Source organism: Amphiprion ocellaris, chromosome 4 (genome assembly GCF_022539595.1).
Source record: "Amphiprion ocellaris isolate individual 3 ecotype Okinawa chromosome 4, ASM2253959v1, whole genome shotgun sequence".
Classification (NCBI taxonomy): domain Eukaryota; kingdom Metazoa; phylum Chordata; class Actinopteri; family Pomacentridae; genus Amphiprion; species Amphiprion ocellaris.
The window spans coordinates 7,346,026-7,471,867 of NC_072769.1; the positions used below are offsets into that span (position 1 = coordinate 7,346,026).

At 39.6% G+C, this 125,842-nt stretch overlaps 4 protein-coding genes and 1 long non-coding RNA gene across 7 annotated transcripts; 4 read left to right on the forward strand and 1 right to left on the reverse strand.

Moving 5' to 3' along the window:
• The first annotated feature begins 1,845 nt into the window (after positions 1-1,845).
• On the forward strand, positions 1,846-5,758 carry LOC111584068 (tubulin beta-4B chain-like). The gene is made up of 5 exons (XM_023293321.3): positions 1,846-1,987; positions 3,396-3,504; positions 3,616-3,726; positions 4,192-4,436; positions 4,523-5,758. The coding sequence occupies exons 1-5, from the start codon at positions 1,931-1,933 to the stop codon at positions 5,333-5,335; spliced, it is 1,335 nt and encodes a 444-aa protein (XP_023149089.1). The 5' UTR covers positions 1,846-1,930; the 3' UTR covers positions 5,336-5,758.
• A 149-nt stretch (positions 5,759-5,907) lies between these two features.
• dennd1c (DENN domain containing 1C) lies at positions 5,908-18,596 on the forward strand. 3 transcript variants are annotated; one of them, XM_023293318.3, is made up of 23 exons: positions 5,908-7,018; positions 7,460-7,524; positions 8,151-8,194; positions 9,374-9,423; positions 9,508-9,627; positions 9,725-9,794; positions 9,871-9,951; positions 10,047-10,112; positions 10,986-11,039; positions 11,168-11,278; positions 11,571-11,671; positions 11,882-11,927; positions 12,033-12,134; positions 12,822-12,947; positions 13,233-13,334; positions 13,561-13,651; positions 13,729-13,769; positions 13,860-13,910; positions 13,999-14,046; positions 14,132-14,239; positions 14,497-14,576; positions 16,541-16,754; positions 16,832-18,596. In XM_023293318.3, exons 1-23 carry the CDS (start codon positions 7,002-7,004, stop codon positions 17,795-17,797), a joined length of 2,754 nt encoding a protein of 917 aa, XP_023149086.2. In that variant the 5' UTR covers positions 5,908-7,001; the 3' UTR covers positions 17,798-18,596. The 3 variants fall into 3 exon arrangements, with proteins under 3 accessions (XP_023149086.2, XP_035814535.2, XP_023149087.2); XM_035958642.2 differs by having other exon boundaries at positions 14,527-14,576; XM_023293319.3 differs by lacking the exon at positions 10,047-10,112.
• Positions 18,597-19,961: 1,365 nt separating this feature from the next.
• LOC111584071 (uncharacterized) lies at positions 19,962-22,589 on the reverse strand. Its single transcript, XR_004849196.2, has 2 exons — positions 22,248-22,589; positions 19,962-20,061 (listed from the first exon to the last, which is right to left on the reverse strand). It is a non-coding gene; the product is annotated as an uncharacterized LOC111584071 (long non-coding RNA).
• A 2,880-nt stretch (positions 22,590-25,469) lies between these two features.
• Positions 25,470-49,726, forward strand: LOC111584065 (complement C3). Its single transcript, XM_023293317.3, has 43 exons — positions 25,470-25,628; positions 26,850-27,045; positions 27,156-27,318; positions 28,309-28,403; positions 28,712-28,800; positions 30,055-30,137; positions 30,238-30,325; positions 30,471-30,573; positions 30,705-30,825; positions 30,961-31,076; positions 31,235-31,381; positions 31,762-31,861; positions 31,960-32,054; positions 32,167-32,358; positions 32,472-32,627; positions 33,578-33,707; positions 34,730-34,798; positions 35,000-35,197; positions 35,273-35,387; positions 35,488-35,576; positions 35,687-35,826; positions 36,336-36,548; positions 37,512-37,575; positions 37,667-37,756; positions 37,892-38,098; positions 38,830-38,905; positions 39,033-39,192; positions 39,708-39,803; positions 42,145-42,295; positions 43,822-43,907; positions 44,353-44,430; positions 44,559-44,714; positions 44,799-44,861; positions 44,982-45,063; positions 46,102-46,150; positions 46,236-46,326; positions 46,408-46,497; positions 46,587-46,689; positions 46,874-46,963; positions 48,067-48,159; positions 48,262-48,345; positions 49,180-49,324; positions 49,437-49,726. The coding sequence occupies exons 1-43, from the start codon at positions 25,552-25,554 to the stop codon at positions 49,576-49,578; spliced, it is 4,971 nt and encodes a 1,656-aa protein (XP_023149085.2). The 5' UTR covers positions 25,470-25,551; the 3' UTR covers positions 49,579-49,726.
• Positions 49,727-53,551: 3,825 nt separating this feature from the next.
• Positions 53,552-118,525, forward strand: LOC111584070 (complement C3-like). The gene is made up of 43 exons (XM_023293322.3): positions 53,552-53,658; positions 59,781-59,979; positions 63,344-63,506; positions 64,351-64,439; positions 64,797-64,885; positions 65,002-65,084; positions 65,169-65,256; positions 65,349-65,451; positions 65,717-65,837; positions 70,918-71,033; positions 71,301-71,447; positions 73,773-73,872; positions 91,179-91,273; positions 91,416-91,607; positions 91,744-91,899; positions 92,862-92,991; positions 94,949-95,032; positions 96,098-96,295; positions 96,391-96,508; positions 96,606-96,694; positions 97,008-97,147; positions 104,378-104,590; positions 104,926-104,989; positions 105,088-105,177; positions 105,512-105,718; positions 105,800-105,875; positions 105,996-106,155; positions 106,241-106,336; positions 107,169-107,319; positions 107,496-107,581; positions 109,913-109,990; positions 110,525-110,680; positions 112,236-112,298; positions 114,342-114,423; positions 114,566-114,614; positions 114,874-114,964; positions 115,068-115,157; positions 115,731-115,833; positions 116,318-116,407; positions 117,032-117,124; positions 117,201-117,284; positions 117,711-117,873; positions 118,349-118,525. Exons 1-43 carry the CDS (start codon positions 53,564-53,566, stop codon positions 118,491-118,493), a joined length of 5,025 nt encoding a protein of 1,674 aa, XP_023149090.2. The 5' UTR covers positions 53,552-53,563; the 3' UTR covers positions 118,494-118,525.
• Positions 118,526-125,842: the final 7,317 nt, after the last annotated feature.

A 125,842-nucleotide genomic window follows, 5' to 3' on the forward strand; every position in this document is an offset into this window, starting at 1 on the left:
GGAGTCATCACATGATCAAATCCAGTCATTTTTGTACATACATATGTCCTGCTGGTGAATGCTGCAGTGGTAATGTAGGGATGTTGGGAAGTCTGGATCACCTCTGCATAGTACAATGAAGCCTGCATGCCGACCCGTCATGGAGGAGCCCCGTCTGTCGTCAGTAAAACAAGCCTTTCTGATGGTACATTTTTCTCCACGAAGAAACTTTTCGCCGCGTAGTAGATGTCAAAGCTGCCTTTAAGTAACGGGATTTTCCTGTCCATAGTGCGCAAACAGTCTATGTGCGCTACCAGGTGGCTAGTTAGCATGGCTAGTTAGCATGGAAGCTTTGTGGTGGCTAAAGTAGCGTCTCTCCACATTGTGCCGCTTGGCGGACGCAATAGTCGCCCCGCAAATAGGACACATACATTTGTCTTTCACTGTCGTGAAAAATAACTCTTCCTCCCAGTCATCGTGAAAATAGTGTTTTCTCTTTCACTTCTCTGTCATGTTTTGGGGGTAAAAACCACATCTAGCTTCCCAAAGTGGCTGCGTCCGGAAGCTTCAGCAGAGTGACGTGGTGGTTTGACATGCGCAGTGAACTCTGACTCGGACAAGGTGAAAGTTCATTTACACCAAAGACATTTTTGTTTTTAAAAAAATATATAATAAATATTGTAATTTAAAATCTGCATTAATATAAGTATTTTCGATTCAAAAAGAACAGCAACTATATTTTTTTATAAAGAATTTCATGGTGACTAGTGTTATTTTTAGAACATGTGTCACTCACGTGGTCTCTGCAGGCAACCAGGCGCCTGCGGGCACCGTGTTGGCTACCCCTGCTCTAGTTTGTCTGAGGCATAAATAGAAAAGTACTGCTAACGTGCTAATTTGCTGTTCAGGTTTTGAAAGAAGAGGAACACCGACCGACGGGTAAATGGAGAGCTGTGCCTCCCGGTTCAGCTCCATCTTCACCACAGCCTGGCACAACGGCTGCATCACTGCTGATGCTTCACCAATCTGTCTGTCTATTTCACGCTCCATTTTCTTGAACAACATCCCCAAATCCTAGGAGCTTCAGTAGGTTTTAGGTTCTTTCAAGAACCTAAGAGAGAAGTCCATAGTAATGAATTTTCTGGGCAATTTTCTCAAAGCCTGCCTGGTTGTGGAACTTGAAGATCCTGGAAGGATGCTCTTTTAGGTTCTTTGAAGAAACTGAAGAGGAGTCCAGTTGCTTTCTACGAAAGCTCCTGGGATTACCATGGCCTGGATTACTGAGAATCTACACAGGCAAGATCCTAAAATACTCATCCCACACAGAGGCACCTCAGACTTGGAGGTGCTGACTCTCATGCTGGTTTCATGTGATTCGTGCAAATTCCACAGCTGTAATTTCTCCATGTCTCTGCACTTGATTTCTTATTATCCAGGAAATGACTAACGAAAGCTCCCACCCAAACACTAACACAAGACCCATCCCTCCCATATTCCCCTAGAAAGTTTAACCGACGCACTGATTCCATCTCATTTTAAGCATTTGAATTAAATGATGTCAGACAGCGAACCCAGACTTCACACAGGGACTTTGTCTTTGCAGAAGTAGAGCATAAACTTTATCTCGGCCTTGTTCTCAGTTATAACCAGTCCAACAACAAAAATCGGTGTCTCTTCCAACAGGCGCCGGCAGGCCGACTGTTCCGGCCGTGCCCGGTTCCCCGTTGCCATGGAGATGACGTCATGCTGCAGCACCGAGAGGAACGGCGCAGCCGTGGACGGAGGGGAAGGGCGAGACAGCAGAGAGCTTCACAGCCACAGCTTTCCATCCGCCATTCAGACAGACTGTCGACTGAGCCGGGAGGGCCCAGGACCGAACAGCACAGACACCGGAGCCCCGTCGTCCAGCTTCAGCGTCAGCAAATCTCCGTGACAAAACCGCAGCGACAACATGCGTGAGATCGTGCACCTGCAGGCCGGGCAGTGCGGGAACCAGATTGGAGCGAAGGTATGGAGAGAGACAGACAGACAGGCAGCCCTCCCGGCGTTTTCTGTACCTGTTAGCAGCAGAGGGTTTATGTAACTTATGCAAATTCGTCCTTGCTGCCGGTGAGAGATCATGCTGTCGTTCAGGAAAATAGGTCAACGTGGTGCGTGTGTGTGTGTGTGTGTGTGTGTGTGCAGTGTGTTGTGTAAGAGAGTCGTGGAAAGCAGCCGTACAAAAGCATCCTTCAGGATGGGCGGTGGCAACAGGAGACATCCCCGCTGCTGTCACAGCATGACGCCCTTTAAATGAACGACTGATCCGACACTGTCACTGCAACGCGGTGTGGATGAGATGGTGCCGGTGTGTGTGGGATCAGAACGACGAGTGTCAAATTCAAGATATTTTACTAAGAAATGAAGGAATGAACTGACGACACTTGTGTGTGCGTGTGTGTGTGAGGGGTGTGGCTCAGACACTGAATGCACTGGAACGCAGTCAACACACTCACGATCATACTTATAATAACAATATAATCCATCTAGTTGGTCGTAATACTTATGATCCTTTTGCCTTTTTGAAACCCTTTTAAATACTGATATCTGTATTTTCTACTCATGGAAGAATCCAATGTTTTTTCTACCTGTAGAATAACCCTGTGCAAGATCATTATTCTCTATATTCAAAGGAATCTGTGCAAAATCTGAATCTCTGCATATCGACAAATCTGTGCAATATCAACAGTACTTCTGCGTATTCATATATGTATGTTTATTTTTTTATTTTTCCAGTATATGCCTACATTTTTGCACCACCACTATGGGACTGATAAGGTTTTATCTTATTTTTTTATTTTATCTTACTATCCCTACATTAGACAGTGGACATGGCATTAGCCTCATTCATTCATCCTTTTAGGGTCCTGGTGAACCAGAGGTGATTTGAGGTGGTGAGCTCAAAAAATGTTGCACATAATATGCTGAGGATGCAGCTGACAAGCACTTTTATTAAAAGTAATTAGTCTGTTGTTTCTTTTAATTTTCCTGATATTGTGAAAAAGTGTCCTTTGCTTGTTTTGTTATGCAATAGTTTAAAACCTAAAATGTGAACAGAGAAAAGCAGCGAATCTCACATAACTTGCCAATACTTAGCATATTTGCTTTAAAAATGACTGACATTGTTATTATGTCATTAAATTTAATGCCCGGTAGTGTTTTGTCAGTCATCTCATTGATTGTTTCAGCCTTATGGTGCAAGCAGAGCAGAATGTAAAAGGCTTTCAATAAAGATGTAATATAATATTGATTCAGGCTCTTTCCATTAAGCACGAGCTGAGACATTAAAATGCCAGTAGTTAAACTGACACTATCTTATGCATGTTTTTATTAACTGATCTCACTGTCTCTAATGTCACCCTCTAACCTGTCTGTAGTTCTGGGAGGTGATCAGTGATGAGCACGGCATCGACCCAACAGGAACCTACCATGGAGACAGCGACTTGCAGCTGGACAGAATCAATGTCTACTACAATGAGGCTTCAGGTCAGGACTTTTAAAACTCAACCAGATATCACATCCATGTACGCTTGGAGTGCTAATGATCTATATTATCCTCTCTCATCAGAAATTTTGACACATGCATTTGTGTTCCAGGTGGAAAGTACGTACCAAGGGCCATCTTAGTAGATCTGGAGCCAGGCACCATGGACTCTGTCCGCTCCGGTCCCTTCGGACAGATCTTCAGACCAGACAACTTTGTCTTTGGTATGTCAGCAACACACACGCACGCACTAAAAACTTGCTAAAAACTAACAATATACATCAAGAACAATATAACTTTATGCAGGTTTTGAGACTTTTTTAAAGACTGAGACATTTTCATTCTGTTGAAGAATAAGGAAGCAAACATTTAAATTGGCTTATGAACCTTCTGCTAATTTTGTTGTTTTTCACTTCCTTCAACTCAAGGCAATGTTTGAAGACAACAGATGAATGTTTGGTGTACTCTGTTGTCATAGCAGCATCATGTACCCTACTGTTAATGAGGTGGACCGTGACATGGATCATGTTAATTTATGTAGCTCATATAGAGATGTAAACTGTTATTTTGGTTTCAGTGACAAACTAAGACTTGTTGACAGGATGCATATGGCTAAATATACAAACAGCCTTCATCTTTCGCCTAAGAATCCGTAGCACAGCTAACTGTAAATAACTCTTTCCTTCCAGGTCAGAGTGGAGCAGGTAACAACTGGGCAAAGGGCCACTACACAGAAGGAGCCGAGCTGGTGGACTCAGTCCTGGATGTGGTGAGGAAGGAGGCTGAGAGCTGCGACTGTCTTCAGGGTTTCCAGCTAACGCACTCCCTGGGAGGAGGCACCGGCTCCGGTATGGGAACTCTGCTCATCAGCAAGATCCGTGAGGAGTACCCTGACCGTATCATGAACACCTTCAGTGTGGTGCCCTCTCCTAAGGTACATTAGTCACATCGCTCTGCTTTTTGGTGTTTTTTTTAAAAAATATTCTGGGTTCTTATTTCACTCGATTTTTCCTCTTCCAGGTGTCAGACACGGTGGTGGAGCCCTACAACGCCACTCTGTCCGTCCACCAGCTGGTGGAGAACACAGACGAGACTTACTGCATCGACAACGAGGCCCTGTATGACATCTGCTTCCGCACTCTTAAACTGACCACACCCACTTACGGCGATCTCAACCACCTGGTTTCCGCCACCATGAGCGGTGTGACAACGTGCCTGCGCTTCCCAGGCCAGCTCAACGCCGACCTCCGCAAACTGGCCGTCAACATGGTCCCCTTCCCCCGTCTGCACTTCTTCATGCCCGGCTTCGCTCCGCTCACCAGCCGGGGCAGCCAGCAATACAGAGCGCTCTCTGTGCCCGAACTCACTCAGCAGATGTTCGACGCCAAGAACATGATGGCCGCCTGTGACCCTCGCCACGGACGCTACCTGACCGTGGCCGCCGTGTTCCGCGGCCGCATGTCCATGAAGGAGGTGGACGAGCAGATGCTGAACGTGCAGAACAAGAACAGCAGCTACTTCGTGGAGTGGATCCCCAACAACGTCAAGACGGCCGTGTGTGACATCCCGCCTCGTGGGCTCAAGATGGCCGCCACGTTCATCGGCAACAGCACGGCCATCCAGGAGCTGTTCAAGCGCATCTCCGAGCAGTTCACCGCCATGTTCCGCCGCAAGGCCTTCCTCCACTGGTACACCGGAGAGGGCATGGATGAGATGGAGTTCACCGAGGCGGAGAGCAACATGAACGACTTGGTGTCCGAGTACCAGCAGTACCAGGACGCCACGGCCGAGGAGGGAGAGTTCGAAGAGGAGGGCGAGGAAGAGGTGGCCTGAGGCTAAAATCACTCATCATTTCTCATCGTCACATCTCCATCCATCCACTTATTTCACCCCTACTCTGCTCTCTGTCTCTGATTTTTTTAACACCACTATCCCTTCCCTCTTCTCTTATATTTCTTTCCTCTTCATTTGCCCCTTTTTTCTCTTTTCTCTCTCTTCTTTTTTTCTCTTGACAGTCCCCTTTCCGGCCAGAGTAGGATTCACACTCCAAGCACTAAACCGACCCTCCCATGTCAGTGCTCTTAGAGGTAGCTAACACAGCTGTGCTCGTGGTCTTTTGTCAGTAGCTTTTTGTTAATGTTCATTAATCGCCATCGGATAAGCAGTTCCATACCTGGGCCAAGTATTCAATTCATGCAGATTTTATCACTTGTCTAATTTGGCACTGATTGAAATAAATTTGTTGGAAAAAATGTCCTCTTGGGTGTTTGATTATTGTTTTGTATAATCTGTTGAATTTGGATTTAAATACATTTTAAACTGATGGAAAAACAAAATAATAAGATAAAAGACTGTTTCTAAGTTTTGCTGATGCACATTAACAAAAATACAGTACTTTTCTGTGATATAAACAACACTTAAAGGATGCTCAATTCGACTTTAAGGTTTACTGTGGATGTCACAATATGAAGCAAACCAAAATGGAGATCTGCAGTCTGCAGATTTAGCAGTTTGGCTTCAACACCACAAGGAGGCAGTATGGGATCTGTGAGATGGTGCCTCTGAGCAAGGTGTTTTTGCCCTTTTTTCTGCTGTGAGACTCATAGCAGCAAATGCTCTGTTATGGCATGAATCCTGAAGCCAGTTCAGTTTAAATCAGTTCAGTTCAAATGACTTTATTAATTCCATTTAAGGCAATTCATTTGAAGCAACTTGTTGCAGGTTACAGAACACACAACAAAGAATACATACCCACAGACATGCACACACATGCATACAATTACGTGTACAGGGTTTTATTTGTAGTAGTTTATTTGTGCTATAACCAGTCAGCTTTACATGTAGGAAACATGTATGTTCAAATGAAAGCATTCCTCGATATAAACCAGGCGATAAACAGATCCTCAGTAGCCGCTCCACTCTGCTGAAGGATAAATACCGTGTGAACTGCATTTGTCTTATGGATGTGCTTATTAATAGCAGTTCCTCTGTATTTAATAGGTTATTACGCAGCTCTTCTAACTGTTTATATAGAAAAAACTAATATGAAAACAGAAAATGATGATGGAGGAAAAAGGGGATTTTTTTAGGTGAAATCTCTGAGGTCACTAAGCAGAAGTGCAAGTTCTATAACTAGATGATTCTTTAGCTTCTCACACAGATAGATAGGATGTGTGACTTCAAATTAAAAGCTATCTTCTGCTGCATGTGTTTAAATGAGGTGAAACAGAGAAACAGGAAGACAAGCACTTGAAAGTTAAAAGAAGTGAACGTGAATGCTGACAGTTCTGAGAGGTGGTCTTATAACAGACGTCATCCACACGTTGACTCAACACTCATAATGACATAGATCAGGAAGTGTTCTGTCACTCCAGCGCTGATTGTTCAGACTGCGTTCAGTTAAAGCTCCGCTACATCAGAGGTATGACCATCATCTAACACCTGCTGAAGATCTCTCTCCTCCCAGACAAACACATGGACACAGTCACATTCAGACACCATGGGCTCCAGACTGAAGTAAGTTTTTCATGTCATTTTGTGTTCGTCGAGTTCCATCATCATCACTTTGCCTGTCAGTCTGTTCTTGTGGTTTTTATTACTTCCTCTTGCAACTGCACAGGAAGTTCCTTGCAGCAACCGTGTTGCCCTGTATTAGTTTCTATACAGTTATCAGTAAGCCTGTTTTTGTTCAAAGCAAAGTGTTCCTTTATCCTACATGCAAATGACCAGCTTCTGAATTTTTTTTTGATGCAATCACACCTAACTCTTTTTTTATAGAATCAACTACCTGTCTTTGGTAGATAATTTTTTTTGTTTTCGGTTTTATTTTTATCCATATATAATTATAATTCGAGTATCACATCTTGGCAGCTTTACTGTATCAATGTTTCCATGTTTGGTAGGTAACACATTCTACGTATAATCTCATATCAATGACGTGAATCTCTTTCCTGTCAGACAAAACCCTGAGCAAACCTTCTACTGGTTCTTTGAAGCAACTTGTCCTGTAGCCAGAGACAAAGGTGAGGCTGCAGCACACCTAGTCCACACAGTGTATGCAAATGCTGCATTCCAATAAGTTTGTCATCTGTTGCAGAGCAACTCAGATGTGCAGAGTCATTTGCGAACAACAGAAAAACTGATTTAAATAGTTTCTCCACTATTTTCTTGTGATTCCATCCATTTTCTCGTCATTTTCCTACACGACACACTCCACTGATGTGACTAGCGTTTGAAATAGGCTCCAAACATGATCAGCAGAAGTCAGTTCACGGTCACAAAATGACAAGATGTCAGACTTGGTGTATATTAAGGTGTTTCTGCTGTGCTGAGAGTTGCTCATACTTCCTGTCACGTGATCAGAAAAACCACACAGCCAGTCTACTAACACATAAACCAGACGGGAACATACTGTGGTAATAATCTCTTTGACTGAGCAGCCGATGGACTCAAACACTAAAAGTTGTTGGTGACATAAAATCATGCATCTAATTTAAACCTTTTTAGCAGTCTGCTGTTATTATATTCTTTTTATGCGTTGCAGTACACTTTAAACACTCTGCCACAATGTAGGCTTAGTGCTTCCAAGTAGACATTGTTTGGAGTAATTGCACTGATGTTGGTTCATTCATTCTTTTTAATGTCACAGATCCTGGACTGCTGTTTCAGTTTCCAGAGGACTTCAGTGATGAGGTAGTCAACCATGTCTCCTTCTGCTGGAAACATGAACTAAGATGTTTGTGGATATGCTGTCATGTAAAAATGATCATAACAACTTGTTTTTAGCCACAGTTATTACCTCACTCTTGATGTAGTTCAGTACTTTGTATAAAGTGCAATAGGCAATTATCAATTGACTTAACAAGTCAGATGACCATGATTTGTGTAGCATGGTTAAAACAACAGACATAAATAAGAGTCTTCAAATAGAAAAATAAGATTTAAAGTTACAAACATGTTCAAATATTAAGCTCCTGACCTTCCAATATTATATATGATATAGATTTACCTGACTAATTTATATATTAAGATTAAAGCCTCACATTATTATATACACTTCAAATTTACCTGCCATATTTAAGCATTAGGGTTTAGGCACTACAGTATTATATTTGATACAGATTTACCAGATTAATTTCAACAATAAGGCTAACACCCTAAAATATGATATATTATTACAGTTATTGTTACAGTTTTAGCTGTCTACAAAAAAGATTTGTCTGAAACCATACAATATTACACATATTATACACATTCACTTGTTTTATTTCAATATTAATGTAAATGCCCTACAATATAATATACCATACAAATGTGCCTGACTAATTTTAACATCGAAGTTAAGATCCTACAATAATATATGTAAGACATATTTACCTTGCTCAATTAAATATTAAATTTAATGCCTTCCAGTATAATATACAAATTTACCCAACTAATTTAAATTTTAAAGTTAACACTCTACAATGCAATATGTTACCTGGATGCATTAACCATTAAGGTTAAGACCCTACAATATAGAAAATTTCCTGTCTAATTTAAAAAAATAAATAAATAAAAATAAAATTCAGGCCTTACAATATTATATATTATACAGCTTTATCAGACTAATTTTGAGGTTAAGGCCCAGCAATATTATATATTACACAATTTACCCAACAAACTTCAAAATGAAAATGAAAATCCTACAAAATTATACATAAAAACCAAACAAATCTAAGCATTTTTGAGCATCTTCAAAACTTTATACATGTTAAACATCAGTATGTATCCCTGTCTGTGGGAGCTAATTAAAGCCTCACAGAGCCAGTATCAGGCTTTAGACTCCTGTTATTTGGGAATTTTTCAGTTTTCATTCTGCACATTTTCTAGGAGTCCTGTCAAACATTACCCAGATTCTGCTTCCCATATGACATTCAAAGGTGAGTATCAACTGCTTGGTCTACTCCAGGGTACATTTGGAACGTGTTTGTTTCTCGTTCATTTCTTACTTATCTGCTACTCAGGGTGAGGGATGGAGTGGCCGTGCAGCACTTTACTTTTGTTCTGACTGACCTGGAGGGATGCCAGCGCTTTGGCTTCTGTCGTCTCACCAACAGCACACATACCTGCCTCTGCATCCTCAGGTACAACTGTGCATGTGAGAAACAAAGGTGAATTCTGACACCATGGCTCTACTTTGTTAACCTTACTTTCGTGCATCTCCAATTAATTTGACCACAGTTATCTTCCATGGTTCGAAGTGTTCTACAAACTCCTCAACAGCTTGGCTGATTACCTCTCAAAGGGGCAGGTGAGGTGCTTGTGCACAATCCTTATCCTCCTCCACTCATCCTCGTCTGAATATTAACGCTTCATCTCTTCAACAGACCAATGAGATGAAAGCGCTCCTGGCTGCTCTCTACAAACAGCCCCTTCCGCTGGCAGCTGGATCGGTCACTCTGCAGATGGTAAATCTCGAATTAGACAAAGAGAACCAGGAGTAACGCCTGACTTTGCGGCTGTTCTCTGTCAGTGGTTAGAGTTGTTGTGTGTTTTTTCTGAGGGAGAGCAGCTGTTGGTCAGCACAGAGGTGTCCCATCCCGTTGGACACCCAGAGGGAAAAGAGGGGGTGAGTCCCACAGGGATTCATGTGGTCTGGATCCACGGTCGAGCAGATACAGACTAACTCCTGCTGGAAAACCTCAGCTGTATGTGCTTGGTGGCTAAAGCTGATGTGTGTGGACTAAACTCTTGTCGCTCACCCTTCTAATCAATCAAACCAAAGTGGCACTAACATTTGACACTTGTTTTGGCATTTGGTGCAGTTGAATTTAGGTATCTGCAGCTCATGAATAAACCAGATTTTGCTGACCCCATAACAAATGTTTTGTCTTTAAAGAAACGCCGCCATGTGACACAAAGCTACAGCTGGTTGTGGATTTTTGTATTTGAAAGAGAGTTTCATTCCAAAATAAGTAATCAATGACCTAAAAGAGACAGTTGTTCATCCAACACAGTTCTGTAGTGTGAAAATCTAAGTTCAGTCCATAACATTTAAGTCCTGTCTTACGTGGTAACACCTGGGGTTATCATAGTAACAGCAGGAATTGTATTAGCAGGGACTTTTATTCAGTTTTGATGCAGCATAAATAGTGAAAAGGACATTTCAGTGCGGTGAGGAATAGCGGATTCTGCCCCCTGAGGTAATTACAGAGCATAAATGCATTAAATTGCTACTGAAGCATATCAAGACTGAGGTTAGAATTCATAAAAGATTGCAATTTTTAAGGCTGTGTTATGCAAAGAGTTTAGCTTACAAAACAAATTTGCGTGTAATGGCACAAAATTTTGGAATGAAATCCATAATTAAAACCCTGCAACCTTCAATGCATACATTTATGGTTGAAGATACTAATCTGTCCATGTTGCTGAAGGCAAAAACACTTAAAATGAACTTCCTGCCACATTCTCAATAATATTCCATCACATTTGTTTTGACCAGGTTCCATATTTCATTGCTCCAGACCCCCGAAGTCTCCCTTCCATCCCTGAAAATGTGAGTAAGTTAGATTAATCTAAATACAGGATTTGTATCTTATACCTTCTACAAAACAGGTGGATTATTTGAACACAAACCCTTTTCCCATTCAAACGGATGTTTGCGTATCTCTGTGGGTTTACCAGAGGAACCTGACTGAGCTGATTGTGGCAGTAGATGTGGGGAACCTGCTTCAGCTCTATGCCAGCTTGCTCTTTGAGAGACGCATCCTCATCTTTGCCAGCAAGCTCAGCACCGTAAGACGTACACTTTAGTGTTTCTATTTTTACTGTCTGACATTTACAGCATGTCCATTCTCTGTAAACCTACTTTAAGAAACTGTCACATACCTAACAGCTCCTCCTACTCATTAACATTCACCTCACCACAGTAATGACAAAAAACGTCGACTGCAACTACTTGGAAACACACTGCAGCCAAAATAGCCTCCATTGTGCTATTTTGAAGTCATATGTGGCCTATGTCAAACCACGCAGACAGCCTTTTGTGTATTGTGTGTTGAAGCTCTTCTTCATTTTCTATGTGTAGCTGACATCCTGCGTGCATGCACTCAGTGCTGTGTTATATCCCATGTACTGGCAACACATCTTCATTCCTGTCCTACCACCCCACCTACTGGACTACTGCTGGTGAGCTTATCTATCTATCTATCTATCTATCTATCTATCTATCTATCTATCTATCTATCTATCTATCTATCTATCTATCTATCTATCTATCTATCTATCTATCTATCTATCTATCTATCTATCTATCTATCTATCTATCTATCTATCTATCTATCTATCTGTCTGTCTGTCTATCTACTAACATATTTTCATTTATTTATATGGTTACAGTGCACCTATGCCTTACCTAATAGGGGTTCACACCAGTTTGTCTGAGGTAAACTGCTCATTAATACTATGAACCCACTCAAAAACTATAAATGCTATGTATCTACCAGCTTCTGACTTCTCATTAAACTGCATCTCTGTGTCTGTCTGCCAGAGGGTGAGGAGTCGTGGGTTGGAGGAAGTTGTAATTCTGAATGTGGATACAAACACGCTTGAAACCCCATTTGATGACCTTAAGAAGATACCTTCAGATGTGGTAATAAACACTCCTTGTGTGGGTTTGTGTGATTATACATTAACTTCTTTGTTGTTCCCCACTTAGCACTTTGTTACTTTGTTTTCATAGCTAGAAAAATTTGTTATTTCACTACAGAAATGCATAGCAGAATTGGATGATGCTTGTTCGTTACAGGGTTCTCTGTGTTATGATGACTGGTGGAGCCACATAAACTAATCTAATTAGCTGAAATGGGGGGTGGGGGGGTGTCCCTTTAGATTGCAAAAAGTAATATGAGACAAATTCTACTCAATGGTGTATTGTTTGAATAATTTCTGTACACCGTAGCTTGAAATCTGTAACCAATCCATCATGATACGCTCTGCCTTATAGTTCCTGGGAATCACAAAGTATTACACCTAAGCTGGGACATTTTGAGGGCAATATCTGCCGCAGAGGAACCAAATTTAGATTCTGCTACATTCTTGAGTTTCTGTAATAATTTTTGCACCCCTGTAGTGTCACTGATACGAACACAGTAATTTTTGCTAACTTCCTCTTCCCACATTTTCATATGCAGTACTCACCAAAAAAAGCGACAAAATGTTTCCCTGAATCACCTTATGCACTTATCTTGTCTTGATTGCATGGTGTTGTTTAACCCATTATTACTGAGCAGCAGGAGCAGTAGCAGTGTCACAGATATGAATGTAAATTTGTGTCCAGATGTCCGAGCTGAAGGTGTGTTTGAAACGCCAAGCGGTGTCACCCGGCTGTGGTGTCTCTCTGGCCTTCCTCAAAGCTCAGGCTCTGCTGTTTGGAGGCTACAGGGATGCACTGCAAGGTCAAAAGGTCCGTCACTCATAGAAAGACTTGTTGCAGACTCTGCCATACTTTTAAAAATAGCAAATGACAACAGTGGACTAGATAACTAAAAGCGAAAATGTTATTATTTGCTCTTTTGCATGCATTAAAAAGCTGAAAGAATTCTTGTTATAAATCCTCATTATTTCAGTAATTTAAGGTGCTGTTTGCATTTTTAAGCTGCAGCTTGTTTGATCAAAACCTGTTTCTGCTTTCGGTACTCGTTGTTCTTTTGCTGACCCTGTTGTGTTCTCTATCTATTTCTCATTGCAGGAGGGTGAAATATGTTTCTGCGAAACACTGTTTTTAGATCACAAGTCTCCCAGCATGAAGCAGTTCCTACAGAGTGCCATTCATTTACAGTTCTTCAAACAGGTAAGCAGTGCCCTCTGCTGGACTATGCAGACTCATAATTTAAAAGAGTAGGAATGCTGCTGATCTGGTTGTTATTTCAGACCTGGTATTTAGATCATTTACTTAATAAAAGCCACAAAATTGTATATTGCTTGAGGTAAAACTCAGTGAGTCTGTGAGTGGTTGAGATTTTTTGATGAAGTGACTCAAAACGTAAATAATATTTGTTGTTGTTTGGTTTTGACAGTTTATTGATAGTCGTCTGGATATTTTGAACAAAGGGAAGGAACCAGATGATCTCTTTGAGGAGGAGATAATAAAGTGTGAAACAACAGCAGGTGTGTACCTGTATTCCTGGGCATACAGTTGTTTGTACCACATGACTTCTTTCATTTGTATTTCTGTGTTTTTGTAGGAAGAGGCAAATCATATCAACAATTAGTTGGTAATTTAAAGGTAGGTCTTTTAAATCTTCTATGAAACACTTTTTGATTTTTTCCCATCTTGGTAAAAAGTGCAACACGGATGCGTTTGTTCTTATAACAGAAAGGGGGAGGAGCTCTCATCCTCAACATGAAGTCTAAAGCAAACATAAGGGTGAGTTCAGGCTTTTTGCTCTAAGAAGGAGAAGGTTATGTTGCACAGGTGAAATCTAATTACTGATCTGTTTTTCATTCTCTACTAGGCCAAAGGTCTCGCCAAGTCTGGTTTGAAAAACCTGCTGATGCATAAGGTGGGTTTGTGTTTATGTGGGTACATGCTTTGATTAAAACAAGCTCTGCTGTGGTTTTTATACCTCCTCCTTGTGTGTACTACAGATCCACAATGAAGAACACAAGCTTCAGAGAGGTGGATCAATAACACACCGCCGTGTCCAATCTGACTGCTTGCAGAGCCGGCTGCCAATCACACAGCACTTTGGAAAGGTAAGATCCAACATTTCATTTTCATGCAAATCTCATTCATTTAAATCTTGTTTAACTGAACAATCAATCAGCATATATACTCATCACAGCCTATCTGCCTGCTCTACTGTCTAATGCTGCTTCTTTGTGCCCTCACGCACCTTTTATCGCTTCATTTCAATTGCTTGATTGTGCATCTCTAAAAACATTTGTCACATTTTTTGTTGGAATATTGTGTTGCTGCACCTTTGCTTTGTTACTGTGCTGCCTAATGTCAGTCGCGTCCACGTCGGCCTGTTCACAAACAGACTCCCAGAGACAAGGACAACATGAGGGACACTGGAGATACATGGGATGGGTGAGCAGTGATGGAAAGTTACTAAGTACATTCACTCAAGTACTTTACTTTGGTGCACTTTTAGGTACTTGTACTTGAGTATCTTATTTTCTGCTACTCAATACTTTAACACAATTTTTCTGATGGGCATCAATTTCTTTTTTACTTTTTTTTTTTTTTTTACCCTACAGTCACCTGTTACTTATTCAGAGTGATTTGATTTTGAAACAAATAGAAACTGTAGATTCAGATACTGTACAGACCTCTTCGCTTTTTGCACACTTTTTTGTGTAGTAGATTTAATTTCAAATAGATAAAATTGACAGTTCTACCTCTCAGTCTATAAAAATTTAACAATCTAAATCTCACGTTTCCAAAAGTATTTAGACCCTCCAAAAATTTTTTCAGGTGCGTTCTATGCAGTTTATCAGTGAGAACCTATCTAGAACCTGATTAGAGTCCACCAGTGGCTAACGGAATTGCTTGTGCAGAGTTTAGAAAAGCATTAAATAGAAGTTCCTACAGTTCAAAGTGTCAGGACAAAAACCAAAGCATGAAGTCCATGGAACTCTGTGCAGACATTGGGACAAGAGCATAAAACCATAGCTTTGAAGAGCACCAAGATCTCAACAATTGTAAAAAATTAAGTACGGGCTCCTCCCAGAGTTGGTTGTCCAGCCTAAATGGGTAAACAAGCAAGTGACTAAGAGTTTAACAGTAATGCTAACAGAGCTTCAGAAGTCCTCTGCAGAGTTGGTAGAACTTACGGCAAGGAATACCATCTCAACAGCACTTATCAATCAAGCTGTTATGGCGTATATATATAGTTAGATGGAAACCTCTCTAAGTTAAAGAATCATGACAGCCCATTTGGAGATGGTCACTTCATGGACTTATGGGGGAAGCATGGGGGGAAAAGACTCTTGGATCTGATGACTGCTCATTACTTCACATCAACTAATAGCGTCCTACTGTGAGGCATGGTGGTGGAAGCATCATGCTATGGAGGTGTTCTTAAGTGATCAGTGACTTGGTTGGGGCTTCACCTTAATTCTACATATAAGTATATTAATGACCTGGGGGCAGTGGTGGCACAACGGTTAAGTCTCTGGACTACTAATCTGAAGGTCAGTGGTTCAAACCCCGATGCGGCCATTGTTGGGCCCTTGAGCAAGGCCCTTAACCCTTCCTGCTCCAGGGGGCGCTGTACTGCAGCTGACCCTGCGCTCTGACCTCCCCAGTTGGGGGGATATGTGAAAATCTGAACTTCTCTCCGTGGGATTAATAAGAGATAATAAAATAAAAATTAAAATTAAAAAAATACAGCCAAGGCAACACTGGGGTGACTTCTGCAAAGTACTGAATTAAGGGTCTGAATATTTTTGTTTTTGATTTTCAACAAATTCTTCATGGTCAAAATGGCAATTTACAGCTCATAGGGAGTATTCTCATAAGTAAATTATGTGTTGTAGTTATTTGTCCAAAATAAGTCATCATCAAACTTAAAATTAACCAGCCACTGAGGCACCATAAGGGAATTATAGGTTCAGTGCACATTAAGATTTTCTCCCTTACATTTGCATCCTAGTGCTAAATATGACCTATAGCCCAAAATACACAGAAGAAGCTCCTAGCAAATGAAACCTTAATCAAATAGCCAGACATTCTAAATTGTTCCCATACTATCCTATTTATTCAGCTTCTTTATACTTTGGAATTTAAAGTAGTTTAAATGTACTGACGGAGTTATGCTGCATAATTAGTGCTTTTACCTTTTGTATTTGGTAATACAACTAAAATACTCCTCAAGAATGCAGAACTTGTACTTGCCGAAGAGTATATTTAAACTGCAACTTTCACTTACTGAAAGAATCTGCGTACTTGTTCCATTTGCGTTTGTAAGACATAAAGAAAATGATAAGAATTTTCAAAGTGTTTTTTATTTCTTGTTTGTGCTATTTTGGTTGTCATTTGTTTGGCGTCAGAGCTGTGTCTGGACCTGTGGCCGAGGACGACTCTGAGCTCCTGAAGGATGAGGAAGAAGGGGAAGATTCACTGCTGTGTGACCCAGAGGAGATGGATCTTCTCGGGGAGATCTTTGACACACTCAGCTCCAGGAGTTCACATGAGCGCGGCCTGCTGTACGGCACTCGTAGCCTGGATCTGTTTGGACCGGACAGCCATGACTTTATCATGAAGGTAAGAAAATGAGGAATTAACACACACATACACTTGTACATATAAATGCAATTTCTAATCTGTGTCTGTTTTTCCAGTATGGTCCTGTCAACCCCAGCCAGGAAAGCCTGTCTCTGTCTATGAGCGGCAGTGAAAGCCTGCACAGCTGGAATCTGGAAACAACGGAGGAATTGTCAGACCTGACAGAGGACTCTGACTGGCTGTGCCTGGACACCAGCGTACCAGAGGAAGAAGGGACAAAGAGTCTGCTGACAGCATGTGAAAAGGAAGATCAAGAAAAGGGGCAGAGGCAGGACGGAGAGGAACGGGAAGAAGTGAAGGTAGCAATAAATGGGAACCAAGAAGAAATAGACGACAAAAATAACTTCAAGGAAATAAAGTTAGAAGAAGAGAGAGAAAAAGATCAAGAAAAGAAAGTGAGTTTCGGGGATTACCCTGTAAGTGAAATGGCTGAGAAACAAGAGAATGAAGGGTTGGAGGAAGCTGTGGGACTCCAGACAGAAAGAGGAACAAATGAAATGCAAAAAACTGTGACAAGAGAAGAAGAGACCCAAGAGGAGGAAAGTAAAGAAGTGGGAGACTCTTTAAACAAACTTATGAAACTGAATCCTCATCATCCCGGCTCTGTAGAGGAGCAGCAAGGACATGAGGAAACAGCCAATCCAGAAACTACAGTCCCTCCTGGACCTCAGAGTCTAGCTGCTGACCTCAAACCTTCTGCCTGTCAGGATAAAAAGAGCGAAGAAGCAGCAAGAAAAGAGGAGCAGGAGGTTAGACAGAGCCGCTCTCCTCCTAAAGTGCAATCTGCTGTGGAGCGCTTTCAGTCTCAAGCCTCCAGCCAAAGCTTCCAGGTGAAGACCAGGACCAAGGCCTTGGCTGAACCTGGGAGACCTGTCGACGTACTTCGAAGCAGAGAGAGATCACAGACTCACCCACCCTGTGACTCAGATGTGTCCCACACAAACAGCCGCTCGGACGCACCCGAGGAAGAAGAACGCCCTGCAATCAAAGTGTCGGAACTGAAGAAGAGATTCGAAGCCTAAAGGATGAGGCTGGTTTGCATTCCAGTTTTTGTTACTGTCAACAAATCCCATGAAAAGACTAAAGCAATGTGTGTGTCTCAGTATTTCTCTTGCCTATCTGAGACTCTTTGTCCCAAGTTTGTGTGTTTCTGTTGAGGATGTGAATATAAAAAATCAGGCTGCAAGTATATTGCTTCATATTTAATGAGGACTCAGTAATTTCCTAGTTTAGCTGACAGCTCTAGAGTTGATTGGATATTACACAAACAGGAAAAAAGTGGTGCATTTGTTGGGGACTATTTTGATCCAGATTTAGTGCTCTAATGAGTATTAATGGCAGTTGGACAGTGCAAATGAATCATAACAAACTACAGTATTTTCTCATGGTAATGAAGAAACTTGTTGCCCAGCAACGCTCAGTCATGTTTTTAACAATTCTATTGTTTTCTTATTATTTTTAGTCTTTTAACAGTATTTCTTGACAATAACAGACACATAATATTGCTAGACTTATTCTAGGGGTGACAAACTTGCTATTTTTACAGATATTTATACAGTTTTTGGTGTCTCTGATTATTGTGTGGCTAACAAAATGCACTCAAAATTAAGTCCAGTAGGAAAAATGACTGAAATAAAACAAAATGTGTGCAAGTGAGAACAAAGAATGTATCTACTGAAAAGCCCATTTGTCACTGCTACAAAACTATTTACAAATGTATATCTGTGGGGGAGATTTCCAACAAGAACTGCTACATTCTGAAGATAATTATCACATTTTTGGCAACTGTTCACATAGAATCTGAATAAATAATAAACTAAGCATTTTGAAGTTTTTTTTTTTCCCTCAGTGTCAAAGTTTCAAAGGGAAACACAAAACAGCAGCACTTAGTGTGGACATTTGCTGGTTTATTCACATAACACCTTGTGTACCATACAAACAGCTTTTTTGTTTTCTATTAAATTGTGCTTCTCAGGAATTGATATAAAAGTGCATCACAGTCATCAGTGTTATAATCAACATTCTTCATATTTGGAGAGAGTGTAAAAAGATAAAGCTTTACATAAATACACAGAACACGCAGTACAGTGAAAAAATACTGACCTGCACACAACTACAAAATATACTTCAGTTCATGTTCCTCGTGCAACACAATAAAAGAAGTGACTTGTTTACATAATACCAGTGAGCAAACCTTACAGTATGAAATAGTTCCTCTCTTCATGGAGTGAAACAGGTGATAGAATTGATCAGTCCGGTGCAAAAGACAAACATGGATGATCCCACAGCAGCACCGGCACATCAGGAAACAAGCGTTATCAATCCACGGCCTCACAAGGTGACAGCGGCGTGAAAGCATGCGAGGCCACTTTGATTAAATGAGGCGTTCCTCTTTGGGCAACGGTAGCTTCAGGTGGGGTTTTTCAGATCCCGCTGTTCTCATCTGTTTCCTCTCCTCTAAACCAGGCCTGTAGGTTCCCTCCATCCGTCTTTTCTTCCTGATCACACACAGCAGCAGCAGCAGAGTCAAACTGAGCAGAGACGCCACAGTGGAGACAAACGCCGACACAGCAGCTGGGATTAACACCTGCACTGCCATGGTGACAGACGGCTGGGGAGGGAAACACACAAACTGTCACTGGGCAGTAAATGTATAGCTTCAGATCAAACATTTACAAGAAAAAGTTTTATTGGTCTATAGTGCCTTTAGTTTCTGAAAAGAAACGTGTGATTTGGTACCAAACATTATGGAAATGGAGATAATACTGTCTTTGAATCAGTAAATTCCAATTAAGTATGGAAAAATGTGAACTTTATCTACAAGAAAGCATAAAGTTTTCAATAACAGCTGACTGATAGATGAAGATATTCATGGGTTTAAGTTGTGCTTATATTTTGAAAAAAACATTTGAACAGTTATTGGTAGCAAAAGACATAATTCTTTCCCCAGAACCCTTCTCTGGAAATCGTTAGGAAAACACAGATTTTAGACAGAGTAACCAAAGTCTCCTTGCTGCTATACAGGTATAGCAGGAGGGGAAACTGTGGCTGGGGCCCAACTATAGAAGTCTAGTTCAGATTCTAGAGTACAAAAAAAACATAATACACCACCGCAACATAAAAAATAAATATCACAAGATACTGTGAATTTTTCAGCACTCGGTTACAATGTTTAGGCTGAACTCACCTCCCTGAGGAACAGAAAGTATCGATCTGATCTGCACAGCTTGTGCTCTCACATCTGGACCAAGATGGCTTCAGTGAGATGCAAATAGGAGTGGAACATCTAAAAAAGACAAATGGTATTTTATTCATTCAACACAATTTGTGTAAAAAGGCAGATGCTGATGTACGTGTTCACACACGAGACGGAAAAACACAAGTAAGCATCATCTTTGACAACTGATGACTTATTGCAGTCTACTGATAATGATTCTCTTCATTAATTAATGTTTCTATTACTTCCCAGATCCACAAAAAATATATTTTGACTTGAAATGGAAAGCACAGTTTCTTAAACTCTTAAGTTGACATCAATCCAAAATCTAAAATACTGGGATTGTTATTTCAGAAGCCATCAGGATACATTTATCAAAGCAATAAATAATCACATTTCTTTACAGTTTGTTTTCTTTGTGCTAATTTCCTTTTATTTAACTAACTCTAAAATTATGTTTGTACTTTATTTTTCTAAATGGAAAATGTAGAAAAATATTGATGCAGAGAGCTAAAGCAGATGGAAATGGAGCAACACAAAGCTGCTCAATCTGGAAACTGGCCTAATTTCTATTTAAAACACCGCAGTAAGAATGACCTGTGTGACCTGAACGTAACATAACTGTTGAGGATGTGGGCTTCATTCAAGGCCATGAGAGCTCTGAATACCAGGACGGATACCTCATCCACTAAAATACTGAGCAATGCAACTATGTCTCTGCCATTGTTAAGATGACATTTCGGATTAGCTGCAGACTAGTCACACTACAATCCTCCTCAAGAAAACAAAACTACCCTGCAGCATATTTGGCTGTTTCAAGTTTGTAAAACACTGCAAACATCCTTCAATATAATGCAGCTGGACACAAAAACATCAGAAAGTATGGATTCAAAAGTTGAGGCAAACCTGAGTTACAGCTTCTTTGAAAGCCACAATAAAATGTTGAACGCATACCTACAGTATAGAGCCATTACATTTACTTGAACATTTACCAAAATGCCAGCAATCATCCCTAGTTAATTTAATTCAGCAGACGTTGGAGCAGAAAAAAGAAATTAGTAGAATAACTTCTGAGCAGACTGAAAAAAAACATTACAGTTTATGATCGGTCAGATAATTTACCAGGAAATGAATATGGAACTATTTCAATATAAAAAAAAAATTCCTTTGATTTAAAGAGTACATTGAGGTATGAATGTCTCATTTACAACGTCAGTGCATTAGAATAAAACATCTCTGCACACATAAAGAAAACTTAGAATGCAATAAAAATATTAAAAAGGCAAAGTTAAATGATGAAAACAATATTTAAAGCAGGTGGGTTTTAAATAAAACAATTCATCTAAAACAAGAGCAGCTGTTAAATAGGAAGAAATTAAAAGCAACAGATGAAATTGAGCACAGTTATGAAGTTTGACTGCTTTTTTGTTGTTTTATGACTGCAAATTTGTTTTATTAGTACATAGTTGATTTTATTTTGGCTTTTTACCCATTTGACTACATTTAAACTAGAAATTATTCATTTTTTTAGCACAAATGTCAGACATTTACAGGAATTTCTGCTTTTCTTGTCTTCTGTTACAAAAAACTGAACATTGTGGGGTTTTAGTCTGTTTGCTGAACAACTGAAAGTAACTTTGGACTCAAGGAAACTCATTTATAAACACAACAATTCACTGTAAATGTGAGAAAATAAGCAGTTTCTGTTTGGTTGCAGCCCTGAAATGCTTTAAAATTAATTCAATAGTCATAATCTAAAATGCAAGTGTTGCATGCCTCTTTTTGCAAGACCTTGATCTAAACCTCAAATAGGAAAATTATCAGAATAGACTGGGTTAGTGCATAAATGAGTCTATCAACCCTATGAATGGAGGGAAAAAACTCCACTTAAGAATCATAAAGACAAGAAAATAGAAAAGAAGCGGTTAAGAAAATCTCCCAAACTCACCACAAATGTCCTCACCAGATGCAAACAAGAGTCCCTTTGGTCAAGGAAATTGTATTTTCAATAACGCATTTTTTCCCTAACCCCTCCTTTCTCAAACACATCCACTGGAGTTCTATATTACCACGGGCGGATGCAGGTCTGCACACGGCGGAATGCTGCAGGTCCTGCTTCACCTGTCGGACTGCTGTGTTTCCTGCTCAGGTGAAACCGCTTCTCTAACTCACAAACTGCTCGGCTTGTAGCTCGACTCTTAGGCCGGCTGTTGCCTTCTGTAGCGAGGAGAAATTAGATAAATTTCGGTAGGTACCTGTCGGTTACTGAGCGTCCAGGTGAGACGAACTCCGGTGACTCCCGTTTCAAAGCGACATTCTCCGGTAAACCGACATAAGTCCCTATCCAGCAGTTGGATGTGGACGTGTGGGCCGCATATCTGAAACTGCTTTCTCCTTCCCACGCTCACCTGCACGTTCGATATGCAAGTGAGGCTGGTCACGTGTCCCGTCTGCGCCAATCAGAAGCAGCTGCTTCTATTTCTTCCTCTTCTTTCACCTTTCCCCCGTTATTCAAACTGTAGATTTAATATATTATATTTATATTGTGTGCTTGTTTTGTCTCACAGTATGCAGTATTTAGATTGGTGTTGTTTGCTTTGACAAGCACAAACCATTAATCAGTGTGATATCAGGAAGGGTTAGGGTTAATTATTACAGACAAAAGGCCTTGTGCAGGCTCAGAATTCTGTCAATGCTGGATTAGCTGATAAATAAGCCACACTTCCATTATTAGTAATAAAACAAACATTGTTCATGTGTAAATACCAGGAGTCCTGATGTGCAGAACAAAGACACTCTGACTGATTCAGACTGAATCCGGCCTATCAGATGTTAAACAGAAAAAAAGAATGAGCCACCCAGATACAAAGTTTAGGGAAAAGCTGTAATGTGATGGAAGTAAAGCTTTTCAGAGACTGAATTTACTTCTCGGGCATGTTTGCTGTGTGAAGGTGCAAGAAATCTAAGTTGTCCGAAAAGGAAAAGCAGGATATTACCTGTTGAGGTACAGCAACAAAATACAAACCCAGGAAACTGTTATGGAATTTTCACACAAAGGACTTTCTGCAACTTTAAACTTGAGTAACTGATAATTGTCTACTTTTAGTTTCTAAGCAGACATAATATTTTCAATATGATTTTGAATACAGATTAGCAAAAAATAATTGGTGCATAAAAAGTGAAATTACTGACTTAAAAAGTGGCAAAAGGATTGTGATGATTATGTCTATGCAGAACACTTCATGCTGTTTGATGCTGTAGCAAACTGCTGTGTGGTAAACAGCTGGTTGTGTTAGTGCAAAGCAAAGACTGTAAATTTTTACTTCCAGTCATCATGCACAGGTAAGTCACCTGGCTGTAGTCCTGGACTTTGGGTACAAACATAACAGCGGCATCAGTCACATCTTTAGTAACTCTTGGCAAAAGTAGAATTGCATGTATTCCTCAAAATCCAATCCCAGTCCAATCCAGCTTTATTTGTATAGCACTTTAAACAACCACAGACTGAACCAAAGTGCTGTACATCCAGAACAAGACAAATGAAATCAGAAATACACAATAGAAGCACTAAAAACAAATAAAATACAAATAAACACAATAAAAGCGCTAAAAACAAATAAAATCAGAAATCCAAAATAAAGGCACTAAAAACAAATAAAATCACACAATAAAGGCACTAAGAACAATTAAAATCAAGAAATACACAATAAGGGCCCTAAAAACAAATAAAATCAGTGTCTCATGCTGGATGGAAAGCCAGGGAGTAAAAGTGTGTTTTAAGATGAGTTTTAAAAATGGACAGTGAAGGGGCCTGTCTAAGGTGCAAAGGCAATTTATTCCATAAAATTGGGGCAACCACAGAGAAGGCTCTGTCCCTCTGAGCTTCTACTTAGATTTGGGTGTATATAGGAGCAGCTGATCAGCTGAACTAAGAGACCAGGCAGGAGTATAACGGTAAAGTAGCTCAGAGAAGTACAGCAGGATAAGACCATTTAAAGATTTAAAAGCAAATAAAAGAATTTTAAAATATCAAATTATTACTTTGTTGTATGAAATGCAAATAGAACATACTCTCATTTCCACCTGCCCTGCAAAATATGTGGTTTTTTTTCAGTTTGGAGAGCATAGCTAAATTCCTTTATGAAATTGTATGTCTCATTGTCATTCATTAGCTTTGCCCACTTTGTCCTGTAGAGGGTCATGTAGAGCTGGAGACTATCTCAGCTGACTCTGGGTGATGCACAGGATACATACTGGACAGGTCACAATATCATGATACAGTACCTTTTATGAAAATGTAAGAAAAAACTATTTATGGATAAGATATCAAAGAAACTTGTGTATTTTTGGTATAAATCATTAAATGAAATACAGGTAGCGTCCAGAACAAAAATTAACATTTACATTAAAGAGTTTTCTTGCAATCATCTTATCTGCAACCAGAGAATAGAGAGTCATAGATGCTGTATATACAGTATGTATGTAATTAATCCAACATACCAACTGTATTCTCAGTGAAATACATCTGGATCTTCTCACTCTTGCTCACATGTGAGTGAGTGTGCTTCGTCTGTCATGGTAAAGTGGAAAAAGAGGGAGAAATGAAATTTAAAGGAGAACAAAATGCTTAAGGCGAAGAGAGTTAAACTGTGACAGTTGGGTCAGAAAGGATGAAATATATACAGTGTATAGTACTATCTATCTGTATGTACTGCAAACATACACATTTAAGTAGAAGTAAATAAAACACGTAACAACAATAGCGACTGAAGCTCTTGGAAGTAAATGCACTTCCTTTTAATGCGCTATAAATTGACTGTTTTTGTTTGTTTTTTTGCTTGTTGGCCTATAGTATTAATAGATAAACTGAAACAATACAACACTGCAAAAATGTTCAAATATCACGTGTTCCCACAGATTCTAATTGTTTTTCATTAAAGATGAAGACTTAAATAAAAGACAATGAAAACTCAGACTACAGCACCCCAGTTACTTGACTGCCACCGTAGAACATTCCCACATGAAGAAACTTTAAAAAGCCCTGCCAGATACTTTGTCCAGAAGTTACTCAACACAACTTTCGCCACAGTAGTAGTCATTGTGTTTGTGCATGTTCAGTATGCTTAATTGGGCACAAATATATTGACTTAAAAGAACCACAATTTTAAGTGCTGCTGATTTTCCCAAACAAGAGAAGACAGAAGGAACACAAATTTAGAAAAGTTCATAAATGCAGAATACCTGCTCTGTTTCTGTGATCTTGCTTGTGAACTGTTTATTTGACTGCATTTTTAGAAGTTAGTCAAACACATTATTGATTTTTTTTACTGTTTACTTTTTTCCTCAGAGAGGAGATAACGTTTATCAAGGCTGGACAGTTTCTCAACTGCTGACGGGAAACCAAGTGCAAGTGTGTTTGTGTTTACATGCGCGTACAGAGACAGGAAGACGGGTGAGACAGCAGTGATGGGAAGTGGAGGCACAGGAGGTTAGTGGATAAAAGGAGGCTGCAGCAGGACTCCAGTCTACACTGACAGCAGACCAGGATCAGGGAGGAGGATGACCAGGAATCTGCTGCTGCTGCTGGCCTCTCTGGCCTTGGCCGCTCTGACATCTCCGGCTAATGGAGCTCCGTTGTAAGTAGACCTGTCATACTTTTACACATTACCACTGAGCCTGAAGTAAAACATAGTAAGCAGGGAGCAGAAATGTGTTTTGGTCAATGCTGCATCTCTTGGATGTCGTCAGTGATGTGATGTTGTGCATTTGTAGACTTTTTTTATTTATATATATATATATATATATATATATATATATATATATATATATATATATATATATATATATATATATATATATATATATATATATATATACATATATGAGCTTGGAGGTAGTCATCTGACTGAAACAGTTTTCACTTCACAGGTGTGCCTTGTCAAGGTTAGTTTGTGGAATTTCTTGCCTTCTTAATGGGCAAGGAATAATGGAGACAGAGACAGAGTGGAAATCAAATGCACATTATTAATGAAAGCAGACTATATTTCTATATCTGTGAACATTACTGATGGGGATCTGTCAGCAGTGTATGAATATTGTTTGTCTAATTTACTATTAGTTTCATTTTACCTCTGTCTTACATAATCAGGAGCTGAAGTCCAGTTTGTGGTTTTGTGTCACAAAAGTCAAGGTAAAATAGTTCTTCAAATGTTGCCAGACAGTTAGCCTTGATTTTCTTCTAAGTTTGCATAGCGGTGCATTACACCAGACAAAGACACAGAGTCCAGAGTCATGATAAAAAGCTATTGATCCATTGCTGGATCTCAATCAAGATAATCAATAGATCACTCATTGTGAGTGAAGTCCAAGGAGCAGCTCATTACACTCAACTAAACAAATAAGTATATTTAAACATGTTTGGAAAATGTGAATGAACTTAAACTCTAATGAATACACCTGTGGGGTCAGAGCCTCTGAAAGGTTTCCAAGTTCAACCAGGAGGGTCACAAGATGATTAAAGGGATAAGAAAGGAAGGGATGTCTTTTATTTTTGCTCTTTTTCTTATGAGAGACCAAACATTTCACTTTCTACATGTCCATAAAAATAATTTGAATACCCATTTTGCGTAATTTTATAGGTCAGGAAACACTTTTGTGAGAGATCCACTCATAAAACCTTCATGCAGACAGACAAAAATATACATCATGTGTATGAACACTTTGTTATTCACCACATGTGTGCGTTTATAGTGGCTAAAATGCATATATTGAAAAAATAGTCAGTTGCAGCATAGGGTTCTTTTTGCACAGCAACCAAATTACCTTTGCTGTCTTTCTCTGTCATCACTGCTCTGTAGGAAAGTGATGTCAGCCCCTAACTTGTTGCGAGTGGGAACAGCTGAAAACATTTTTGTGGAGTGTCAAGACTGCACTGGAGCAGACATCAACGTCGATATCAACGTAATGAACCATCCGACCAAATCCAAAAGGCTGGCAAACACAAGAGTCACCCTCAACACTGCAAATGGCTTCCAGCAGATTGGACAAATAACGGTAAATAAAATATTCATGTCATTCAGCTTTACTCACCTCATAAAGACATCTAGAATCCAGAAATACTCATCATATGCTCCTCTGCTCGTGTCTCTTCATGCTGGTTTCAGATTCCCACTGCAGACTTCAGTAAGGATCCCAAAATAAAGCAGTATGTTTATCTGCAAGCTCAGTTCCCCGATCGACTGCTGGAGAAAGTCGTCTTGGTGTCCTTCCAGTCTGGATACATCTTCATCCAGACCGACAAGACCCTCTACACACCTAACAGCAAAGGTGGATCCAGTGCTACCTCACTGCTTGTTCAGATGTCTGTAGGGTAACTTTAAGTTCACAAAAATGCATCTAGACACAGACAGACAGACAGACAGACAGACAGACAGACAGACAGACAGACAGACAGACAGACAGACAGACAGACAGACAGACAGACAGACAGACAGACAACTACTACAACAGTTTATGCAAATTAATGTGCCTAATTTCTAATAGGCAACAGCTTCAGTTAATGAAAAACACATATATTCAAGAAGTAATTTTGTTAAACAGTAAAAAGTAATTAAAGGACAATAGTTTTAAATAGAAAAAACAGCACAAATCAGTGGTTCTGTAAAAAAAAAAATTAGGTAATATAAAGACAATAGCTGCCATAGGAATAAAAGACATATAATCCGAAATAATGTTTTACTTGCACTTTACATTGCAATGATTTCTCCAAAGCTGGAAGACTTGCAAGAAACACAGAAAAATCAACAAAAAGTTCAAATCAACTGAGCAGAGTCCAGTTTAACACACATTTGGTGTAATGCAAGACCACGAGCATCTTCACTACGATCTCCCCTACATGTGAAGTCTTTAACCCTTTGATGCACAATGTGGGTCAAAAGTGACCCAAATCCAGTGGGAAATGGGTATCTCCTGACCCACACTGTGCATCAAAGGGTTAAAAACTTTCTCAGCTTATAAGACAAGATTTCTTTTAAAGTCTGTACCATCAAGACAAAAATCGCTAACCTTGTTTACATAACTATAAAACCTTCAAAGTTACAGTTTAAATATTTTTTTCTCTATTCCTTTAGATTAACAGCGCCTTCAAAGACAGAGGAAAACAATCACAGATCAGTTTGATTAGGATGTAATGTAAATTACAGTGAATGAACTCCGCTTTTGACATAGTAAAGTCAAATACTTGTTTGTCAAAATTTTCTAAATAAATACTTCCTTGGTTAGCCATGAGCAGCAAAACTAATTTTCTCCATCTATCAGTTCATTACAGGATGTTTGCAGTGACGCCCCAGATGGAGCCTGTGGAGAGAGATGAGGATAACAAGGCTGATGCTATCATCGCCATTGAGATTGTGGTATTGTGTTTTATTTTTGATATGCTCAATATTCAAAGTAATATGAAATAATCAGCTTGAACTGGGAGAACAAAGCCTCATGAGGAGAAGATGTCACAAATGCTAAATCTGAAATAGTTTAATTGCATATTAGCAAAAATAATGAAGACACATCCACAGCATGTCTGTAGTTCACATCCACTATATAAATAAACGTGCACCTACCAGGCTGCAGATGAAAGACTTTCACCAAATGTTGGGTTTGCAAAACTGACTTATAAACTGCCAAGACTCACTGTGAATGGCTATTGAATGTTATTTACTTTCAGACCCCTGATGGCATCGTTTTACCATCTGATCCAGTTTCTCTGAAATCAGGCATCCACTCTGGAGTATACCAACTCCCTGAAATTGTTAGGTGAGTACTTTTTTAAAAAAATTCTAAACCTTCTATATTTATGTATTTATTCAGTCAGGAATCTATGTTGTAGCATAGAAGAAGTGAATTCATTTAAAAAAAAAATAACCTAAATAATTTAAATATAATATTAATAAATCTTAAATAATACAAACTTTTTTTGGAAATAATTAATCTTGAACAATTAGAATCTTAAACAGCTAGTGATGGTCTGGATTTATGAGACTGACAACTATCCTTAAAATTTTCACCTTCCTGTTTTGAACATGTTTAGATTTTTTTTTAAAAAGCTTGTGGCTGAGCTTTTGAACCACTTCGCGTTTAACTAGATGATGGTTACTAATACAGGAAATTCAGGAGAAAGTTTGAATCTCATGAACATTTTTTTGATGCATAAACAAGTAAAAAAAGATCACAATTAGCTATAGCCTTTGTGTAAATTAACAACTGATAAGTTTCATTTAATAACATGCATCATGTCACTTGTTGGCAGGTTGTCATGTTATAATACAATCACAAAGTAAACTGCTGCCCTACAACATATATTAGCCCTCGTGTGTCCTAAAATCATAATGTTCTCCTTTAAAGGTCCCATATGATGCCTTTTGTGCACATAAAATATCTTAAAACCTACAAAATCCAAAGTCCATGTCTCTGTTACAGAAAAAAACTGCCTGTTATTTGCCTCAAATGGCACATTTAAAGTCCAGGCTTCTCTTCCTTTACTTATTGATGTCACCAAGTAACACATTTGCATAACTGCTGACTAGCAGCTGATGCAGCATGTCCTCAAACAACAAAAAAAGGCAGCTTCTTAGCAGTCTGCCATTATTTCCTCACCGGAGTGACTACTGCCAGGTTTGCAGCAAAGATCAGCTGACCAATCAGAGCAGAAGAGGCTTCTCAGTAGGGGCACCTTAAAGAGACAGGAGCTAAAATGCAGCATTTTAATCAGTGGGTGAGAAGAGCTGCTACTGCCATGTATGATATAAGAAAAAATAATGCTTTTTTTTAAACTATTAAATTGTGTAAACTTGTTCTAGTGGACACCAAAAATAAAGCTAGACAACTATACAGTAAATCTGCAAAATAGGGGCTCTTTAAATTGTACAGTGACATTGCTTGTAACTATATAAATCTAGTCTGTTTGTAGAATCTGAAGCTTGACTCTCATGTTGTTTTCATTCTTTAAATTATGCAAATATTGAACTTTTTTTTTTGCTCGATTACTTAAATACGTGTTTCTATGTGTAGTACTGGAGTGTGGAAGGTGGTGGCGAAGTTCCACAGCAACCCACAGCAGAGTTTTTCTGCAGATTTTGAGGTGAAAGAATATGGTAAGTTACCCATTATCTTCACTGTGTGTTTAAACCGGTGCAATATTTACTTCCTTTTTACTTAATGGGACACTTGTGAATTAATCTTTTAATTCCACAGTGCTTCCCAGCTTTGAGGTCAAACTGGAACCTCAGAGCTCCTTCTTCTACGTGGACAGCCAAGCGCTCACTGTTGACATCAAAGCTGAGTATGTAAAGGTTTTTATTTTGTGGATTCAGTGACTCTGTGTTTTAGTCTGTGTGGCATTTGTTGTTGTTGCATTTTGACCTATTCTAATTGTCCTGTTTTGTTTCATTGTGGGGCTTAAACACTTCTTTCTCTTGTGGTTGTAGGTATCTGTTTGGTGAGCCAGTGTATGGGATGGCCTATGTGGTGTTTGGGGTTATATCTGAGGGAGAGAAGAAGGGATTTCCAGACTCTCTTCAGAGAGTGCAAGTAAGGAAATGTTTACATTAAACCAAGGACGTTCAGATAAGACTGTGCAGATGTAAGAACTAAAGTGCCTCCAGGTTCTCACTAACTGTACCACTAATTTATGCTGCATCTTTTTATCACGTCACCGTTAGATCACAAATGGTGAAGGATCGGTCACACTGAAGAGGGAGCACATCACAAGCACTTTCAAAAACATCCTGGAACTTGTGGGGAAGTCCATATTTGTATCTGTCAGTGTGCTGACTGAGAGCGGTAAGAGAGAGACACTGTGTTTTTGAGCACATGTAAATCCTACGGTTTCAGCAACGACTGATTACTGTGAGCACATGTAAATCCTGTTCTGCTGAATTAGTTTATGTGTGTTTGTGTTTCTGCATCCCGTCGCAGGTGGTGAAATGGTGGAAGCAGAGCAGAGAGGGATCCAGATCGTCACATCACCCTACACCATCCACTTCAAAAGAACGCCCAAATATTTCAAACCTGGACTGTCCTTCGATGTTGCGGTAAAGTACTAATTTACATTTATAAGGCAACTATAGTTCTATTGTACTTAAAAAAAAAAAAAAGAAGAAATAACCTAATAGCATTAGTTGCCCTTAAGATGTGTGGTTAGAAAGACAGTTAGAGGCTGTCTGATGAGTTTTTTTTTCTACTCTGGCAGGTTGAAGTGACAAATCCTGATGGCTCTCCGGCAGCAGATGTTCCAGTTGTAGTCCGTCCTGGTGACGTGCATGGTAACACCGCAGCCAATGGCATGGCAAAGCTTACCGTAAACTCAGCAGCTTCAGATTCAAGACTAGTAATCACTGTAAGTCGTCTTCTTCTTTTGTTTTGAAGTTTAAATTTACATTAATCCACATTTTTGATGCATGTATTTAGCTTAATTTAGCTGAATGTTTAGTTTTAATTCTTACATATTTACTGTACAGTACTAATGCCTCATTCTAGTGCATTTCTGTTTTTTATGAGTTATAAGCCATAATCATCGTAATAAAACAGCAAACGTCTTGAAATATTTCACTTTACATGTAGTGAGTAATGGAAAATAGTAAACTCTGGCACAATGTTGTAATTTTTTGAGATTATTGGTGTCTGCAGCATGTTCAAGTAAAATCATTTTCATGTGTTAATTCTTTCTTCATTTCACTGTTTGTGTATGCTCACGTGTTTGTGTGCTTTCAATTCCAGGCAAAAACCAACAATCCTATTATTTCAGCTGACAGACAAGCAGCAGCCACCATGACAGCTCTGCCATATAACACCAAAAGCAAAAGTTATATCCACATAGGTAAGGAATAAGTGCTAGGTGATGTACGGTGGGAGCAGTGGTAAAGTAATGCAGACCTTCTCATTTTTAGTGCTCACTGCAACATTTCATTTTTGCAGGGGTGGATACTGCTGAGCTGCAGTTAGGAAACAACATGAAAATCAGCCTCCACCTCAACAGGCAACAAAATCAAGACACTGACATCACCTACCTGGTGAGAGATGTTTTGTTCTCGTGCCTGTGTGCACATATGTGGCTGTTGTTGTTGTATTCCGTAGCATATGCTAGTATTCATGTCTGTTAACAGTGTAATTCTGTGTCCCCAGATCCTGAGCAGAGGTCGGCTGGTGAAAGCTGAGCGTTACAGGACAAGAGGCCAAGCGCTGATTTCCCTGATTCTTCCCATCACCAAAGAAATGCTGCCGTCGTTCCGCATTGTCGCCTACTACCATCCAAGTGACAATGAAGTGGTGTCAGACTCTGTTTGGGTGGATGTGAAAGACTCCTGCATGGGCTCGGTGAGAGACACAACATCCATGTAGCAGAGCATGGAAATGTCATTCATATCTTCTTTTTTTATTTACCACTACATATCTGCATGTCCCGCTGTCACCCTCCTCTTCACATTTAGCTGAAGCTGGAACCAGCCAGAGCTGCTGCGTCCTATGAGCCTCGCAAGATATTCGGTCTCAAAATCACAGGAGACCCAGGGGCCACAGTGGGACTGGTGGCAGTGGACAAAGGCGTCTACGTGCTAAACAACAAGCACCGTCTCACCCAGAAAAAGGCAATTTGTTTCATCTTTATCTTATATGAAATGGATTATTGCACATATGTTCATATTTGGATAGTTCTGAAGCACAGATTTGGGTCATTCCATCTGAGTTCACCTATTTTTAAGAAAAAAGTCTATGTATGACCATCTCATTTGTCTGATTTTTTTTCCGTGCATATGTCTGTTATTAAATAAAACGTATAATATCTGGGGTCATAGGTAACATTAGTTTTAAGTTTTAAAAAAATCTTAGTTTGCATTGTTTACTTCACGCCAATCTATGGAGCAATGCCTGAAATGCCATAACCTGAGACATAATGTACCCTTGAGTCCTGAAATTATGTAGGCACATTGATATATACATATGATCTTTAATGGTACAAACTGCTTTGATAGAACAATACAAACCAGTTATACAATGGTGCAAATTTGGTAAAAAATGTCACCAATAATGAAAACTTTATTTTTCATCCTAAGAGGCTGATTGTTTTTTCCTGTCATTGTCACCAATAGGAGCTTAAAAAATAAGAGTATGGTGCCAGTCAGAGGCATAGTTGATGAGAAAAAATGATTAAAGTTACGTTTCTTGCATTTATGGCCAATATTTGAACATATATTGAGCAGGTATGATAGGTGAAACCACTTTGAAAGAGGTCCCAACTGGAAGAGTTATATAATATTGTCACTGGGATAAGAGAAACATCATGACTAGGTAGCTAACTGGGGTCAAAGGTCACCCATTTCACCTGTGGTCAACTAAATCAATATTCACTACACAACAGATCTGTCAAATTAAAGATGATCAGGTGTGAGGCATTTGGTCAATCAGTATTTGAGTTTGTTATCATGTGGCTGCAGCAGAAAAACTGCATAAAAACATCTTTCTTGTGCTCAACATTGTCACTGAGTTTGCAGATTTGTCTTTGACTCTAAGCCTTGCCTGTTCGGGTTCTACTCTCCAGGTGTGGGACATAGTGGAGAAATACGACACCGGCTGCACACCAGGTGGAGGGAAGGACAGTATGAGTGTTTTCTATGATGCTGGGCTGCTGTTTGAGTCCAACACTGCTTCTGGGACACCCTACAGACAAGGTGACAATACTTCACTCTATAGTATAGTCCCACTCTTTTCCCTACCTACAGTATATTAGTTTAATTCTGGGGCAAGCAAATGGTAGAGTGACTCCTTCAGCAAATACTACCCAGAATAGACCCTTCTTTAGATTTCACTGTTGTAGTCATGAAATCCAACCAATTAGGAGAAGTGAGTATTGATGTTTTCCAATTCATTACCTACAATACATTACATACGTACATACAAAAGTGTATTTCTCGTACTGTCTAACTGACAGTTACTCTTTGTCGTTCAGTTTGCTAATCTAAACTTTTAAGTGCTGCTGCTAAATTCCACTATACTCTGTTTTTGGTTGGATTTAAAGTCTTACCGTGCAAAGGCAAAATGATCTTCTATGTGAGACCAGCAATGATTGAGTTAATATAATGATGATATAATTTTGAAGCATTTCCATGTTGGTTTCAACAGCCAGTTATGGTGACTGGACTGTCATATGAGCTGATCAGTGCTTTTTTAGGCTATTTAAAACTTTATCAGAAAGGTTGTGTGGCAGAAAGCCAACAACTTTAACTGCAATTCCGTCAAGACAAGTGGTTGAAGATGCAACCAGAAGCTTGTAGACGGCTATCAGAAGCGCCTTGTTGAGGTGAAAATGGCGAAGGGGATGTTGAACCAAATATTAGCATTACTGTTTGTATATTTTTGACCCATCAGATTTTGTGATATTTCCAGAACATGTGTAATAAAATCTGTGAAAGAACCAAAAGGCATAAGTTTTTAAAAAGACACTTGTGTTTAAATGATTCCATCATAGAAAACTGGGAGTTACAGGAATCATTGGAAACTCAAGAGAGCTATGTCTTGGTCTTTACAAGTGTACGCAAACCTTTGATCACAACTGTATATTGTGTTTGAATGGTCCAACAAGTAAGGTGTAAAATGCAATTATGTATTTTTTTTTTTCTATTTAGTTTTGCAATCAAGTCTAGATGTAACTGGTTCGGTTCTGTTAAAGATCTCATCTGTTTTGCTTTTCCAGAGTTGAAATGTCCGGCGCCTGCCAGGCGGAGACGAGCTGCTACTATAATGGATGTCACAACCAGCTTGTGTAAGAATCACATTTCCACTCAAAAACCACATATTCATTATTTTTTTTTCTTTTTCAGACTTAGTTTTTTTCAGGATGTATATATTAGAGGAACTCTTTTCTCTTTATACTTCTGACTGGGCTAAAAGATTAATTTCCATGTCTAAAAAGCACTGTTTAAATGTTTTTTATTGTCTTATCTACAACCTACTTTCTTTCCAGTGAGTCAATATAAAGATGATCTAGAGCGTGACTGTTGTTTGGATGGCTTGAGGGACACCTCTGTTTCATACAACTGTGAGAGGCGTAGTGAGTACATCTTTGAAGGCGCATCTTGCGTCAAGGCCTTCCTGAACTGCTGCAAGACGATGGAAAATGAGCGAGCTGAAAGGAAGGAGGACAATCTTCAACTGGCTCGCAGTAAGAGACGGGGAAAAATGGTGATACCGGCTGCTGTCAAACAATCCGAATGTTAATATTTCAATAAATCTTTAGGTGAGGAGGAGGACGAAAGTTACATGGACAGCAATGACATTGTTTCTCGCACAAACTTCCCTGAAAGTTGGCTGTGGTCAGATATCCAGCTGCCTGCTTGTCGTCAAGCCAACTGGTGAGTCAGCTGAAACCTGTGCACCCACAAAGAAAACAATACACTCATAATTTCACTTGTCAGCCCATTAGCATCTACCACTCCCCCCTAATTGTTTCAGTGAGCCCACATCAGTTGTGAAACATGTTCCTCTGCAAGACTCCATCACGACCTGGCAGTTCACTGGCATCAGTCTGTCCAAAACTCACGGTGAGGATTCAGCAACTAAAGTCCGTCTTTAGCTTCAGTTGAGCCTCTCACATTTCAAACACTTTTTTCTCATTTTCATCATGTGTTTTTTTCTGTCTCTCATCTTTAAGGAATATGCGTTGGCGATCCGTTAGAGGTAATTGTTCGGAAGGAATTCTTCATTGATCTCCGGCTGCCTTATTCTGCTGTCAGTGGAGAGCAGCTGGAAATTAAGGCAATCCTCCACAACTACAGCCCTGATGATATCACTGTAAGTAAAAAAACATCACTGAGAGGGAAAAGAGAATAAATATAGCACATTGTAACATTTGCATTGCACCTTTGCATTCTCAAGATCAAACTTTATGCATCATTCTTGGATAATCAACTTAACTGATGATTATTATCCTGTTTTCATGATTAATGGTACATTCTTATCTAAGACTGGAATCAGATCCATATTCTATAGACAAAGAGTATCTGAAATTGCCCAAAGTGAAAGCACTTACTTGTAAATGCTCACAATAATCATTACATTTCATCAGCATCTGATTCACTTCATCCATCCATCCATCCATCATCTCTCTCTCTATATATCCGCTAAATCCTCATTAGGATCAAAGTAGAACATGTGAACTCCATGGCAAACTATCCCAGAAAGGCAGAGACGCGAACCATGCATCTTCTAGCTACAAGGCGAAAGTGCTGACTACCACGCCGCTGTGCAGCCCCGTTTCATTCATATTCTTCACATATCTTCATCTTTGCTCTGTTTCCAAGGTGCGTGTGGATCTGACCGAGGAGGAGAATGTGTGCAGTGCAGCCTCCAAACGTGGGAGATATCGTCAGGAAGTCGCTGTCGGACCTCAAACTACACGATCTGTACCGTTCATCATTATTCCCATGAAGGATGGAGAGCGGCGCATTGAAGTCAAGGCAGCGGTGAAGGATTCATCGCTCAATGATGGAATCATGAAGATGCTGCGGGTTGTGGTAAGAGAAACGGACTATTCGATACTTTTTAATGCCCCAGACTGTGTTGGTTTTCTACTGTATGTCCTCTGGAACACAACTGAGGAGGCTGATGTCATTTGTGAGTCAATTTTATGGTTAATGTTTGTTGAGGTTTCGGCACAAAAATGACTTTGTGAGACTTGAGTTATAAATCTGGGTCAAAATGAGAATTTAGCTCGGGTAAGAAGAATGTTGCGATTTTGGTAAAAAGACCACAATTTTAAGGTTTTGAGAGTTTCGTAGCCTTGGTGTAATTATTGTGATTCATGTGCGATTTGCATGAATAAAACTCCGAAGCAGCTGAGGTCATGCTTTTTACAAAACAACATCAGCCATTTGGAGATAAGAAACAAACAGTGATCTCCTGTGTTCAAGTCAGTATTAGGCTTATTTAAATGTACCACTGAGCCAAAACATTGTTCCCAAACACAAATAAATGTTGACCAGCTTGTACCAACATGTGAAGATACAGGAGATATTGCTTGTAAAATGAGCAGTTGGTTCTCTAAGTTGCTGTTTTAATGCTGGAGAAAGTGGCAGATGCAAAGACCTGTGCAACATACAGATTGTTACATACGTAGGTCAGAGCAAATCTTGCAGGTTTGAGTCTGGTTAGCTGCAGTGAGGGTGTCACTGCTTATAGGATGGAACAACTTCATGTCAGATACCAAAACACACCTTCATGGGTCTTATGGAGTCAGCAGGTTGTAGCTATTTTGGCCACATGGACAGAATCAACAGTATATCAGGGAGTGGTGGTCATGCTGTTTTGGCTCATATATTGTTTCATCTTTGTCAGAAGTACCTGTAAATAACAGAAACAGTCCAAGATAGATTAATCATTTTGACAACCAAGCCATTTTTTATTTTTATTACAAACTAATACATATAAATTACTTCAAATTTTTGTGATTTCTAATGTTTGTCTTGTTATTTTTCCAGCCTGCAGGTGTACTGGTTAAATCTCCTCAGACTGTCGTTCTAGATCCCACTAATAAAGGCAAAGGTGAGTCTAACTAACTACATAGATATTTAGTAATATTATGTTTTTACCACTTGCTGACTGATTCCCCAACTTGACCCGTCTTTTGCTTCAGATGGTAAACAAGTAGAAATTCTGAATAGTGGAATTCCCAAAAATGATTTGGTTCCAAACACGCCTACTAGCACACAAATCTCTGTGACAGGTGAGACCTTTTGTTATGTTTGTGACAGTTATGCCATACATTCACTTCCACACTGGTGTAAATTGTTTGTAGCGGACCTTTGCAAGTTCTTCCCATTGATTTCTAACATTGTGCTTTTCGTGTGTGTGCATGCAGGCAGAGAAGAAGTTGGTGCACTGGTGGAGAACGCCGTTAGTGGGAAATCAATGGGCAGTTTGATCTACCAACCCTCCGGCTGTGGAGAGCAGAACATGATCCACATGACTCTGCCTGTCATTGCAACGTTGTATTTGGACAAAACCAACCAGTGGGAAACTGTAGGCTTTCAGAAGCGTAATGAAGCCCTCCAACACATAAAAACTGGTAGGTATAAGACATAAGCACACTACAATTAGTCCCTGTAAAAACTACAGCCAAATTCTAACAGTATTGCTCTGTTTATTCAAAATACATTTAAATAATGGCCAAAGACAAGAATGACATGGACATTTTTCAATTTTTTTTCAATTTATATAAGTGAAATTATTTTTACTTGATTACTAAAATATATTTGTTAGACATAAATTTGTCAGACATTGCTGCCTTTGGAGATAGTTTACATTCAATAAAAATGTAACTGGCCTCAGTCTTTATCCTTTATTGTTTTGTTGTGCAGTTCTCTTTTCTGGATCATAATAACTGAAGACACATTGTTATTTATTGCAAATGTCTCCAATTACGGGTTTCAATATTCTATTTCTATATATTTATTTTTAAGAAAATGTTGTCATTTACAGGCAACAAGTTATCGTTGATTACAGTGGCAACACTATATCAATACAATATATTGTTGGAAGTCTTGTCTCAGTATTAACCTCATATTCTACTGCTGAGCCCTGTATGAATTATAGAGTACTTTACATTTGTGGCACTATAAAATGCTAGTGACCACAGCTGACAGTATTTTAGAGTAATTTTACAGTAAACATTGGCACAGTGCAGGTATCAGACATCATATGTTACCTGAATATTTTGGAAGATGTGAATTAACTGAAAACATGGCATCCGAACACCGAAAAAGTCACTAAAACCCTTTGCTTATTTATCTTGTCCAGGCTACAAGAATCAGTTGGCGTACCGTAAGAAGGATGGCTCTTTTGCTGTGTGGCCTAAACATGCAAGTAGCACCTGGTGAGCAGCCCAGACATTACAGAATTCATACAAACGACCTACCTTAACTTCCAGCTGTGCAGGTGGGTTTTTTTTTGGTGCAAATTAGTGAAGCTAAACTGCTGTGTCGTCTCCTTTATTGTGTTAGGCTGACAGCCTACGTTGTCAAGGTGTTATCCATGGCCAACAATCTGGTGGCAGTGCAAAGTGAAGTCATCTGCGACGCTGTCAAGTATCTGATTCTCACCACACAGCAGCCTGACGGCATGTTCAAAGAAGTGGGGCGAATGTACCATGGAGAGATGATCGTGAGTTCCCTGATTTCACTTCTTCTTCATGACTTAATTATAGAAACCTTGATTTGCCTTTAGACATTAATCATTTTTACTTGGTCCGTAACATATTCAGACATATGCATGATTATTACAGTTTAGAGCTGCATGTATTTTCACCAATTAATTAGTCCAAAAAAAAAACTATATACATACTTGCAAGTATTGTGTTAAACTTTGGTGTTGGTAAAAGTCTACTTTACAACTGGACAGAATATAGTTAGTCCTTTTGGAATTGACAGCGCAAGGTTGTGTGTGTAACAAGATGGCTTATAATGTGTGTGTTACCATTAAAAGAAGTTTTTGATGTCCAAATGGTATAGTATAGAACTGATTTGCGTCAACGGATGTCTTGATTCTTACTAGAAGGAAGTTAATTGAAGCAACTGCAAACCACTGAAAGTCATCTTATACAAATAAAACCATGTTTATTCTGTTGGCAGAGGTGACGATTGTGAGGCTGACCTGTTTGTGTATTTGTGCATGTGTAGGGTGACGTGACCGGTTTAGATTCAGACGCCTCCATGACGGCCTTCTGTCTCATCGCCATGCAGGAATCACGCACAATATGCGACAACACAGTTAATGTGAGTAAATCACCTCCGGACAGTGTTTTCTCTTCTTCCCTCACCTTTTATTTATTATTTTATTTGTTTAAATGTAATTGTACAGCATTGTAGAGCTGGTCTGTCTTTACAGGGTGTGGCATATGTTCTGCAACAACAATTTTTGACCATAGCATGGGAGGTTCACACTGCATAGAGAAAAGTTCTCTATGTTTAGAACAGTTGAATCATCTGAAAATGTGAAATGCTGTTGTTGGTTTTTTTTTTTTTTTTAAATCCACCACTAGGGCTGCACAGTGGCGTAGTGGTTAGCACTTTCGCCTTGCAGCGAGAAGGTCCCTGGTTCACGTCCCGGCTTTCCAGGGATCTTTCTGCATGGAGTTTGCATGTTCTCCCTGTGCATGCATGGGTTTTCTCCGGGTACTCCAGCTTCCTCCCACAGTCCAAAAATATGCTGAGGTTAATTGATTATTCTAAATTGCCCGTAGGTGTGAATGTGTGAGTGCTTGTTTTTCTATATGTGTAGCCCTGCGACAGACTGGTGACCTGTCTAGGGTGTCCCCTGCCTTCACCTGAGTCAGCTGGGATAGACTCCAGCCCCCCCATGACCCTAGTGAGGATTAAGCGGTGTATAGATAATGGATGGATGGATAATCCACCACTATTTCTGACATGATTTTTAAGATTTAATTTAATTTAGCCTTTATTTAACCAGGTCGATCCTGCTGAGATACAATGACCTCTTTTTAAAGGAAAGCCTGGCCAAGACAGCAGCCTCAGAACCATTAAAATTGCAACAATTAAAAACAAACAACACCAACTCATTCAACAAAATAAACACAATACATACTGGATAAAAGCAACAAGATTAAGAATTTACATTAAAACAACAAGTGTGACAAGTAGCTGCTACAAAATCTTTCATATGATTTTTAAAAGTTCCAATAGTTCCTAGTGTTCTGTCACGAGTTCTAGGCAGCAGGTGTAGAGTACTTAAAACCTAAATTCAGAATGTACCTTTGACACGGTTAATAAGTACAAAAATTGGAACATAAACAATAATTGCTGTGGATTTTCGAAATGTAATCACATAAATAATGGGGAAGTAGATATTTGTAAATAAATGTGTACCAGTGCGTAAGACAGCGTGTTGCCAAAGAGGGACACTGATTTTTGTGACACGTTGTGGGATGACCTGATTTTGGTATCATTTTATCATTCAACTGATAAAAGGTCACACAATTTTTTGACTTTTCAGCACGCTGAAAATTTCATGTTGTGTCTTTCTGGCAAGATGTAGGTTGAATACAACAGATCTTTTTGCTTTCAAATCGATATCTCTTGAACCACATGGAAGCAAGGACCACAACTTAGCGGAGGAAGTAGGCAGAAGGATATACCTGTCCAATACCGTATTTCTGACAATGGCACTTCATTTCTTCTGCACATTATTTAGACTCAAAGTTTGTTGCAGAGCACATGCTGCACCCTGTATAACATGTATGATAAGAAAAGGTGTAAAGTCATATTTACTCCATTCTGTTGAGCTGGATTTAATCCAATATGTTTTTACTTTTACCTTTACTATAAAGAAACTGCCTTTAGAATGAGAACTTACTAATGTAACCAGTAAATGCAACAATATTTTTAATATCTGCTACTGAAGTGTGAAGGTTCCCACAATAAACAGCAGAACGGATCTGCTTAAGTGACTTAAACACAGTCTGTAAATATAAAGCAGTAGATGGCTTCTTCAGTAACACCTGCATACTAGTGTAAAATGTTGGGCAACTTTAACTAAAAGATGCCAGAATTCAAGTGGTTTTACTTTAATTTGACAAAAGATAAGTTTTTGCCCTTTTACAGACATCTCTGTAAGTATTATAAACAAACTGAGAACAGGGCTTCTACTAATGATTATTCCCATTGTCGCTTAGTTTCTCAATCGTTTTCTTGATTAGTTTTTTGGTCTATAAAATGTTAGAAAACTGAAAAAAATATTCATTGGTGTTTCTTTAAATCCAAAGTGATGCCCTCAAATGTCCTACTTTGTCTGCTTCCCAAAGATTTCAATTTGCTGTCATAGAGAAGAAAGGAAACCAGAAAGTATTAAAATTTCTCGGGATTAGAGAATTTACACAAGATGTTACTCTAATCAGTTAATCAATTATCACAATGGCTGGTGGTGATTGCTGTTTTGACCACAACATGACTACTCTGCTCTCCAGTCTTAACTCTAATTAATGAGGCCTGTAAGACACAGAAGAAGAATGGATTTCACAGCTTTTCATGTTCACACTAAAACCTCCCGATGACCGTAGTCACCATTCTTCCTTTCTTTTTTTCTATTCTTTGTGTCCAGAGTTTGCCAAACAGCATAGACAAAGCAGTGGGCTACCTGGAGAAGCGACTGCCTCACCTCACCAACCCTTACGCTGTTGCCATGACATCTTACGCTCTGGCCAATGAGAAGAAACTGAACCGAGATATCCTGAAGAAGTATATTTCCCCAGGTCTCTACACACAGAAATATACGCAGCACATAATATTACACATTCACTAGTCACTCCAACATAAGTGTTTACTGCTGGTTCTACTGATACATCGATAAAGTCACTTTTACAGGATGATTTTAGGTCACTGCACATACAAAAGTATAATATCCAATGAGGCAACAACATACAAGAAACTGAAGTGTAAAAATGTTAAAGATATATATCAGGTACTTTTGCAGTTTTAAAAAAGGTCCAAACTCCAAATAATATTGACAAAAAAATTAGAAATCTAAAATTACAGACTAATATATATATATATGTATATATATATATATATATATATATATATATATATATATATATATATATATATATATATATATATATATATATATATATGTGTGTGTATAAAAAACTACAAACATTGTACATTATTTCAGATGATAAGGATATATTAAGTACAGAATTATTAACAATTGAATTTTTTTTTAAATTGTAATTTTATAGATTTTCCCTGTTTTGTTAAATAACAGAAAATACATGGTAAAGTCTTAATTTACATGTTGACTGTGAAAACAATCCGACATTGTAAATAGCATCCACATCAAAAATCTATAGTTTTACAAATTTCAAAACTTCTTTAAAAACATTTGGCTGTAATATCAACAAGTTTTATTTTTGTCCACATTTTTTTATTTGCTGATATTTAAAAGAAAAAATGTACAGCCTGTTAAAGATTCAAAAATAATCAAAAATTATTTTAACTTTTATTTTACTAATTTCTCTGTTTGTTCAATGACAGATATCTCAAATCTCATAAAAATATATTCATTTGCATAACAGGCCAAAACTGTAAAAAAGATCTGTATTGTTATGAATGGTAATTTGTTCTTTTGTGACATTTGACCTTAACTTAAACTATATTCACTGTATTTAAATCATCTAGAAAATATCATTATTTTGCCGTTATTTTCAAAAAATAATTACATATACTTATTAAGGATCAAAAAAATATTAGATTAATAAATAAATATTTTGTAACTGTTATTTTACAGATTTTCTGTTTTGTTAAATTACAGATAATATTTAATAAATAGCACAAAAATACATATTTAGATGTTGGCTATAAAAAAAACAACAACAAACAAGCCAAAACTGTACATCAACTCCCCATCAAATATGTGTGTCACTGTTCTTGAATTTAGAGATATTTACAATTATTTTTACCAATTTTACCAGTAACCCTTACTGCCATATTTTCACCTCTAAAAATGTTAGATTTCAACTGTTGAGTTGCTCACACATGTACACATACTGTGCATACACATAAATCATTGATTAACCATTCTTATCATATCTTCATGTGGCAGCTAAAAACCAAACTTCAGATTTTTTTTCACCCTCAAGCATAGATGTTAGTATTTGCTGACTGTCTGCATCATTTGCATAGATTTTTAATTGTTTTTGAAAAAAATCGCAGCAGAACTATGACATTAAGCTTATTTGAGATATTGCAACTTAATATAAGGATATTTGTTTTCCAGACCTAAACCACTGGCCTACACCTAGGGGACATATTTACACACTGGAGGCCACAGCTTACGGTCTTCTGGCTCTGGTCAAGGCCAAGGTGAGTATGCTCCACTGAGATGTGTGTGTTGTACAACCAGAGCCATCATCCATTCAACCAACCATTCAAGGTTTGGGAATAAAAGTCAACAACATGCCATTTTCCAGAACACATGTGTCATTATGGAAGGGAAATCCAAATTTAACAATTTAAAACTATTGAAAATGTAGTTTTATTAGTGCCATATCATCATTGTGTGTGAATACAGAAGTATGGGACTGATTACAACAGCCTGCAACAGGAAAAACATGAACCAAGCATCAGGTGTAAATACCAGCAGACATGATGTTTTTTGATGTTATGGGATTGTGCAGTAATGAGAAACAACTGCTTTAGAAGCTTTAAGGCAAGCTTTGGGAACTGCCAGGGAGTCTTTTATAAACATTACCACAACAAACCAGCAATTTATGCAAAGTTTCAATGCTTTTCTTGGTGTCTATTAAAGGCATTTGAAGATGCCAGACCTGTTGTGAGATGGTTCAACCTGCAGAGGAAAGTGGGAGGAGGCTACGGATCAACGCAGGTAACCACAAACTTTCTATCCATCCAGATATATAATTTTTTATCACATTTGCTTTTACTTTTTTACAGTTCATCTGAGCTCATGCTAACCTTTGTCTTCTTCATTTTTTTTTTTTTTTTGCTCTCCAGGCCACTATAATGGTGTATCAGGCTGTAGCAGAGTACTGGTCCGCTGCTAATGAACCAGAGTATGATCTCAACGTGGACGTCTTGGTGCCTGGCAGGTCGCAGCCTGACAAGTTCAACTTCAACGCTAACAATCACTACGCTACAAGAACATCTAAAGTGAGAACACGCTGCCTTACTCACAACACACTGTGTGTTTGTATCTTCTGCTAATCCATGCGTATGTCTGCACGTGTCTGACAGATTAACGACATAAACCAGGATGTGAAGGTGACCGCCTCAGGAACAGGAGAAGCAACGGTGACAGTAAGTCATCTGTTTTGTATTCATTTGAAGGTCAAAGGCATTTTTTTCAACATCATGTGAACAATATTATTCAACTAATATCATTCAAGTAATTAAAGGACACTTTTATCTCTCTGACAGATGGTGTCACTGTATTACGCTCGGGCGACAGAAAAGGAGAGTGATTGTCAGAAGTTTAACATGTCAGTCGAGCTCATTCCAGGTAATTTGGTAGCTTCTGTCTTTCTCTACTTATTTGTCATCATTTCAGCAGTTTGTCTGCCTTTATATTGTCATTTTATTTGCTTTCTCTGCAACCGTAAACCACTCATATAGGTTATCCACACTAAAAAATTTACCTTTTTGTCAGTTTGCAGCTATCTTACGGCTAAAAGTTTTCATTGTTTTGTTAAATTACAGATAAAATCCAGGAAAAAAAAATCACTGAAGTTTTTATTGACATGTTAATTGTATAAAACATATAAACAGGCTGTAAATAATGCTGACTTAAAACAATAATTTTATAAATGATTATTAGTGTTTTTTACAATGTTCGACCATAAAATGACACAAAATTTACTATATTTAAATAATATAAAAATAATAATATATTTTACAAACATTATACATTATTTCAAATAATAAGGATATATAAGGGAGTGAATTAAGGACTAAAAAAATGCTAGTTTCTTTTATTTTTTTTTTACAGATTTTCTCTGCTTTTTTAAATAACAGATAATATGTGGTAAAGTCACACACAAAAAGTTTTAATTTGCATGTTGACTGTTAAAAAACATAGAAAAGAAGAAAGAAACAGGCAAAAACTGTAAATAATATCTAAAAAACCTTTTGATGTAGATATTATTTACAGATAGACATTTGCTCTTTTAAAATGACACTATTTCACCATATTTAAATCATCTGAAAATATCATTCTTTTACAGATATTTGGAATATTTTATAGAAAAACATTTGTGTAGTCAGTTTAATTATTGAAAAATAGTACATACTTATTTGAACTTTTATTTTATTGATAAAACTACTGATATCTAGTAAAATCTCAGAAAATAATACATTTTGAAAAAAAATTTTTTTTTTTAAAGAAGCTCACATTAAAAATTAAAAATCTATTATTTTATGAAAGGTAATTAGTTCAAAACTTACACTATATTCACTGATTGAAATTATCTAAAAATATAATTTCCTGTGTTTTTCTGTAAAAACAATACTCTCATGCACATCTAATGCTTTGTTCCTCCAGAGAAATTGGATGAGGATGAGAAGATATACAAGCTGAGAATAGAGGTTTTGTAAGTAGAATGAAATAGAATTTCAAGCCATCTGAAATCATAAAGGATGCAGTGCATTAAATGACTTCATGTGTTCTGTGCTCAGGTACATGGACAGAGAGCGAGATGCAACCATGTCCATTTTGGACATCGGCTTGCTGACCGGCTTCACTGTTAACACACAAGACCTGAACTCAGTAAGAACTTTTACAGACATTTGGTTTAGAGGAACAAAATGTGCTTCAGAAAGTTGTCTGATGATGTGTGTTTGTGTGTAGTTGTCTAAAGGACGAGCCCGCACTATTGCGAAATATGAGATGGACAAAGCTCTGTCAGAAAGAGGCTCACTCATCATCTACCTGGACAAGGTGAGACACCAGCCTTCATCTGAATCCCTTTTTTTAATCTGCATTGGTGCTTGTTTATGTATGTATATCTAACATTCATTTCCCCGCAGGTTTCTCACACGCGGCCTGAAGAGATCACTTTTAGGATCCACCAGACGCTGAAAGTGGGCGTCTTACAACCAGCAGCCGTGTCTGTCTATGAATACTATAACCGTAAGTGTCAGGAAGAGCCTCGGTGAACTCTGAGATTTATTATTTATATAGATTTATATTGCTTCCAGTAGATTTGACAGAGTAGATACGCGGGCATTACTACATTGTATTTTTAAGTATCTGATGTAAAATTTACTTCAATTAGTACTAAATATATGACAAAAAAGTGTCGTTCCTGTTGCAGAAACAACTTGTGTGAAATTCTACCATCCGGAGAGGAAAGCTGGGCAGCTGCTGCGACTCTGTAGAGGTGACGAATGCACATGTGCTGAAGGTAAGTACAATTATGATTATTATTTGATGCAAACTGATAATCACTTGTCTTAATAACTTAGTAGATTTAGTTTTGCCATATTTATAGTGTTAGACCTCACCAAGATTGCTTTTTATTTATGGTAACTGTGGTGATTTTCTGTTGGCTACATATAAAAGTAAACTAACACTACACTAAAAGTAAAAAAAAAGATCTGTGTACTTCTATGTGTCCCACTGGGGATTCAGAAACTGCAAATGATTAGAACTACTTAGCTTTTTAGAGAAATTTCAACTTCCTTGACCTTGAAGTGAGGAAAAATCATGACTGAATAAAGTAAATTGAAAAAAAAAAACTAAAAAAGTAATTTATTATGAGCTAGAGACACCAGGGCATTTTTGGATGATAATTTATTTAGTAATAAAGTTCAGTCTGTTAGCTATGTTTCGTGTTTTCCATTTGTGTGAGGCTAAAGTAGAGACATTGTGTGTCTTAATAATAATAATAATAATAATAATAATAATAATAATAATAATAACTTTATTTATATAGCACCTTTAAAAACAGAGTGTACAAAGTGCCTTACAGACAGGGCAAAAAAGAAGAAGAGGAAAGATACTCTACTTTGAAACAACAGGCTGGTGAGTCCAAGAGATTTTCAAAATAAATTAGTACTTAAGGGAGAGAACAAGTGGAATAAAAGAAAATAGAGGATAAAACCATAAACACATTATTATCATCATAGTAACAGTAAATAAATGAAATAAATACATAAATAATTAAATAATGGAAGGATTAAAGACTATATAATGAACTATGAAATAAATAAAGGTAAAAAAATAAAATAAAAATAATTAGAAAGCGATCAAGCCTATAAAAATGGGTTTAAGAAGTGATTTAAAAGAAGATATTGATACAGCAGCCTTATCTCCTCAGGCAGGTCATTCCGAATTGCAAACGCTCTGTCACCCTTGGCAAAAAGTTGATATAAAGATTAGTATATACGGATGAGTAAATTGTGGGGGGTTCACATGTAGGAAAATGTTTCTGAAATAGATATTTGGTCATACCTGCTGGATTGAAACTGTGACATTGCTGCATTCGTGCGTGTCGTGTGTTTCCAGAGAACTGCAGCATGCAGAAGAAGGGTAAAATCAGCAACGATGAGCGCACGGCGAAGATTTGTGAGAGTACAGAGATCAGCAAAATCGAGTTTGGTAAGAGACCAGAAGCGAGCTGCATTTCTGTTCTCAAGTGTTTAAGAGATTGTGGGTGTCAGTAAGCAAGAGGTCTGAAATCTGCACCTTGTCTGTCCACAGCGTACAAAGTCAGAGTGGAAGATATAGCAGATGATTTGTCCACAGACAGCTACTCGGTGCGGGTTCAGGAAGTCATCAAAGAAGGTGGGTGTTTATCTCCTTTAAAACTTCTATTTGTAGTTACAGTGACGAAGCTTTTTATTTTTATGGGTTCTCTGCGTGGCCTCATTGGGATTTCTAGAGTAAAATCTTGATCATTTTCATGGTTTCCTGCAGGTGTTGATTAAACCTCTAAAATTCTGTTATATTTATTAATGCTTTTTCCCGTCAAATCTTCCGTTCCTGTCTTAAAATGGTTTAGATGTAATGCTACGCTGTTGCCTCCTTTAGAATGTGTATTAAGTCCCTTTGTCACTTACTGCAGCTCAAGCACACCAGCTCCCCTACAAATCTGTTCAAACGCTCTTGAACTACTATATACCGTTGATTCTTCAATATCAGAAGTCCGAATCCATGTTTTTGTCCCTGACTGTGCATTTTGCTCATGACATGTCCTGTAGTATATAAGAAACACAATGTGAACATGTGAACAACATAGAAAAGCAGTTGTTTTTAACTTGTTGTATAATACAGAAAGTACACTTACTCACTTCTTAGTGGGTTGACACGACTCAAGCATAAAACGTACAAAGACTCCTGGAATTTACTGGTTCATCTGAGAAATAAACTGGTACATAACCTTACATAACATGCCAAATAGTCATTTATACAAATTTTGTACAGGCTAAATAAAACAAGATGTTGATTTATGGAAGATGGAAAGTGGATTTCAAACGAGATATGAGACTGGTATCAATAACGAATCTCTCAGCAAAAATAAGGAGATTTTCCAACAACAGGAAAACATGAGAATACAGCAGCTTTATGTTAAACACTAAACTATACATTTATTCTTCTCTCTTTTCTTGAAAACTGCAGGAAGTTTGGATGTCGCTCCTCTAGATAAACTTCGCATATTCCTCAGTTATCAGCATTGCAGAGAAGCTTTAGGTCTGCAAAAGGGCAAAACCTACCTTGTCATGGGTTCATCCAAAGATATTCACAGAGATGACCAAAGGCAAACGTAAGTTTGATACACCGAATCAGAGTCACCTGTCTGCTACTCTTGTATATGTCTCACTGTTATCTTCCAGTGTGTTACAGTGTGAAGACTCTTGTCACTTTGCTCTCCACAGGTTCCAGTATGTGCTCGGTGAGAGAACCTGGGTCGAGTACTGGCCGACAACAGCAGAGTGTCAGCTTGATGAATATCGACCTACCTGTCTGGGACTTCAGGAGATGGTTGATCAGTACTTAACCTTTGCATGTCAGCAGTAGTGAAAGCCAAGAGATTAAAATGTTCTTTTAATTTAAAAAAAAAATAAAAATTACATTATATTTACTATGTAAAACGACAACTGCAGGGACTTTAAAATAAATGCAAAAATGACGTTACAATGTGTTGAATAAAATGTTGTCTTAATCATCTGTGTGTTGTGTACTTTTTTTTTTAAAGATTAGACAAGTGAAGTGGTGCTTTCTGTCTGTTTTTTGTACAGTAAGCGGTCATTTGGATTTATAGCATCGGAAGTTTAATAATGCAAACATGATTCAGAATGCAACAGCTGCAGTAACAAAGTCCTTCAGAAATACTGGCAAAAAGAAAATGCAACTGTGCAATTTAAAGTTTGTGGTTTTATTGGCTTAATTGGTTTAAAAGGCAACAAGTTCATGTAATATACACTGCCTGTCCAAAAAAAAAAAGTCCCCACCTGGATTTAACTAAGCAATCAGGTAAGAGCCTCCCATTGGATAATTACTGCAGTGACGGATTGGTTTCAGCTGCAACAATTTGTTTAACTCTAGCTGATGCAGCGAGTAGCTTCTCATTTCTTAAACAACTATGTCAGAAGACATATCCTGTGGTCATAGAAAGGATGTTAATCTGCCTCAGAAGGGTCAAATTATTGGCCTGCATCAAGCAAAGAAAACAACTAAGGAGATTTCTGAAATTACTAAAATCAGATTAAGAACCGTCCAATGCATCATTAAAACCTGAAGGATAGTAGTGAACCTTTATCTTCGAGGACAAAATGTGGTTGGAACAAACTCTTGGATGATTGTGAACGGAGATCACTTAAACGTTTGGTGAAATCATGTAAGAAATCAACAGTAGAACTCACGGCTATGTCTGATACTGACAGTAAAAGCATTTCCACATGTACAATACGAAGGAAACTCAAAGGATTGGAACTAAACAGCTGTGCAGCTCTAAGAAAACCACTGATCAGTGAGGCTAAATGGAAAGAAAGGCTTCAATTTGCTACGGAGCGTAAAGATTGGATTCTGAAGCAATGGAAGAAGGCCATGTGATCTGATGAATCCAGATTTACCCTGTTCCAAAGTGATGGGGGCGTAACCCTTAAAAGTTGTTGGCTTACCTCTCCAGGGCTGTGAGTCAGGCAGGTTACAATTTTGTAATGTTCTTATAGTTTGTTGTTCTCATATTTTGCTGTCTTCCGTGTTAGTACATTACCAAAACAGCAGAACAGGTTTCTGTCGGCTTTTATTTCAGCTCCACACAACAACTCTGACCACACTCTCACTCTCGGTGTCTCATATATAAAGGTCGTACTAGAAACAACACGAAGTCGGAACTAACATCTGGGACACTGAGCAAGGCAATAAGGAAACACAAAATTATAAACTATCAAATAATTTAAATAATCTATGAAATAAGATTCAAGACACAACATAAATAAACACTGAAATATTAGACAAAAAATGTAAATGCAAATGAACACAATCATACATAAATCCAATGCTACAGGTGCATCACAGTAAGAAGAGAGGCGGATGAAGTGATGCACTCATCATGTCTCCAGGCCTGTAGGGGTTAGGGTTATGATCTGGGGTTGTTGTTGTTGTTGGTCAAGTCTAGGTTCAGCAACATTATGTTCCCAAAGAATGAGGTCAGCTGACTACCTGAACATACTGAATGACCAGGTCTTTCCATCAATGGAATTTTTCTTCTCTGATGGCACTTGCATGTTCTAAGATGACGATGCCAGGATTCATGGGGGCTCACATTGAGAATGAGTGGTTCAGGGAGCATGAGATGTCATTTTCTCCACAGAGTCCAGACTTCAGCCCCACTGAGAATCTTTGGGATGTGCTGTAGAAGACTTTGCACAGCGGTTCGACTCTTCCATCATCAATATAAGATCTTGGCAGAAAATTAATTCAACTCTGGGCAGAAACTCATCCACTGCCCTTAATTATAGTAAATCAGCAGAGAATTTTTTGGAAATTCTGGCTGGTTTTTTTCAACCTTTTTCTTGTTGCTTTTGTCTAATGTGAAAGGGTTGTCGATGATCTTTTACTCTTTTCCTTTCCAAAACCAGTGACTCTGGAAAACCTGGCAGATATATTACATTTCTATATGAAGGTAGTGTTTATTAGTTTATTAGTCAAGCAGCTAAATCAGCTGCTAGAGAAAAATATTTTGAGAATGTAGAGGATATAGTTCTGTTAATCAAGTATTATTTACTTTTTTCTTGTTCAATAATGCTATTAAATGAAGTAGTGAACAGTAAATATTTTAAGTGTTAAGAAGATGTGCTGGGCGTTTTAAACTTTGATACACAACAGATTTTTTTATTTTTTTTAATTTTTTTTAAAACGAAGCACAGATAAGTTGGCTCCACTGTGTATTTAATCTTTGTTCTGAAAACATTTGTATAATGAACTTTTCATGGAAAATGTCAGGTAGCTGTGAAACTTTGTCTCATCAAACAAACTGATCTGAACTGAATCCTGCAGCAGTTTCTGGTAAATTAACTTGATGGAGCAAATTAAGTTGGACAATCTTGGTTTTTTCTTAATTTTTCTATTTTCATATTGTCATTGCACGTTTAGTTTTTAATGTTTGACCAGTCATAAGTGAATGTAAAAACAGTAATAGTACTGTAAGAGGAAATTCAGTAATGACCAATAATACTGTTAATCAGAATACAGTAGTACAGTGAACACTTCGACAGTAAGGTGCAGGAATCCACATGCCAACACCTTACTGTAAAATTTACAGCAACCTCTTTACTGTGTAATAACTCTAGTAGCTACTATGAACAGCAGTGGGGTAAAATAATTTTTTGCTTCACAGTTTTGAGGTACTTTGAGGTGCTTTCTTTGCTTCAGTTTGTACTAGTTTATGTTTCTACTTCAGTCCAGTTAGGCAAATATTTGTAGTTTTTACCTCAGCGAGCAGGTAATGTTCCCACAACACTGGCTAACATCACCTACAAGCACTAATAAAGATTAAATAAAAAAACAAGAACATTTAAATCTAATGTTCAAAGGACGTTTCAGGCATGTTTAGCATTTCAACAGTAATGTTCCTATGGGGGTAAACATGAACTAAGACAGAACATTTTGACATTACATTGCTTTGTTTTAGGGATGTTGCTGTTGCGAAAGTTCTCCTATAATCTGTTATGACAGAGGAATGACACTGTAAACGCAACATTCAGAAAATGTTTTTAAAACATTTCCAGAGCATCTTTGGAGAACTTCATTCTGCTTTTTGAGAAGAACATCCAGAGAAATAAAATAAAACTTCCCACTGAAAACATTTCTAGGACTTTGAAGAATAGACCAACATTACCTACAAGTTCTAAAATCATTTGAAAGAAAACATAAAAATCTAATGTTCAAAGAGCGTTGCAAGGATATTTAGCGTTTCAAAAATAATGTTCCTATGAGGTTAAAAGTCAGAAAAGACAGAATGTTTTGACATTTAGTTTTTGAAGGATGTTGTCAGATTATGATAACAAAACAAGAATGTTCTCAAGCCAACATTCAAAAAACGTTCCTGTAATATGAAATAATAACAAAGGTGGAACATTTTCCCTGAAATATTCTGAAGATGTTCTAGGGATGTTGCTTTTGAGAACGTTCTCAATGCAACATTCAGAAAATGTTTTAAGAACATTTTCAGAGCATCTTTAGAGAACTTCATCCTGCATTTAAGAAGAACATTCCCAGAAATAAGATAAAACTTTCCACCGAAAACATTTCGAGAATTTTGCAGAACTGACTCAGAATGTTTTTAGAAACAAACAAATCTAAATAAATCTAGCTGGCAGTCAAATACGTTTATCTGACAGTTTTAATGACTGAATATGTCACATTATTCATTCAAAATCTAATCAATGATTAAAGCCTGAAAAATAATTTACAGGAGGAGGATGAGACAGAGGGTGCAGGAGGAGCAACAAGCGTGTTAAAAAGGGTTACAGAGGGAGAATGAACACACACAGCAGATATGGTATCTGGCAGCAGGATGTGTTGGATCCAGCCATCGCTGTTGGCCTTTCTGGCATTGTCCTTTCTGATTTCTGTGGCTGGTGGTGCTCCACTGTAAGTACAACTTCCTAACCTTTAAGATTCTTTGTTAATTTGAAGGCCTGATCAAAGCTAATTTGGGATTAAAAGAGATAAAATATTGTCTGTTTTCCTCTCTTAATCATAGCACTATGCTCTGACAGTTGTGACAATAACAACTACACTATATTGCCAAAAGTATTTGCTCACCCATCCAAATAATCAGAATCAGGTGTTCCAATCACTTCCATGGCCAGAGGTGTATAAAATCAAGCACCTAGGTATGCAGACTGCTTTTACAAACATTTGTGAAAGAATGGGTCGCTCTCAGGAGCTCAGTGAATTCCAGCGTGGAACTGTGATAGGATGCCACCTGTGCAACAAATCCAGTCGTGACATTTCCTGGCTCCTAAATATTCCACAGTCAACTGTCAGCTGTATTATAAGAAAGTGGAAGTGTGTTGGAACGACAGCAACTCAGCCACCAAGTGGTAGGTCACGTAAACTGACAGAGTGGGGTCAGCGGATGCTGAGGCACATAGTGCCAAGAGGTCACCAACTTTCTGCAGAGTCAATCGCTACAGACCTTCAAACTTTATGTGGCCTTCAGATTAGCTCAAGAACAGTGCTTCAGCAGAGAGCTTCATGGAATGGGTTTCCATGGCCGAGCAGCTGCATCCAAGCCATACATCACCAAGTGCAATGCAAAGCGTGGGATGCAGTGGTGTAAAGCAGCCACCACTGGACTCTAGAGCAGTGGAGACGCCTTCTCTGGAGTGACCAATCGCGCTTCTCCATCTGGCAATCTGATGGACGAGTCTGGGTTTGGCGGTTGCCAGGAGAACGATACTTGTCGGACTGCATTGTGCCAAGTGTAAAGTTTGGTGGAGGGGGGATTATGGTGTGGGGTTGTTTTTCAGGAGCCGGGCTTGGCCCCTTAGTTCCAGTGAAAGGAACTCTGAATGCTTCAGCATACCAAGACATTTTGGACAATTCCATGCTCCCAACTTTGTGGTAACAGTTTGGAGCTGGCCCCTTCCTCTTCCAACATGACTGTGCACCAGTGCACAAAGCAAGGTCCATAAAGACATGGATGACAGAGTCTGGTGTGGATGAACTTGACTGGCCTGCACAGAGTCCTGACCTCAACCCGATAGAACACCTTTGGGATGAATTAGAGTGGAGACTGAGAGCCAGACCTTCTGGTCCAACATCAGTGTATGACCTCACAAATGTGCTTCTGGAAGAATGGTCAAAAATTCCCATAAACACACTCCTAAACCTTGTGGACAGCCTTCCCAGAAGAGTTGAAGCTGTTCTAGCTGCAAAGGGTGGACCAACGTCATATTGAACCCTATGGATTAGGAATGGGATGTCACTTACGTTCATATGCGAGTCAAGGCAGGTGAGCGAATCCTTTTGGCAATATAGTGTATGTAATTTGAAGATGAAATATGAAACATTCTTTATGCATAGCCCATTTTTGTACAACAATAAATGCTTTTCCTAACATTAAATGTTCTTTCTTATTGATATTGACTAATTCTACGTCTCAGTAACAATAAAATACACTTTCAGTGGGTGTTTCGTGATGACACAATTTTCTATGCTTTCAGCTGAATTACCTCAGCCAGTGAGAAAAAAAGCTATGCATTTATTGTTGTGTTATTTGTCAAATGAAATGTTGTACAGAATTGTTCTGATCACTACAATGATTCTAAAATATAAAGACAGATATTCCTAAAATGCTCTTTAACATTAGATTAAAATTCTATCAACAAGGTTCAGCTAATGAGCAAAATTATAAAGTGTACAACAACAAATCAAGCAGATTTTGGCTTGTCTAACACCGACAGTAACAGATATAGAGTGACGATTAAAAAATTTGAATTATTGTTCAGCTCTGATCAATTTGGCCTTTAGGTTTTTCAAATGCCAGTAAATTGCAGCACAGTTTCCTGGAATCTGTTTTCAGTTTACACTGTGGTGACACAGTAAACAGAGTGCAGCACAATGATGAAATATTTCATTGATCTAGTGCTGGATCTTGGTCAGAATGATTAATAGATTACACATTGTATGTAAAATAAATGCTGGAGGTTATTCTGTACTTCCATTTTGCATGTTTCCAAAAACTTCTGATTATTTTACTTGTTTTCCTTCTACATATATGCCTCAATACATCCTCACAGAGCTCATCTTAGTAGAAGATGTGTTGTTTCAAACAAAAATGCACATTATGACATCGTACATTGTACATTTTGTAAAAATTCATGTTTTATTAGTCTTAAACCTTTAAAAAAATATAAAATTTGTTTAATCTACATGTTCAAATATCCCCTATAACAGCACTTTGGTTCAATCAATCAATCAATCAATCAATCAATCAATCAATCAATCAATCAATCAATCAATCAATCAATCAATCAATCAATCAGACTTTATGTATATAGCATTTTTTTTATACAAATGAAATGTAACAGAAAGTACTTTACAGATAACAGGAAAAAATGCAATAAAACAATACAAACAACCCTCCAACAGTTAGGAAAAGTTATCCTGAATAACACATGCAATGAAGAATCACCAGATGAGATTAATTTAAATAAATAAGATAAAATAGCATAGATAAATGCTATTTATTTATTTATTATTTATTTTATAAATGCCCCCTCCCCGGCTCCCCCTGCCTGTCACCCCCGCTCTACCAGAACTCAACAAGCTGCCAAATCCCCACCATGATCAGCTTCAGACAACCTCGGCAGCCCACCCTCAGAAACTGCCATTTTGCTAACCTTCGCCCACTTCCACGGACCTCACAGCCTTGTCCCCAGAAGCCCTCCCCTAATCACACATCCACACTTCACCTGAACTTTGCCCTCTTCAACACCCGCTCCGTCACCAGCAAAGGCCCCATTCTACAATTATTCATCCTGGACAATAAACTGGACTTCCTCTGTCTAACTGAAACATGGCACAAACCACTGGACTTCTACCCACTCAACCAAGCCACTCCCTCCGGATACATGTACCTCAACTCACCCCGCCCAGAAGGTCGAGGAGGTGGCATCGCAGTCATCCACAAACAGGTCTTCACAACCATCCCACTTTCCATCCCTGCCCCCCCCCTCCTTTGAACACCTTGTTTTTAAATTACCCGGTCCCACCCCAGTGGTCACTGCTATCATTTACCGCCCACCTAAACCAAACCCCTCATTCCTCCCTGACTTTTCCCACTTTGCCACCCAGCTATTAGCTACATCTCCCTCAGTCCTCATCCTTGGTGACTGCAACTTTCACATGGACAACCTTCACAGTAAATCTGCCTCTGACTTCCTGGACCTCCTACAATCACTCAACCTCACCCAGCATGTCAATTTCCCCACCCACAACCATGGACACATCCTCGATCTGGTTTGCTCCTCTGGTCTTACAGTCCTAAATATCTCCAGCTGTCATCTCTCCATCTCTGACCACCTAGCAATAACTATGGACATCAGCCTCCCCACCCCCCTGCCCAAGGAAAAACGGACAATCTTTTTTAGAAACACCAGATCACTCTCCCCCTCTGTATTCTCTGCCTCACTGACCACTGCACTGTCCGTCTCCCCTCCCCTATCAATCAATAACCCCACTGACCTTATCAACCACTACAATCATACTCTCTCTTCCTGTCTTGATCAGCTTGCTCCCCTCAAATCCAAATTAGTCACTTTCTCCCACTCTGCTCCATGGTACACCCCCGAACTCCACCTCATGAAAGCCCATAAACGACAGCTGGAACGTCTTGTCAAGAAAACAAACCTGACAGTTCACCGCCAAGCCTACTCCGACTTCCTCCAACAATACAAAGACGCCCTGAAATCTGCACGGTCCACTTTCTACTCTGACCTGATCAATACCAGCTCCAACAACCCCAAGTCCCTCTTCTCAACTGTCAACAAACTCCTTGCCCCCCCGGATACCGTCTCAAACTCGTTCACCACCGACAAGTGCAACCTATTCCTCTCTTTTTTCCATAACAAAATCATCTCCATCCACAGCAGCCTTGTCACCTCTCCCACTTCACTTGATCCCCCCTCTCCTCCACCAAACCCTCTGAACTTTCCCCCCCTGGCCCACTTCTCGCCCGTTTCCCCCCTGGACCTGCCCAAATTCATCACTGGAACTAAAAACTCCACATCCTGCCTGGACCCCATCCCCACTGACCTCCTCAAAAACTGCCTCCCTGTTATCTCCCCCCTCATCACTAACATCATCAACACTTCCCTCAGTACTGGCTGTGTCCCCTCACCCCTCAAGCTCGCCTCTGTCTCCCCCATCCTCAAAAAACCTGGTTTGGATCCAACCTCCCCTCACAACTTCCGGCCCATCTCCAACCTCCCCTTCATATCCAAAACATTAGAACGTGTCGTCGCTGCCCAGTTGAAAACTCATCTCACCTCCAACAACCTGTATGAAACCTTTCAATCCGGATTCCGCTCTCATCACAGCACTGAAACTGCTCTCCTCAAGGTCACCAACGATCTCCTCCTCTCCTCAGACTCTGGACAAGTCACCATCCTCATTCTTCTCGACCTCTCTGCAGCATTTGACACAATCAATCACTCCATCCTCCTGTCCCGCCTTCAATCCTCCATTAACATCACCGACACCGCCCTCACCTGGTTCACATCATATCTCACTAATCGACAACAATTCATCAAGGTCAACAACTGCACATCCCCCACCGCCCCCCTGTCCCATGGTGTCCCTCAAGGATCAGTCCTTGGCCCCCTCCTCTTTATCCTGTACATCCTCCCCCTCGGCAACATCATCCGCCGCCACAACCTACACTTCCATTGCTACGCCGACGACATCCAACTCTACATCTCCACCAACACCACTGCCACCACCACCCTCCCCTCTCTCTCCAGCTGCCTGGCCGACATTAAATCCTGGATGAGGAAAAATTTTCTCCTGCTAAACTGCGACAAGACTGATCTCATCTTTATTGGACCTAAATCACTCACACCATTTCCCCACTCCCCCATTACCATTGATAACACCACCCTATCTCCTTCTGCTCACATCCGCAACCTCGGTGTGATATTTGACAGCAACCTCACTTTTGAACCCCACATTAATCAGATCACCAAAACTGCCTATTTCCATCTCCGCAACATCGCCCGTCTCCGCCCCTTCCTCTCCTTCTCAGCCGCTGAAACCCTCATTCATGCCTTCGTCACTTCCCGCCTTGACTACTGCAATAGCATTCTCTTCGGCTCCACCTCCAAAGTTCTCAATAAACTTCAACTCATTCAAAACTCTGCTGCCCGACTCCTCACCCGAACCTGTTCTCACGACCATATCACCCCCGTCCTGCAGAACCTCCATTGGCTCCCCATTTCACACCGCATCCAGTACAAACTGCTTCTCCTCACCTTCAAGTCCATCCATAATCTTGCCCCCTCTTACCTTACCGATTTGCTCCTCCCCTACACCCCCCCCAGGAATCTCCGTTCATCCCACGCAAACTTCCTTTCCATCCCGCACAGGACCAGCCGGCGACACTGGGGGGACAGAGCCTTCGCCATTGCCGCCCCCACACTCTGGAACTCACTCCCCCATGCCCTCCATGACTGCACCAACCTCACCACATTTAAATCCCTTTTAAAGACTCACCTTTTTAGATCTGCTTTCCTTAAGTGATTCTGTATTTTATCTTGAACCTGTTTTACTATCTACTGATTTTAATTAACTGTTTTGTTTTATCTTATTGTATTTTATGTACAGCATCTTTGAGTTATTGGAAAAGCGCTTTATAAATAACATTTATTATTATTATTATTATTATTATTATTATTATTATTATTATTATTATTATTATTATAAATAAATTACATTTAAAATTTATTATTAAAATAGTGGTGGAGATAGAAATAGAGGTCCTTTTTTTAAAGAACAGAATAAGAAAATAAAAAGTCAAGTAATAAACTGTACATTGAATAAACTAAAATATGTAAATAAGTCAATACGTAGAGAAATCAATACATAAAATTAGTTTTAAGAAGAGCAATAAATAAATCTATCAAATCAATCAAAAACCTGAGTGGGAAGGTAAGTCTTTAATTTGCTTTTTAAAACAGCACTACAATCTTTCTGTCGTCTCTCTTCAGGGAAGTGATGTCAGCACCCAACTTGTTGCGAGTGGGAGCGGTAGAAAACATCTTTATAGAAATTCAAGATTACACTCTTGAAGATCCCGTTAATGTTGACATCATCGTTAAGAACCATCCAACCAAAAAGAACGTGCTTATTTCCACATCTGTGACCCTGAACAAAACGAACAAGTTCCAGGACATTGGAAGAATTATGGTAATGTAACAGTGCTTTCTGAAACTTGATTTAATTGCAAAACTATGCTTCTACCTCTGAGCTTGATGCCTTGCTGTTGTTCTAAAACACTGTGGAAAAGTTTTGCGAAGTTCTATTAATGTTTTCAGCAGGAAGTTGTTATTTTTGGCTCCCAGAATGTTCTTCTCAAAGGTCAGATAATTTTCTCTAAAGACATTTTAAAACATTATAGGATTATTATGTCCTCACATTCTTGTTCCTAAAATTGACAATATCCTTCCTTTGTTACCATGCAACATTATGAGAATGTTTCAAAGAAGAACAAACTATAGTATATTACATCAACAACATCCTCAGAAATGTTGCATTTTTGCTAACGTATCATATTATAGGAAAATTGTATTTAAAAAACTAGGGCTGGGACTTTAACACGTTAATTTCGATTCATGAATTACAGCGAAAATAACGCGTTAAACATAATTAATTGCACCCTCCTCAGTTCCCTCATTTCTTCCACACCGGTAACTCTGATGAACACTTCAGCCCAGTAGGTGGCGGTAATGAACCTAAAGTCTGTTTTTAGCCATGAAGAAGAAGCACAGGAAGCACTGAGTGAAGTCAGGCACTGGTGAACAGTGAAGGAAGACGAGATTGAGCTTGTTTGACAGAAGGTGTTCTTTTAAAAATCTTCCCGATGGCAGCTTAGATAAAAGCCTGGTTGTGTGCAAATTGTACAACAAAGAGTTTTCTGATCACTGCGTCACTTCAAGCCGACGGTATCACCTCAATGTAAAACATGTTGCTGTTAGCACCAGAGCTAACGTTAGCTACGAGTCATGCTAACGGCTAACGGTGTAGCCATCCCATAATAGACCACTTTTCGAGACAGTGCTTGAGTTTACAGAAAGTCTTAAAATGTTGAATAAAATCGCTATGATTGCACTTAGATTTGCAATAATCTGTGAATGTAGCAGACAGATGAAAAATGCAGATAAATAGAAATGAAACATTTTTGTGGTTTAAGTTTTTACTCCGTCGAGGCTCTGCCTCCTTGGAGGAGGAATAACCTAAACAACAAAAATATCTCTTTTAATAACTTAATTATAAAATTTTTGTTTATGAAAAAATTACATAAATAAAAATTGATATTCCTATAAAAAGAACCATCAAAATTACACCATTTATCAGACCCAGAAAAGATGAAAACAGAATGAATCTCTGGATTTTCAACTTTCTGAAGCTCCTTGAATTACTTATGCTGATTTTATGTGCCATACAGTGGAAAAAACAACTAAATTTAGGCTTTAAGTATTCAAAATCACTTTTTTCTATATGTCCCATTTTCCTTTTTTAAAATAAATTTTAAATTATAAACACGTCTATTCACTGATTCAACTGTCAACCACAATTTTATTTGAATTGAAAAACTTCACTTATTGTGTCAAATATTGCTATTTGACAAAACTGCAATTAATTGCGATTAATTATTTACAAAGCCTGTAATTAATTAGATAAATTTTTAAAATTGCATCCCACCACTATAAAAAACATAGACTTTGTGTTGTCTATGGTCATAACATCCCGGAAGCATTTTTTGAATGCTGGTGTAAGATTTTCCATTCTTTTCTTTTCCCCCTACAGGGACATGATTTGAAATGACAAACATCCTTAAAACATTCAGTGACTGCTAGATTATAACATTTTCTTTAAAAAGATTATTCACATTTGTGAGCCAGTGTTGCAGTTGCTAGCTGGGCTACCTGTTTTCTTGTGAACACTTTTCATTTGTACATAAAAACAAAGCAGATGCGGCATCCTCTTAAAGGCCCATTAAAACAGTTTTATGTGTACCTTGATGCCAGCCTACCTGTGCTAATTAACCTGTGAATATACATTTATGTTATGCTGCTACTTACTGTTACATAGTTCAGTGTCTGAGTTAAAGATATTTTACTAGTTGTTTCATTGTCACAGTATCATCACTTTAATGTAGATGTTATAAGATTTAAATTCAAGAATTTCCAATCCTGAGAGTTTAAAACCAATATAATGCCATTTGCCAATGCACTTGTTGACCATAGGAGAAATTTTCATATTTGCCAAGCTGGCAGCTGAAGAAATGATTGAAGTGAGGCTAAAGCTGTCTTGCACACAATGAGAATGGGCTTGCAGCAACAGATTTAATACAGTAAATTGCAATTATAATCAGGTTATAATCAGATATGCTCTTGCCTTAATGACTGGGAAGTGACATTATTAACCTGCATTTTTGGCAGCTTTCCTTCTTGGCTTTGGCTGCAGCGACTGTGTTTCTTTAAGTCTGAATTCTTTCTTTTAGTTCCTCATACTTTGTTTTGGTTCATTCTTCTCATGAGAAAATACCGCTCTAGACCTGTCCATGTTGGCCTCTTTTGCATGAATAAGTTCACAGCTACATGTGGAAACCGTGGATTCACTTCATGTGATTACAGATGTTAGGTTTACTGAAACCAAGCTTCAGAAAGTTATCCTGGATTTGTTGAACTTGAGCTTGAGCCCAAGGTCCACTCTCACAATGAGCATCTTGCCAAGTGTTCTTGCAAAATTGTTTTCCCTGCCTATGTTTTGATTACCTGTGCTGACCTCTTATCTGTTTATATAGACTTTAACCTCTGCTTGCTCTAGCTGCCAAGCTAAATACCGGAAATTCTTCCCGTAAGCCTTTGTTTGTATTTTTCTTACGATAAATCTTCTGAACTGTTCCAACCTGCCAACTTTTGATTTGCACTCACGTCCTCCTCCCTGCTTTCCCCCCAATTCCCCCTCGTTCAGAACTGAATCATGGTCAATTTAATTAGGCGTTTTTGACAAGAGTTTACAAAGAAAAAAAAGACTATTTCATGTGTATTTCATTTCTACAAAGTAATGTTAAATAATTAAAAGTGTTATTATTGTTGTATAAATAATTAAAATAATATTTTGTAATGAATTGACATTACTTGTAGAAATCTGTTTTCATTTTGACATAAAAGTCTTTTTTTTTCCATATTATTCCCCAAAAAAACCCCAAAATATATTGACCATGATTCAGAGCAGAGAAGCAAATTCCTAAGGTATTGTGAAAAGTACAATCCAAGGTGGTCTGCTTTCTCTCTCAGCTGTGATTGATTGTTAGATTTTGCTTTCTTGTTACTGTAGAGCTATTTTTGGGATCACATACGTACCTATTATAACTTCATCATGTTCCTCATATCATCAGTATTGTTCTTTTTTCCACAACACCTATTGGTATTCACTTTTTAGCACATCACTGTGTTTTCTACTTGTGTATCGCAGATATACAGATTCTTGTCTTTTAAAACTGTATGACGGACTTTCATCTCTCACTGTATTTCTTAATGCTCAGATTCCTGCCGAACACTTCAGTAAGGATCCCAAAGTAAAGCAGTATGTTTACCTGCAAGCGAAGTTCCCTGACCGAGAGCTGGAAAAGGTTGTGCTAGTCTCCTTTCAATCTGGCTACATCTTCATCCAGACCGACAAGACCATCTATACTCCCGGTACCCCTGGTGAGTCCACTTCTACGGCAGATCACTGCTGAGAAACACGTACCTAACCTCGTGAATTGCTGAATTGGTAGTATGCAGTGGCCACAAAGTGCAAAATTCCTTCAGAAAACAAACAGACAACACAAATGCAAATGAGAAACTGTGACTACAATACAGCACACAGCTTTTCTAGCACAATATACGACTCAGTAATAATAATCAGCAATTCAGATTCTATAACTTTGAAGAAATGTTGGTAGATGTGCACTAAACTGTGAAAACGTTTGTCACCAACATTATCAACCCCCAAAATACGTACATCGGGTCATTAGCATAGTATTGTGCTTCAGTTGTCCTCATGGAGTTTTGATATTGCCTTAAACAATATCCATTGATGATCGACCACACAGCAGTGGAGCAGTGCCTTTGTGCAATCTCCTCTTTTTCTGGGTTAAATGTCAGATAATTCATAAAAGGTTTCTCACCAAGTTAAGACATTGCCTAAGATTTTATTCTGGAAGCGCCATCTTGTGAGACATACTTTTTCCTTCTGTAGGCTTTGTGGAGTGTAGCTACATGCTGCACAGAAAGCAGTTGACAGTGAAAATGAAATAAACATTGACTGTATATAAAGATGGGCAAACCCTCAGTGTCACCTACAGGTTTCCTGAAGAGCAGTTTTGAAGCTCATAGTGTTGGCTCTGGCCATTGCCTTGTAGGCAGTTACTAAGTTCCAGTTAATCCAAAAATGGGAGTCTATGGGGATTAATGTGTTTTGGAATCAGCCTCAGGTGGCCATTGGGGGTACTGCAGTTTTTGGCAACTCAGGCATCAATTTTGTTTTTGTTTCGCCTCTGTCTGGCAGTCTTGTACAGGTTGTTTGCAGTGAGGCCTGGCATGGAACCAGTGGAGAGGGAAAATCAAATGGATACTTCAGTCACCATTGAGATTACGGTATTGTATCTTTAAGTATTACATAACTGACAATAATATTACAGTATCACAGAGAGAAAGTCTTTTGAGGAGTTCAATAATGTTCCCAGAGTATGATCAACACTGCTCCTGAGTTTTGTCACTTATAGACCTAAAACATTCATAAAGCAAAGGACTCTGTACAAGAAGCCATGTTGATATTCTTGCATGACCTCACCCTCAAAAGGAATGTTGGGAAATGTAATAAATAGCTGAAAGCAGAAAGCAAATCAACCACTGAAATAGTTGCTAGAAAACAATAATTTCACGGAATGACAAAGCAGGGATTTTTAGATCGATGATGCTAACTGTTAATAGTTGTGTAATGTTTATTTTTAGACCCCTGACAACATCATTGTAGAATCCAGTCATAAATCGATAAAATCAGGGATCTACTCTGCATCTTACCAGCTTCCTGTAATTGTTAGGTAAGTTTTTTCATTTTTCCAACTTGGAAAAATTGGCCTGTGAAACTTTTATGTATTTCAGTCCTTCATGTTTATTGATATGTCATTTTTGAAATATGAGCTCTTTGTGCATGTAGTACTGGATTGTGGAAGGTGGTGGCCAAATTCGAAAGCAACTTACAGCAGAGCTTTGTTGCAGAGTTTGAAGTCAAAGAATACGGTGAGTCCCCTCTCAAACTCTTAAAATCTTTGAAGCCTTCACCTCTCTGCCTGGTTTGATGCCAAAATGCACATCATTTCACAGTGCTTCCGAGTTTTGAGGTGAAACTGACGTCTGAGATTCCCTTCTTCTACGTGGACAGCGAAGAGCTCAACATCAATATCAAAGCTAGGTTTGTGAAATCACAGATTGATTGGAAGAGAAAATAAACAGGCTTGTATTAATTTGTTTCTGTTGATTGCAATTTTACTTTTTTGCTTTTAGGTATCTGTTTGGTGAAGAGGTGGATGGAACAGCCTATGTGGTATTTGGGATTATGAATAAGGGTCAGAAAAGGAGTCTTTCGAGCTCTCTTCAGAGAGTGCAGGTGAGCACATATTTATACTTTTGGTGCATAACAGTCTGCCTGTTGATGTCTCAGTGTGTCTCATTTTCATCTTTCCCACTTAGTTAAACTTCTGCAGTTTAGTTTCACCACTAGAATGTTACTGTCCTCCACATGGCTGCAGTTACAATACTGGAGTTTAATTGTCAGATTCTCTACAAATAATTAAATATATCAAAGGCTGAAATAAGAATTTGCGTGTTTACAAAAGGATCCACTAATTTATTTTTGCATTAATTTGCATTAGATTGTCAACGGTAATGGAGTCGCCAAACTGAAGAAGCAGCACATAACAGACACCTTTCAAAACATCCTTGATCTTGAAGGAAGCTCCATATATGTATCTGTCAATGTACTAACGGGGAGCGGTAAGTAAGAAATGCACCACATCTTGTGTGAATTGTACTGGTTTTTGTAGTGTATTGTACGGTGGCCGAGAGGTGCAAACCAAATTTACATAATGCAAAACACTTTTACGACATCCAAGACAAATTTACAAGTGACAAAACACTTTTACAAGTCCGAAAACACTTTTACAAATCCAAATGTAACAGGAAAGGGAATGTCCCAACTCCGGGATTGAACCGGAAGTGACGACGAGGAGCGGCTAATGCACTCTGTCGGTCTGATCTGCGCCATTTAAACACTCTAAAGACCGACCACACGGAAAACAAAACCGCGTCAATCGGTTCATATGTTCCCCACAAAACGGGCAAAACATCACCCGCTTGCTGTCCGTTGCATTAGCCGCTCCTCGTCGTCACTTCCGCTTCAACCCCGGAGTTGGGACATTCCCTTTCCGGTTACATTTGGATTTGTAAAAGTGTTTTGTCGCTTGTAAATTTGTCTTGAAGGTTGTAAAAGTGTTTTGCATTATGTAAATTTGGTTTGCACCTCTCGGCCACCGTAGTATTGCTATACTGTCACTGTTGTTTTATTTTGAAAGGGAACCGGATGTGGAAAGGTATATGACTTCCGGCATTGCGATTCTGACAGTGACGGACAATAATAAATGATTGACTCGCTGATGTTCGTACACTTCGTCGTCCTGTCAGGTTATTTAATGTACCACCAAACATTACATGGTGTCAGAAGAAATGGCAAGTATGGCACACTTCAAACCTCCACCGAGTTTGAGCCTGCAAGGGAATCTCGCGGAGAACTGGAAAACGTGGCTACAGCGCTACGAACTGTTTGCTATTGCTAGCGGCGTAGCCGAGTAGTCAGAAGAAGTGCAGTGTGCGACATTTCTGCATGTTGCGGAAGAAGAAGCCATTAAAGTGAGTAACACGTTTGGCTTAAGCAATGATGAGAGGAACAAAATAGCTCCACTGAAGCAAAAGTTCAAAGACTACTGTGAGCCCAGGAAAAATCTGGCGTATATAAGACACATGTTCTTCACCCGAGCACAAGGCCCGTCAGAAACGATAGACGCTTATGTGACAGACCTGAAAAACAAAACAAAAGACTGTGAATTTGGAGACCTGTATGACTCACTAATACGTGACAGAATTGTCTGTAGAATACGTGCTGATCAAGTGAGAGCCAGATTGCTCAGAGACGCAGATCTAACGTTTGCCAAGGCACTTGACGTGTGCCGTGCCAGTGAACTATCCATCCATCCATCCATCCATCTTCTACCGCTGATCCGGGTCGGGTCGCGGGGGCAGCAGCTTTAGGAGGGAAGCCCAGACCTCCCTCTCCCCGGCCACATCATCTAGCTCCTCCCGGGGGACCCCAAGGCGTTCCCAGGCCAGCTGGGAGACATAGTCTCTCCAGCGTGTCCTGGGTCTTCCCCGGGGCCTCCTCCCAGTGGGACGTGCCCTAAACACCTCACCAGGGAGGCGTCCGGGGGGCATCCTAATTAGATGCCCGAGCCACCTCATCTGGCTCCTCTCTACGCGGAGCCAGTGAACTAACCTCCACCCAAATGAAGGCCTTGCATGATGAAGTTGATGTGCAGAAAATTAGTACAGCAAGGGAAAGCAAAAAGACTTATAGCACAAAAGAAAGCCCTGTATCCAGTGAAAAGAAAGTCAACTGTGACAGGTGTGGCTATAAACCTGACCAGAGGAGGTGCCCAGCCTATGGACAAACATGCAAGAAATGTGAAAAGAGAAATCATTTTGTAACGATGTGTCGAGCAAGCAGCAAGAAGAAACCACAAAAGATGCATGCTGTTGAACAAAGTCAAGAATGTGATGAAAATGATGATGACATGTTCATTGGAACAATGGAAATGAGATGTTGGAGCTCTTGAAAATGCAGAGTGACAGTGACATATGGACTGAAGAGCTGATAATAAATGACAAAAAAGTCAGATTTCGAATTGACACTGGAGCTGACTGTAATGTCATTTCAGCTAAAACATTTCAGGCACTAGAAGTGGATAGCAAGCTTCATACATCTCGCTGCAAGTTAGTGGCATACTCAGGTCACAAAATGGAGCCACTGGGCAGAGTATCACTAACATGCCGGTACAAGAGTCATAGACACCAGATTGACTTTGAGATAATAAAGGAAGATGCTCCAGCAACTAGGAAGAAAAACAAGCACAAAGTTAAAAATGGTGAAAAGGCTATATAGCATGGAAAAAAAGGATGACATACTGAAAGATTATGGACATTTATTCGCTAGACTAGGATGTTTACCAGGTGAACACACCATAAAACTAGACCCTAATGTACAACCAGTGATACATGCACCTAGGTGGATTCCAGTTGCTCTGAGAGACAGAGTTATCGAGCAGCTTCACAAGATGGAACGATCAGATGTTATAACAAAACAGTCTGAGCCGACTCAGTGGGTGAACAGCATGGTGACAGTTGTCACTCTCAAAAAGGGGAGGATTTGCATGGATCCTAAAGATCTGAACAAAGCAATAAGAAGAGAACATTATCCGCTTCTCACAGTAGAAGTGGTGTCACGCATGCCTAATGCAAAGTATTTCTCTGTGTTGGATGGAAACCAGGGATTTTATCAAATAAAACTAGATGAAGAGAGCTCCAAGCTGTCCACGTTCAATACACCCATTGGCAGATACCGCTTTAAGTGCCTTCCCTTTGGCATATCTTCAGCAAGTGAAGTGTTCCAGAGAGCAGTGGCCCAGATGATTGAGGGGTTAGATGGTGTAGTCAACATCATCGATGATCTGCTGGTCTGGGGAGGCTCACTTGAGCAACATGACAAGAGGCTACTAAAGTTACTACAAAAAGAGAAGAATGGCCTCAGATTCAACAAAAACAAGTGCAAATTCAGAATGACAGAAGTCAAGTACATTGGCCACACACTCAGTGCAGACGGACTACGGCCTGATGATGAGAAAATTAGAGCCATTGTCCAGATAACTCCACCTGCTGACAAGCATTCATTAATGCGATTTATGGAAATGGTTCAATATCTGTCTAAATTCATTCCAAATCTGTTCGAGATATCTGCACCACTCAGGAAACTGCTGCAGGGAGAAACAGAATGGCACTGGGAGGAGCCTCAACAACAGAGCTTTGATCTGCTAAAAAAGCTGATCATAGGAGCCCCCACTCTGAAATACTATGATGTCAACAAAGCTGTGACGCTGTCTGTAGATGCCAGCTCAGAGGGCATCGGAGCTGTGATACTGCAAGATGGACAACCTGTGGCATATGGATCTAGAGCACTCATGGACTGTCAACGCAGGTATGCTCAGATAGAAAAGGAGTTGCTAGCCATTTTGTATGGATGCGAAAAATTCCATCAGTATGTGTATGGCAGAGAGATCCTGGTTGAAAGTGACCACAAACCTCTGGAAAGCATCTTCAAGAAGGCGCTGCATCAAGCTCCCATGAGGCTGCAGAGGATGTTGCTGCGTTTGCAGAAGTACAGTGTGTCTGTAACTTACAAACGAGGAAAAGAGCTTCACATTGCAGATGCACTGAGTCGTTCGTACCTTCACGAGCACAGAGAGAATCTCCTGGAAGAAGAACTGCAGGTAAATTGGATCACACTACGCTTGCCCATCTCTGATGAAAAGCTAACAATGTTCAGAAATGCAACTGCAGAGGACACAGTGCTGCAGCAGCTAAAGAACATGGCAATGAACGGATGGCCAAGAGACAGGTCCGAAGCGCCCGAATGCATTCAACCCTTCTGGACTTTCCGAGAGGAGATCAGTTTTGCCTCAGGACTGCTGTTCAAAGCAGAGAAGCTCATTGTACCACTACAGCTGCGACCACAGATGCTGGACAAGATACATGAGTCACACTTAGGAGTGGTCAAATGTTAAGAAAGGGCCAGAGATGTTCTCTATTGGCCAGGCATGTCCACACAGATTGAACAGGTGGTAGCACAGTGTGCTGTGTGTAATGAGAATAGGTACAGCAATCAAAAGGAACCAATGATCTCACATCCCTTACCATCTAGACCATGGGAAAAGGTTGGTACTGATCTGTTTCACAGCAGTGGTTCAGAGTTTCTTCTGTATGTCGACTACTTTTCAAAGTACCCAGAAATTATGAGGCTGAGTGACACGACCAGTAAGGGCGTAATAACTGCCATGAAATCCATATTTGCTAGGCATGGGATCCCTGACATTGTTATTTCTGACAATGGTCCTCAATATGCTTGTGAGGAATTTAGAAGCTTTGCAGAGAGCTGGGAGTTCACTCATGTCACATCAAGCCCTGGTCATGCTCAGTCTAATGGAGAAGCAGAAAGAACTGTACAAACAGTGAAAAAGCTGTTTAAAAAGTCTCAGAATGATGCTGGTGATCCCTACATAGCACTTCTGGAGTACCGAAATACTCCACTGGAGAGTGTGGAACTATCACCTGCACAGATGCTGATGGGACGTCGGTTGAAGACAAAACTGCCGGGATCTACCTCACTACTCACTCCGGAAAGAGCATTCAATGTGCACAAACAGCTTAAAATTAAGCAGGCAAAGCAAAAGCAATACTATGATCATCATGCTAAGCCACTGCCTGAACTTCACAAGGGAGAGAATGTGAGAATGCAGTCAGTCTTGATGTAGTGTATTGCTATATTGTCACTGTTGTTTTATTTTGAAAGGGAACCGGATGTGGAAAGGTATATGACTTCCGGTATCGCGAGGTTGACAGTGATGGACAATAATAAATGATTGACTCGCTGATGTTCGTACACTTCGTCGTCCTGTCAGGTTATTTAATGTACCACCAAACATTACAGTTTTGCTGTCTTACATTAAGGAGTGTTACCATTATCATCATGGGCTATGCTTATTATGAGATATGTTGATGTATTTTGCTGGTCATTTAGTGATCGCTGCTGAGTATTTCTAGTTCCATAAATATAAAAGACTTTATTTGATTTTATAAGCATTCCTGTGATAAATGTTGTTTACAGAATTAAACAAATTGAACTGTTAAGTGTGAGAGGAGTGGCACTGGGGATCAAAGTATAATGACTGTGATGTGCATGTGTCAAAAACAGGTAGTGAAATGGTGGAGGCAGAGTTGAGAGGTATCCAGATTGTCAAATCACCCTACACCATCCACTTCAAGAAAACACGACAATATTTCAGACCAGGAATATCGTTTGATGTGGCGGTAGGTAATGTACTAATTTAGATTTACATCTTTGTAAAATGAGAGCAAAAGATGTAGATGACTACATCCTCCAAAATGTCACTGCTCTATAAATCCCCCACACTCTAGATCATATGTGATCTGTCTGAGTCATAACTTTTTGCTGCGCAGTATCTACTACTACAGACGATTACGGTATTCATTCAATGGTTTGATAAGGTAATAAAACATGTTTTAGTAAGATGATTTGATTTCTGATTGTTCTGCTGTTATTATCTATGATTGCAGATTGAAGTTGTAAATCCTGATGGCTCTCCAGCGAAAGATGTTACAGTGGTGGTGGAGCCTGGTGATGTGCATGGTGTCACTGAATCCAGTGGCGTGGTTAGGGTTTCCATCAATACAGGGGAAAGCTTCGCATCCCTGTTAGTCAAAGTATGTCTTTAGGATTGTTTGATTGTTCAGTCTTTGGCATTGCTGTGTCAAATTATTGTCTCTGTCTTTTAATCAGCTATTTATGTTTTTGTCTTTTTGCTATGCTTTTTTTGCATCTTTTGCATTTTGAAGCGTAATTCTTGTTAAATCCTAAGGCCAGTAACCTCCTAAATTAATTAAATTCATCAATTAACTATCAGGGAATTACTGGACCAGCTCTCCATCTAACGGTTCCGGTTCCTGCAGCCCCGAGGGTCTAACCCAGATGGGATCTGAGAAACGTTTAAGCTGGTTAGCGAGAAAATTCGCCTAGCTTCTAACTGCCTCCATCCGGACGCCTATCCTGCTTCCTCTGATCACTAACTCAACTGAGTAGCCACTTTCGAATGGTCAAATTAATTCCCATTCAAGTCCGTTAACAGCAGCTTTTCTCTTAACGGATCTTGTACTTGGTAAGTTGCTAGGTTTAAATTTAGAGGTTAAGGAATGGATAACCCCAAGGATAAGTTTAAAAAAGGCCACCCATGGCCCCAACAACTAGGTAACCTGCCACAACCTTTGTTTTGATGTAATGAATACATTAACCTGACTTTATACAACCTGAGAAGATAAATAATTAACTCATCATCATGATAGGAATAAATAGAATTTCCGGTCTGTTAACTGTAATTGCAGGATAATTATTTTATGATAATATTTCAGCAGGGGCACAGCATAAGCTCTTGAACCATCAGACAATCAAACATAATATTCTTCCAATTTCTTAACATGACTCATAACTGGAGCTATGCTTTTATCCAAGAAGAGTAATAATCACCCAGACTATGTAATTTGGAGTTGGAGAGCAGTCGGTGTGGCCATCGCTGGCTGCTCACCTGAAGACCGACAAGCCTCCAAGGCTCACCGGCTCCAGAGGGAAGTGGAGGGGGTTTGGTCCAGATTTAGATCTGCTTGTATCCATTTTTGTTGTTTGGGCCAGCAAAAACTTTGTTATAATCCATTCTGGTGTTGTTCCTCTCGGAAATAGTAGAGTTCAGTAATGTTCCTTCAGTCAGCATTATTTTTAGATCACAGTCTTTCGTAATCCTCAAACAGTGCAGAAAGAGCACTCCTTCAGTCCATAATTCCAATAGAACAGATATTCCTTTGCAGATCATGTTGAATACCACGTCCAAGCTACGTGGTAAAATCCCCTTTGCTCAGAGCATTTCTACCCTGGCTTGCAACAAGTGACCACCTCGCAACGACTCCCAACTCGTGTCTCGATCCAGTGCAATTTATGCAACAACTGAACCTTTTGCACATGCAATGACAGCACACTTAATTAACATACACAATGATCTCATACTAAATTAACTTGAGCAATGACTTCATCTCTCCGTATGTTTGAGGAACTAAAACCATCTATTTTGGACTGTTCTGCCCCCCCCCAACTCATCCTAAGACCCCTCCATGTCTGAGGAACTCAATCTATTTTGGACTCTTTGGGACCTTCCACTCAGTCTCACTTCTCTATTAATGTACCTTTTCCATCTGCAACCCAAAACAGGCTCATGATCAGTAAACAGAGAAACAGATGTCAGACTCACAAAAATCCCTAAAGTCTGTTTCGAGCTTAATAACCTTTACCGTGAACACTTGACCCCAGTTCACCTTAGCTCTTGACTTCTCACCTCATTACTGTTAAAAACCTCTTAGTTTAACAGTAATCAAAACTCTTTCTAAAACATCTCGGTTTCATAATAATCAAAACTCTTAAAAGCATTTCCATTTCATAAAGCATTAGTTCCCTATCTGAATCAATCTATCAAAAACATCAGTTCCCCTGGTAACCAAAAACATCACTTTTCACAGTGAGTTGCTGTTCTGACTTAGTTACTTCTTAAACAAAGATTATAAAAATAGGTATTTGAGTTAGCTTTAACACATTCATTGGGCTATGGCAAAATTTGATCATAAATCACAGGTTATAATATTACAATGTTCCCTTATTTAGCTGTTATTCTGCCAGAGTCTCACCCTTGTGGCTGATTCTGGGATCTCATACCTCCATGTATCTTGACATGCTACACTAAGCTTGACTCGGACAAAGATTTAATCAATTTATATAAGTTGTGTATACATTTAAATGTAGGCAAGAATCTGTGATTCTCATAGTTCAGTGATTATTAAGACTGATGGAAATGCTGTTGGCAAATAACCAAGACATCTTTTTGACCCCAGGAAAAAAAAGGATTGAAGAATGTAAACTTGATGCCTTTCAGGTGCTCCTAAATTATTTTTTAGTTTGTGGATGCTAACCTGTTGGTGTGCCTTTAATTACAGGCAAGGACCGATGTTCGTGGTATTACACTTGAGAGACAAGCGTCGGCCAATATGACGGCTCTTCCATTCACTAGTAGAAGCAACAATTTCATCCACATAGGTGAGGAGTATTCTGCACAGACACCAGGTGGTAAACTTTTTGAGAATGACGTTACCATGGAGATGTTGTTTCCACAGCATCATAATTAAGATTGCTCCAGGACCATCATTGCAACTGACCAATCACTTTATTGTGATGCGATATGCAGCATGGTAGAAGTTTGCATTCAGGGATTCCTGCCTGGTTAATCGCCTTTAGAATCTTGTCAGTGTTTTGAAAGGGTCTCTTTTAACCAAGTCTTGCTTAGTTGAATGGTCTGACTAGCTCATAATCATGCTGCTATGGGGGATTATACACTCTGGCCTGTATGCATTTCCATAAAAAATACACTATTGTTTTGGGTGAAGCTCAGCCAAGGATGCAGCAATGATGTCTCCTCAAAAATAGTGACAGGGAATTGTTTTGGTGGAACAAAGAGAGAGACAAGAGTTGCCTGATGTTTAGATTAAAAGGTTCCTTAGTTGGTTTTTTTTGAGAAACCTAAACAAGCTTAAGTCATTATAGAATCATTTAGTTTCACATGGGACTTAATCCCAGTCTACTGGATGAGAATTCTGTATTTGGCCGATAAGAAATTTTTGTTTGCTTGTTTGTTTTTAGAACCAATACAAGTGCCGATTATCAGTAACTGAGAATGGCCGATAACCAACGTTTGGAACCAATATGCATTAAATATAATGTTTTGACATCGTGATAGCAGAGAACCTGTCAATGATAACTAGAATTCATCATTAATAAGGGTGATTAGAACTGAATTTTCATAAGAGTGCTTAAATTAGTTTTCTCTCCTTTGTTTATGTGGGATCCACTGAGAATAATCAGTGCAACTGCTGCAGTTACGTCTGGTGCTCTTCTTTTTTCTTAATCTTTCACTGTTAGGGTTAACCCATCACTTTTATGGTCCACTAAGGTCAATATCTTAAATCGTTATTAGTTATTGTTTTCCAGACTCTGTTTCAGGGTAATGGGCTGCACAGTGGCGTAGTGGTTAGCACTTTCGCCTTGCAGCAAGAAGGTCCCTGGTTCGCGTCCCGGCTTTCCCGGGATCTTTCTGCATGGAGTTTGCATGTTCTCCCTGTGCATGCGTGGGTTTTCTCCGGGTACTCCGGCTTCCTCCCACAGTCCAAAAATATGCTGAGGTTAATTGATTACTCTAAATTGCCCGTAGGTGTGAATGTGTGAGTGCTTGTTTGTCTATATATGTAGCCCTGCGACAGACTGGCGACCTGTCTAGGGTGTCCCCTGCCTTCGCCCGAGTCAGCTGGGATAGACTCCAGCACCCCCCCCCCGCGACCCTAGTGAGGATTAAGCGGTGTATAGATAATGGATGGATGGATGTTTCAGGGTAGTTTGTGGCTGCCTGCTAACTTAGCTTGCTTGAAAATCCAAACCTGAGATCTCTATTTTTGACTTTTGCTGTGAAACAGAAACATCTCATACTACCACAAGCAGCAGTCAACCTGTAACTCTAAACATGTACAAATTTTGTTTGTCTGAAAATGACAAATCATGAAAAGAAGATTAGCACATAACATTTATCTAAAGTATAATCCAATATGTTACAACTGATTCCACTTTCACATCTTCATAATCACACTGTCTGATTCCCTGAAGCTTTCTTTGCTCGAAAGGTTTTCTGCCAGAAAGCCCTGAAGACAAACTCCTCCCACTACTGACCCATTTTTAAATTAATATTATTATTATTTTTATTTTATTATCCCTTATTAATCCCACGAGGGGAAATTCAGATTTTTTTTGCATATCCCCCCCCCAATTTGGGAGGTCAGAGCGCAGGATCAGCCGCGGTACAGCGCCCCTGGAGCAGGAAGGGTTAAGGACCTTGCTCAAGGGCCCAACAGTGGCCGCATCGGGGGTCTGATTAGTAGTCCAGAGACTTAACCATTGCGCCACCACTGCCCCAAATTATTCCCCATATCGCAAAGCTATGGCATAATAACACTGTGATTGGTAAGTTACAATGAAGGTTCTGGAGCAGCTTTAATCACGTTAACAACACTGCATTTATAAGTACACCAACTAGCCATGGGTGAGTTTCTGTTAAATGTCCAGCACTGATTGCGTTGAGTTGTTTTTTTGCAGATGTTGACACAGCAGAGGTGAAACTAGGAGACAACTTAAAAATCAGGCTAAACCTCAACAGGCAGGAAAGTGAAGAAAATGACATCACATATCTGGTAGGTGTGTGTGTGTGTGTGTGTGTGTGTGTGTGTGTGTGTGTGTGTGTGTGTGTGTGTGTGTGTGTGTGTGTGTGTGTGTGTGTGCTTGTAAATATAAATGTTGTGAGGACTCGAAATTGAATACACAGTCTCGTCCTGGGGACTCACGAATTCATGGGGACAAAAATCGCGTCCCCACAAAGGTGAAGCATCAAAACATGTAGTAGAGGCGCAGACAAATGTCTCCTGTGAATATGAGCGCAAGTCTTAGAAGTGACTATATACGGTAAAATGTGTGTGGAAGTGTGTGTCCCACAGCGCCCCCACAAAATATGCAGCCCGGTACTGCAGGCCGGGGGGCGGGGCTTCGTCATACACACTCTTTGATGATGCAAATAAGCTCCCTGTTCACCCGCACTACAGGGGGCGGGGCTTCGCCGTGCAAGCACGGCGTTTATGTAAATGAGCAGATGATTGACAGGTTCACAGACTGACCTTCTGTCAGCGGAAGCCCGGTTAAAAAAAACAAAACAAAACAAAAAAAAAAGACGGAGGAGCTGCAGAGAAGAACCGGATTGAACCGGAGTCACAGCCAAGGATGAAGTAGGTGAGTAACTTTGCTGGGGTGCTTTATGTTAAGTTTAATAAGAAACGTCATGTGATTTATGTGGATTTAACATGAGTTTGGTGCTATACACGGTTACTTTGTTAGCTACGTAGTCATATTTGGGTAAGCTAACGTTATAGTCGGCAATTACGTTAGCTAAATCGCAATAAGCTAATGCTAGTTATGCCAGTTATACACGTGTCTCTGTAAGATACTTGTTTTGTGTGGTTAACCATACTTCATATTTTTGTTAAATACTTAGATTCGTGTTACTGTGTCATTTACACATCGTTTATTTTTAAAATTAATAGTGCTACGCAGGATTATGTATGCAATACGTGAGTTTGCTGTTAGACGGGCTGCGCTGTTAGCTCAATGATTGTCTGTGGAAGCTAACGCGGCTAAGAGCTAATTACCATACTTTGTTAGCTAAACAGCTATAAGCTAACACTCGTTACATGAGGTATGCACTGTTTCTCCATAAATTATTTGTTTTGTGCAGACAGCTGCACTTCATATCTTGTTAAACTCTTGCATGTGTGCTGTAATGTCTATTACAGATGTGATGCTGCACAAGATTATGTATGCAGCCAGTGATGTGTAAAAGGCAGTTAAAGAGAAACAACTGTTCTGCTTCACATAAAGTAAGACAAAAATAAGACTATCAGTGTAAATTAAATAATGAATGGTAGTTTACCCATGTGGTACAGCAGTCACATTTGATCAAAAAGCAGAGCTGATTCATCAGTAACCTGATTAAAAGGAAAATAATTGTCAGCTATTCTGCAATTTGAATAATTGAATTACATTTCTGGTTCCTGCTTCTTAAATGTGAGAATTTGGTTCTTTTTTGAGTGTTATATTACTGTAAATTGAGTATCTTCGGTTGGTCTGACAAAACAAGACATTTAATCGTCACAATGGCTCTGAGAAACTGTAAGGGTATTTAAATATATAAAAATACATGTTTTGTGACATTTTATAGAAGTTTTAAAGCATCAGTTAACACTAAACTTAACCTTCTGGCTAATTCTGGCTTTTTTAACCATGTGTGATCATGTGTTTTATGAAATTGTACTGTCCCCTTTCAAATAAACTAAATTGAAATTGAAAATTTAAACTTTTGGGCAGAAACAGACAAATTTCAAGTGTGTGTTATGGAGTCTGGCTGGTATCATGGAGAAAGTTTAAAATTATTTTTTTTTATTTCCCTAGACCTGAAAATGCCTCAAAAAGCAAATCATGTGTCAACTGAAGAGAGTGATGTTTCCGAAGCAAAAGTTGAGACACATAAGACTGATGATGTTCTCAGTCAGAAGAGGAAAGGCAAGTCACGGAAGAAACAGCGCCGCCGAACTGAAGCTGCATCACTGGACAAACAAGTAAACATGGGAACCTGTTTTAATTGTGACATATAATACCAGTCAAAAATTTTTGAACTCCCCAATTTTTCCAGTTTTCTGCTTGTTAATGTCTCATTATACTCTGAAATGAAAGCATAGAACAAATAAACAAATCAAGTTTTAAAAAAAATCGATTTAGAAACCAAAATGTATTCTAAACTTTTGACTCATCATAGTACCACCTTTGGCAGATATAACAGCTGAACACACTCGTGGCATTCTTTCCTCAATGGAAATCAAATATTCTTCAGGAAGTTCTTCCTGCTCTGCAGTAGAAGTTCCCATAAATGTGTGGTTCTTGTAGGTTGCTTTGCTTTCACTCTTCTGTCCAGTTTATCCAAACCAGCTCCATGGGTTTAAGTCTGGAGACTGTGCTGCCACTCCATGTTTTTACCATCTGGTTCTTTGTTCTTAAGGTAGTTCTGGCATAGCTTGGACTTCTGCTTTGCATCATTATCTTTGCTGTAGGATGAACCCCTACAGACCAACTAGAACATACCAGAGGATTCTGCATGGAGCTGCAGAATGCTGTGGTAGCTGTTTTAGTTCAGGGTTCCTCTCACTCTGTGCAAGAACCGACCCTGGATCCAGCAAAACGTCCCTAGATCATCGTGCTTCCTCATCCATGTTTGACAGTTGATGTTCTACACTGAGGAACCATCCTTTCACCTACTGGACGACTACAAAAATCCTGCTGATGAACCAGAGATTTCAGATTTAGATCCTTCAGTTTATAATACCTTCTTCCAGTCTTCAGTAGTCCATTGGTGGTGTTTCATGGTCCAGGCAAACCTCTTTTTCTTATTCTGACGTCTTAGCGACGGCTTTCTGCTGCAGCTCCACCTGTCAAACCTGCAGCTCCAAGTCTTCTCTCCACAGTTAAACTGAGACTTCTTACCACAACCACTATTGAGCTGTTCTTAAAGCTGTTGTCCTGTGAGCCGCCTATCACCAAACTCTTGACTCTCACAAACACGTCTTCTGATTCTGCCTGATTAGGTTTTGTCATTTTAGCCACATTTTACTTATTTTGGACAGGTTTTTGAGTCATTTTGGCCACATTTTAAGTTGCGCAGACGACTTTTAGTAATTTTGGACAGGTTTTGTCATTTCAGCCACATTTGTTGTCTACACATTTTGTGTTATTCTGGCCACACTTAATTTTGTTTTTGGTGGATTTTAAGTCATTTTGGTCAAATGTTGAGTCATTTTAAGACATTTTGACAAACTTGAAGTCATTTTGAAAAGCTTTTAAGCTGTTTTAGACAGATTTGAAATCATTTTTGGAAATATTCTAAGTAATTTTGGACAAGTTTAGTCATTGCCACATTTTAGGTTGTTTTAGACAGATTTTATATTTTGTATGTATGTATTCTGCCAGCAATTCAAGTTGCTTTGGGCAGATTCTCAAGTTGAATCTGAGACTTCTTACCATGACCACTATTAAGCTGTGCTTGAAGCTGTTGTCCTGTGAGCTCCTATCACCAAGCTGTTGACTCTCACAAACTTGTCTTCTCATTCTGTTGTGGCTTTGGGTCTTCCAGACCTCTTCCTGTCAGAGTTTCCCTCAGTTTCTGAGCCTTTTGATGGTGAAGAAAACTTTGCTCACTGACAGCTTGACTTTCTTTGCAATTTCTCTGTAGGAAAGACTTGCATTTTAAGTGTTATGATGGTCTGTCTCTCTTATATTGTTAATTGCCTTTTCCTCACCATTTTTATAGCAACTCACTACTTTCTGCAGTACAATACTGTTCAAATAATGCTCTGGAGGGTATGGTGTCACTGTGTGTTCCAGTACTACTTTATGCAGACAGAGGGGGTTGGAAGTAATCTAGAAAAGTTGGGACTTCTGTAGGATTTTGTAGCACTAACTTTCAAAGCTTGATCAACCTTTATTGCTGCAGAACAGCTTGAAGTTGTGAACCAATTTCTTGTTCCCTGAAAAAGGCCTTTTTGTATAATTCTGAAATGTACATTATTTTTCAGTTTTGGGTAACTTTTTTTTTTAACCTTTGGCAGTTCACCACTTACCTTTGAACCATTGCAAGTTATTCATTGGACTTGAACTACTTGAATTTCAGAAAAAAAATTGAAAAATTGGAGTGTTCTAAAACTTTTGACCGATAGTGTAACTTCTGCTGAGGCAAGAACTTGCAAACACTTCAGTCCATCCTCAGACTTGCATCAGACACTTTGGCTGACCCTCACAAAGCAATCTAGGGGACCTCACTTTGTTACAGAAAATGTCTATTTAGTTGTTAGCATGACACAAATGGTGCATGATGCCAAAATAGTGACTAAATTTTAATACTAATACGTCGTCCCCGCAAAGTAAGTTATATCACGATTCATGTGTGTGTTAACACTCAGAAGAGAAAAATTGTCATTGTGTCCCCACAAATGTGACATGATGTACAAGTTACACACATCCCCACAATGTCAGATATGGTTAAGGAAGTGTGTGAGGTGTGCAGTACAGCAGAATATTAACGCAAGTCTTTCAATCTGCAGGAGACTGGAAATGGTGCATCGACAGACACGCCATGTGATGAGACTCCTGACGTTGCCAGACGCAAAATGAAAGGCAAGTCACGGAAGAAACGGGTCCCCAAAACTGGAGCTGCATCAGTGGACAAACAGGTAAATATGACAATCACAAGTATTTTACCCTGTGTTAATGTTGTTAAGAAAAGATGCTAATTAAGTGTCCCTGCCGAGGAATTTTCACATAGCCTGATTTAATTGTGAAATCATTTCTGCAGAGACAAGAACTTGCAAACACTTCAGTCCATCCTCAGACTTGCATCAGACACTTTGGCTGACCCTCACAAAGCAATCTAGGGGACCTCACTTTGTTACAGAAAATGTCTATTTAGTTGTTAGCATGACACAAATGGTCCATGATGCCAAAATAGTGACTAAATGTAATCGTAATACGTCGTCTCCGCAAAGTAAGTTATATCAAGATTCATGTGTGTGTTAACACTCAGAAGAGAAAAATTGTCATTGTGTCCCCACAAATGTGACATGATGTACAAGTTACACACATCCCCACAATGTCAGATATGGTTAAGGAAGTGTGTGAGGTGTGCAGTACAGCAGAATATTAACGCAAGTCTTTCAATCTGCAGGAGACTGGAAATGGTGCATCGACAGACATGCCATGTGATGAGACTCCTGACGTTGCCAGACGCAAAATGAAAGGCAAGTCACGGAAGAAACGGGTCCCCAAAACTGGAGCTGCATCAGTGGACAAACAGGTAAATATGACAATCACAAGTATTTTACCCTGTGTTAATGTTGTTAAGAAAAGATGCTAATTAAGTGTCCCTGCCGAGGAATTTTCACATAGCCTGATTTAATTGTGAAATCATTTCTGCAGAGACAAGAACTTGCAAACACTTCAGTCCATCCTCAGACTTGCATCAGACACTTTGGCTGACCCTCACAAAGCAATCTAAGGGACCTCACTTTGTTACAGAAAATGTCTATTTAGTTGTTAGCATGACACAAATGGTCCATGATGCCAAAATAGTGACTAAATGTAATCGTATTACGTCGTCTCCGCAAAGTAAGTTATATCAAGATTCATGTGTGTGTTAACACTCAGAAGAGAAAAATTGTCATTGTGTCCCCACAAATGTGACATGATGTACAAGTTACACACATCCCCACAATGTCAGATATGGTTAAGGAAGTGTGTGAGGTGTGCAGTACAGCAGAATATTAACGCAAGTCTTTCAATCTGCAGGAGACTGGAAATGGTGCATCGACAGACACGTCATGTGATGAGACTCCTGACGTTGCCAGACGCAAGATAAAAGGCAAGTCACGGAAGAAACGGGTCCCCAAAACTGGAGCTGCATCAGTGGACAAACAGGTAAATATGACAATCACAAGTATTTTACCCTGTGTTAATGTTGTTAAGAAAAGATGCTAATTAAGTGTCCCTGCCGAGGAATTTTCACATAGCCTGATTTAATTGTGAAATCATTTCTGCAGAGACAAGAACTTGCAAACACTTCAGTCCATCCTCAGACTTGCATCAGACACTTTGGCTGACCCTCACAAAGCAATCTAAGGGACCTCACTTTGTTACAGAAAATGTCTATTTAGTTGTTAGCATGACACAAATGGTGCATGATGCCAAAATAGTGACTAAATGTAATCGTAATACGTCGTCTCCGCAAAGTAAGTTATATCAAGATTCATGTGTGTGTTAACACTCAGAAGAGAAAAATTGTCATTGTGTCCCCACAAATGTGACATGATGTACAAGTTACACACATCCCCACAATGTCAGATATGGTTAAGGAAGTGTGTGAGGTGTGCAGTACAGCAGAATATTAACGCAAGTCTTTCAATCTGCAGGAGACTGGAAATGGTGCATCGACAGACACGTCATGTGATGAGACTCCTGACGTTGCCAGACGCAAAATGAAAGGCAAGTCACGGAAGAAACGGGTCCCCAAAACTGGAGCTGCGCCAGTGGACAAACAGGTAAATATGACAATCACAAGGTGACATTCTTCAGGTGATATGTTTGATTGACAGGACAGAGCAAATAACAAATCCAGATGCATCTAATAAGGAACATACGTTATTCAGTGTCTGAGGTCTTCTTATTAGACATGTATTTGTTGTTCAACATCAGGCATTTCCTTATTAGACGTGTGCATTCATTATTAAGTGTTTGACGTTTCTTTATTTGTTGTGTGCAGTCACATTTATGTGTTCTGACACTTCCTTATTAGAAGGTGGCACACATAATCATCCATAGGAATCTTTTTAAATCCTAATTTCAGAAGCTGCATTTACAATACAAATACTGTTTTTTAGCACCAGACAGGCTACAAACTAATGCACTTTCCACTACAACCTTTTGACAAAGAATGCTCAGTTGATATATGGGCTATAATAGATGGTCTTGAATAGCTTTTGTGTAACAGACACAAATATTTATTCAGAAAGAGTATGATAGGCTATGCTGTTTCTTACACTGTTTATTGCTTAGAAATTTTACCAGTTTTGCTAATAAAACCTAGTGGGGAAAAAATTTACATCAATTGTCCTTGTTCAGAGTTTTTTACCATGTTAAGTGACAAGCTACCTTGCTACCGTTCTTTTGTGTAAACTGATTTTCAGTGCAGTGAAGTCTTTAGTCACTTTTTTGAAAACATTTTCTGTACTTAATACAGCTTCAGGGAGTGCTCCAATCTGATCTCTCCAGACAGCAAGTTAAATTCTTTAATCTGAGAGGTTTTAACACAGTGGTCATGTTTCTAAGCATAATATGGTGTGCTGTTTATTGCAGAGTGTGATCATACTTTAAACCAAGATAATAACAAAAATATTTGCTTTGCTTGCCTTCAATGATTGAGTAGAATGTTGAATTTGCACTTTTTTAGGAATTGGGAGGATCAGTTTGTTCAAGAAAATGCTCCGGATTGCTGCCCCAATTCAAAGATGATAGTGTTTCTGATCAACCTATACCAAGACTCAGAAGAACAAAGAGTATCTTTGTAAGATCTTTAACTTTCTAATTTACATTTATTTCATTATGGACAATAAAGCTTAGGCATTAATGTACATCAGAGATGACCGAAAAGCATATGTAGTTTGCCCATGATTATTTTATTTATTTATTTATTTATTTATTGTTTTTCAGATGAAAGATGTCATTCCAGAAGCCTCAGAAGAGCTCTATGATTCCTTGGACAGTGGAGAGGAATACATTCCTAAATCAGCTGACGCAAGTGAAGATAGTTTATCAGGTGTTAGTTCAGTTAGTTTTACTAGATTGTGTCCAAGACAGAAAGTCCTTAAAGATGTTGCTTCTGCATTAGAAGACACTGTTCCTGACAGCACTACTGTGGATAGAAATGATGGAGATAGCAGCGATGCTGAGTGTGGCGGGACAGAGGATGAAGATTGTGCTGGTATCAATCAGAAACCAGTTCTGAGGAAAGCTCAGGCATGTGTGGGGAGACAGGTTCAGGTTTCTGGTGTTAAGAAGAACAATGGGAAAAGAGTGTATAACAAGAGACACTACTGCCTGTACTGTAAGAAGGCATGCAGCAAAATTGCAAGACATCTACAAGTAAAACACTCTGATCAGCATCAGGTATATGAAGCTTTTAGCTTTCCGAAGGGCTCAAAGAAACGAAAACTTCATCTTGATTTCTTAAGGAACCAAGGAAATTTTGCACATAATTCAGCTGTCATAAAAAAGGGCGAAGGAGAACTTGTTGCTTCCAAACAGCCACGCAAAGCTAGTAAGGGAGATGCCTACATGCACTGTGCATACTGCCAGGGGCTTTTCATTCGTAGGATTCTTTGGCGACACGTACACGTGTGCCAGTTCCGACCAAAAGAGGACATGCCAAAACGTGGGAAAAACAAAGTCCAGGCTCTCTGCGCCTTTGCAGAACCAGCTCCAAATCACATCAGTGAGCGGATGTGGAAGCTACTTAGTTTTATGCAGGCTGATGAAATCACAACTGCTGTAAAAAATGACAGTCACATCATCAGAATTGGGGAACAGTTGCTTAACAAAAAAGGATCATCTGATGCATCTCAAGCCTATATTAGGCAGAGTCTGAGAGAACTTGGACGACTGTTGATCGCTGCTCGAAATGCCACCACACTTAAGAAAATGGCAGATTTCATCGATCCAAGAAAATATCTGGAGGTTGTCAAAGCTGTAAGAATTACTTGTGGATATGATGAAAATACTGAAACATATAAAGTTCCTTCACTTGCAAAAAAAATAGGAAATTCTTTGTCAAAACTCACCAAAGTTGTCAAAGTTCAGGCTTTAATTGCTGGAGACAAAGTTTTGGAGAAGAAAGCAACAGATTTCCAAGAAATCCATAGTGAAAAGTGGCATGAGTTGGTGTCTGCTACAGCAGCACGCAATGTTTCAGAAGCAAAATGGAATGTGCCAGCAATGTTGCCGTTCACTGAGGATGTGCAAAAACTTCATGCCTTTCTGGACAACAACTGTGATGAATGCAGCAGTAAGTTGTTGGAAGACTCGTCGGAAAAGAACTGGTCTGCACTTGCAAAAGTGATCATGGCTGAAATTATTTTGTTCAACAGGCGAAGAGAGGGAGAGGTTTCAAGGATGCTACTTTCTTCCTTCCTCACAAGGGACACATCTACCCCACATGGAGACATAGACTGGGCACTTTCTGAAGCTGAGAAAGTTTTATGCAGACACTTTACAAGGGTCATTATCAGGGGGAAAAGAGGACGTGCTGTCCCCATTTTGCTTACCCCCAAAATGGTGGATGCTCTGGATTTACTGGCAAAAAAACGAGATGCTTGTGGAGTAGTAAGGACCAATCAGTACATGTTTGCACGGCCATCAGCAATGACTCACTTCAGAGGGTCAGACTGTCTCCGAAGTTTTGCTCTTGCTTGCAGCGCGAAGTGTCCAAAGGCTTTGACCTCAACCAAGTTACGAAAACATGCTGCCACACTCTCAACTGTACTGAACATGAGCAACACAGAAATGGATCAATTGGCCAACTTTCTGGGCCACGACATCAGGATCCACCGTGAGTTTTACAGACTTCCAGACAAAACCCTCCAGCTGGCCAAAGTGAGCAAGGTGTTGATTGCCCTTGAAAAAGGAAGGATTGCAGATTTCCAAGGAAAGAATTTGGATGAAATTAACATTGATCCAGAGGGTATGAAAACACTCACTGACATACATTTCATCAGCACACTATTGAAAAGTATTCTAAGATTGAAGATTTACATTTGTTTTGACAGAGGCAGCTGGGGAATGTGATGAGGAGCTCAGTGTGGAAGAGCTCAGCGAAGAGGAGCTCATCGCTGAAGAGCCAGGTGAAGAGCTTGGTGCTGAAAAGCCAAGTGAAGAGGAGCTCAGTGACGACGACGACTCCAGAGTTTCTGAGACATGCCAAGGTATCAACTGACATGCAGATATAATTATGAAGTCATTTTCCATTTCATTGCAAACCTTCAGGTACACTGATGTTTCCAAACCATTAAAAAAACAGCAGCTGGTACAGTTTAGTTGTATTTCACTAAGAGGATGAACTTTAAACTGAAAAAAAAGTTGTCTGCCCACAGCAAACACGATGCTGATGCCTAATGAATTGACATCTGAAAAATGCTACACTACTCCGGCTTCCTCCCACAGTCCAAAAGCATGCTGAGGTTATTTGGTGATTCTAAATTGTCCGTAGGTGTGAATGTGAGTGTGACTGTCTACATGTAGCCCTGTGATAGACTGTTACCTGTCCAGGTGAACCTTCACCGTAAGTCTGCTCGGATAGACTCCACCTACCCCCTTGCAACCCTAATGAAGATTAAGTGATGCATAGATAATGATAGATGAAAATGCTGCACTCGTTCTTTTTTTTAAATCTGAGGAGCAAGCAATACAATTACAAAGCATCAAGAGCTTAGTGCTCACTTTTGATGTGTCATTAAATCAAATCTTGTTGTCTGGACTGTTGACATTAGTTTGTGTAAATGACATGCATGAGACACCATTGAGGTCCTTAAACTGTCACACATGCTCAGATTCAACTGTATCAGCTGTCTGTTCACAACAATAACCCTCATTAGCTTGACTAAGTTCTGCGTTGCAGTATGTTCCTTCCAGTTTAGCTTGAGTAGAAATTTGTTCAGATTCAGCTGATTTTACACTTCCTGTTCTCTCCATAACTTCTGTCCACATTGTTGCTCATCTTCATGTTTGTTTTTGTTGACATGCTCACAGCAGTGAGACATTTAAAGCAAACCTATAAATTCAGCTTAGGGTTCGGACAGAGATCAGATCTGAGGCAGATGAAGACCAGGTCTGATAGATACTCATCAGATATGACATGAAAACCTCCCATCTGCCTAACATGGAGGGAAGACAAATCCGATTTGGGCCATTTCAGCTTTTAAACTGAATGAAGAATAAGAACTATTTTGAAAATATTGATCATTCTTTCATGTAGAAAGAGAAATTCAGATCATTCAGTGGTTCATGCTTCTTTAATGTGATAATTAGCAGCATTTCTCTTTTATAGCTCAGAAAATTAAATAATTTTGAGCTTTGGGGTGTTGGTTAGATAAAAAAAGACATTTGAGAACACCATCTTGTGGTCTGAAAAATTGTGATGGACATTTTCACTATTTTCTTTTTATATTAACAAAGACTTTATATTAACAAATGACTGAAATTTGAGACATACATAGATGAAGTAATGGTTGCAGCTCTGCCTATTTGTATCTTGGGAGTGACTAAATGTGGTTGGCTGTCTCAGGAACAAATGCAGTCCACAGTCGTCAGGGTCCGATGTCGTCTACAGGAAAAAGACAAGACCGTCCAACAAGACCTCAGCCGGCCTCAAAAGGTGATGTCTGAAACCCACCGCTGTTTGTCAGACCTGCTCAGACCAACTGCTGTTTCCTCTCTGTTGTGTTGATTAATGTGATCTGTGGTGTAGTTTACAGTCATACAGTGAGACATGTACCTGGGGAAAATAGAGAATTTGTTGGGCTAAAGTTACCCGCAGACTCAACATATACTCCTGAAGGGGGTGTTCTTTCTAAGATCTGGTCTAAAGACAGATTTTTTTTGTTTAATTATTTACTTCTTGATGTTTATTAACTTTGCTCTTGTTCCTATTTGTAATTACTGTATTTTTTAAGAATGACTGTTATCAAGGGGCAGCACGGTGGGGTAGTGGTTAGCACTGTCGCCTCATAGCACGAGGGTCCCAGGCTTGATTCCCAGCTGGGCCAGGTGCTACCCAGCCCCACCATCACCACCACCACTAATAACATGCATTATAAGTGAATTGGAAACTCTAAATGGCCCTTAGGAGTGTGTGTGAGTGGATTTGTCTGTCTGTGTGACCTGTCCAGGTGAGCTCCGTCCACCACCCAGCGACTGCTGAGATAGGCACAGCAGGCTGTAATCCCAAAAGGAAGCAAGTGGTTTAGGAAAATGAATGGATGGACTGCACTCAGTGTCTCATTGAATATTCTGTCTCATTTTAGGAAAGACTGTTGTAAAGAGGAAATGGACAGCGAAGGAAATTGAAGCTGTGGAGAAGAAACTGATGAGATTCATTCTGTCTGGCCAGGTTCCAGGTAAAACGGAATGTGAGGACTGTTTCAATGCTTATCCTGACATCCTCAAACACAGGGACTGGAGAAGCATCAAGTACTACGTACACAACCGAATTACTGCACGCAAAAGAGAGTTAACATCACACTGCTGAGTCAGTGAAGTTTGCTGTATTCGCTGGAAACTCCTGTGGCTCCTCCCTCTCCAAAGCAGACAGCCGCTCCAAGCTGGCTACCACTTCCGCACTCGTGTAAGCTGGTCCAGCGTCTCCTACCTGCACAGATGGTAGGAGCCGCCATGATGAAACACTGTACACACACTTAAGAATCCATCTGCTCGCCTTCAATGTCCTCCTTTGTGCAATGAGAGCAGGGCAGTGGCTTGTCAGTGGATTCCAGAAGCTTTTTTGTTTTGTTTTTTCAAGGCCCAGACTGGCAGTAAACAGGGTCAAGAAACACCTTTGGGAGTGATAGGAATTCAAAATTTTTTTTTTTAACCATTGTGACTGCTACTTTTAGCAACTGGAAGCCACTTTTAATGGCTAATTGCATCAGAAGGATGGAAGTCTTCACCTGAAAGCTGCTGGTGAAAGGGACCCCTCTCAGATTACTTAATGAAGAGCCTTTACTACTGACCTTTAATCAACCACAGACAGAACTTGGGTAACTTCAGTGTGTCTATTAGAAAGGCATTTTTTGCATCATATTCGTGCCTTTTTTCTTTTAGCGTTCTTTTTTTTAATCGGTGACACATGAGCAGTGTTTTTGCTTTATGTTTTCTGATTAGTTCCACTTTCTTGTGAAGGGATCTGCACTCCTTTAATATATAATCTATATAATATAATCTATATAATCTGGACTAGATTAGACCAGAGAGGCTAAAGAGTCCTGAAAACAGCTACTGATTTGTGAAACCTTAATTCCATTGGTGCAAATGCAAAAAAGGAAGATTATATGTAGTTGTTTTGGGTGAAACTGGACAACTGGTTCTCTGTTTTTCATATTGTAATTAATTTGAAGATTGTTGAATGTTTTCTTGCATTGTTCCACAAGCGTTTTATGTACCAAGTGTTGTTTTACGAAGCATAGCCACAGAACAAAGTTGAATACTGATATGTGGTATTTGAGATTTCTTGAGTTTTCTTTCAGAAAATGAAGACAATCGTCAGTGTGAATAAGACCACAGATTTTTTTTTTTTTCAGATTAAAATGAAAACATAGCTACTGATTTGTGAAACCTTAATTCCACTGTTGCAAATGCAAAAAAGGAAGATTATATATAGTTGTTTTGGGTGAAACTGGACAACTGGTTTTCTGTTTTTCATATTGTAATTAATTTGAAGATTCTTGAATGTCTTCTTGCATTGTTCCACAAGTGTTTTATGTACCAGGTGTTGTTTTATGAAGCATAGCCACAGAACAAAGTTGAATACTGATATGTGGTACTTGAGATTTCTTTCAGAAAATGAAGACAATCATCAGTGTTAATAAGACCACAGATTTATTACTTTTTTCAGATTAAAACGTTCACATTGAATGCATTTTTCTTGCTGTGTTTTTACATTGTGTGTGACAACTCCAGTCTGCCACGTTCAGAACAGTAGCCATCATCTTTCTCCATAGACTCAGCACTCTGATTATCAGCTCCATTTCTCAGAGGGAGGTGTTCTGTGTGGAGGGCTCTGGGTTTGGAGATGTCTCGGTGCTGTCTGACAGATCTGATGGACTGTAATCCTCAGTCAGAAACTGTAGAACTGCTGTCATTCATAATGAAATTTGGTTTGTGGTGTGTTTCTGTCTTTTGTCCCCTCAGAGACTGAACAACACGCAGTGTGTGTTCATGCAGATGAGGTTCCCCATAATGATGATAAAATCCAGAATTTCTGTGTGTTCATGCAAATTGCCTGTGTCCCCAAATGTGACCACAGGGCCAGTAATAAAAATTTAGTTCATGATAAAGCTTATTCAAGGTGAAAAGGTTACTCAGCATATTTTTTACTTCCTGCCTGATTTTTTGTGGGGCTGTAGGACATCAGGAACATGGTGTCCCCTAAACTGACCATAGGAACTGGTGCGGCTCACAACGATTGTTTTACAAGACTGTGTGTGCGTGTGTGTGGGTGTGTGTGTGTGTACATGCTTGTGTAGCAGCCTGTATAAGTATTGTTGTGTAAATCTGTGTCCCCAGGTTTTGAGCAGAGGTCAGCTGGTGAAACATGGCCGACACCGGAATAAACGTCAAATACTTATTTCCTTGACTCTCACCAGTTTGTGGCTGCCTGCTAACTTAGCTTGCTTGAAAATCCAAACCTGAGATCTCTATTTTTGACTTTTGCTGTGAAACAGAAACATCTCATACTACCACAAGCAGCAGTCAACCTGTAACTCTAAACATGTACAAATTTTGTTTGTCTGAAAATGACAAATCATGAAAAGAAGATTAGCACATAACATTTATCTAAAGTATAATCCAATATGTTACAACTGATTCCACTTTCACATCTTCATAATACACTGTCTGATTCCCTGAAGCTTTCTTTGCTCGAAAGGTTTTCTGCCAGAAAGCCCTGAAGACAAACTCCTCCCACTACTGACCCATTTTTAAATTAATATTATTATTATTTTTATTTTATTATCCCTTATTAATCCCACGAGGGGAAATTCAGATTTTTTTTGCATATCCCCCCCCCAATTTGGGAGGTCAGAGCGCAGGATCAGCCGCGGTACAGCGCCCCTGGAGCAGGAAGGGTTAAGGACCTTGCTCAAGGGCCCAACAGTGGCCGCATCGGGTGTCTGATTAGTAGTCCAGAGACTTAACCATTGCGCCACCACTGCCCCAAATTATTCCCCATATCGCAAAGCTATGGCATAATAACACTGTGATTGGTAAGTTACAATGAAGGTTCTGGAGCAGCTTTAATCACGTTAACAACACTGCATTTATAAGTACACCAACTAGTCATGGGTGAGTTTCTGTTAAATGTCCAGCACTGATTGCGTTGAGTTGTTTTTTTGCAGGTGTTGACACAGCAGAGGTGAAACTAGGAGACAACTTAAAAATCAGGCTAAACCTCAACAGGCAGGAAAGTGAAGAAAATGACATCACATATCTGGTAGGTGTGTGTGTGTGTGTGTGTGTGTGTGTGTGTGTGTGTGTGTGTGTGTGGGTGTGTGTGCGTGTGTGTGGGTGTGTGTGTGTGTACATGCTTGTGTAGCAGCCTGTATAAGTATTGTTGTGTAAATCTGTGTCCCCAGGTTTTGAGCAGAGGTCAGCTGGTGAAACATGGCCGACACCGGAATAAACGTCAAATACTTATTTCCTTGACTCTCACCATCACCAAAGAAATGCTGCCATCATTCCGCCTTGTTGCCTACTACCATCCAAATTCTGGTGAAGTGGTATCAGACTCTATTTGGATAGATGTAGAAGACTCCTGCATGGGATCGGTGAGAGATGTAACACAGTCAGACTTATTAAATTAGTGCTACAAGACGCCCACACACAAGCTAGTAAAGTTGTAGGCATGTATAAAAATGATACTGAATATTGAAAAATTAAATCTACTCTTTCTTCTGTCTTTAGCTGAAATTAGAACAACCGAAACGAGAAAATTCCTACGAGCCCCGCAACACATTTGGTCTGAAGATCACAGGAGATCCAGAGAGCAGAGTGGGACTGGTAGCAGTCGATAAAGGCGTCTACGTCCTCAACAACAAGCACCGGCTGACGCAGAAAAAGGTTGGGTTTTTTTGTCGTTGTCTTTTAAAATGACTGATAAGGGATTAATTTAAGATCACAATGTGTCAACTGGCTGACAGTCAACTCGATGAGGCCTTTTTGTGTGGAGTTGTGGGTGTTTCTTCCCACATTTCAAACACAATAAAGTTAGGTTTATTGATACTCTAAATTGCCAGTAGGGTTGAATGTGAGTATTTAAATTAAGTGTCTGTCTGTGTTAGAGACAGAGGCACCAACAGAAGCTCCTTTCTGATGTAACTCCAGTGCAGTAAATATGATATTGGCAGTACTGGTAGCATGAACACTGTCTTGCCATTGCCCATGTTGAAATTCAGAAGTGACTGGTGCTGGAAAATGTTTGAAGTGATGCAGTTTTTTTGTTTGTTTTCTAATCACATGTGATGTGCAATTTCATCTGGAAAATTAACCTCATCTAAGCTTAAAATTGTGATATATCATCAATATCTATATGTTATAAAATATTCTACATATTGAAGATGAAACATGTTTAATAATAAATAATAAACCCAGCAGGGCTCAAAAATAGTAGACAGAGGTGCAAGATGTTCATGTTGTTTATGATTTATAGCATTAAAATGCTGTTATTCTGCAAAAACATCTATTTTTGAGTTCTCGCTACTTTTAGTGATAGTTGTGCGGTTTTAATAGAAGTGCAGGAATTTATATTGCAGTGAAAAATAAGCCCACAGTGAGTGAAAATGTGACAAATGTGTGAAAAGAAACAACCAGAAACTATTTATGGTTAAGATGTTTAAGTGACGTTTTTTACTTTGGACAACTGATAGCCCCTTGAAGTGGTGAAAGTCAAGACTAGTAAAAATGCTTGAAAAACAAGATAAACATACAACAAAAAACCTTTACAGAAGGTATGATTCTTGATTTCTACATCCCCTGACTGAGATTTCTGTGTCTGTATTTCTGGATTACTTTCATCCTGTCAGATTTGGGACGTCGTGGAGAAGTACGACACCGGCTGCACACCAGGAGGAGGGAAGGACAGCATAAACGTCTTCTTTGATGCTGGACTGATGTTTGAGACCAACACTGCTTCTGGGACGCCCCACAGAATAGGTAACGCTACTTCTGCACTGGAAAAAAATGCCCCTCTCAAAACAAGAAAGAAAACTTATTTCAAGGAACCTTTACCTTGAAATAAATGAAAAAATCTGCTAATAGAACAAGTGAGAAATGGCTTGGCAAGATTTCTTGAAATAAGATATGATATTTCGAGTCTTGAGATCTTAAAATTAGCTGTAGAAACTTATTTTAAGCTATATTTTACCAGGACTTGTCAAGCTTAGGTGTCTTAAAATAAGTCAGATATGCTTAAAAAAAAAAAAAAAAAAAAAAAAGTAGTTTTTAACTCAAAAATTGATTTTTGCTTTCATGTAACCTCCTAATTTGAGATGTATTAACCCTCCTGTTGTCCTCATTTACAGGCACCAAAAAATATTGTTTCCTTGTCTGAAAAAAATCAGGAAAAAATTCCCTTCAGGAAGAAAATTCCAATAATTCCTTAAAAGTTTCCCACCAAAGTTTTATTTAAAAAAAAAAAAAAATCCCCCAAAATTGGCAAGAAAGTCTTGTAAATATTTTCAAAAAATTTGGAAAAATCTTCCAAAAAATCCTAAAAATATCTAATGTGATTACATATATATCAGTAAAACTTCTAATATTTTCTTTAAGAAAATTCACAAAAAAAATCAACCAAAATCCAGCGAAAGTTGCTGGACTTTGGTTGATTTTTTTGTGTATGTTCTTAAGAAACATTTTTCACATTTTTTTCCACCAAAAAATGTTCAAAAATCTCCCAAAAATGTTGAAAATGTGGACATCAGAAGTTTCACTGTGAAAATATACTTTTTTCCACATTTTCAAACTTTAAAACGGGTCAATGTGACCCACAGGACGACATGAGGGCTAAACTTATCTCAAGTTTTCTCGTAAAAATTTAACTGAAAACAAGATAATTTCAAGATTGTTTGACTTAACAAGATATTTAAGATGCATTGTCTTAAAACAAATCCCTCAATCTTGCTGAAATGTCGCTTGTTAAGTGAATTTATCTTTAATCAAGTGAGATGAGACATTTTGACTAAAAATAAGACAAATAGACTTGGTAAGATTTTGAGTTTTTGCAGTGTCGTTCCTCTGACTTTCTTGTAATGAAGGAGGACTGACTGGCAAGTCCAAGCAACTGCGCCACAAAATAAATTCTTCTTTAAGTCTTGAAATGAAAGGTATTGCAGAAGGTGTGTGCTGTTATGTTTTGTTTTGTTTTTTAATACGCTGGTGTCGTTTGTCAAGTAAATGTGTTTTACTATCATGATGGTTTCTGAGGTTAGACCTTTGTAAATTAAATCAATGCAATAAATATAAATCACATTGTCCCAAATATTTTTCATTTATATCACATCAATAATTTAGGCTTATGAATCTATTTTTAACAGGGACCTTCAATATTGGGCTACATTATAAATAAGGCATCTGTATCTCAGTGTACTCTGAGTTTAAATGAATGAATGAATGGATGAATGGATGGATTTGAATAAAACAGTGTGCTAAATTTCTGTCAGATTAAGTAGGCTTCTTATCTCAGTGTAGTAGATGCATATTTAGTTTACACTTTGGTTAATTTATCACATGAGATTCAGTGTTGGGCAGAATGTGGGGTAAAAAAGAGAAACACATGCTTACAGACATGCACAATGTATAGCAGTACTGTATGTAAAGAATGGCAACAAGAATTACATGGGATGAACAATAATGTGAAGTATTTAAGTGATGGAAAAGTAGCAGCAGATTGACTTGCTGCACATTATGAACTCACCCAAATGCTAACGATCTTTTCAGTGACAATGTTACTCAATGAAGTCAGTTCAATTTAAAGATCAGCTGTTAAAGGTTTGCAACACTTCTGCATATTTGGACACAGGAACACGTCTGTGGCTGCTGTGTCAACCTACCTCAAACTATTTATTTTAACAGTATCGCGACACTTGGATTGAAGTGTGTTTTGCATTTCCAGATTTTAGCTGCAACGCCAGCAGCAGCAGCAGCAACAGCAGGAGGAAACGAGCCATCACTATAATGGAAGTCAGAACCAGCTTGGGTAAGAATCAAAGCTCAAATTAACCAATTACTACACACAGAAAAACAAACCTTGAGAGTTTGAGGATATGTACTAAAGCAAACTGGCATGTAATGAGTGGAAAAAAAAAAAAAAAATATATATATATATATATATATATATATATATATATATATATATATATATATATATATATATATATATATATATATATATATATATATGTATATATATATATAAAAATAAATTTTTTGAAAATCCAGGATTTGACAAGGCCGGTCCTGGCACCCACTCTGAATTTTGACCAGAAATATTTGTGAGTTTTTTTTAAGTGCAGTTAACCTTGTCTCCTCACAATTTCTGCTCTTCCTGAAAAGTATATACATAAAAAATAGGCATTTTTGTCCTCTTTCACCCAGTGTGAGTCTTATTGCTGCAGGACTTAATTTTCTTTTTCATAAATCTTCTCACAGCACAGTGTGACAACCAAAACTCTAATTCAATCCCATTATGTCGGAGTTCCAAAGTTTCAAGTGAAAATCAAAATGTAGGGTCTCTCTAGCTTGCCACTAAATCTATAAAATATACAGTATGTACAAGAAAATACATCAGTTTGTTTAAAACAAGATTGTGTTTCACACAGTTAAAGAAGTTTTTTGATATGACTTACAGTTTTTGACCTGTGACCATTTGTTTGAGGGTCTAATCTAAATAGCTGGCTTTTCAAAATAAAATGTACTTAAATGAACAAATTATGAATGAATAAATTATACCTTATGTATAATCACATTACATAATAACCTGCAAAAGCTGCATTGGTACACTCAAAATTTCTCCAGAAGTGTTTGAGTTGAATTTTTACACCTCTGTGTAGGTGCTAATCAACACCAAAGAACCTTTTTAAGGGGCCGTTACAAAATGCGTATTTTAATGAATTGCAGTTCTGTCAGAATGAAAAAAGCAGTGATATGTTAAGATAATATACTTATATCTACAAGCATTCTATGGACAATGTGTACATTCTTAATTGTTGTAAACCATCATTTATTAGCTCCTTCTTTCCTCCACAAACCTCTTTCTTTCCAGCAAGTCAATATGAGGACAAAGAAGAAAGAGAGTGCTGTTTGGATGGCATGAGTGATGTCCCTGTTTCATACAGCTGTAAGAGGCGCAGCGAGTACATCCTGGATGGTCAGGGCTGCGTCAAGGCCTTCCTGAACTGCTGCAGGGAGATGGAAAGACAGCAAAATGAAAGGAGAGAGGATGCCCTGCAACTGGCTCGCAGTAAGAGACGGGCACAAGAGATGCAGGAGATTTATAGAATGATTTAGATTTCTGCCTCTATGAAAAGTAGTAACCCTTTTTTATGATTTCTTTAGCTGAGGAGGATGACAGTTACATGGACAGTGACGAAATTGTTACTCGTACAAAATTCCCTGAAAGTTGGTTTTGGCTTGAATACAAACTACAAGCGTGCCCGAAACACAACCCTCATTGGTAAGGATGGCAATGCACTGAAACATCATGCAACCATTAAAATCTATCTGAAAGTTCTTTTGCCTCTCAAACTGCTAACTGCATTTCTTGATTTCAGTGAGACCACGTTTTTAGAGCAAAATGTTCCTTTGCCAGAATCAATCACAACATGGGAGTTCACTGGTATCAGTCTGTCAAGAACTCATGGTGAGGATTGATTCTCTGCACAACTGACTTTTCTGATTGTAGTAGTTGGACTTTGTTTCACGCAGATACACTAACTGCCGTATTTATGGCTTGATTCTGTCCCAGTTCTTTGTCGTAAACACCAGTGTCTGTCACAACATTCAGTGTCTTTCAATCAGTGCTCAAACCTTAGTTAGTTAGAGTCACAACTGCATGTGTGAATTTTAAATTTTTTATTTTTTACAATATGTACTTATGCACCATCATCTTCTATTTTTTTCATTTTATTCATTTTGTTTTCATCTTTTCGTTTGTTTTATCTTCTCTATTTAAGGTATCTGTGTGGCTGATCCATTAGAAATCATTGTCCGGAAGAGATTCTTCATTGATCTTAGGCTGCCGTACTCTGCTGTCCGTGGAGAGCAGCTGGAAATTAAGGCAGTCCTCCACAATTACACCCCTGAGCGCATCAGAGTGAGTCAAAAAAGCAGTAAATATAGGACTGAAACACAGTGTGAGGCAAAAAGAAGTTGTGGCTTATATCCCTAGTGTCATCACTGTGAGTCTGGGTATTGCTTTAGTATCAGGCAGAGTTGCTCGAAACATTGTGCAAAGACACTAGGGAGGTGGATGAAACAAACGTATATCAGCAAAATGTCAACAATAAACTATCAAGGTATTAATAACTGAAAGGTAACAGTCAGCTATGACAAAGCATAGTTTCAGGAAAATCAGACATATCACTGTATTTATAGTGACATATGAATGTTTCATGTAAAAAAGATCCTACTTTTAGAAAAGATAAAACAAGCAAGATTTTGGCAGATTCTTGCTGCTCTGGCTCTCAGACTCGACGACACAATATTTGTCTGGCAGCACCATTTGTAGGATGAATGACTGGAGGTGAATGTGAGGCAGTTGTTTTAAAGCTTTCATATTAAAGTGTTACGGGGGTTCTGTGGGAGCTCAGGTGCAGGGAATGAACAGTCTGGAAATCGTGTGTTACTCTGTCTTTATTTACAGGTTCTTCTCAGAACACGACAATTGAACACGTGATATACATTACTCTAAACCCGAGTATACAACCTAGAATACTCAGAAACGACAATCGAAACTAGAGGTGCTTTAACTCTAACTCGAGTGTACTAAACTAGAATTCTCAGAAACGATAATCGAAACTCAATGTGCTTTAACTCTAACTCGAGTGTACTTTAAAATAGAATACTCAGAAACGACAATCAAATTCAATGTCCTTTATCTCTTAACTCGAGAGTACAAACTAGAAATGCCAAGCGGCCCCTACCGGCCGGGCAACTATACTTGGGCTCGACTCTGCTTATAGTAGTCCTCCTCGAAGCGGAGGGTAATTCGAACGGTAACTAAGTTCCAAACTTTCTTTAAACACTGTAGGTGCTGTGGCTAAAAGACGACTATTTCTCGGAGCCCTCTGTGGCTCGAGCTGTAACTAAGAATCACTACAACCATAACTCTAGGGATGCTCTGGACCGGTTCACAGCGGAGGCAGCCTGGTTTAAGCAGCAACAGGTGGGCGAAGGAGGACGCCAACAGCCGGGGGTCGACTCAGGTGTAGATCTCCGTCTCCCGGAGGAAGCGACCAAGGTCCCGAGCTGCTGGTTCTCTGGCAGGGAGCAGGTGGTTCCAATACTGCAACGAAGGAGGAAACTGTGGGTTAGTTGATCTGCAAAGCTGCACTCAGAATGGATGTGAGTCAGGCTGTGAACCTCTTCAAGCGGTGTGACAATCTGGCACCGAGAGCTGGGTGGCGTCTGGTTAAGTAGCAGCCGAGCCGCCACCTGATTGGTCGACCTCCACCTGTTCCTCTGCTGGTGGATTGCGCCAGATGGAGAACACCTGTGGCTCCTTAAGCGCTGCTGGGCTGTCTTGAACCGGGAAGGATGGAAAGGGGAGGGGAGAAGAGCACTAACTGGGGCTGGCGGCTGCCAGCATGACAGTACCCCCCCCTCTACGGGCACCTCCTGGTGCCCGAACTGGATGATGTGGATGCCGGCGGAAGAAGTCCGTGATCAGGGTGCCGTCGAGGATCTGTGTGCGGGGCACCCAACTTCTCTCCTCCGGGCCATAACCCTCCCAGTCGACTGAAGACCCCTGCCCCGGCGGCGAGCGTCCAGTAGCCGCCGCACTGTATAGGCCGGTGCTCCAGCGACGACCCTGGGAGGAGGAGGGGGACGGACAGGGAGGGCCAATGTACTCTCCAACGCGTGTTTCAGCAGGGAAACGTGGAAGGTGGGATTAATCTTCATGGATGTTGGTAAGTGAAGACGTACCGTGCTGGGATTGACCACCCGATCGACCTTAAATGGCCCGATGTAGCGGGGGGCCAGCTTCTTCGATTCGACCCGCAGGGGAATGTCCTTGGCCCGGAGCCAGACCTTCTGTCCGGGCCTATAATCCAGTGCCGGTCTCCTATGGCGATTTGCCTGTACCTCCATCCTCCGTGCGGAACGCACCAGAGCCCGTCGCGCCCGCCTCCAGGTGCCTTGCATCCGACGGATGAGTGCCTGGACGGAGGGAATATTTATCTCCTGCTCCTGAGCAGGGAACAAGGGAGGCTGATAACCTAGGGAACACTGAAAGGGGGAGAGCCCCGAGGAAGAGTTAGACAGAGAATTGTGTGTATACTCGATCCAGGGGAGCCTCTCGCACCACGAAGTGGGGTTATCAGAGACTAGGCAACGGAGAAATACTTCCAAGGACTGATTAGTCCGTTCGGCTTGACCATTGGACTGGGGGTGAAACCCCGAGGTGAGACTGACCTTAGCTCCTAGAGCGTCGCAAAACGTTCTCCATACCTCGGAGGTGAATTGTGACCCCCGGTCCGAAACGATATCCTTCGGGATTCCATGAAGGCGAAAAACATGTTGGATCAGCGCCTCGGCTGTCTCCTTGGCTGTGGGAAGCTTGGACATAGGGACAAAATGAGCAGCTTTAGAAAAACGGTCAACAATGGTAAGTATAACCGTGTTACCTTGAGAGGCTGGGAGCCCAACCACGAAATCGACCGCTATGTGGGACCATGGACGTTTGGGTACTGAAAGGGGTTGGAGTAGGCCCGGGCTGGGCTGGTTGGAGGTCTTATTCTGCGCGCAGGTGACGCAGGCAGTGACAAACTCCTTGGTATCCGCCTCCATGGAAGGCCACCAGAACCTCTGGCGCAGGACCTCCAGAGTTCGATTCACTCCGGGGTGACACGCGATCCGGGACGCGTGGCCCCACTGGAGAACTCGGGAGCGGACGGAGTCAGGAACGAACAGTCTTCCCCTCGGACCATTACCTGGACCCGGGCTCCGTCTCTGGGCCCGACGAACGTCCTTCTCGATCTGCCAGGTTAATGACGCCACCAGGCAGGACTTGGGCAATATCGGCTCCGGCTCCTCGGTCTCCTCCTCCACCGTGAACTGCCGGGAGAGGGCGTCGGGCTTAATGTTCCTTGACCCGGGGCGATAGGAGAGGGAGAAGTTAAAACGTCCGAAAAACAAAGCCCACCGAGCCTGGCGGGAATTCAGTCTCTTTGCTGACTTTACATACTCTAAGTTCTTGTGATCTGTCCACACAATAAACGGCTGCTCTGTTCCTTCGAGCCAGTGCCACCACTCCTCTAATGCTAGCTTTACGGCTAATAGTTCTCGGTTACCAACGTCATAGTTACATTCGGCAGCAGTGAGACGTCGGGAGAAGAAAGCGCAGGGATGGAGCTTCTGGTCCACCTGGGAGCGCTGCGACAGCACCACTCCTACCCCCGTGTCGGAGGCATCTACCTCCACTACGAACTGGAGGAAGGAATCCGGCTGGGAGAGGATGGGTGCCGTCGTGAACCGGCGCTTCAGCTCCCGAAAAGCTCGGTCTGCCTCCGAGGACCACTGAAATGGTCTGAGAGGAGAGGTTAATGCCGTAAGTGAAGCAGCAACTCTACTGTAGTCTCAAATAAATCTCCTATAAAAGTTAGCGAATCCCAAAAACCGTTGGAGCTGTTTACGGGTCGCAGGAACCGGCCATTCCTGTACCGCTGTCAATTTCCCTGGGTCCATCCGGATCTGTCCGGGAGAGATAACATAACCCAGAAAGGTTACAGTTGTGGCGTGAAACTCACACTTCTCAGCCTTAACGTAGAGCCGGTTCCTTAATAACCTCTCCAAAACGCGGCGTACGTGGCCGACATGCTCCTTCAGATTCTGTGAATAAATCAAAATATCATCAAGGTACACAAAAACAAACTGGTTGATCATGTCACGAAGCACATCATTGATAAAACTCTGGAAAACGGCGGGGGCGTTCGTAAGTCCAAAAGGCATCACTAAGTACTCAAAGTGGCCCAGTGGTGTGTTGAACGCCATTTTCCACTCGTCCCCCTCTTTTATCCGAACCAGATGGTATGCGTTCCTCAGGTCGAGCTTGGTAAAAATCTTTGCTCCTTGGAGTGGTGTAAAAGCGGAGTCCATAAGGGGCAGCAGATAGGAATTTCTTCTGGTGATCTTATTCAGTCCTCTGAAGTCTATACAGGGCCTAGGAGTTCCATCCTTCTTCTCCACAAAGAAGAATCCGGCGCCAACCGGTGAGGAAGAGGGTTGAATAATTCCAGCTGCTAGTGAGTCGCGAATATAGCTTTCCATGGCGGCCTGCTCAGGCTTGGATAAGCTGTACAGCCGACTGGAAGGCAAGGTCGCGCCATCTAAAACTTCTATAGAACAGTCGTAGGGTCTGTGGGGCGGAGGAGTCAGGGCTTCTGACTTACTAAAAACGGGAGCTAAGTCGTGGTACTGAGGGGGAATAGTCTCTAAATTGATCGGTTCTGGCACTCGGGGGGTTCCGGAGCCAGGTGGTGTAAGAGCCGAAACCAGGCAACTCTGGTGACAGGCTGGGCTCCACGACAAAACCTCCCCTCGTTGCCAGTCCAACTGTGGGTTGTGCTGTGCTAGCCACGGATAGCCCAGCACCATGGGGGGATTTGAATGTTCCATAACACAAAAAACCATCCGTTCACGGTGGTTACCTGCAATCACGAAGTCAATAGGTACCGTCTTACGGGATACCTTCGTTAAACGTAGTCCATTCAGGGAACAAGCAGTCAGTGGTTCGTTGAGAGGAATTGTGGGAATAGCCAGCTGTCTTACCAAGTTGCCGTCCAGGAAGCTTTCCTCAGCTCCAGAATCCACTAAGGTGGCCACTGGTACGGATACCGATCTCCAGCAGAGCGTGGTCTTGACCTGAAGTCGTTGCGGGGGAGATGAAGTCACCTGGCCCACCAGAAACTCCCCGTTTACTGGTGAGCCCCCCCTTTTGCTGGACAACGGGGACAGGCGGCGACGAAGTGGCCCGACTCTCCACAAAAAAGGCAGAGTCTGGCCTCTCTGCGTCGTTCCTTCTCCCTGACGGTGAGCTTGGCCCGGCCGAGCTGCATAGGTTCCGGTTCCTCTGACAGGGTCTCGGGGGTCCTGGGTCTCCGGGAAGGGTCGGGAGGGCCGGGATTCCCTGATGAACGGGTTCTTCTCTCCCGTCGCCTCTCCCGCATCCAGGCATCCAACTTGATTGCTAGAGCTATCCACTGGTCGAGGGTGGAGGACTCGTCCCTGAGGATTAATTTGTCCTTCAGGGCTTCATTCAGTCCTCGGTAGAATGCATGCTGAAGCGCCGAGTCGTTCCAGTCCACCTCCGCGGCGAGGGTCCGGAACTCCCGTGCGTACTCCGCGGCACTCCGGGCTCCCTGCAGGATGGTCCCAAGGCGGGTGGCCGCGTCTCTGCCGTTCACGGGATGATCGAAGTTCTTACGCATCTCCTCCACAAACGCTGAGTAGGAGTTGCAGAGGGAGCCTTGGCGCTTCCATACCGCCGTTCCCCAGTCCCGAGCATCCCCTGTTAGCAGCCCTATTAAAAATGCTATACGGGACCTATCTGTCGGGTAAGACTGGGGCTGTAACTCGAACACTAGCGAAACTTGTGTCAAGAATGCCTGACAAACTCCAAAATCCCCACTGTATCGCTCGGGGGTGGGCACGTGGGGCTCTCTTGCCGGTGCTGCGATCGGTGCCGAGGTGGCTGGAACAGCCCGACCAGCGATCCGATTTACAGTCTCAGTGAGGGAAGCTATTTGTTTGAGCATAGCGGCGCTGCTAGTGGAGAACGAACGGAGCGTCTCATCATGACGGCTTAACACTGCGTCGATGTTGGTGAACGCTTCCTGAAGCGTCATGACGGGAGCGCCGTTCGAGGCTGTTGCATTCCCCGCTGAGCTCATTTTGGCCAGATCGTAATGTTACGGGGGTTCTGTGGGAGCTCAGGTGCAGGGAATGAACAGTCTGGAAATCGTTTATTTACAGGTTCTTCTCAGAACACAATTGAACACGTGATATACATTACTCTAAACCCGAGTATACAACCTAGAATACTCAGAAACGACAATCGAAACTAGAGGTGCTTTAACTCTAACTCGAGTGTACTAAACTAGAATTCTCAGAAACGATAATCGAAACTCAATGTGCTTTAACTCTAACTCGAGTGTACTTTAAACTAGAATACTCAAAAACGACAATCAAATTCAATGTCCTTTATCTCTTAACTCGAGAGTACAAACTAGAAATGCCAAGCGGCCCCTACCGGCCGGGCAACTATACTTGGGCTCGACTCTACTTATAGTAGTCCTCCTCGAAGCGGAGGGTAATTCGAACGGTAACTAAGTTCCAAACTTTCTTTAAACACTGTAGGTGCTGTGGCTAAAAGACGACTATTTCTCGGAGCCCTCTGTGGCTCGAGCTGTAACTAAGAATCACTACAACCATAACTCTAGGGATGCTCTGGACCGGTTCACAGCGGAGGCAGCCTGGTTTAAGCAGCAACAGGTGGGCGAAGGAGGACGCCAACAGCCGGGGGTCGACTCAGGTGTAGATCTCCGTCTCCCGGAGGAAGCGACCAAGGTCCCGAGCTGCTGGTTCTCTGGCAGGGAGCAGGTGGTTCCAGTACTGCAACGAAGGAGGAAACTGTGGGTTAGTTGATCTGCAAAGCTGCACTCAGAATGGATGTGACTCAGGCTGTGAACCTCTCCAAGCGGTGTGACGATCTGGCACCGAGAGCTGGGTGGCGTCTGGTTAAGTAGCAGCCGAGCCGCCACCTGATTGGTCGACCTCCACCTGTTCCTCTGCTGGTGGATTGCGCCAGATGGAGAACACCTGTGGCTCCTTAAGCGCTGCTGGGCTGTCTTGAACCGGGAAGGATGGAAAGGGGAGGGGAGAAGAGCACTAACTGGGGCTGGCGGCTGCCAGCCTGACATAAAGGGTCTTTTCATACACCTATTTCACGAGGCAGGTGCATAAGAGAGGATGTGTCAGAATCCAGTACGCTGCCTAACTTGCAGTGATATATTTATTAGTGCGACATTTCGTTCCTAAATCTTCATTTATAGTTTTGTACAAAGTGAAAAGCCAACAATACAGTTATTATTGTAGCCAGTGTCTCTTGGTAACAACAGACACATATCACTGGTCACCTAAACCTGATTCTTGTGTGTGTTCTGATGATGCAGTAAAGGTGGGTCATTGTCATACTCATTGACAATACTAATTCAATGGATCCATGTCCCTATGTAAGCATAATTTTCACCCTCCTTTATTTGCATCCTTCCTTTAATTTGTCAGTCTCATTTATGTCCACCTCTCCATCTCAAACCCCATCCAGGTGCGCGTGGATTTGAAAGAGGAGGCCAATTTATGCAGTGCAGCTTCTAAGCGTGGGAAGTTTCGTCAGGAGGTCGACGTAGGACCCCAAACCACACGAGTCCTCCCATTCATCATAATCCCCATGAAGAATGGAAGATTCCCCATTGAGGTCAAAGCAGCTGTTAGAGATTCATACATCAGCGATGGAATCCTGAAGATGCTTCTGGTGGTGGTAAGAGAAAGACTTTTTAGTGGTGTCAGAGCTTGGTCTGCCATATTGGAAATGATTGAAATGTTCAACCAGCAATGAAATAATGCATGTTTAAAGTTTGCATTTGCATTTCAGATCAGTAAATGTCTGTCATGCATGTTCTCCGGCCACTTAGTACAATGTCAGACTCATCTGGCGAGGGCGGTGTGCAATTTTCAAATTATACTGAAATTAATATTAAGAAACGTACTATGGATATTAAAAATGTCAACATGCAAATCCTTTTATATTGTCCTCAAAGGTACTCAAAGATAATTTTTTACTCCTGGTGTGTTTATTGACTATTATTTTTCCAGCCTGAAGGCGTACTGATAAAATCTCCAACAAATGTAGCCCTGGACCCTACAAGAAAGGGTGTCAGTAAGTTTGCCACTGAAGTAGCCACAATTAGCAAAAAAATGTAATATATGCATCTGCTTTTTTTATTTACGAATCCTCTAACTTTTCTCTTTTCTTAGACGGTAAACAGGAAGAAATAATCAACAGTAGAATTCCTGCAGTGGATTTGGTTCCAGACACACCTATGAGCACAATAATTTCTCTGACAGGTGAGTTCAAGGGACATATTTCATTCAAAGTGGAAGTCTAATCTTATTTTGTAAGAGTACAGTTCATGTAAATAAGATGGGTTGCTGTAGTTGATGGTTGATTTAACAGCTTCATCCATCAGTTTACGCACACATTGGTGCAAATGCAAAGAAACTGACTACCCATTGCATTGCATCTGCATATATGCTACATTATTTACATTATTTTGGGGCATATAATGTCACAGAGTGCCAGTAAAATCTTGATTTGTATTGTCAGTTGGTATTGGTCCAACAGAAGTATTGCCTTCATAATTGTAAATGACCAACTCAGTGGTTTTCTTTGTCCACACAGGGAGAGAGCAGATGAGTGGTCTGTTTGATCATGCCATCAGTGGGAACTCTATGGGTAATCTGATCAGACAGCCCTACGGTTCTGGAGAGGCGAACATGATCACCATGACACTGCCCGTCATCGCAGCCGTGTATTTGGACAAGACCAACCAGTGGGAAACTGTGGGCTTTAACAAACGGAATGATGCCATCCGACACATAACAACAGGTACAAAATTCTCCTCAAACTGGTATCAAAGATTCAGTAGACAGCTGAACAGCTTTTAGTGAAATGTTTGTGTGTGTCCAGGCTACACATCTCAACTTAAATACCGTAAAGGCGATGGATCTTTTTCTGTGTTTCCTAAATCGCAAAGCAGTACCTGGTGAGACATCTGAAAATTCATGAACTCATACATTAATGTTTAAGTCATTTTATGTACAACCAAATAAATAACTGAAAGTAAATTCAAAGCTATTACACCACCTCTGCTCTCCTCTGTTAGGCTGACAGCCTACGTTACCAAGGTGTTTTCCATGGCCTATAATCTGGTGACAGTGCAGAACAACGTCATATGTGACGCCATCAAGTATCTCATTCTCACGTCAAAGACACACGATGGCATGTTTACAGAACTTGGATACGTGTACCATCAAGAAATGATTGTGAGTGCACAGATTTCTGCAATTATTAAATCTGGCTCTAAACAAAAACAAACAAAATCACACCTTTGTGTGTGTCATTGTGTAGGGTGACGTGGTGGGTTTGGATTCAGACGTCTCCATGACGGCCTTCTGCCTCATCGCTCTGCAGGAGTCACGTACAATATGTTCTACCACTGTTAGTGTGAGTACATCCACCTGAAACAAGGTTTTCTCTACTCTCTTCTCTGTATTTCATGACCAGGACAGATGAGAAGTGTAAGTAATAAGTTACTGAGTGTGTGGAAAGTGACTGTAATCTTGAGATCACAAGGATTTATACATATTCAGCCAAACAGTGCAAGATCTGTAAATGTAACAAATATAGAATCTTTTTACTTCTTCCACCTGCTCTTCTTGCTATTTCTTTTTTTTTTCTCAGCTGGCAAATGAACAACACCATAACTTTAAAATCCTCTTTTGCAATGGTTCCAAAACAATGGAATTTACCATTGTTTGCCTCAATATTCCTAAAAACTCCTAAATACTGGACTCCCTTGCATCACCAGAGTCTCTTTTTCTATGGTTTATGCAAAATTTGACATATAAAACCTCCAAAATATTTTTTTTTATTTGCCTTTATTCTTATTTTTCATTTTTTCACCTTGAACCTGTAACTTTATTATCTTATTTCATTTTGGTAGAAGTTTTTAAATGCAGGTGTATTGCAGTCACAAGCATCAGATGTTGTCCTTTGCCTTTGTTTGCTTTCTTTTGGATCATTTCTTCTTGGTGACAGTGGTTTTTATTTACAACTCTTCCCATGTTTTGGCATGCACTTCAGGTGTTGAGGGGAGGGAATAAAGAGAATCCATACAACCTGCATGTAATTTGCATACTGTGGAGAAATTGTCACTTTTTGTGGTATCAGGATTCCTCAAAGATCACAAATATACAAGCTGGATCTCGACTCTGCATCTCTGTCATTAAGCCTCAGGATTTATTGTTAAAGCTTCTGATTAACTGTCTTTGTACAGAGTTTGCCAAGCAGTATAGACCAGGCAGTTTCCTATCTGGAGAAGCGTCTGTCCAGCATTACCAACCCGTATGCTGCTGCCATGGCATCATATGCCCTGGCCAATGAAAACAAACTGAACAAGGAGATCCTCTACAAGTTTGCCTCCTCAGGTTTTCTTACACAACAATCCTTAACATGCTTTTGAGATCTAAATCAATGATGACAAGATAGACAGACATACGTATGTAAACAAGAGGATTTAAGGACTTTAGGGAAGTCAGTGACGCTTGTCACAAGTACTATATAGTAATAAAAATTTGTGTTTGTGTGTGTGTGTCTTCTACAGACCGATCCCACTGGCCTGTACGTAATGATCATGTTTTGACACTGGAAGCCACAGCTTACGCTCTTCTCGCTCTCGTAAAGACTGGGGTGAGCACATAGAAGAACTGTAATTCCTGTTTCTACTGTAAAACAGCGATGACATGCAATTCTCTATTAGATTTACTATATATATACATGTTTGTGTATATATATATATATATATATATATATATACAGTATCTCACAAAAGTGAGTCCACCCCTTGCATTTCTCCAAATATTTAATGATATCTATTCATGGGACAACACTGACGAAATGAAACTTTCATACAATGTAAAGTAGTCACCGTACTGCTTGGATAACAGTGTACATTTTATCTTCCCATCAAAATAACTAAAAGACAGCCATTAATGTCTAAACTGCCGGCAACAAAAGTGACTACACCCCTAACTGAAAATGTCCAAATTGGGCCCAAGTGTCAATATTTTGTGTGGCCACCATTATTTTCCAGCACTGCCTTCACCCTCCTGGGCATGGAGTTCACCAGAGCTTCACAGGTTGCCACTGGAATCATCTCCCACTCCTCCATGATGACATCACGGAGCTGGTGGATGTTAGAGACCTTACGCTCCTCCACCTTCCGTTTAAGGATGCCCCACAGATGCTCAATTGGGTTTAGGTCTGGAGACATGCTTGGCCAGTCCATCACCTTTACTCTCAGCTTCTCTAGCAAGGCAGTGGTCATCTTGGAGGTGTGTTTGGGGTCATTATCATGTTGGAATAATGCCCTGCGGCCCAGCTTCTTAAGGGAGGGGATCATGCTCTGCTTCAGTATGTCACAGTACATTTTGGCATTCATGCTTCCCTCAATAAACTGTAATTTTCCAGTGCCGGCAGCACTCATACAGCCCCAGACCATGACACTCCCACCACCATGCTTGACTGTAGGCAAGACACACTTGTCTTTGTACTCCTCACTTGGCTGCCGCCACACACGCTTGACACCATCTGAACCAAATAAGTTTATCTTGGTCTCATCAGACCACAGGACATGGTTCCAGTAATCCATATCCTTAGTCTGCTTGTCTTCAGCAAACTGTTTGCGGGCTTCCTTGTGCATCATCTTTAGAAGAGGCTTTCTTCTGGGACGACAGCCATAGAGGCCAATTTGATGCAGTGTGTGGCGTATGGTCTGAGCACTGACAGGCTGACCCCCCACCCCTCCAACCTCTGCAGCAATGCTGGCAGCACTCCTACGCCTATTTCCCAAAGACAACCTGTGGATTCGACGCTGAGCACGTGCACTCAACTTCTTTGGTCGACCATGGCGAGGCCTGTTCTGAGTGGAACCGGTCCTCTTAAACCGCTGGATGCTCTTGGCCACTGTGCTGCAGCTCAATTTCAGGGTGATGGCAATCTTCTTATAGCCTAGGCCATCGTTATGTAGAGCAACAATCCTTTTTCTCAGATCCTCAGAGAGTTCTTTGCCATGAGGTGCCATGTTGAACTTCCAGTGACCAATGTGAGATGTGTGAGAGTGATATTACCAAATTAAACACACCTGCTCACCTTTCACACCTGAGACCTTTTAACACTAACAAGTCACATGAAACTGGGGATGGAAAATGTGCACTTGGGCCCAATTTGGACATTTTCAGTTCAGGGTGTACTCACTTTTGTTGCCAGCAGTTTAGACATTAATGGCTGTGTTTTAGTTATTTTGATGGGAAGATAAAATGTACACTGTTATCCAAGCTGTACGGTGACTACTTTACATTGTATGAAAGTTTCATTTCGTCAGTGTTGTCCCATGAATAGATATCATTAAATATTTGGAGAAATGCAAGGGGTGGACTCACTTTTGTGAGATACTGTATATATATATATATATATATATATATATATATATATATATATATATATATATATATATATATATATATATATATATATATATATATATATATATATATATATATTTATTTATTTATTTATTTATTTATTTATTTATTTTTGTTTTCATGTTCACTTCTTAAAATTACCATATATTCTACGTTGGTGTCATTTTCTACAAATAGCAGATCTTGCAAACTGCAGTGTGTAATAAATACTATTTTATATTTACTGTTTGCTATGTTCAAGATCCTAGTTGAACATGTTAGGTGAATGTTTCTTTTTGATTTAAAAAATAAAGCAAAATGGAAATTTCACTAGTTTTGCAAGTTAATTAAAGTACTGTGGAACATTTTAACCTGATGATGGCAAAAATATCAAATCAGGGAATTGTCAAAGTCAGTAATACTTGTCCAGCAGAGACTTTGAAAATCTGTTACAAATATAACATGTTAGATTGTAAAATATATTTAGACGTCTACATTCATTAAAATTACTTTAACAAGCTTTTTTCTTCTTCTTCTTCTTCATCTTCTGCTATTTAAGGCCTTTGAAGAAGCTAAACCCATTGTGCGATGGCTCAGCCAACAGCAGAAGCAGGGCGGAGGATACGGATCAACTCAGGTAACACAACTCTCTCAATTCTGGATACATTCATGTGTGTTTTTATCACACCTTTCCTGGTTTTTTGCTGTAACCTTGGACTTAAGTAGATGTCAACTGATACGTTTTTTTTTTCAGGGCCAAAACCAATTATTAGTGATCAATGAGGCAGAGATAGGTGATATTTGGAAATGATAATTGTATTTAACAGTGAACTTTTAGTGTCAAAATCTGGAATAACACAAACTCCAACACAAAACACTGCCAGACAGACAGACAGACAGACACTTTATTCATCAGGAAACCAATGTTCAAAAGAACGTGCAATAAATGTGCAAATCATGGTGGTTGAAGAAATAAGGTGATCGATGTTCACAAAGAAAAAGTGCAACATCACTGGTATTTACAGAAGAAAGATACTAAAAATAAGTCTAACTACGGTGTAAAAACATACATAATATTTGAGCCTTTATTTTATTTTTTTAAATGCAGATAATAAAAATACAGGATTGATTATGACAGTGAATTTTGATTATGTCTATTATCTCCATCCAGGCTACTATCATGGTGTACCAGGCCGTAGCAGAGTACTGGACCACTGCTAAAGAGCCAGAGTATGATCTGGAAGTGGGCATCTTGTTACCAGGCAAGCCACTGATTGACAAGTACAAGTTCAACAAGGAAAACCACCATTCCACAAGAACATCTAAGGTAAGAACACACAAACCCAGAGTGGCTCATTAAAGCTGCATTAATCAACTATCTGACCATACTGAGCAGAAAAAAATGAATGTAGGCTATTAGTCTTTCAGGTTTCAGCACCCCTGTTCCTCCTCACTTAAACCTATGAATCATTTGTCTATTAAAACTTTGAAATACAGTTGTAGCATTTTATATGCAGCATGATAGCACTACTGATGAACTTGGTAGTTGCAATTCAAGTCTTGTGATGCAGAGCAGCATCTTTTCTCCAGTTGTAACCTTGAGGCTTATTATTTAGCCATAATAGGTACTTGTATATTGAGTCATCTCTTTAGTAATTAAATGCTTTTCCTTCAGTCTTGTTTCTAGAATCATGACTATCTTTCCTAATGCTTGTGCTGAACATCATGAGCTTTACTCAGGCTGTTGAATAAAAAGGCTTCAGGTCATCATAAGGAGTTGCGAATTGTCTCAAACACCACAATGTGTAATAGCTACGTCGATCCACTGTGCAATATGTATTAGTTTTACACTATAAGCTATAAAATTATGAGATGTTCTGTTTGACCTGAGAGTGTTGCAGTCTTTAGTGTCATATTAAATATTGGTTAATAGATTTCAGTTTGTATAAAAAGTTTTGCTTTTTATTTGAAGACATATCAAAGAAATGCTTGCTGTCTCCATATTGTATGCTATATTTAAAGACTCACTCTTATAAAAATCGTGTTTTACCATGTTAACATGTCCCTTTGATGTTTTATGATATGCTGGAAGACATGAATGAAATAAGCAGTCAGTGCCATGACTGAGCATTTCGACCTTTCACCTTCCAGACTTCTGGGGATTCATTTGTAATAAAGTTAAGGAACCAGTCCTGTCAGGTGTGGACTGGGGCTTTCTGAATTTTTCTCCCTAAGAATCGGTTTCCAACTCCAGTATTACAACTTGCCATAGTGTAATGTAGAGCAGTTTGAGCAGGGGGTGAATGGAGAAAGAAGTTAGGGATTTATGTGGGTGGACATGTGCTTTTAAGGGACAACAACCAGAGAGGGACTTTAGCCAGCAACCTCAGTGTTTTGTGTGATTTTCGCAATTTTTAAGCATTAAAAGTGATTTTCCGCAACACGTCCCACTCAGTAACCTATAGGCTGCTGCAATTCTGGTTTTAAGATCAACATCCAACAACAGACAGAGCATTAGTTCGGGTTTGGTGTCCGGCATCTTCCAAAATATCTGCACTTTCTTTATGTGCCGTGATGTTGACAAACCAGTTCCAAATATTTGTCTGTCTAGTTTTCGGCACTGGGTTGGATTGTTAGTGTACAATGGATTTAGGAAAGCTGGCTGAATGAAGGGTTGGTGGAAGCAAACCTCACATTACATGTCTTGTGATTAGTGACACAACAGGTAAAACAGAGCTACAGATTTCTTAGCCACATGGATTTGTTACCTTAAGTGACTCCTTGTGCTTGTAGGTTTGTAGGTGTTCTCCTATTTCAAGTGATACCTTTGTACATGACTGTAAATGTTTGTTTACCCATATGCCTATTTTACATCTCAACAGTTCAACAGAATAAACGAGGACATAAAAGTGACTGCCACGGGAACAGGAGAAGCAATGTTTAGGGTAAATAAACACTCTTTTCTTTGATATTTTATCATCTGTTGTGTGTTGTTGCACATTTCTTTTAATTTCCTAGATATGACAAAAATCAGTTTTCAACACTCAGAGGTGATTGTAAGCACACCAGAAATTTTATGGCAAACCCAGGAACATGTAGAGTATGTACAGTGCAATTTATATCATTGATGTCATTATGTGAACTGAAAAGATCCTGACTTTAATAGAACCACCTAGAATGACACAGCAGCAGATGATGAGGCATGCATTACCTTTCTCTGAGTCTAAAAGCAGCACATTACCAATTCTCCCTGGGATTTGTGTTCCAACAAAAAAAAGAAAACGATATGAATGTATACATATATATATATATATATATATATATATATATATATATATATATATATATATATATATATATATATATATATATATATATATATATATATATATATATATATATAAAAAGAATACATAAATCAATTAACGCATTTCAATCGCACCATTCTCAGTTCCCGAAATTGTGGCACACCGGTAACACTGATGAACACTCCAGCCCAGTAGGTGGCGGTAGTGAACCTAAAGTCTGTCTGCAGCATACGGTCTAAGGTCTGCAGTGAAGAAGATACACATCTAACAAGGAGGTTTGGTGAATGGTGAAGGAAAATAAGATAAGACAAGTCCTTTGTTTCTCCCCACGCCAGGGGAAATTCACATTATTAGATGAGAGTGATTGTGCTTGTTGGGAGGAAAATTTTCTTTTGAAAATCTTCCTTATGTAAGCATGGTTTAAAGCGTGGTTGTTTGCAAATTGTGCAACAAAGAGTTTTCTGATCACTGCAGAACTTCAAGCCGACGGCATCACCTCAATGTAAAACATGTTGTTATTAGCACCACAGCTAACGTTAGCTGCGACTTTCCTGCTAACGGCTAACAGGTAACGGTGTAGCCATCCCATAATAGACCACAATAGAAGATACTGAAAGTGCTTTAGTTTACAAAAAGTCGTAAAATGTTGAATATAATTGCTATAATTGCATTTTGAATTTGCAATAATCTGTGAATGTAGTAGACAGATGAAAAATGTACATAAATAAAAATTAAACATTTTTGTGGTTTAAGGTTTTACACTGCCAAAGAGGCAGAGCCTCGACAGAGTAATAAGTTAAACCACAGAAAATGTTTGTCTTTTAATAACTTAATTATAAACTTTTAGTTTATGAAAAAATATTGTTTTCAAATCAAAATTTATATTCCTAAAAAAAGAAACATCAAAGTGACACCATTTATCAGACCCAGAAACTATGAAAACAGAATGAATTTATGGATTTTCAACTTTTTGAAGGTTCTTGAACTACTTATGCTTTTGTTATGTGCCATACAATGGGAAAATTGAACTAAATCTAGGCCTTAAATCGTCCAAATCACTTTATTTTCTTTATGTCCTATTTTAAAATTGTATTAATATTGTAAATTTTAAATTATACACACGTATATGTCTGTTCATTGATTCAACTGTCACCCAAAATTTATTTGAATTGAAAATAATTACCTCTTGTGTCAAATGTTGCTGTTTGAAATGCGATGATTTCGATTAATTAATTACAAAGCCTGTAATTAATTCGATTAGATTTTTTAATCGTGTCCCACCACTAATACATATATATACATATATATCATTTTTTGAGGGTTTTTTGGTAGAACACAAAATAGATAGATAGATAGATAGATAGATAGATAGATAGATAGATAGATAGATAGATAGATAGATAGATAGATAGATAGATTTTGTGTTGTAACAAAAAAAGCATCACATATGGCTGGTACAAAGCCACATACATCAGAGAACAATGTGATGTATCACCTGATTTTCTCCCACATTTTACTAACAGAAATGGTGCAAAAAATGTACGTCTTATTTCCATTTTCTAAAAAAAATTTGAAGAATTGCTTTAGCAAATATAGATTTTGAATTCATCTTAAACCCTCACAGCCTCCAACTATTCTGTCTCTTTCACATTTTAAGCAACACTTTTGTCTTTGTGATAGATGGTGTCGCTGTATTATGCTCTGCCTAAAGAAAATGACAGTAGCTGTGAGATGTTCGACTTGAATGTGCAAGTCCTTCCAGGTCATTTTCCCACCTCCTTCCATCTCTTTCTTTCTTTTGTTGTCAGTCTTTGTTGAAGTCTTTGTCTTTAGCTTTCTTATGTTTGTATTTTACTGTTCTGAGAAAAAAAAAAGAAACTTAAACCAATACTTTGCTCCTGCAGTGAAACTGGATGAGGATGAGAGGACATACAAGCTGATGATAGAGGTTATGTAAGTACCATCAAGAAATCATGATCCATATGCACATCCATTTTTCCAGTTTCTACACACTCTGTTTTTGATTTAACGTTGTATTTCTGTTGTTCATTTCTCATTTTGCACCTTTTGTGCCCCGATTTCCACTTCAACAGTCTGAGAATTGTTGCTGTTCACCTGTGTTTTCCCATTGTTAAAACTGATTAAATATTTCACAGCTTCATAAAGGCTGTTGGATCTTAATTTTTTAGGGATTTACCTCCTTCTCATGCAGGTTTAAGGACAAGCAGCGCAACACAACAATGTCAGTCCTGGATGTCAGTTTCCCAACTGGCTTCACTTTCAACAAAGACGACCTGGACAGAGTAAGATCATATTTGCAAACAAATACATAATTACACAGGATTCAGACCAGCTTAAAACACATCATATTTGTACTAACCAGTTACTTTTAAACTCTGTGTGTAGTTGTCTCAAGGACATGCTCACAACATTGCAAACTATGAGATGGACAAAGTTCTGTCAGACAGAGGCTCACTCATCATCTACCTGAACAAGGTAAAAGGCTCTTTGTGGCTCCCTTCCTTAAACTGAAATACTTTAAGTTGCATTGACACTGAAGTTGGCCTGCGATAGAGTGGTGACCTGTCCAGGGTGTCCCCTACCTTCGCCTTAAGTCAGCTGGGATAGACTCCAGCCCCCCTGCGACTTTAATGAGGATTAAATGGTTTATAGATGATGGATGGATGGATGGATGGATGGATGGATGGATGGATGGATGGATGGATGACACTGAAGTTGTATTAATTCTTCATATTAGTTTAGTGGTGCTTCTGATTTATTGAAGGCCTGTAGGTACTTCAAGAATTTCCTGTCTCAGAGAACTTTCTGTATGGCTAGTATGTACTGGTTCAGTCCACCCTAATTACAAAAATCGTTGTAGATAATGGTGTTTGTGGTGTTTTCAAAATGACACATTTAGCAGCAATCTGGCTCCAAGTCTGGGCTAGCTTTTCAAGTTCACCATAAATTGTTATTATTGGAAATACAGTGCATTCTTCCAAACAATATCTCTGTCAGAAGCAAAGACTGCTCTTGTGTATTGTCCATTACTATATCGTTGTACCACAGATTTCTAATGTGCGCTCAGAGGAGATCTCCTTCAGGATCCATCAGGACATGAAAGTGGGCATTTTACAACCAGCTGCTGTCTCCGTCTATGAATACAATAACAGTAAGTCTCAGAGACACGTAATTTTAAAACACATGCATCCTTAGACTAACATACTCATTCTTGTTCTTTTCTTTACGGTTCGCCTTGAACACATAAAGTACATTAACCCATGTGCAATATAACCATAGTCATCTCACTTAGGTTTACAACCCAATATGTTCAATATTCCTACTGCACACTGCATAATGTGTGCAATACCTACTCAGGATATATATTATTTTCATGTTTTTATACAGAGTACTTTTTATAATGTGTATATATCTAATTCTAATGTATATTTTTATATTCTTGTTAAATTTGAAAAACGCACAAAGAATTCCATTGTACCTATATTGACGTGTGCCTGTGAAAATGGTAATAAATTATATTCTATTCTATACAATACATTTAAAATATTCAAGGTATATTTTCTGATAAACTATGACTTTCTCATCAGTCATTCCATACTATTCCTCAACCAGTTTCCTTTTTCTTTTTGTTGCAGAGAAACATTGTGTGAAGTTCTACCACCCTGAGAGGAGACATGGAGAGTTTCTGAAGCTCTGCACAGCTAAAGAGTGCACATGTGCTGAAGGTAAACAAAGTTACTATTACATTACAAATGTGTTACCTTTGGAACTCATAGGCTAAACAAAAAAAAGCCCCTACAATATTCCAAGGTGCAAACTGTACATTGATTAAGGGTTTGGATATCGTTAAAAAAAAAAAAAAAAACATTTCCTCTCATTTTTGTAACAGTAAGAGTAGTTTTCAAAATCTGTCCCCATTTACACAAGTAATTTATATTTTAAATATTGTGCTTTGGCACATTTCCACTTTCAATACACATTAAAATCAGAGATTATTGGGAAAACGTCATGTCAACCTGTGTGAGAGGAGCCAAATCATCAGCTGTGATTTTAGGGTACGCAAAGATCCATTTTGTTTGGGTTGAGTGGAACCATTTAACAAAATTGTTGTTTCTGTAAGCAAGGCTGCATGAATTACAGATGAGGAACAGGTGCACCGATAATGCGAAATGATGATTTTTAATAATACAGTGTCCAATCTGTGAGTATTGCCACAGTGAATCCTTAGCACAGAACACAGCATAAATAAGGGTTATAACAACCTTTCCATACATGTATGCATGTAGCAAATAAAGCTGCATTTTTATTTGAGGCATCAGATTCACGTTTTGACCATTATGTACTTCCAGAGAACTGCAGCATGCAGAAAAAGGAACACGTCAGCAACGACGAGCGCTTTGCAAAGGCTTGTGAGATCACAGACGTTGGGAAAATAGATTTTGGTAAGAGCGAGTGACTGAGTGACTGAGCAACTGAGCAAGTAAGTGAACTAACTACCTGCAACCTGTCTCCCCTCAGTTTACAAAGCAAAAGTGGAAAGCTTTAAAGACGCTTTGTCCACTGACATTTACACTGTGCGTGTGCTGGAAGTCGTCAAGGAAGGTGGGTACAAATCTCTTATTTTCTTTATGATCTTGTTTCCTCTAGTGTTTCTAGGTAGACAGGAGGATTCTTAGCATTTTATATCCTACTGAGAAACAATTTCTTTCTAGGAATGTAGTGCTATTATAAATAAGTTACAGTATATAGTATTGCTCCTCAACTGGAGGTTGTTGGGCATTTATGTCAATATGAGCTGCCTAACTTATAATTTTCTCAACTGTAATGCTTTTTATTAGGATTTTAAATAACTATCTGATGTATAACAATTTCACAGGTTATCTTTTTAGCCGGACAGTAAAAAATTTAACCGATTCTGCATGATTTCAAAGTGTTGTTGACGTATAATTCTCTTACATGTAACCCGTTGCTGTCCAATTCATTCATTTTTCCTGTATTCTCTTATCCTACCTTATCTTTGACTTGCAGGGACCACTGATGTGCGTCCACAAAATCAACTGCGCACATTTCTCAGTTATCAGCACTGCAGAGAGGCTCTGGATCTGAAACAAAACAAAACCTACCTAATCATGGGCACATCCAAAGATATTCACACCGCGAGCACCGCAGGACCAGACGGCCAGCAGCTCTCGTGAGTTTGGTTTTGCAGTTTCCCTGCTTTCTATTACTGTATATAATGTAGTTCCCTACATTTACCTGATGTGCTTCTGAGTGATAAGACCAGTGCAAAGTAGACGGTCTTGCATGCTGTATAGACCTATGTGTCAGATGATGACAGAAAATTATCTAACGGATGGAGGGTTTCATACATAAAGCAGATGTTAACCCTTTAAATCCCAAAAACCCACTTGCAGGTTTGAAAGGCATGTCAAAAATTGCCAAAAATAATCGTGTTTATCAGAGCTAGAAAAGAAAAGCACAGAAAGAATCATACAATTTTCAGTTTTTTGGCAGTCCTTGAACTAGTCATTTGGCATTGAGGCATTAAGGCATTTTTACCTATAATACTTCAGAATTTAAAAAAATAAATAAAAGATTCCAACATGATATAGACTGTAGAATACCTCAGTGAAGACCCAATGTATTTTTCACTTTGCTCTGTTCAGATTCCAGTATGTGCTTGGTGAGAGAACCTGGATCGAGTACTGGCCAACTGTTGCAGAGTGCCAGACCAACGAATACCGGGCCACCTGTTTGGGTATAGAGGAGCTGGTCTTGCAGTACACAATCTTTGGATGTGAGCAGAAGTGAAACTGCAGAAAATAAAATGCTCTCCCCTTGAATTGCCTTTGTTTTGCATTTATTTTTCCTATTATGTAAATCACTGGTTACATACTGAGATGAGATGCAGAAGCCATAACATTAAAATGTAACTTTCTTGGTCATTTATTTACTCTCTGTGTCTTATAAAGAGTTGCTAAATGGGAGAAAACATTTTCTTTTTACCTTGTTAACTAGTCCATACAGTGTTTTTTATATACTGGAAGACACATCATGAGTTAAATAGTTAGTGTCATGGTTGAGCATTTTCACTTTAAAATAGCTGTGCGCTAATGACAAAAACACAGATTCAGACTTATGAGGTTTAATGCGGAACAAACTTGAGGAACCAATCCATCCAGGTGGAGAGAGAGGCAGCAACTTCATAATTACGGCCAGAATTTCCTCTTTTACTCAGAGAGTGGAATCACTTGATGTTAAAAAATGGTATCTTGTACAGGAAATGAAAAGAAGGAACAAGTACCACCCTTCAAATGGTATTGCCAGTAGAACTGAGAGCTTTGGCAGTACGCAGTCTCCATGATGACATGGGACATATGGGAGTTGAACGTGTACTTGACTTAACCGGTGTGTACACCGCAAAACTCCTCCAGAGAGAGCAGCTCCATTAGTGAACATCCTGACTCCCTGGTATAAGGGTCAGCTTTTTGTTTCTCCCTCAACTCATCTTCTGTCAAATGAGAAAGAACAAGGGAGCCAGTTACATTCTCATCAAGGAATATGTTAGGAACTGCCTTAGCATGAAGTGCCAGCGATTCAATGAGTGGTAATGGGTGATAATCGTCATTTACATCAGCCTCAATGGAGTTACAGACAATGTGTTTGTCACAGATAGCTTGAACATCTGACTCAGACAAGTGCTGTGATGCAAACTGATGAATTGTAGTATTCTCCTTTTGGGAAGAATAATCATCAAGTAAATCACCATGGGGACGTCGTGACAGAGCATCCGCATCCACATTCTGTTTTCCTGCTCTATACTGCAGCTTGAAAGTGAAAGTGGAAAGGTCAGATAACCATCGGTAGCTTATTACATCCAGCTTAGCTGTTGTTAATATGTAAGTGAGTGGATTACTGTCTGTGATGACAGTGAAAGAGGCACCATACAAGTAATCACTGAATTTCTCAGTAACAGCCCATTTAAGAGCCTGAAACTGTTACTTATGTGCCGGATATTTTGAGTCACTGCGAGTTAATCCTTGACTTGCAAAAGCAATGGCTTTTAACTTTCCTTTTTGTTCTTGGTATAATGCAGCACCCAATCCTGTGGTACTAGCATCTGTATGGAGAATGTAGGGTAGTTTAGGATTAGCAAATCCCAGAACAGGGGCTGTAGAGAGTTTTTCAATAAGGATTTCAAATGCTTGTTGACAAGCTGATGTCCATCGAGAACCAAAGGGTTCCTTTGGGTTGTGATATTGACAGTTCTGATTCCTTTTCTTTCCTCGATTATGAAGTGGTAGATAACCTGCTGTAAGATCATTCAAAGGCTTAACCAGTTGGGAGTAGTCTTTGATAAATCTTTGGTAGTAACCAGAGAAACCGAGAAAAGACTTCAAATCTTTGAGGGTTTGGGGTCTTGGCCAAGTCTTTAGAGCTTGGATATTGTCAGGGTCAGTTTTAATACCACTGGCAGAAACAACATGGCCAAGGTAATGCACTGACGTTTGGAAGAATTTGCATGTTTCCGGTGACAACTTTAACGCATACTCTTTCAGCCGTTGGAGCACTTTGAGCAGACTAGCTTCATGATGCTCCAAAGTGTCAGAAAAGATAGTGCTGTCATCTATGAATACCAACACTTCTTTCAAGTTGAACTCTCCCATGCACTTTTCCATTAAACATTGAAATGTACTTGGGGCATTGGTAATTCCTTGGGGCATTCTATTAAACTCCCAGAACCCTAAAGGACAGACAAAAGCACTTTTTTCTTTATCTGCCTCTTCCATTTCAATCTGATAATATCCAGATTTTAAGTCTAAGACTGAGAACCATTTTGAATCAACAAGGGCACAGAAAGCTTCTTCTACATTTGGAAGAGCATAAGCATCTTCGATAGTTTGCAAGTTAAGCTATCTGTAGTCAATACAGGGGCGCACTGAGTTGTTCTTCTTTCAAATTCCCACAATTGGGGAAGAAAAAGGTGACTCAGATTCCCGAATAATCCCCGCCTCTAACAGTTCTTGCAAGTGTTTGCGAACTGCATCAATATCTTGAGGATGAATAAGTCTAGCCCACTGTTCAAAAGGAGTTTCATCACTGAGCTTGATATGATGCTTTACTTTGTCAATGTGACCAAAATCCAAATCATGCTGTGCGAACACTTCAGGCATAGCATTGAGGTGTTTAGTTATTTGTTCCCTCCACTCAGATGGTAAGGGTGAATCTTCAAAATCAAAACTCAAACTTGAAGGTGTTGTGGATTCTGATGGTTTGGGAAGATCAGACTGAGAAGAAGTAGGTTGAGAGACAGATTGCTGTTTGACTATGCTCTGGACTGCAGTTAATTTAGCCAATACAGTTTTAGGTGGTATGGTTACAGCATGTCCGGTCTCATTATGCAACACGACTGAACTGTTTGGATGGTAAAGTGATGAGACAACTTATCACAAGTACTCCACAGGGTAAAGATGAGTGTGATGGGGGTTCTATGAAAGCCCATTTCTCATAGTGGGATCCTCGATTTTTGATAATACCCTCTAAAACTACAGTGCTGAAGGCTGGACTTCAGGTGTCTGGCCTTGCAGTTTTACCAGACCCAATTGTCCATCTTGAGTATACTTATGCCTTAGTTGCATAATTTTCAAGACAGCACGATACCCAGATTGTACAGGAACAAAAGTGGGGTTGTACTGACAGTAAGAAGAGTACAGAAAGTCAAGAGTATTTGTACCAATCAATACTTGGTCACTGGTGGCTCCACCATGGGCTGGAACTACCAAAGCGAGTGTGGAAACATCTAATTCCTTCCCAACAAAGTCCTTGGGGAATGTTTTGCACAGTTCAACGTAACCAAGATAAGGCACATCTTGCCCATTTGCTCCTTCTATCTCCAGAAGAGTATTTAAAGGCTTAATTGGTTGATCAGCTAGAAACTGTTCATGATATGACAAAGGAATAGTTGTGACCTGAGAATCAAGTAGGCAAGTTGTTGGGTTCCCTGCAATTATGACTCTTGCTGTGCTTTTGGTTCCCACAAGCCCTTTAGGAAGTCTAAGAGGGATCATTTTCTTTGGTTACTCTCAATTTTTCCCGCTTTGCAGTGGAACCCTGTTATCACCAGCTCCTGAGTGTCCCTCCACAGAAGCTGAGTTTAGTTTAAATTACTAGAAGATCCTTGTGATTTCATTTTTCTCTGTTTCTCTTGAAACTGTGCCTTTTTAAATGCTACCAAAGAAGGGTTTGGTGCTTGATCACAGTTGAGTGCAATATGACTATTCTCTCCACAGTTAAAGCAGTATCCTGGGTGGAGTGAGTTGCTTGACTTAGGGTATTCTTTTGACTGCTGTCCATACTGTGTCGTTCCTTTTTGACCTTTGTCCTCATTAGAAGATTTGCTATTACTTCCTGGTGTACGTTCTGAGCCTTGGTAATGAGAAGTGCTCAACTCTGACAGTTGGGTTTGTATCTGAGTGATCATCTTCTGCAATTGCTCAATCTCTGAAGACTGTTCAACCACAGTACAAGAACAAGCACTATGCACATGTGATGCAGCATATGCTTTTGAAGTGATGGATTGTGCTTGACTGTACCAAAATGTTGCTTCATACGACACACTTTAGCTGCTTGTCTATCCTCCTCCACATGAAGCAACAAGAGTAACTCCGCAAAGGAAGGAGGGTTGTCTCTCTTTTGGTCCAGCTGAAGATCACTGAGAAGAGTATTGTCCCAACAGCCACGACAAAACTGTTTCAGGAGATGATGATTGAATTCAGTGGAAGAGACACCACCTTGTTTCATGGCTGTGTTGAAGACTACTTGAAGACGGTGTAAATAGTCAGAGGGTTTTTCTCCAGAATTTTGACAAGTGCTCAAAAACTTAGCAAAACATCCTCCCCATCCGCTACAGTGCCATATGTGGTACCCAGGATATTTGATGGTAAAAAGAAGACACCCCCCCAACAACTTTTCCTTTTATTAACGTTTTAACTTTTATTTTTATTGTTCATACTGTGGGACACTTACTCACCCGTATTAGTTAAGCGGTTTCTGGTGCTATACCAAGTTACACCAGAAGATGGCAGTAGTGGCGCATGAGAAAGGCTGATTTCCCAAAAAAGCTCAGTTCAAACGGAAGCTGTATTAGAAGGAGTCACTACAGAGACGCCATTGCGTGAAAAGCTGGCGTTTCTGTGTTTACAGGTGAGTTAAGTGCACAAGCAGTGTATAGGGCACATTATAAGGGTTTTTTTGTAAGTTCATGTTAATATTTTAGTCACCTAGTTTGTACTTTGCAATGGTTCTGCACATTAGAAGTTGCCGCTAACTGCCGCTAGCATAAATGCTAACAGCATTAACTTCTCTCGTTGTCGGGGCAGTGTAAAGACGTTCGGATATTTTACTGTTTATAATTGTGTTGTTACGTGGTCCAGTATTGTTAGATTTGTTCAACCACTTGTCAATAGGTTCAGATAATAAGTATTTGAATAAGCCAAGTTCATTGTTATTGTGAATATGTTTTCTTTTTTTGGTGGATAAAATACGTAACTGACTGTAGAAACACCTGTATGATTACTACAATAGTAGTCAAGGTAGTATAAAGGCAATAAAAACAGCTCAGTTAAAACGGAAGCTGTATTAGGAGTCACTACAGAGAAACCATTGCTTGAAAAGCTGTCGTTTCTGTGTTTACAGAATAAAGCCATCCTGTTACACAAACGTCCGCATGCCTTTGTCTTCATGTGTGTAACACATGCTGAATCCAAGAGCTCAAGATATGAATGAGGTAAGGCTAGAGGGCCCAAGTGTTCCACAACATCTGCAGCAGGTGGCAGTAAGCTGTCAAAAATCTTGAGGGATCTATCCAAATCAGATACAGAAGGATCGGTAAGAAACAAATCCACATTGGTCCACCATGTCTCATAATCAGCTTCATTACTGGGTCATGTAGTTTTTCCAGAAAAAGCCCTGAGTCGAGAAGAACCATGGAAATGGGAAACAACATTGCCTGTCTTGACAATGTGTTCAACCACCACCTTTTGAACTTCTGGTGGATTAAGCTATCACTGGAAAGAATGGAATGACTGGGTTGACGTTTTGCTGTTGTTGGAGGGGCCAAATAAGAAGCAAATGTGTTGGTTAGGCCTGATGGAATTCTTGCACTGCACATCATTGCACTTTTAAACTTTATTTTAATTTTTTCTGTTAAAAAAATTTTTCACCCTTGTATATATTGTAAATAAAGCTGCTGTAACAATGTAAATTCCCCCTGGAGTGGGGAGAAATAAAGAACTTTATCTTATGGAGCCATTTCAATGAGAGTTGGATTGATATCGGCTATAGATTCTTTGGGAGGACTTTTTTACCTCGACTGTTGTAGTGGTGGGCGATGCTTGTTCACCACTGTTCAATTAAGGCTTCACCTCAGGTTCCATAGAAGAGGGGGTAATCTTTGCTAACTCCTCCTTTAGCAAAAGTTCAAATGGCTTGGCGCTCAATTTTGCAATTGCCTGCAGTGACTCTAGGAAAGTCTGGGTGGCACTATCACAAATAAGGGGACTATATACTAGCCAAAGAGCAGATTTTGTAGGTGACATTTGGTGTAGTAGGACTTGTGTATGTTAAAGGAAGCACAGGTGCAAGATTCTGACACGGGCGAAGTGAAGCGTGACGTCACACTTGGTAGCCCAGTCTGATAGCGCCGGGGGGTGGAATGGGGGGATCTGAATATTCGGATCTCAAAATTAATATTTGGATACCACCACAATGACCGAATATTTGGATATTCGGGTCCAGCCCTAGTTGTAATGTTATTTTCTATCTACTGAGCCTGTGCCATTTGGAGGGAAGTGAAATACATTATGTCTTGTCACTGGAATAGAATAGAACAGAACAGAATAGAATAGAACAGAACAGAACAGAATATGCCTTATTGTCATTATACAGTGTATAACGAAATTGGAAAGCTTCTCCTTTTCAGTGCAAGAAATCTTAAAGAAATGGTACAAAACAGTCTATTTACAAATATACATATAAATAACAGTGTGAATATAAATAGCAAAGTGAATGAGGTAGTGGTGTATGAAGTAGTTTGCAGTTTCAAACTTATTTGGAAATTTGTGTTTCTTGTGCTTTAACTTTTGTCATTTTGTAAAGATGTTATTTTTTTGATATATTTTTATTTTATTATTTGGAAATACCAAAATTTGCACATTATTTTACATTTTTGTCTGTCTGATCACATAATATCTAAAAAGTAAATCGGACATTACAATCAAACAGTTACTCGGTACTTGAGTAGTCTTTTCACCAAATACTTTTTTACTCTTACTTGAGCAATTTTTTGGATGACTACCTTTTACTTCTACTTAAGTGATATTATTTTGAAGTAACATTACTCTTACTTGAGTACAATTTTTGGATACTCTACCCACCTCTGTATGGGGGTAAACGTGAACTAAGACAGAACATTTTGACATTCGGAGGATGTTTAAAGGATATTGGCAGATTATGGTAACAAAACAAGAACATTCTCAAACAAACATTTAAAAATGTTTCTGAAATATGACATAATAACAAAGGTGGAACATTTTGCTTGGAATATTCTGAAGATGTTTTAGGGATGTTGCTGTTGCGAAAGTTCTTCTATAATCTGTTATGACACAGGAAGGACACTGTAAACGCAACATTCAGAAAATGTTTTAAGAACATTTCTAGAGCGTCTTTGGAGAACTTCATTCTGCTTTTTGAGAAGAACATCCAGAGAAATAAAATAAAACTTCCCACTGAAAACATTTCTAGGACTTTGAAGAATAGACCAACATTACCTACAAGTTCTAAAATCATTTGAAAGAAAACATAAAAATCTAATGTTCAAAGAGCATTGCAAGGATATTTATCGTTTCAAAAATAATGTTCCTATGAGGTTAAAAGTCAGCAAAGACAGAGTGTTTTGACATTTAGTTTTTGAAGGATGTTGTCAGATTATGATAACAAAACAAGAATGTTCTCAAGCCAACATTCAAAAAACGTTCCTGTAATATGAAATAATAACAAAAGTGGAACATTTTCCATGAAATATTCTGAAGATGTTCTAGGGATGTTGCTTTTGAGAATGTTCTCAATGCAACATTCAGAAAATGTTTTAAGAACATTTTCAA

Coding starts and splice junctions, on each gene's coding strand:
- LOC111584068 (XM_023293321.3), top strand. CDS start 1,931: ATGCGTGAGATCGTGCACCTGCAGGCCGGGCAGTGCGGGAACCAGATT. Junction 1,988..3,395: donor GGAACCAGATTGGAGCGAAG/GTATGGAGAGAG, acceptor ACCTGTCTGTAG/TTCTGGGAGGTGATCAGTGA. Junction 3,727..4,191: donor ACCAGACAACTTTGTCTTTG/GTATGTCAGCAA, acceptor CTTTCCTTCCAG/GTCAGAGTGGAGCAGGTAAC.
- LOC111584070 (XM_023293322.3), top strand. CDS start 53,564: ATGGTATCTGGCAGCAGGATGTGTTGGATCCAGCCATCGCTGTTGGCC. Junction 65,452..65,716: donor GCTCTCTTCAGAGAGTGCAG/GTGAGCACATAT, acceptor AATTTGCATTAG/ATTGTCAACGGTAATGGAGT. Junction 105,876..105,995: donor AAATCGCAAAGCAGTACCTG/GTGAGACATCTG, acceptor CTCCTCTGTTAG/GCTGACAGCCTACGTTACCA.
- LOC111584065 (XM_023293317.3), top strand. CDS start 25,552: ATGACCAGGAATCTGCTGCTGCTGCTGGCCTCTCTGGCCTTGGCCGCT. Junction 35,827..36,335: donor ACAGCCCTGATGATATCACT/GTAAGTAAAAAA, acceptor TCTGTTTCCAAG/GTGCGTGTGGATCTGACCGA. Junction 37,757..37,891: donor CACACAAATCTCTGTGACAG/GTGAGACCTTTT, acceptor GTGTGCATGCAG/GCAGAGAAGAAGTTGGTGCA.
- dennd1c (XM_023293318.3), top strand. Junction 11,279..11,570: donor TTGCCAGCAAGCTCAGCACC/GTAAGACGTACA, acceptor TTCTATGTGTAG/CTGACATCCTGCGTGCATGC. Junction 13,911..13,998: donor AGTCTAAAGCAAACATAAGG/GTGAGTTCAGGC, acceptor ATTCTCTACTAG/GCCAAAGGTCTCGCCAAGTC.